We start from the raw sequence: 144,179 nt of genomic DNA on the forward strand, positions 1-144,179 counted from the left end.
TGGCAGGTCAGAGATTAGCCTGATGATAACTACTCGTAAAGAGGGAAATTGAATTCAGAGATTAATTTCATCATGTTTTATCCGATGGACAAGTTGTCATGAGATTGAATTGTGACAACTCATTTGGTTTATTTTACTTTCAGATGCTCACTTTTAATGGCCAGAGAGTGGCAGAAAAATGCACATAACCATTACATTCTCGAGTCACACACTTCAAAGCCAAAAGTAATTCCCCATATAATCATTTATAGTGTCCTAGACGTGTTTCTTCGCGCTATATGAACCTAAAGATAAACTAAGACTGCCGTAATTCTACATACATCAGAATATAGGTCATATAATATAATTCTTTGGACTGTTTTTATTCATATTTTGATCCTCAAAACTGCTTGTAACTCCCAGCCAACAGAAAAATGCACATAACCATTACATTATGGAGAGTCACATACTTCAAAGCCATAAACACTTCCCCCATGTAATCATTTACAGTGTCCTGGACATGTTTCTTCACGCTATATGAACCTAAAGTCAAATTCTAAGACTACCATAATTCTACATACATCAGAATACAGGTCATATACATAGCCATAATTCTTTGGACTGTTTTTATACATATTTTGATCCTCAAAACTGCTTGTAACTCCCAGCTATAGGACACTTTGGAAATACAAGTCCTCAAAACTGCTTGTAACCCCCAGAATGATAGCATCAGTTTCCATAATTCCTGTCAAGCCAAAGCCAAATTAGACTGTCGTTCCAAGTGATATAAATATTTTCGACAAATTGAATATTTGCAAAACTTTTCATTATTTTAAGTTCAATCCTCCTCCAATCAATAGCATACATATATGGCTACATGGAACTTGGAAAGACCATTACCTAGACCAACTAATCTCGAATATAATTTTATTGATATGTTAAATAAAATAACATATTACGGATGGGGGATTTGAGCTAGATGGTCTTAGCGTGGATGGTTGTTCTTTTCTGTTTTCCATGCTGAGAGGGAGATAAATTCAGCTTGTCAATAGCGATATTGTATAACTCAAAAAGGCATTAAAATCTATGAACTAGTACAATGGATGGATTGCACCAAAATAAATGTTTAATATGTTAGTTTCTCAAAGACATTTTCATTAATGCGTGCATGGAGAACAAGATCAGGACATGAGTTGATTATATTTTAACTAGTTTTTCAATTGAAGTAATTGATTATATTTTAACTAGTTTCTCGTATTTTAACTAGTTTTTCAATTGAAGTAATTGATCTAAGTAGTTTTATCTATTAGAACAGTTCGTAGTTGTATTGAAAACAAAAAGAAATACTGAAAACTGTTGGAAATTGTTGAACCCAAGGTTTCAAGTTTCATGTGATTATAAATCTACACATGGATTTTGATGATAACAAATGAATTCAAAGAATAAGGGAGTTTCAAGCTCAAGTTGTTCACACAATGGAATCAAGCACATCAAAGAATCAAGCATGAGCAAGAAGGAAACAAATTCACATTAAAGTCATAGAGTAATATTGTAAATCTCTTAAAATTCGAAATTAGGATTAATGCTCAAAATTAATATTTTATCATAAAGCATTAAAATACATTTTCTACATGTGCATGAATATTTTTGAAAATTAAATTTGAAAATTTTGAAAGATGATTGATTGTCATCTTTTGCATATGCATGCCTTGATTAAAGGATTGAACTTTGAAAATATTAAAGATGATTGATTGTTATCTTTCACATGTGCATGTTTTATTTGAATATTTTCAAAAGTGATTGATGCTTTTTTAGACTTATACAAAAGGTAGATGATTTTGTTTGAAAAATTTGAAAAGTAAAAGTATGCTCATTTTGTCATATACAAAAAGTAAAAGATTAGATTTGAATTTTTTAAAAATGAAAGTGTGCTCATTTTGTCATATGCCAAAAGTAAAAGATTAGGTTTGATTTTTTTGAAAAAGTGTATGATATTATCTTTGACAATTAAAAAAGAAGAACCTTTTATTTGAATTTTTTGAAAAAGTGAATGATATTGTCTTTGACATGTGAATCTTTTTAAATTTGAATATGAAGTCTCGTATGCCTATAAATAGATCATTTAAGAGCTTCACATTCACAACACCAAGAGCATACAACATTCATTCAAAACTTTCATTCTCTCTTCTTTAAGCATTGAGCATTAATCCTTATTCATTTTGAGAGATATAGTTTGCGCTGTATTGTTCTTATTTCACTCATTGATGAGTGTTTTCTGATAACCTACCCACTATCAGCTTTTGTATCAGAAAATGGGTGTGTATAACCATTGTGCGTGTAGAAAGTATTCTACATGAGGAATAGTTGAATCACCACGTGTAAGGTGATTGCAAGTGTAGAGGGTGTTCTACACGGATCCTTTGTAGCGGTGTTGTTCAAAGGTGTAATAGGTTTCTATCTCTACCTGAAAGAGGTTAAATAGTGAATTTGAGAATCTTCAAGGGGTAGCTTGAGGCGAGGACGTAGGCAGTAGGGCCGAACCTCGTTAACATACCGAGTTTGCTTCTCTCTTACCCTTACTCTTTATATTTATTGTTATTTTATATTTTGTTTATATTTTATATTATATATTTGATTTATAATTGTTATTTTTTTAATACAACTCAATTCACCCCCCTCTTGTGTTAGTCATCTGGGCAACAATTGGTATCAAAGCTAAGAGCTCTATTATAAGATTAACTATCTTTTGAGTTAAGATCTTATGGCTAACATTGCAGCTTCATTTGGTGAAGGTCAATCTAGCAGTCGGCCTCCACTCTTTTGTGGAGATAATTACTCATTCTGGAAAGTTAGAATGAGAATATTTCTTCAAGCTCAAGGTAGAGAAATCTGGAAATGTATTGTAAATGGACCTTATATTCCAACAAAAGTGGTTGATGGAGTAAAGGTCAAAAAGGAAGAAGAAGAGTTTAATCGTGAAGACGATAGACTTTATACTTTAAATTTAACTGCTATGAATTTATTATATAATGCTCTTAATGGAAATGAGTTTAATAGAATAATGAATTGCGCTACGGCAAAGGAAATTTGGGATAACTTGAAAGTAACTTATGAAGGAATTTCGCAAGTCAAGGAATCAAAAATTTATATTCTTACTCATGAATATGAAATATTTAAGATAAATGATGATGAATCTATTTCTAGTATACACACTCGTTTTACTAGCATCATAAACAGCTTGACAGCTCTTGGCAAAGTTTATTCCAAGGTGAAGATAGTAAGAAAAATTCTCAACTCTTTACCAAAACGTTGGGAATCAAAAGTTACAGCGATTCTTGAAGCTAGAGACCTCAAGAAGCTCGAAGTCAATGAACTCATCGGGTCACTTATCACCCATGAGTACACATTGAAAAGAGGAGAAGAAGAAGGAAAGCCAAAGAAGAGCTTAGCACTTAAAACTGTTCCTCATAAAAGTGAAAGTGATGAAGATGAGGAAAATGACGATAAAGATGAAAAAGTTGTGACGATAACAAGAAGAATTCAAAGGTTCTTGAAGAAAAATAGAACTCCTCCGAGGAAATCTTTCAAAAAGTTTTCCAAGAAAGATTCAAGTAAAAATGACACTTTAATTTGTTATAAATGCAATAAACCTGGTCATATCAAGCCAGATTGTCCTCTGCTAAAGAAAGATCGAAACAAGGGCAAGAAAGCAATGAAAGCTACATGGGATGATGATTCAAGTAACTCAGATAGTGAAGCAAGCAATGAAGAATCAGCAAATCTTTATCTTATGGCTAAAGATGACATTGAGGTAACAAATCTTGATAATATTGAAAATCCTTCATATGAATAATTGCAAAATGTTTTAGAAGAGATTTATGAGGAATTTGAAAAATTGGGTATCAAGTATACTGCTTTGAAAAAGAAAAATTCTTCTTTAACAAACGAAATTGAAATTTTAAGAAAAGAAAGTATCATTTTAAAAGATGAAAATCTTGAATTGAATAAGAAGAAAACCGATTTAGAAAATATTGTTGAAAACTTTACGAATGGAAAAAGAAATTTTGAAAAACTTCTTTGGTAGTCAAAGATGTGTTTTTGACAAGGCATGTTTGGGATATATGCCAAAACAAAAATACAAACCTTATAAAAATTTCTTTGATAATCATTCTACATCAAAAACTAATATTCAAAATTCTTTTCATAAAAAAAATTTTGTCAAAAAATGATATTATTATAATCATTCAAGTTTTTCATATATGTCACATGCTATTTGTAATTTTTGTAATAGAAATGGTCATAATTATCATACTTGTCCTATTAGAAGAAATCATACAATGACTATTAGGGCCATATGGGTACCTAAAAATCTTGTTTCTTCTAATACTAATAAATAAAGGACCCAAAGAACTTGGGTACCAAGAAAAATCATTTTAATTGTTTTTATAGGTATGCATGAAGTCATCCACAAGCAAAAATAAGTGGTTTTTAGATAGTGGATGTTCAAGACACATGACTGGAGACAAGACTAAGTTCTTTGATCTTAGATCTAAAGAAGAAGGACACGTGACATTTGGAGACAACTCGAAAGGGAAGATCGTGGGAATAGGTAAAATTGGTAATGAATTTTCTCTCATAATTGAAGATGTTCTACTTGTTGAAGGTTTAAAACATAATCTTTTGAGCATAAGTCAATTATGTGATAAAGGATTTACAGTTACTTTCAAAATGGATAAATGCATTATTTTGAATGATTATGATTGTAATATTTGTTTTATTGCTTTTAGAAACAATAATGTTTATATAATCGATTTTGAAGAAATTACCTTACAAGATACTATTTGCTTTTCAGCTCAAAATGAAAATAGTTGGCTATGGCATAGAAGATTAGGTCATGCCAATATGAAACTTATTTCCAAACTTTCAAAAAATAATCTTGTGAGAGGTTTACCAAAAATAAATTTTCTTAAAGACAAAATTTGTGATGCATGTCAATTTGGTAAACAAACAAAAACTTCTTTTAAATCTAAGAAACATATTTCCACTATTAGACCATTGCAACTGATACACATGGATCTTTTTGGACCAAATAGAGTTGCAAGTTTAGGAGGAAAATATTATGCATTTGTTATTGTTGATGATTTCTCTAGATATACTTGGGTCATCTTTCTTACTCATAAAGATGAGGCACATAATGCCTTTACCAAGTTATGCAAGAGAATTCAAAATGAAAAGGGTTATACTATTTCAAGTATCCGAAGTGATAGGGGAAAAGAGTTTGTTAATAAAAATATTGAAACATTTTGTGATGAAAATGATTTTGTGCATAATTTTTCTGCTCCTCGAACTCCTCAACAAAATAGGGTAGTAGAGAGGAAAAATAGATCTTTTCAAGAGATGACAAGAACAATGCTCAATGAGAACAACTTGCCTAGTTATTTTTGGGCTGAAGCGGTAAGTACTGCATGTTATGTTATAAATAGAGTTATGCTAAAGTCTAAATTAGATAAAGCCCCCTATGAAATTTGGAATGAGAAAAAGCCCAACATTGATTACTTTCATGTATTTGGATGCAAATGTTTTATTTTGAATGACAGGAATAATTTAGGCAAGTTTGATGCAAAATCTGATGAAGGTATCTTTCTCGGGTATTCTACTAATAGTAAAGCTTATAAAGTATTCAATAAAAAGACTTTGACTGTACAAGAATCTATGCATGTAGTATTTGATGAATCTAATTCTCCACTCTCCAAGAAATCTATTGATGAAGAAACAGGAGGTATAAATAACACAGAACATCTCAATCTCAACAAAGAGAAAACAATAGAGGAAGTTCAACATGGAGCCATCAGGAAAGATCATCAAAATTTAATACAAGATGCAACCAAATAGTGGAAATTTGTGAAAGATCATCTAGTGGAACAAATTTTGGGAGAACCTTCACAAGGTGTAAGTACTCGATCATCTCTTAGAAATATTTGCAATCATACTGCTTTTTTATCTCAAATTGAACCCAAAAATATTGATGACACACTTCTTGATGAATCTTGGATTCTATCTATGCAAGAAGAGTTGAATCAATTTGAAAGAAATGATGTTTGGATACTTGTTCCTAGACCCAAAAATCATACTATTATTGGAACAAAATGGGTTTTTAGAAATAAGAAAGATGAGTCCGGAATCATTACTAGAAATAAGGCTCGACTTGTAGCCCAAGGTTTTAATCAAAAAGAAGGAATCGATTATGATGAGACATATGCACCTGTTGCAAGATTAGAAGCTATTCGAATGCTACTTGCATATGCTTGTTATAAAGATTTCAAACTTTTTCAAATGGATATTAAAAGTGCTTTCTTAAATGGTTTTATAAATGAAGAGGTATATGTTGAGCAACCTCCAGGTTTTGAAAATCATATTTCTCCAAGTCATGTTTTCAAACTCACAAAAGCACTATATGGACTTAAACAAGCTCCTAGAGCTTGGTATGAGAGACTCAGTGGTTTCTTGATTGAAAAAGGTTTTTCAAGAGGAAAAATCGACACAACTCTTTTCATTAAATATGAAAATGATGATATTCTTTTGATTCAGATTTATATTGATGATATAATATTCGGTGCTACTAATGAAAATATGTGTCAAGTTTTTGCTAAGACTATGCAAGAAGAATTTGAGATGAGCATGATGGGAGAACTTACATTCTTTCTCGGATTGCAAATTAAGCAAGCAAAAAGTGGGACATTCATCAATCAATCAAAATATATTAAGGAATTACTGAAGAAGTTTGAGATGGAAAATGCTAAGGAAATTGGAACACCAATGAGCCCATTAACTAAACTTGATAAAGATGAATTCGGTAAGCCAGTTGACTCGAAGATATATCGAGGTATGATTGGTAGCTTATTATATTTAACAGCCAGTAGACCAGATATTATGTTTAGTGTGTGCTTATGTGCACGCTTTCAATCATCTCCAAAAGAATCACATTTAATTGCAGTTAAGCACATTTTTAGATATCTTAGTGGTACAATTAACCTAGGGTTATGGTACCCTAAGCACACATCTTTCGATCTAATCAGCTACACAGATGCAAATTATGCTGGCTGTAAAATAGATCGAAAAAACACTAGTGGAGCATGTCATTTCTTAGGTCATGCACTAGTTTCCTGGTTTAGTAAAAAACAAAATTCTGTTGCACTATCTACTGCTGAGGCAAAATATGTTGCTGCGGGTAGTTGTTGTGCTCAAGTTCTCTACATAAAGTAACAACTTGAATATTTTAAACTCATGTATAATCACATTCCAATCAAATGTGATAATAAGTGCTATAAATCTTTCAAAGAACCCAATACAACATTCCAGAACTAAGCATATTGAAATAAGGTATCATTTTCTTCGAGATCATGTGCAGAAAGGCGATATAATATTAGAGTTCACAAACACACACGATCAGTTAGCAGATATTTTTACAAAACCTTTACCAGAAGATAGATTATGTATGATCAGAAGAGAAATAGGTATGATGCATGCTATGAATATATCTTAAAAGATAAACCAGAGTCAATAAAAATAGAGATAGATTTTTTAAATACTTTTACATAAACTTGAGATTCTTAGCCTCATGTTTGAGACGCTCATTCTCTTCATACAATATCATGTCATTCTTATCCATGGGAACCGGCAAGCGGAATGAAGAATCTAATAAAGATTTCAACTGTTTATTCTTCTGTCGAATGATTCCTTCCCTTGTGTGAGACTCTTGAACAATTCGTTGAAGTACAACAATTTGTTCTTTGAGCTTTTCAACTTCGTGATTTTTGACTTGTAGCCGCTGAGAAAAAGCAACAATAGAGGAAGAGTAGCGAGTCCCAAGACTCACCAAGTCATAAATAGCATCAGAATCTGACTTATTAGTCAGATTATTATTTTCTTGCTGCAACATAGCACCCATGGCAGCTGCAGAAAGGACAGGAGGTTGAGATGCAGAATGTCTCATCGATGGATCTAGAGAAATGTTAAAAGAACGAGCCATTGAGAAAAGAATAGAAGGCTTAAAACGAGAATGTTGAAGGAATGCAGATGAGTTATAGAGATGAGATGAAAACTTGATGCGGATTGAATGAACTTCAAGACTGATTTTATAGAGATAGCATAAAGAATAAGACAAGCTATCATCCAAGTCAAAGAGCAATGTATTTTTTCCCGATCGGTGAAAATGACATTTTTTAGAAACTCGGAGCCTTCAATCTCGTTTGTCAACAACATCAGACGATTTTTTTCAAATCTCCAGCCGCACTTGTCGGGTCACGGACGGATGAAATTTTTTTTTTTTTTAACTTAACTATCTATAGTGTCTACTAACGCACCGTTTTCTTCAGGTTTATTTACTTGTTGCGGATCCATTTTAATGATGCCAAAAGGGGGAGAAGTTCTATACTAGAACATTAACATTGTTTAAATTGCTAAACTTGTTATATATGCTTGGAATTATATTTATACTTTTACTTGAAAAACTAACGCATATTTTCAGGGGGAGCTTAAGTATTAATACAGGTTTCAAGTTCTATCAAGTATTTGTCATCATCAAAAAGGGGGAGATTGTTGAACCCAAGGTTTCAAGTTTCATGTGATTATAAATTTACACATGGATTTTGATGATAACAAATGAATTCAAAGAATAAGAGAGTTTCAAGCTCAAGTTGTTTACACAATGGAATCAAGCACATCAAAGAACCAAGCATGAGCAAGAAGGAAACAAGTTCACATTAAAGTCATAGAGTAATGTTGTAAATCTCTTAAAATTCGAAATTAGGATTAATGCTCAAAATTAATATTTTATCATAAAGCATTAAAATACATTTTCTACATGTGTATGAATATTTTTGAAAATTAAATTTGAAAATTTTGAAAGATGATTGATTGTCATCTTTTGCATGTGCATGCCTTGATTAAAGGATTGAACTTTGAAAATATTAAAGATGATTGATTGTCATCTTTCACATGTGCATGTTTTATTTGAATATTTTCAAAAGTGATTGATGCTTTTTTAGACTTATACAAAAGGTAGATGATTTTGTTTGAAAAATTTGAAAAGTAAAGTATGCTCATTTTGTCATATACAAAAAGTAAAAGATTAGGTTTGAATTTTTTGAAAAAAAAAGTGTGCTCATTTTGTCATATGCCAAAAGTAAAAGATTAGGTTTGATTTTTTTGAAAAAGTGAATAATGTTGTCTTTGACAATTAAAAAAGAAGAACCTTTTATTTGAATTTTCTGAAAAAGTGAATGATGTTGTCTTTGACATGTGAATCTTTTTAAATTTGAATATGAAGTCTCATATGCCTATAAATAGATCATTTGAGAGCTTCACATTCACAACACCAAGAGCATACAACATTCATTCAAAGCTTTCATTCTCTCTTCTTTAAGCATTGAGCATTAATCCTTGTTCATTTTGAGAGATATAGTTTGCGCTGTATTGCTCTTATTTCACTCATTGAGGAGTGTTTTCTGATAACCTACCCACTATCAGCTTTTGTATCAGAAAAATGGTATGTATAACCATTGTGCGTGTAGAAAGTATTCTACATGAGGAATAGTTGAATCACCACGTGTAAGGTGATTGCAAGTGTAGAGAGTGTTCTACACGAATCCTTTGTAGAGGTGTTGTTCAAAGGTGTAATAGGTTTCTATCTCTACCTGAAGGAGGTTAAATAGTGAATTTGGAAATCTTCAAGGGGTAGCTTGAGGCGAAGACGTAGGCAGTGGGGCCGAACCTCGTTAACATACTGAGTTTGCTTCTCTCTTACCCTTATTCTTTATATTTATTGTTATTTTATATTTTGTTTATATTTTATATTATATATTTAATTTATAATTGTTATTTTTTTAATATAACTCAATTCACCCTCCCTCTTGTGTTAGTCATCTGGGCAACAGAAATAAAGAAGCACGCATCTTAGTAAGCACATTCAAGAGAAAAGAACAAAAAAGAAAATAAAAGAAAAGATTATTGTAAAAAAGCCAGTATCTAGACTATCAAGTGTTAATCATGATAGGTACTAATTTATTAAAACCCTAGAATCAACATGATCAATGCCTTTAAAAGAACAGAACATAATCTCCTCATTAAATGGGAAGAAAAGAAGATAAAAGATCCATTAAATTGGAGCAACTTCACCAGTATGGACTGGAAAGTTGTAGAAGAACACCTAACCCAAGGTGAACTTCCTCCAGTAAGATATGTAGACATCTTTACCAAAGTTGCTACAACAAAGACCCCAACACACAACATGACTCATTACTCTAAGGTTTACTCCTTAACCAAAGGACAAGAAATCATCCAAGTCATAGACCCTAAATGGCTACAAAAGAGATCTAAAGACTTTACCTTTATGACCTTCGGACTATTCCAAGCCCGAATACAAGGACTACATAGGCCACAAGAACAAGTAAAAATATCTTGTTACTTGCTAGACACTAGATGGAATGAAATGGAAAAAATGTTGCTTGGAGCAGCACAACTAGACTTCAATGACAACGTTGCATACTTCAATGTAATACCAGGACTTACCTTTAGAAGCTTTAGAGCATATTAAACTTGTTATTGTCACAAAAGGATATGATGACTTTGACAAAAGATATGGAACTATAGCATTAGAGTTTCAATCTTACTGCATGTTTCATCAGCATGTCACTGACATCATGAAGAAAGACTTTCCGTTAGGAAAAATCAATGAACAAATTATTGTTAGGACTAACAATAACAATAATCACACATATTCTGTAAAGAATACAAAAGACTTCGACCATGATGTTTCTATACTTTGGGAGATCCCAGATCTCAAACCCAAACAAAAAGAAACAAAAGAATTGCATTTCTACCATACGACAAAAGGTGGCACAGCCTTTGTGCAATTCTCTAGACCAAAATGGGTAAACAGAGATGTTAACCAAGAACAAACCTTTAGAACCACACCACGGCTAGTTACAAGAGATTTTGTATCTCTTCAAGTTTTTACCTGTTGTGCCACCGGCCTGTCCAAAAATCACACAAAATAATTTTAAAGTGATTCAGCAAATTGCTTACGTCCACTGGAGCCTCTTTTATAGAATTTGTACGAGATTTACAAAACACTTTACAAAATTATATTTCTCTCTCTCATGTCCTTCTTCCTCTATTCACCCACTGCACTACATTTCATCTGAGTTCTCTCATATTTATAGAAGAGAGCAGCCCACCTGTTGCAGCTTCTTCTGACTTGGGAGAGGGTGGGTGGCCTAACAATGGTAGGTGGTGGTGAGTGGTGGTGGGTGAGCATGAGTTGGTGGCTGCAAATCCAAACTCATTTCACACTCACACTTGGGTTGATTTCAACAATCACCCCCTCCACCCAAGTGTGCCATACCAGGATGCTTACAAACTGATTCATTTTTCAAATGAATGCACCTCTTTCTTTGACATGAGAGACTTCTGCTATCGAATACGCTCTAATGCACCCGAGGGTGCTCAGCAGTATTCAATACTGATCAAGTCCAAACAGTGTTGGAACTTGATCCCTGTGACGATATTCGTCAACATATCTGCTGGATTATCTTCAGTGCCAATCTTCTGAAGTTTTATGTCATCTTCTTCTAATATTTCACGTACAAAGTGAAATCGGACATCTATATGTTTTGTTTGAGAGTGATATACTTGATTCTTGGCCAAATGAATTGCACTCTGACTATCACAGTAAACGGTAACCTCTTGCTGCTCAAAGCCCAAATCTGTTACCAATCCCTGTAACCAAATAGCTTCTTTCACGACTTCTGTTACAACCATATATTCAGCCTCAGTTGATGATAGTGCAATTGTTGATTGCAAAGTTGATCGCCAACTAACTGGTCCTCCAGCCATAGTGAACACATAACCAGTTGTCGATCGACGTTTGTCAAGATCACCTGTATAGTCTGAGTCAACATATCCAGTTACTAGACTATCTTCACTCTTCTCAAACCTCAAACCAACATCTACGGTCTCAACAATATACCGTAGAATCCACTTAGCCGCATGCCAATGATCATTTCCAAGATTATGCATATAGCGACTAACTAAGCTAACGGCCTAGGAGATATCAAGTCGTGTACACACCATGGCATACATTAAACTTCCAACAACACTTGCATATGGGACATTCCTCATGTAGTCCCGCTCTTCATCGATTTTAGGAGACTGTAATGCACTAAGTTTGAAATATGGAGCCATAGGAGTACTCACCGGCTTCGTCTTCGAGTCGATGTTGAATCGTTGCAGTATTCTATTCAGATACTGTTTCTGAGTAAGGTGAACTATACCTTTCACCCTATCTCTGCTGATCTCCATCCCCAGTATTCTTCGTGCTTCTCCTAGATCTTTCATTTCAAACTCATTACTTAACTGAGTTTTTAAGCGATCTATCTCCCCCTTGCTTTTACATGCAATTAACATATCATCTACATATAAAAGCAAATAAATGAAAGATCCATTTGCAAGTTTTCTGAAATATACACAATGATCGTATTGGCAACGAGTGTATTTCAGATCCAACATAAAGCGGTCGAAACGCTTGTACCATTGCCGAGGTGACTGCTTCAAGCCATAGAGAGACTTCTTCAGACTGCATACCCAATTTTCTTTTCCAGCTTCTTTGAATCCTTCTGGTTGAGACAGATAAATCTCCTCTTCCAGATCACCATGTAAGAAAGCTGTCTTTACATCAAGTTGTGCTAACTCAAGATCATATTGTGCAACCAAAGCTAGCATTATCCGAATGGATGAATGCTTCACAACAGGAGAGAATACTTCACTGTAGTCAATTCCCTCTGTCTGAGCGTAGCCCTTGGCTACCAACCTAACTTTGTATCACACTCCATTTTTAGCAGCTTGATCAACTTTCTGATTGAAGATCCACTTATAGCCAATTGTCTTCTTTCCTTTTGGAAGCGGCACAAGCTCCCAAGTTTGGTTCTGGTGAAGAGACTGCATCTCTTCATTCATCGCCTTTGTCCATTCAACTTGTTCACTGGACTGTACGGCTTCTCTGTAAGTGGTTGGGATCTCACCCCCTTCAGCTAGTAATGCATATGTCACATAGTCTGCATAACGTGTCGGTACACGTTTCTCTCGTCTCAGTCTGTTGGTTGCTATTGACTCGGGTTGACTTGGAGGTACTGTGACTGGATTATCAACCTCATCTTGTCCATGCTTTCCCAACTTCTTTGAAATAAACTTCACACTCTGTGAATCATCTGATGTTTCACCATCACTGCTGCCTTCACTGGAATCTTTATACTTATATGACTTAAGCATCTCAGATTCCTTGAATGTAACATCTCTACTGATGATTACCTTTTTGGATTCTATACACCAGAGTCTATACCCTTTTACACCAGTACTAAAGTCCAAGAATTTTGCTTTCTTGGCTCTAGGATCAAGCTTACTTTCTTTAGCATGATAGTAAGCAGGACATCCGAAAATGTGTAAAAAGTCATAATCAGTAGCATGTTTACCTCTCCACATTTCAATGGGTGTCTTCCCATTATTGGCAGCTGCTGGTAGTCGGTTGATGAGATGGCAGGCATAGGTCACAGCTTCAGCCCAAAATTGTTTACTGAATCCAGCATTCAGCAACATACATCGCACTTTCTCTAATAAAGTACGATTCATTCGTTCTGCCACACCTTTCTGCTGCAGTGTACCTCGTACTGTAAAGTGTCTAACAATTCCCTCTCTCCGGCATACTTCCATGAAGGGGTCTGAAGTGTACTCACCTCCATTATCAGATCTGAGCCGCTTGATCTTCTTGCCGGTCTGAGTCTTAACCATTTTCTTCCAATCAAGGAGATTTTCAGCACTTCATCTTTATTCTTCATCATATACACCCACACACGACGAGAATAATCATCAACAAAAGTTACAAACCAATGTTTACCTCCCAAAGATGCATTTTGGGTAGGTCCCCAAACATCGGAATGCACATAGTCAAGAATTCCCTGTGTATTGTGTACTGCGGTTCCAAACTTGATCCGCCTCTGCTTCCCCAATACACAGTGCTCACAGAAAGACAGTTTACCTGTCTTGGCACCTTTGAGTAAGCCTTGCTTTACCAGTGTTTGCAAAACTTTTTCTCCTGCGTGTCCCATACGCATATGCCAAAGACTAGTGGTGTCGTCATCAGTCTTATCTAGCTTCTCACAGCCTGTGGAAGCTCTTCCATCAACGATACTTCCCTGCAAGAAGTACAAGTTTCCTCGCCTTAAGCCCTTCATTGCCACCTGAACTCCCATTAATACTTTGAGAGTTTCGTCTTCAATGGCGATTCTGAATCCCTCTGAATCCAGAGATCCCAGTGAGATGAGATTCTTCCGCAAGTCCGGAACATACCGAACTTATGTCAGAGTCTTGACGCTGCCATCGTGCAGCTTTAACCGAATGCTACCTATTCCTTGAGTCTTACAGGCACTATCATTACCTATAAGTATTGCTCCACCATCAATTTTTGTGAAGTCAGTAAACCAGTCCCGATTGAGACACATATGATAAGTACATCCAGAATCCATAATCCATTCATCGGAATGACAAATGGATGATGAACTTGCCAAGGCAAAATCTGACTCATCATCTCTGTCCACGACATTGGCTGTGTTGGGTTGATTCTGCTGTTGTCCCTTCCGGTTGGGACAATCCTTCCTCCAATGTCCTTTGTTGTAACAAAAGGGACACTCGTCTCTGGCGAGTTTTCTGCCGACTAATGAACCACGTGATGTGGCTCGGGTTTTCGAATGAAAACCTTTCCTCCTTCCGGGATACCTTGACTGTGGTGTCTCCCTCTTGCTGTTAGCGCTTTACTTGATGTATCTTGGTGTACCTGTTTATCTTTTCTCCGGTACTCATTGCTAATTAAAGAGCTAGATACATCTTCAAAACTAATCTTTTACTTCCCATACAATAGAGTAGTAATTAAATGCTCATATGTATCAGGCAAGGAATTCAACAGTAGTAAAGCCTTATCTTCATCTTCGATTTTAACATTCAAATTTAACAAATCAGCAAGAATTTGGTTATAATTATTCAGATGTTCAGACATTGAAATACCTTCACGAAATTGGAATCTGAAGAGCTTCTTCTTCAAGTGCAAACGGCTCTCAATGCTCTTCTTCATGAACTTATCCTCCAATTTCTGCCAAAGTACCCTAGCATCTGTCTCTCTCATGACAAAATACTTTTGTTCTTTGGTAAGGCATAATCGGATTGTACTACAAGCTTGAGTATTAAGCTTCTTCCAATCCTGATCAGTCATATCATCTGGCTTTCCTCCTAACGCAATATCCAACTCTTGTTGGATCAACACATCCATGACTTCACACTGCCACACGCCGAAGTTGCTTGTTCCATCGAACTTTTCAACTTCAAACTTGGCATTTGACACAGTGGACCGACGTCCTGAGCTACTGGCATGTTTAGAGCTCCTGTCACTTACAGATCCTTCCATTTGAATTTTAAAAATTTAGACTCAAAATTTCAAAATTCTAACCGTACGGATGAGTCCGAAATGATCCAAATAGTAGGAAAGCACTATTTGATTGCTGAAATCGAACTCCAAATGGCTTAGATCAAGCAAAAATGGATCTGAAAAATGAACGGTTGTGATCTGTCTGGCGCGTGGGATGCACACGCTGCACAGTGCGAGTGGGGAAGAGTGTTGGCGCGTGTATTACACGTGCTTTAGCACTGTGTGCGCATGGGGAAGAGTGAGGCGCGTGTATTACACGCGCTGAACCTCTGTAGGGCGCGTGGGGGCGCATGAGGCGCATGTCCGTCACGCGTCTTCAACCTCTGGAGTGTGTGAGGGCGCGTGGGCACGTGTGACTCAGTCGTCTTCAACCTTCGATGCGCGTGGGGGCGCTTGGATGACAGCAGTGCACGGGCAGACCTTCTAGGGGCGCTTGTGGGCTACTCCGACCTCCGTTTTCGATTCCGTTTGCGGCAACGGATTCGTCTCGACGCGAGGAACACCCTGGAGTTGTCAAAAATTGATTTTGAGCAACTTGAATTTTTGGACAGCTGAACCAAAGCTCTAATACCAATTGTTGTGCCTCTGGCCTGTCCAAAAATCACACAAAACAATTTTAAAGTAGTTCAGCAAATTGCTTACGTCCACTGGAGCCTCTTTTATAAAATTTATACGAGATTTACAAAACACTCTACAAAATTCTATTTCTCTCTCTCACGTCCTTCTTCCTCTCTTCACCCACTGCACTACATTTCATCTGAGCTCTCTCCTATTTATAGAAGAGAGCAGCCCACCTGTTGCAGCTTTTTCTGACTTGGGAGAGGGTGGGTGGCCTAACAATGGTAGGTGGTGGTGAGTGGTGGTGGGTGAGCATGAGTTGGTGGCTGCAAACCCAAACTCATTTCACACTCACACTTGGGTTGATTTCAACATTACCAAATTTTAGTTATTGAAGTGGGAAAATAGTGCAGATTTCAAGCTCTGATATTTACCAACAAGAACAACAGAAAATCAAGTCCAACTGAAATCAAGTCCAAAAGAAGAGAAAAAATTACTCAAACCGTGGAGGTGGAAGTGAGTGAACCTTGGAGATCTGGAAATCTGCTTTCAACCCACGTCGACGATAGCGGCTCAGATATGGAATGCGTGATGAATGGCGACCAAGACAATCAGGCTACGACCACAAATGGGAGAGAACCAAGCTCAGCAAAAATGGGTTTGTTGAGTAACTCTGCAACGCCCGAGGACATGCTTTTCATTTCCCTCCACTTTTACATCGTATTTCAATTATTTTGGTTTTTTTTAAATAATTATTAAATATTAGTTGGCGGCACTCGGTTTCACACCGGTTTTAAAATGGCAGTTGTGTATAGAAGAATTGCTCCTATATACAGTGGTAAAAACAAGAAGACCAGTGCTGCGGCCATGCCCACGTACCCCATTCGTGAACTTTCCACCGCCACACTCAGTTGAAGCCTCACTCCATATGCCTCAAGGCCACCACATCCGTAGAACACCCCATATATGTCGGAAACCACCATACGGAACTTCACATAACCCCCTATTTCCCCAACCGAAACTAAGGCCGACTGCCACACTATTTTGCACAAATAAAACAAAGCACGATGTATGGTGCATATGGGACATTCAAACCACTTCTCTTCTCACACTGCCGTGCCCCAATGTGGCCAACCATCCTGCTCAATAACTCATGATTACACCCCCCGAATCAAAACAAAAACCACCGAAACCGTGATGACCCACCACTTGCAACTAGTCCCTTACCATGCACAACTTCACCAATGCACAACCCAACCGTAAGTCACTCACGTTGAAAACCACCGTAAGCTCTTCTGGTCCAAGCTTCACGCTAGGTTCCACATTCCACACGGATGCAACCCAGACCTCCCCTCTCGATTGCCCCAGTTGATATGACCCTCTCTCTCTCTCTCTCTCTCTCTCTCTCTCTCTCTCTCTCTCTCTCTCTCTCTCTCTCTCCAACATAGCTAAATTACAAAAATGACCCTTTCCAATTAGAATTGACTGTATGGTTTATTATTGGGGATGATTTATGCAATAAAATTACGAGTAAACAAATGTTTGGATAAGGAATCCAGGATATTTTAGGTTTAAAGAATTCTAGGTTATTTTAGTAATTTAGGTTATAACATCGAGTATGTGCTTTATTAGAGACTTATGTTAATTACGTGCCTATTTTAAAGGTGACGATTAATATTATCAAGGATATAAGGAAATGTAGAGACTGTTGAAATGTTCATGTAGGCAGTACTCTTATGCTAGATTTTGTTTAAAACTAATTAAGGTTGATTTTGTAAAAACTTACATATTATGTTATGAAAATAACATTGGTCATTTTCTACACTATTCTTTGTATCTGGATAGGAAAATGAGGTATTTTATCATATATGGTATAGACATGAGTAATTTTTGTACTCTGCTTTTCTATTGCATAAAAGGTAAACATGAATGCACTCTACTTGGTGACAAGGTGATTTGTATTCTACTTGGCTATCTGCAAAATGAACAACCTTAGCACGGGGATAAATATTACTTCTATTTTAAGCGCATCGTTTCGGTGATAAGATAGTTATTTATATTCTGTTTGGCTAAATGTAGATATATGTAACCCTGGGGCAAAGATGGCCATTGGTCTAGTTTTGACATCGTTCAATACACTTGTGCCTAAGGTCTTTTGTATAAATTATTATACGAAATATTCTAAAAATATCACTATTATTTTTTTACAACTCATTGTTTCTACATTCTGTAACTGGCTTATGTTTATACACTAGTTTAAGTTCACTGCTTATTAAGTTGATGGACTCGCCCCTCTATCCACTACTTTTTTAGATACATAATGATTATGATAATTAGAATAGATGGTATGTGACAGGATTACAAAATAAACATGAGATAATGTCAGGTGGCATATATAAGTGGATAAGTTTGATTTAAGAGATTAATCTTTTACAGTGTTTAGTTTATTCTGTTTGGAAGAATTTTTCAAACATTTGATTTTGTTTTTTGTATCTAGATTTTTTACTTTATGGATTTCAAGTTATAAGATTCACCCCAAATACACGGTGTGATAGATGTTCTGTCACTTTTTTCTCTCATTAATTTTAATGCCCGACATACAGGCATACAGAGAAGGTAGTTGACTTCTCAATGGTTTTCTTGCCGACTAATGCTAGAGTTATAAAAGTGCCTAACATCTCTTTTAAAAAAAGTGTAGCTCATTATTAAAATGTTAATTTTTTTATATGAATCTTATATTTACTCAATTTTTTTTAAAGAGAATGTAGTCTTATATACTCTACCACTATTGCAAATATCACCTCTTAATATAAGAGTCGAAGGACATGATACTGCCACTTGCATATTCATCTATTTGTCAAATGAATAATGATACACTTACCACTCTTTTATTACTATTTTATCACTTTTTTTTATTTTTTAATTTTTAAAAAATTTTTCTTTTACTTAATGATTAAACAAATGACTATCACTAAAATTATATATTTTTTAAATTTTTTCTTAATGGTTAAGGATGTTAAAAAAATATTTAAAAAAAATGATAAAAAATAAATACATTACAAATGATAAAATAGTGATAAAAGAGTGGTAAATGCATCATTACCCTTGTCAAATTCCCTCGCATAATTTAATGGGTCTTTCGAGATTAGGAAAATCTTGAATGACAAAGTTTTCGGCACTGAGTCTTCGCTTAGGTTCATATATACGTGTTTTTCCTTTTGCTAATAGCAGTTTTGACAAAATTTTATTTATTAGAGAAGGTATTCCTATGTAACTAAAAGCGATGCAATATATTACCAAAGTTTGAGTATAACCTCTTAAATATATATATATATATATACACATACCTGAAGGATATTAAATACGTTTGAGAAATTATATGAGATGAAAATTTTGTAAATGAGGTTTGTGAATAGCTACGAAATAATTTGAATTAAATATTTCTTAGATTTTGAAAAAAGAGAGAAAAAAAGTTGAATAAAAAATAATATAAAGTTAAATTATCGTTATAATATAGTTTTTTAATATTATTTTTCTTTGAAAATTTAAAAAAGTTGTTTTATATTTTATTTTTTATTTGAAAGTTTGAAAAAATTGTAATAATTAATTTAAAAGTATTTATATTTGAGTAATCTTTAGAAAAGAAATGAGATGAGATAAAAAAGAATTTTGAGATAAAATAGTTTTTTAAACAAACGGGCTAACTATTTAAGACATTTAAATTGTATGATCGGACTACTTTGAATATTATATATATTATAGTTTACGTGTCGTGGAAAACGCATGGAAAATGCAGCCAAAGATCAAGTGTCAAACAAGAAATTATTTTTTACTTTGTAATATACTTTTTAATTATACAAAATAAAATGTACTTGTATATATAGAGGGATGAGATGTTACATAATAAAATATTACTTTTTACGTAAATTACCAAAGCCCAAGCAATTTCAAAGGAATCTTGTATAACTCTTCCTCGCTATTTAACAGGAACGCCACTCACAAATTAAACACTCCCCACATCACCAAAGCCCCCAGCAACATCAGCGCCTGAGTCTTCTTCTGATCCAGTGCTCCGTCCCGATATCCTCCTCATCATCATCATCATGGCTCAGCAAATTCCAGCTCCAGTTCCAACTGCCGCACAGTTTGCCAACCCTCTTCCCGTCATCTCCACTAAATACTGTACACCTTACTCCATTATTCTTGCGGTTGTCAAAAAAGTGATGACCATATCCGGTGGTGGCTTTGTTGTCACAGACACCAACAACACCGTCATTTTCAAAGTGGAAGGAAAGTTAATGACCTTTCATGATCAGCGTGTTCTGCTTGATGCTGATGGAATGCCTATTGTCACTCTTCGACAGAAGGTTAATTAATTTGGCTGATAATATATATTTCATCATAAACACACGTAACATCTTTTTCCCCAAGTATTGGTTTTGTTATACATTTTCTTATATTCGATTATATAATTATATAATCTCTGGAAATTGCGATTGACGATGATGTTTGTTTGCGTAGAGAATGACTGCACATCACAGATGGAATGTGTACAGGGGCAAAAGCAAAGAGCCCGGTGATCTAATTTTTTCTGTTCAGCGATCTTCAATGATTCAATTGAAGGCCAAGTTACATGTGTTTTTGGCAAATAACACAGAGAAAAAGGTATGCGACTTCATGGTTGAAGGGACTTGGGCTGAAAAAACATGTGTCGTTTATACCGGAGATCGTACCAATATACTCGCCAAGGTAATTTAGCTGGCTTTCGCTTATAGCTTGTTTTCAACGAATAGAACATGTGATGATGTTTATATTAGAGAGAAGAAGTCCAATTACTTGGTTCTTAACTTCATAAAATTAATTAGATCTTGAAAGTTTAAGAACCTATATATAATAGAAACTAATTGAATTGATTATCGTGGGAATTAAAATGCATGCAGATGGAAAAGGAGACCACCATTGGAAATGCTCTGATCGGAAAAGACAAGTACTCGGTGACTGTTTGTCGTAACGTTGATTATGCATTCATAGTTGCACTTATTGTGATTCTAGACGACATGAACCACATAAGCGACAGGGATGAACTAGCCATCAATATAGGCAAGACCATGGTTGGACTACCACCGACATTGGCTGGACTACCACCGACATTGGCAGATTTTGGGGCAGATTTTGGGCTTCAGGTGAGACACAAATTTTCATCTGATTTTATTTCATCTCATCTATCTTATTTACAAACATAATTTAAATACAAAATTTTTAAACTAATCATTACAACTTTTTCAAACTTTCAAATAAAAAATAATTACAATTTTTTCAAATTTTTAAACAAAAATAATATTATAAAACTATATTCTTATAATATTTTAACTTTATGTTATTTTTTAGAATAATGATAGCCTTACCAAATCATTTTTTCCACTCTTTTACCACTTTTTTTAATTTTTAATTTTTTTAAAAAAAAAAATTTTTACTTAATGATTAAGCAAGTGACTATCACTAAAATTATATATTTTTAAAATTTTTTCTTAATGGTTAAGGATGTTAAAAAAATACTTAAAAGAAAATGATAAAAAAATAAATACACTACAAGTGGTAAAATAGTAGTAAGAGGGTGGTAAGTGTATCATTACCCTATTTTTTATTCAAATTTTTCTCTCTTTTTTTAAAACTCAAAAAATATTCAACTCAAACTATATCAATATTATTTACAAACTATCTTATTATTTTTCACAAAATTTTCATCTCATCTCACTCTCCAAATCAACCCAATGTAAGAAATTAAATATTAAAGCAAGTGTATTTAAATATACATTAGCTGAGTAATGATGGATGGACAGGTAGGTTTTCTACATAAATAAATGAGTTAGTTTGTACTAAGTTGAATGCGCATCCAGCTTGTACTAGTTAGTTGAATGTGAATAAATAAATGTGCATCAGATTAGAGTTATTGGGCTCATAACGACTTGGACGTCTACGTGGTTTAGTCAGCATTCGATATCAACTTCTAGGCAAGAAGATTGTATATCCAAGATGGAGTTTGATAATATGCGTAATGAATTAATCGAGTTGTAGAACTTAGTGAACACCTTCATGCATGCATATGTTAATACTCATGTATGTTTGGTTGATATTAATCGAAATTGTTTTAAATTTTTTGGACCCTCATTAGAATTTCTGTGCAGACTTTAGTCCAACAACAAATAGATGATGAAGAGCAAGAGAAAGATGAAGATGTGCAAAAAACTAATGATGAAGTGCAAGAGAAAGAGATCGAAGAGAACGAGAATGAGAATTGAGTTATATTTTAAATCAAATGAAAGTACGGATCTTGATCTATATATGCCAAGAAACATGGGACCAACTTTCAGTAGTCATTTCCCCTTTATTTGTTTTATCTTTTCTGCTAGCTTTGTGCTAACCTAGTGTTTGGGATATTGTTTGTTGGGGTCTCCCCCATAGTTTATATTATATTCACTACAAGAAATAAAGCTTTTATTGACGAAATATTTAGCGACGATATTAAAATCGTAGCTAAAGGTTTATTTTTAGTGAAGAAAATTTTAAATTCGTCGCTAATATTATTTTTAACGACCAAAATTGTATCGTCATTTATATTGGTCACAAATATATAAGCGGGAAAATTTTCCACCAAATGAAAAAGTAATTGTGACGATAGTTATAGAACTAGCAACAACTATAATTGTCGCTAATAATTTTGCTATAGTAGAGTATTGCCAACTAGTTTGGTTTTGTCGTAAATAATAAGTTTTAATGAAACCGTAATTTTTTTTCAATTTTAATCTTATAGTCAACCTTTTGCGACCCAATTTATTTTTGTAAAAAGTAATGTTTTAATGACGATACAAAACTCATAGCTAAAAGTTTATCTTTTGTGAGAGAAACTTTAAATTCGTCGTTGATATCACTTTTAACGACCAAAATTATATTGCCATTTATATTGGCTACAAATACGTAAGCGGAAATTTTAAATTCATCGCTAATATTACTTGTAACGACCAAAATTGTACCGTCATTTAGATTGGTCGCAAATACATTAGCGAGAAAATTTCCTACCAAATGAGAAAGTAATTCTGACGATAATTATGGAACTAGCAACGACTATAATCTTCGCTAATAATTTTGATGTTGTAGAGTATTGCCAACTAGTTGGGTTTTGTCGTAAATAATAAGTTTTAATGAAACTATAATTTTTTTGTCAATTTTAGTCTTATAATAGATTTTTTGCGACCCAATTTATCTTTGCAAAATGTAATGCCCTAGCGATGATACAAAACTCGTAGCTAAAGGTTTATCTTCAATGAAAAAAACTTTAAATTTGTTATTTATATCACTTTTAATGACCAAAATTATACCGTCATTTATATTGGTCACAAATATATTAACAGGAAAATTTCCAACTAAATGAAAAAGTAATTGCGATGACATTTATAGAATTAGCAACGACTATAATTATCACTAATAATCTTGCTGCAGTAGAGTATTGCCAGTAAGTTACATTTTATCATAAATAATAAATTTTAGTGAAGCTATAGTTTTTTGTCAATTATAATCTAATAATTGACTTTTTACTACCTAATTTATCTTCGCAAAAGCTAATGTTTTAGCGACGATATAAAACTCATAAATAAAGGTTTATCCTCAATGAAAAAAACTTTAAACTTATCACTATTATCACTTTTAACAATTAAAGTTATACCTTCATTTATATCGATCACAAATACATGAGTGAAAAAATTTCTTGTTAAATGAGAAAGTAATTAAATTTTATATTTATTTCCAATAACTGATATCACATTTCAATCCAAATCAAGCCTTAAAAGCCATTTTTTTTCCTTTAAGGACTATCACATTGGTTTTTTACGATGAGTTCCTCTTTGGAACGGAACTTCCGATGGAATGAGTTTAATGGAAGCGAGTAATAAGTTGCCACATCACCACCTTAAGTACATAATAAACTTCTGCACTGCATCACACCATAGCAAATTCTACCCGGGCATCTTCTCCAAATCCGTCCTCCTACTTCTCTCTCTCTCTCTCTCTCTCATGAAAGGCAGTGAATTCAGCAAGCCGGCGGGGCTCATCCTCGGCGGAACCGTAAAAGTTTGTAACGTTAGTAATTCTACACTGATATAATGAGACGCATCACACCCGATAAAAAAAGCCAAAACCATGAAAGGCACTTCCATCTCCATCCCAAAAGCAATTCCATCTCCGAGAAGAAAGAAACTTCTCTCTTAGTACTTCCACTCCTATTTTTCTCTCTTTATTTCTGTTAAATGGGCTGCTTCGCTATCTTTGGGTTTTGGTTTGTGTTTGTAGAAACTCTGTTTCTGATGATGAGAATCCTGCGCCAGAGCTATACTCTTGAGGAGATTGAGGTTGAGTTGAATAGCACAAAGCTATGAATACTCTGATTCTCCATCCAATCTTCGATCATGACCGACCGACGAAGCTTCTTTACCTCCCTATCCTCTTCTTATACCCAACTGCCACGCTTAGACCTCCAGATGCTCTGTTTCTTGAACACGGTTGTTTAATTCTCTCTCTAGCACAGTATTAATAATCCTCACAGTCCAACCGTTCCCCAGCTTCTCATTAAAGACAACTGGAAATACCTCAACCTCAAGCACACGGTTGAAGTCAATCCAATAATGGAGATGGAAGTGCTGGTGCCACTCCCTCCCGCGGACTTCAACTTCGACAGTGGTTGCTCCTCTCCAGCTGAGATTGAAGACAGAGAGAGAGAGAGAGAGAGAGAGAGAGAGAGAGGGAGTTTGCCGAGAAGAGAGAGAAAGAGCTTGCAAGGAGAGATAGAGAGAGTTTGCTGAGTGAGGAGAGAGTTTCCTGAGAGGGAGGAGAGAAAGAGAGCGACAGAGGAGAGAGAGTTTGCTGAGAGGGAGGAGAGGAAGAGAGAGAAAAAAAAGTTCAGTATCGGGCGGCTTTTCCTTCAAGGATTTTTTACTCTATGCTACAGACGTATTGTTAGTCTTATGAGCGGGCAATTTGGAAGGAAGATATTGGAGGCTGTTTTCAGTCTTCAAATAGCATGATCGGCAGGAAGATATACTCAAACTAAAAAGATACAAACGGCTATTAATGAGTTTTTTTCTTATCCGTTAAAAACAATATAGAAGATTTTTATCAGATTTGTTCGGTACATGATGATTTTATTTAAAACTTCCTCAACCAAAAAATCTTATTAACAAATACAAATATATAAATAGATCAATTGTAGCCAAATAGGAGGACTCACTCTGCACGCCGAACGAATTTCATAAAACAAAAAAATAAGGCTGCGCCGCAGGAGTATTACTGATTTGAGAACAGAAAATTTGGGTTCTGCAATTACGTTTACACGGTAAGTAATTTTTATTTTTCTTATTTTCTGTTAAATATTATTTTGATTTTTTTTACATTTAAATTTTAGAATTTAATTTTATCAATATGTCTAGCTAAGTTTGAGGATGAAACCTCATCGATGATTATATAGTAGTAGTATTATTTATAAGAATGATTTTTTTCTTCAGTTATTTATGTGTTCAACGATCTATTATTTTTTCTTCATATCAATTGAGAGATAGAGTTCTTGATATCGGTTCAATCATATTTTTCTCATGATACAGAATAATCTTAATCAATTGATAGCCTGATTTATAGTACACAGATTCTTGCACCTGCAAGTACAATTAAAATTTCAAAACAGTCTTGCTGCTATATTTAAGTCCTAGAAGCACTGTAAGTGTTATTTTTATTTCAATTAATTATTTTAATGTTTATTTATGTTCAAATTTTTTAATTTATTTTCGTGAACATGCCTATCTGAGTTCTTAACTAAGGTTGTAGATGAAACCTTATTATTATGAGATGTGATTTCTTCCCAATTATTTGTGTTCAATAATTAATTGTTTTTGCTTCATGTCAATTAGTAGAGATAGAGTTATGGATATGGGCTCAATCATGATTTTCTTATGATCTTGAATCATCTTAATCAATTGAGAGTGATAATATCGAAATATATTGTGCATAATTTTACTACTTTAAATAAAGATTTATCACAATTACGTAGTGTTAATCATTGTATTTTTATTAGTTTTGAAATAATTATTTTTTTCTCATCTAACTTTAAATTTTATTTTAATGAAGTAATTGAAATAATTATTTTTTTCTCATTTAATTTTAAATTTTATTTTAACAAATATAAATAATGATTTGACTTTATTATTTTATAAGAAAAAGAACGTACCTTAGAATTTTTCTTTAAAAAATGGTTTTAACGGTATTAAATTCCATAATAATTATAACTGATTTCTAGATTATAATGTAATTGTTAAGAGATGGTAAATTTATAATTTTTCACACATACTTTTCAATGATGCATTTAATCTTAGTTAAACTCGATTTGTTTGTTAAATTTTTTATAGGTACAACAAAATGGATAAAGGTTGGATGCATCTTACTAATAGATTTTCTACAACATACGTAGAAGGGGTAAACCAATTTATTAGTATTGCACGAGATCATGCGGACAAATTGGGTAGGATCAGGTGTCCATGTGTTAAGTGTAAGAATGGGTATTATAGGATTATAAATGTGGTGGAAGATCATCTATTTATTAAAGGAATTGATAAGAATTATACGCAGTGGATATTTCATGGAGAAGATGAAATATGGAATGAAAGTCAGGTTAATGAGAATGACGGGCTAGAAAATGTTGACGATATTGAAGAAATGTTAGATGATATTTACATGGGAACATTTATGGATACTAATATAGGAGAGTCTTCCACTAGCCAAGATCTTGCGTTGCCAGAATTAGGAAATAAAAATTTTGAACATTTGTGGGAAGATTCTCAACGTCAACTTTATCCAGGTTGTGTGAAGTTTTCAAAATTGGCTTTCATTGTGAGGTTGCTCCATTTGAAGACAATTAATAATTGGAGTAATAAGTCCTTTGACATGTTGATAGACTTGTTGAGACAGGCGCTTCCCGATGGAGAGACATTGCCAAAGTCATACTATGAGGCAAAACAATTGAGACGAGGTTTGGGCTTTAAATATGATAAGATAGATGCATGCAAAAATGATTGTGTACTTTTTTGGAAAGAACATGCTAGTAGTCAAGAGTGTCCTATATGCAAAGAGCCAAGATGGATTGACAATGAAAAAAAAGACAAGAAAATTCCTCATAAAGTGTTGCGGCATTTTCCATTAAAGCCAAGATTGCAAAGGTTATTTATGTCAAAAAAGACAGCTGAAGATATGAGATGGCATAGAGAAAAACGAGTTCAGGATTTGAATAATTTGAGACATCCAGCCGACTCTGTGGTTTGGAAAGAATTTGATAAATCGCATCAATGGTTTGCTCAAGAATCTCGCAATGTTCGACTTGGATTGGCAACATATGGTTTTAATCCATTTGGTAACATGAGTACATCTCATAGCGTGTGGCCGGTAATACTTATGCCGTATAACCTACCTCCTTGGAAGTGTATGAAAGATCCATATTTCATGATGACCTTACTTATTCCTGGACCTAGGGCACCCCGAAATGAAATTGATGTGTATTTGAGACCATTGATTGATGAGTTGAAGCAGTTGTGGGAAGAAGGCGTAGATACATTTGATGCATTAGTATCACAAACGTTTCGATTACATGTAGCATTATTATGGACAATAAATGATTTTCCTGCATATGCAAACCTCTCCGGATGAAGCACTAAAGGAAAATTAGCATGTCCAGTGTGTAATGACGAGACAGAGTCTATGTGGTTGAGATATGGACAGAAGCATTGTTATATGGCTCATCGTCGTTTTTTGCCACCAGGGCATATTTGGCGAAAAAAGAAGGCTATTTTTAATGGTAAAGAAGAGCACAGATTGGCACCTCATGAATTGTCGGGCAATGATGTAAAGAGTCTTAAAGAGACATTCAATTTCGCATTTCTATTTTAATTTGCAAAGAACAAATTTTATTTGAGCATATTTATGAACAATGGTACTAGATTTAAATGATGACTTTAATTTTATTCATTTTGCTATATCACTAGAATTTGTTATTAGTTTTCCTTAATATTGAATCATTGATGATTATTTGGTGTTTTGTTTATAAATAATGAAGAATTGTGCAATCATACGTGATAAAATATATTTGTCACTAATTCTAAATGCATGTCACTATTTATGATGATAAATATTTGTCGTTAATTCTAAATCCTGGTGTGTAGTGACAAGAGTTAATCGTCACCAATAGTAAAAAATACCAACGAATTTAACTCATCATCTTTGCTATACTCTAGCTTCGATCTTATTGTATTATTTGTGACAAATAAATTTTGACGATAAAAATTAGTTTGACGACAACAATACTTCCTCACAAATAGTTTTCGATTAGTGACAGTTATTTTGGTCACTATAATGTTTATATATGCGACGACATTGATCGTCTAATATTAATGATGACCAAACCTTTCGTCACAATTGTGTTAGTTTTTGCGACGATTTTGGTTGAATGAGATTTTTTGGGATCAAGTATGAGACCCTTCTTATGACGAAATTGTTTGTCGTTAAATGTGGTATTTTTCGCAACGGTTTGCTTTGGTTGTCGTTAATAACTTTCAACGACGAGATATTTTCGATGAATGTGCGACGATTTTTTTCCTCCGCAAAAAACAATTTTTGACGAAAATTCAATATTTAGTGACAAACTTTTTTCTCAATAAAAGCTTTATTTCTTGTAGTGATTGTTTATATTAATGTTATTATTAATCTCAGCCATAATATATATATACATACATATACATATACATATATATTAGTGGAGGCCAAACGTGCAGAAAACGTGCTCTACATGTTTGCTTAGTTGTATTTTTTGATTGTCTTATATAAAAATTTATTCAGAGTAAATTTGAACAAAAAAATAGAAATACAAACAAAATTTTTTTTTTTTTCATGATCATTTTAGTTCTTGGTCATATTGCACAGGACCAATAAAGAGAACATTGAAATTTTTGTGTTGTTGCTGATTAAATATTTTTAGATCTGTAGCAAGTTGAATCATCCACTGTTTTTCTGAAACTTGTACTGCAACAGTCTCTATAAACCTGCTCCTATATGTTAAATATTTAATGGTATTAGAGAATGAATAAATGTGTAAATAATTAATTTACAAAAAAAGTAAAATAAAAAAATAATTAGTATGCTCCTATATGTTATAATTTAATGGGATTAGAGAATGAATAAATGTGCAAATAATTAATTTATAAAAAAAGAAAAATAAAAAAATAATTAATATTTTATTATAATTTAAAATTGAAATGTTTCATGTATAGTATAGAAACTGTAGGAATGAAAAAATTTATTTTATGAATTTTAAGTTGTAAAATTTATTTTGATGTGTTTTCTTGGTATTAATTATCATTTTACATTTAAATTGATCTTTATTTTAAATTAATGTAATGTTGGACTTTAATTATTTTATTTTATTAATATTGAGTTATAGTATTTTTATTTGACTTTTATTTATTTATTTTATTGTGCATTTTTCTTTTGTTAAACTCTTCTATTTTCGGACTGGGCTTATTTGAGTGTATTTTATTTTTCTTTTGGGCCCAGTCCAACCGTGAGCCTTCAACCCAACCCACTAAACTCCTCCCAAACGGCGTGGTTCCTCCACCTCATTTCCGTTGTTTTCATCCCCTTCATCAATCCGTGCACTGCTGCTTCTCTTCTTCTCTTTCTTCATTTTATTTTGTTTCTTTCCTTTGTTTTTTCACGTCGGCAGCTCTGCGCTTCGATCCTAGGTGTTGAACCGGGTCTTTGTTCAGCAACCTGAATATGAGGTTCCTCGCATGGAGCTCGAGCATGCCGAAGGGCATGGAGGTTGGGAAGCTGAGAGGCTCTTTTATGATGCTGCACAGGGTGGCCTCGTTTGATGGAGCCGCGAAGGGCGTGCGGCCGTATATCATCTCGTAGATGAAGATCCCGAATGCCCACCAATCAACGGCGTTTCCGTGCGATCCACGATCTCGAGTTCCACATATTCGTGGGTTCCAACGAAGGAGCACGACCGGGCGTCTACCGCCTCAACCACAACGCGGTTGTATGACGGTGTTCACGGGGTCAATGGAGCCAGAGACCACCCTCGTCGTTGTGTTTTGTACGGAATGTAAGCGAAGGGTCTTCTATGTACATGGAAACAAAAACGGAATTAAAATTCACTGTTTATTCCTGTAGCAATGTGATAGATATTTATTATTATAGATAGATATATTTATATATAAAAGAGAGAAAGTAAAGAAGACCTCAACCAAAGGCAAAGTATCCACCATATATACATTATATAAGCTCCATGCATGACCCAAAGAAAGTTTGAGAAACATATAAAAGTACCATTCAACATTAATGAATCCAAAAGAATGTGAACCTAAGAGCATCTCATCCGGTTCTCCAAAGTACCATATTTTTCATAATTTGGGATTTATTTTGGAGTTTTGATCAAAATGTCCCCCACATCCGGATCCCTATTTTAGGAAAAAAGGTTTAGGGACTAAACAGTAAGTCCCCATATTTGGGGACTTACTATTCATTCCCTAAATTATTTTTATCAATATTTTATTCTAATATATCAAATAAATAATTTTTTAATCATCTACACTTTCTCTCATACTCATATTTATTATAGTTTTAAATAATAGTTTTAAAAATAATTTAATTAATTACGAAAATATAAAAAAATTAATTTTAAAAATATTCTCGTATTCACAAAAAAATAATTTAAATTTTTATTTAAAATATTCACTAGAGTAATAGTTCAAAAAAAAAATATTGAGTAGTTAAATTTGTAAATAGAAGTGAAAGAAAAAAGTAATAAAAAAGAATAAAAAATATTATTTAATAGAATAGAGATAGGGATAGGGAATGAAATATAGAAGGTTTTTAAAAGATGAATAAAATTTAAGAAAAAATTTAAAGAAATGTGATTTTGAATTAAATTATAGGGATGGGGATAAGGAATGGAATGTGGATGCTCTAAGGAAGGTACAAGCCAATTAACTCTTTAAAAGACCTTAGCCATATATATCAATGGTACTTACGCATAATAGAAATTGGTTTTATTATTAGTCTGACTGATCTTCTCCCAACAAAAGCACCTTGATATTGAAAGAGATCAATTTAAGCATCATAGAAGCCAATACAGAAGCAATAATCTTTGAAAAGAATATTGTATAAATTATGAACTTGACAATTAACAATTAATAATCCCCAAATGAGAGAAATCAGTTAATGGGGAATCTACCAGCTGCTTGGGAATTAAAGTAACGAAAGAGTGATCATAAACCCATCCCAAAAAATTTAAAAAAAAAAAAAAAAAAGCCAAGAAATACAGTTACACTAATAATAAATTTAAAGAGACAGAGTAGCCACATCCTTTATTACTCTTTGAGAAATATTTTAGTTATAAAAAAATTATATAAAAGTAAATCTATAAATTGACATAATTTAACGTGGTACATCATATTATAAAATTATTTTTATTATAAAATAGATCTAATAAAACTCATAAAACTCAATTAATTTCTAAATTTATTTTTATAAAATCTATTTATATTCATAAATATTCTTTTATTCTTTATATATGATAAAGAGGAGACAAAACTAGCCCACATATAGTCTCATAACAAATCAGCACTCTTTTCGGCCTACTATTTTTTTCCGCTATCATTTACCACCCTAATTTTTACACATTAGTTAATATTTTTTAAAATAAGATATATAAGTTGATTTTTAGTTAAATTGTAAAATAAAATAAAATTAATATATCATACTTAAAAATATTAATTTATAAAATATAAAATTATTTTTTATTAGAAAATAAATTCAATCACGCTAATATATACAATTATTTCCATGACATCACTTTCTAATTTTAATCGAATTCTTTAAGGGTAAGTTTAGCAAGTAGGATGAAATATAAAATTCTCATTTCATATTATAATTTTTTTAAATTCTTATATAAAATGTTATAAATAATTTAATTTTTTTAAATTTTAAAATAAAAATAATATTTTAAATTTTAATCTAGAATAAAAAATTTTTATCTTACTATCCAAACTTTAAAAAAATAATAATAATAGTTAAAATTATCATTTTAACTTTTTATAATTCTATTTATAATGAAAAATTAAAAATAGTATAATATATTAAATTATTGAAAAGCCGAAAGAGAAGAAGCGAAAAAAGTTTCCCCACTCTCATGCTTAACCAAAGCAAGAACACTCGCTTGTCAGATGAACTATGTTACTATGCTGCAAAGGTATCCACATAGCAACCCCACGTGGTGCGGTGTCGGCTAAATTCTGGGAAAGCGAGTGGGAGGGAGACTTACAGAGAGACATGCTAAAACTGGGAAGGTTGTGATAGAACGAGGAAGGGAAAGAGAGACTGGAAAAGAAAAGGTAAAAAAAAAAAAAAACGTAAATTCAGGAAGAAAAAAAGACAGAATGAACAAATTTTGATCAATTTTTAGCGGTGAGAGCGAGAAAATAAAGCAAACAAAATTAACCAATTGTTTTTCTTTGGGTTTCTTGATCTCTTGACCATGAGGGTGTGCTTACAAGGTAGATAGGCGTCGTCGCTGGAGTTTTTCCGTCTGAATTTTCTCGGTAAACAAACAGCAGGGGGCTTCTGTTGTTTGTTATAGCAAAAGCTTTCTGCATAGAGGGACGGAGAGAGAGAGAGATAGAAATGGCTTTGTCTTTGTCTTTATCTTCGTCTTCGGCGACGGTGGCAGTGGACAAGGCGACGAGCGATCTTCTGATGGGTCCTGATTGGACTATGAACATCGACATATGCGACTCCGTCAATTCCCACCATTGGTAATATCAGAAACAAATCTCTTTTTTTTTTTTCTTCGAAGTTCTTTGTTTCTTTTTTTTTTTTTTTTGGTTCCCTGGGGTTGACTTTGACGTTGTTTCAGTCTAGGGTTTCTGTTTGATAGAAAGTTGAGTTGTTTTGGATGTATCTTTGCGTTTTTACCCGCAAATTTTCGTATATTCTTATTTTTATGTATCTTATTTCGACTTCCATTTTGTTAACATGTTGGATGATAGTTTCAAAAAAAAATAGATATGTTGGGTGATAATTGTTTCTTGTTTTTTTCGTTGTTGTTTGGATTACTATTTCCTAATTAAAAACGTAAAATAAGAAATTTTCCTTTTAATTATTTTTAAGAAATTTTCCTTTTTAAGTATTTTCGTATATTAAGTATTTTCGTAGAAATTTGCCAACGCCTTATGCACCCCAATTAGTCGGGATACTGTTGCTGGACACACGGTATCAATAAAAAATAAAAATAAAAAAGATGTATTTTCATAGAAATTGTATGCCTGCGAAAACTATTATTTGTGCTAACTTTTTGTATTTTGGGTTTCCCTTACTTCAAATTATCAGAGCTAGAGCTAGTGAACGCGGAAGGGGGGAAATGATTTCTGGGGCAACTTTCTGGTAGTTAGAAGTGTCGTTTTTGGTATAAGCAAATTATTTATTTATTTATTTATACTTTTACCAGCTGTTAGTTGAAGGGACAGGATAATGTTCCCCCAGAGCTTCACCCCAAAATTTGGAACGAGATAAATCGGACTAGAAAGGAAAATACTTTTTTCTTTGTTGGAAAAATATATTCATTATAATTTTCCTTTGAAGCAAGCTTAGTCATATAGACTATGTGGAGGTTTTGTTGAATTTTGGTATAAGTTCCTATTACGTTAAAAAGGAAAAAACTTCTGGGAACATTTATTATGTTTTCGTATGGAAAGGTGAAAAGAAAATTTTGCAGGTTTAGTGATGAGTATATGTTCAATTTGCTCAGGCAAGCGAAAGATGTCATGAAAGCTGTGAAGAAAAGGTTGCAACATAAGAACCCAAAAGTTCAACTACTGTCTTTGACGGTACCTCTGTTGGAATTTTTTTCTTTTACTGCAATTGATCCAGACATACTTTTTGGGAGTCATAGTCATAACCTGAAATTTCTACTAATCTACTTTTTGTTTGATATGTTGATTTGCTTAGTTTGAGACTTTTGACTTCTTCTATGCAGCAAGTTTATTGATGGATTAATTGTGGGTGAAATCTGATTTTGTAGCTCTTGGAAACAATGGTGAAGAACTGTGGTGACAATGTCCATTTTCAAGTTGCTGAGAAGAAAATATTGGAGGAGATGATCAAAATTGTCAAGAAGAAGGTATGTCTTGTACGTATTTGAAATGTGTAGTTTATCTGATTTGCATGGTTGAAAGGTACTTTTAGTTTATATTTCCTGGCTTTCTCATCCATCCACAGTATATAGGCAGAGTTCATTCAACTTCATTGAGACCAAGTCATGTTTTCCCCAGTTTTATGCTGTGGTTCAGCCCCGTTGTCCTATAAACTTTGTCGCATGCGTGTTAACAGTTCTTATAGCCTTTATGGTTCAAGCAATCAATGACTTGCAGCAACTGGTTTGGAGGAAGACAATTGGAAGAAACAGAGATATCCTGTTATGGATACTCTATAAGTGGTAACATGTTGATAAGGTGCTTGTTTCCACTCATTGAAGAGTAATAATAGTGGAAACTGATAGGATCAGATTATTAATATGGGTTGGATGACTTGTTCAGCAAGTCATGATGAGCAAGTTTCATGTTTAAGGGTTTAACTCAAGACTCTATTGGATAGGAATCTTTTTATTGAGATATTTTTTCCTTACTCCTTTTGAGAAAATGTAACCTGAGGATTATCCTGAGTGAAAACATATGTAGTTTGGAAGCCCTGCTTCTTTATCTTAGTTTTAATTTGGTGCTTCAATTCAATAGGTGCTCTTGCTATGTAGAAACACATGGCCTAATTATAATATACCAATTAGAATGTAAAAGTAGGGTTGAACAGTGGTTCTCTCCATGTTCTTATTATAACTTGAGCTAAACTTAATTCAACTGAACTCAAATGTGAATTTTGGGTTGATAAGATGTATTAATCGTGGTCCAATGTAATATGTTCATGTGTTTAGTCTCTCCTTTTTATTGTGTTTGCATGGGGGATATATTGAGCTCCAGTTATGATTTAGTCTCTCCTTTTTCATTTTTGGCAATTGAAATTTGTTTTTTGTTCTTGTCCTTATTTCTTTCTTATCCTCCCGTTGATAGTTGTTTCTGTTAATTGATTCTGCCAAACCATTGAAGATGCAGATGGATTTTCTTTCTTTTCTTTGGTGATAAATACATACAGAGTTTTGCTACGTACAAGCAAAGTCGCGTACTAATCTGCGTACTAATACTGATTCCTTCATATTCAAAATTTAAATTAGTACCGTTTTCAATAAAATCTACTTTTTGACCAATCAGTTAGATTGGTGCACATATTAGTGCGCAGTTGTGCTTACAACTAGATTTTTCCATACATATATTGGTGGGTTTTGTAGGCAGATATGCAAGTTAGAGAAAAAATCTTGGTATTGATAGATTCTTGGCAAGAGGCTTTTGGGGGGTCTGGAGGAAAGCATCCTCAGTACTACATGGCATATGAGGAACTAAGGGTAAGCACATAACTACCCCTAGTCAACTGGTTATGCTTGATAGTTCTTTCCAGCCTGGTTTAATATTTCCACTCTCTGTCTTTCCTTTTTTTTATAGATAAAATGTGATTTTATTTGATCATGTAAATAAGCAATGCCCAAGTACACACAGGAAGAATATATGAACACATCTACCACCTATCGATTTGACACATTTCATGGCATTACATCAATGATATTAGGCTTATACAGCTTACCGTAATACTGCTTTTATGGGTAACTAACAAGGAGTTCTTGTTTGGCCTTAATGGTGAGCACATTAGGCTGCCAAAACCTTTGCCTATTTATAATCCATTACCTGTTTGGCATTTTGGGTTGCGTTATTTTATAAGCAGTATAATCAGTAATATATGTATTTTACTAACCAAGGAAACACGGTAAAGATTGACTCTACCATGTTGCACTTGTTGTTTTAGGAGAAGTGTACGTCTACACAAATCTTTCACAAGAAAATTTACAAGCTGATATGGCTTACTGCAAATTGTCAGATTTACTTTACAATAAAAAAATGGATTTTACAATATGATAGATCACATTAAACCATGCCAAAGTTTCACCCCCTGCCATTAAATTTCTTTGCTCCTTGATGAGCCTTGACTTCTCTATTGTGTTTATCCCGTTCACATCAAAAACCTGTTTGCATGCTTTTAATTCACAATTTTGAGTTGTATGAATGGCAGCATTCTGGAGTAGAATTTCCCCAGCGCTCTTTAGATGCAGCTCCAATATTTACACTACCTGTAAATCATCCAACCCTGAGACTCAGTCAAGCAAGATATGGAAGAATGCCTAGCAATTCTTCAAGGAGGCTTGATGAAACCATGGCAACGGAAATAGAAAGCTTAAGGTGAGGGTTTGTCTTTGGTCTGCACACCCTGTTGGTCCTTTGTTGCCACTGCTTCCCACTTCTATTAGTTCTCATTCTAGGCTTTGTTTTACAATTTTTTCTGATTCTTTTTCATTATTATCTTAGTTTGTCAGACATGGATTCTATGCGGAATGTTATGGAGCTTTTAAGTGACATGCTTCAAGCTGTGAACCCCAATGACCGTGCAGTATGTTAAATGGCTGGGTTAAGATGGATTATTACATGATATTTCTGTTTGTGTTTATAGGCTTTAGGAGATGAAGTTATTGTTGATCGGCTGGGTTATTTATGTTGAAAATCCAAGTAGTATTATTACATGACGTTTCTGTTTGTGTTTATAGGCTTTAAGAGATGAAGTTATCATTGATCTTGTAAATCGCTGCCGTTCCAACCAGAAAAAGCTGATGCAGATGCTAACTACAACTGGGTTAGTTCCCTCCAGACCTATTATTTTGAGAGGGAAAAAAAAAAAGGCATAACTTGTTTTCTGCATACCTCTTCGTTATTTGATTGAAGGCACAAGTCACTTTGATCTGATGGGCATGAATCCCCCAGCTTGCTTGGAATTCTCACGTTGTCGTTTTGGTTGTGTAGGGACGAGGAACTCCTTGGTCAAGGTCTTGAATTAAATGACAGTCTACAAAGTTCACTTGCAAAACATGATGCTATAGCTTCTGGTTCCCCCCTGCCAGCTTTAGCTGCAAATTCCAGCCCTAAATCCACTGAAGTATGTGCCTCCAACACTAAACCGAGTGTAGCATTAAGCTCTAGCCCAAGACCTAATGCTGTACAACCAGTTCTCACAATTACAAGGGCCCCAATTGATGAGGAGGAGGAAGAGGAAGATGAATTTGCACAGCTTGCTCGAAGGTGGTTGCTCTATTTCTCCCCATATACTCCACTGTTTTTTCCTTTGTTACATGGGAATGGCACTCTTAATGCTGATGCTTATAGATTTCATGAACGTTGGATTTGGATACATATGATTAGCAGGAATAATGTTTCCACTCAGATAATGTAAATGATTATGTAGGAACTTTGTTCCACTCCGATGATCATGACCTTTAACTGGTATAGGAAGGCACTTGGATGGAAGTCACTATTACATACACTGGTCGCCTCACACTGGCAGTGTATATTATTAACTTTTGAAGGCTATAATCGGTCATCTTGTTCTATCAATGCAGGCATTCTAAAACTCAGCCCAAGACTTTTCAAAGTACTGGAACCAACGAGGCTCTATCGTCAATGAATACCAGCACTTCAATAACATCTCTCCTTGCAGCCTCAACATCTGGACCACATACTGCATTAGCACTACATGATCTACCTGCACCAGTTAGGAGTACGAAAGAACAGGACATGATTGACCTTTTGAGTATCACCTTATCGACAATGTCAGCCTCCCCTCACACTCCACCAGCCTTTAACCAAAACATGAACGAGGTTCCTATTTTCCCCAGTGCACAACGTTACCTCAGTGCTCCCCAAACGTATGCTGGAAACCAAGGGCAGGTATCCAATAATAGTTATGTTGTTCCATGGGCCCAACCACAACTGCAACCTCAATTACAACCTCAAGGCTTTCAACAAGTTCGACATCAACCTCAAAGCTTTCAACAGGTTCTGCCTCAACCTCAGAGCTCTCAACACGTACAACCTCAAAGCTTTCAACAAGTTCAACCCCAGCCACAACTAAAATCCCAGTCCCGACCACAAATGCAAACTCACTACCAATATCCCCCTTACTATCCTCCACCACCCTGGGCTCCAACCCTGGTTTGTTCTAACAACCAGAACCATGAGTCTACAACTCCACAAGCCAATAAAACTGCATCTTACACGCCCATGCGTGAGACTCGACCCTTGCAGCATTATAATTCTTTCCCTTCAGCAGGTGTCAATGGTTATGATATGTATGGAGATCCACGGGGGAGTGCTGGACCTAGGAACCCTGCTGCAACCCCTGCCCCTGCAGCAGGACCAAAGTCCTTTGTTCCCTCGTACAGATTGTTTGAAGATCTTGATGTTTTTGGCAATGTAGCTAGTGGCAGCACACCATCTAGCTTGTCAGGAAGTTCTGGACACAGTATGGTTGGCTGGAGAGAGTGAAAGGCTAATGGTACAGCTTGCGGAAGAGGATAGACCCATGTGAATATGTTGGGTATCAGGGTATCAGGTTCAGTGTCTTCTTCGACTTCACAATGTAATGTATTTTCTTTTGATACACACATTGGTTTGTTATGATTGCCATTGATGGTCGACATCAGTGTGTTGCTTGTGATTGTGAGTGCAAGCAAAATACGTAAAATTCCTTCCAGCAAATGCAATGCATTTGGTTTCCTGTGTCTTCGGCCCGCTCCCACATGATTAAATTCCCGAAGCTCTAGGACAAACAGTCTCAAACTCAACTAATCTAGATAATCGTTAATGAAAGAACCAAGTGACCATCACCACCATCATCATAAAGTTGAAGCCCCCGTGTTTCAGGAGCTCAACAACCCACCGCACTATGGTGAACTATCAGAATTCATGACAAAGAAAGTGTGCTGCATTTACAGATTTTAACGAGGCAGAAGAAACAATGGACACACTAAAATGGAGAAATACATGTATCTATATATAAAGAGGATAAACTATTTACACTCATTTACTCATGTAACAGATTATTGTCGAAGCCCCCAATAAATATGTAGTTCCTCTCAAAGCCGTGACCCGGGGGGGCTAACGAATGTATAGCACACCATTGGTAGAAAGCACCCAATCACGATTCCACGATACATTGACAGTGAAGAAGAATTAGGGCAGCGAGAATGTGTGGCACGTGATGATCCAACTGCACCGGTGAAAGCTGCAGCAGTGACTCCAATGGAAGTCCCATGCACTTATGTCCCTCTAATCCCCTCCGATTAGAAGCCTATATCAAACAGACATCATGAAATAACTTGCCTTCATCTTGCTTGAGAGTTGTCATCGGCATAGACAGTGACACAACCATCTACAGCACCAGCAGCAAGCAACACTTGGTAGGGATGGAAGGCAAGGCAGCTTACGGAACTTATCTTCTGGCCCATGAATGTTTTCAGGTACCGAATAATGCCTAGTTGTTCACCCTCAAGGCTAAAGACTTTGATAAGCTGTTTGGCTGAACCACTGGCAATAACCGGGGCATGTCTATGAACAGCTAAAGCTGTAAGGGAGCCTCTGTGAGCATCAATTGTGAGGTAGGCAACCCTATGATTTCTGATATCAAGGAATTGAATGTCACCAGCTTGAGATGCGCTAACAATCTGCAAGAGGATTTGATGATTAGGGGCACTTCACCTTCCCACAAGGATATTTCAATTCCATCAAGAGGAACAAGGGTGTATAAATTGAATGCAATTGAAGACAGGAAGAACCCTAAGCCAAGTCTATTGCCTAAACAAAGCATGAAACATTAATGGAGCTACGTTTACCTTCGCAGGATCAAGCCCAGGTTGGAAGCCAATTCCCACAACTCTTTCACCCTTTTGGGAGTGCGGCCGTGTTTCACAGACAAGCCTAAGAATTAGATGACATGACATGTCAAGGTACCGAAGGCATTGCACATGCAGATGTCAAACATGAAAACAATTAGGAACAGATTACATGCAAAACCAATAATTTCTTTTGGAAAAAAGAAAGCACGACTCATAGTCAACTTTAACTCAAGCAACGTCACAGTGACATTCAAGTGACTCCTTGACCCGAGTTCATACGGTCAATATTTTAATTACACAGCATCATGATCATTCAGATGCGCCCAATAAATGACATTTCCATCAACACAAGTAATCTAACAGTGAACAAATTTATTGACCTAACATCATAAATATGCATTTAGGAAAAAATTAAATAGATCAGAGTTTTTAAATGCAAGCCACATGTTCATGGCCATCACACATAAGAACACTAAAAAGAAAGTCTGGGCAACAATTAACGCAACCATTCTTGTAAACTTTTTAGGGAAAAAAAAAATATCTAGGACGAGATTTTTTATTAACTAAATATATTGAGCCATTTCATTTTACAATGGTTAAACCGCCAATGAAAAGTCTTAACATGTCAGTGTGCCTAGGTATTACATTGGAATACAAAATGGTCAAACAAATACTCTTGCAACTATCAAGTATGAAAATAATCCATGTGGGCCCCTAATGGTCCTACACAACGACACCTGCAATGCTAAAAAACCTTGAGATAATTGGAAACGCAGGACATACTTCACTGCTATGACAGCAGCGTAAAAAAAAAAAAAAAAAAAAAAAAAAAAATTAAACCTCGTCTTGCTATTAATGAACATTTTCAAGTAGCACGTATTTTATCAGAGTGAAGTGAACCTAATAAACATCACAAAATGCCTAAAAAACAGACACTATTGAGAGGCGCATTTTCCGGATTTATGCCAGAAAAGGCTATCTTGTATATGCTTGGATCATTTTCCCATCATGTTGTATTGCAGAGCTGTTTAAGAGGGCAGAAAATACTTTAAATTTGAGAACATGCAGGTAAATGGGTATGATTAGACAACGGTGGACTTCATATCAGTTTCAGGGTACTCCGAGTTTTATATTGGCAGAAAAATTGAAAGCTTTGAAGAAATATTTGAAGACTTGGAACGAACAGGTCTTCTTAACGTAGAATGTCAGAAGCGGGCTCTGCTGCAGGATCTACAAGGCTTGGAGGGTTTAGAGGAGGATGGAGCACTCTCTGAGGTGAAGTGTCTTCGGAAAAACCAGGTTGTATCATCTCAAGAGGGTGACTTTAATGGAGGAATTTTTTTTTTGAGGCAGAAGTCAAGGGCGTTATGGTTAAAGGAAGGGAATAAGTGAACAAAGTTCTTTCACCAAGTTGCCAATTTACATAGGAGAAACAAGGTCATAAAGATGCTTAATATTGATGGACTTGTTTCTTCTGATTATTCCATGATCAAGGATCATATTATCCAGTGTTATGAATATTTGCTATCTGAACAGTTTGCTTGGAGGCCCAAACTTGATGGTCTATCCTTTGGGGCAATTGATCAATCAAGTGCTTGCTTGGTTGGAGAGACCATTTGAAGAGGAAGAGGTTCGCCGAGTAATTAGAAAGATGTCAAGAGACAAAGCAGGGGGCCCAAATGGTTTTACTATGGCATTCTTTCAATCCTGCTGGGAGGTGGTTAAGGAAGATGTTATGATGGTTCTCCATGAATTTATCTTTTGGGAACTTCGAGAAAAGTATCAATGCTACATTCATTGCACTCATCCCCAAAAATAGTTGGTGCTTTAAATGTAAAGGATTATAGCCCTATTAGCATTGTGAATGGGGTGTATAAGATTATTGCTAAAGTTCTTGCAGCCAGGATGAGCATAATCATGGAAAAAACAATTTCTAGGTCACCAAATGCATTTGTTAGAGGGAGAGAAATACTAAATTCAGTACTAAGTGCTAATGAATGTCCATATAGCAAAATTAAGTCGGGACTACCTGGTATTCTATGCAAACTTGAAATGTAGAAGGCACACAGCCATGTCAAGGGATTTCTTTATTACTTGCTTGGGAGATGTGGTTTTGGGGAGTGATAGAGGTCATGGATCATGCATTGTGTGTCAACTGTTTGTTTCTCAATATTGGTGAACGATGATCTGGTGGTGGGATTCTTTAGTAATACCCGGAGGTTAAGACAAGGCAACTCATTGTCCCCTTTACTTTTTGTCACTGTCATGGAGGCACTTAGGCCTCGTTTGGTTGCACAGATAAGATGAAATGAGATGAAAGTTGAAAGTTGAATAAAATATTATTAAAATATTATTTTCAATATTATTTTTGTTTTGGGATTTGAAAAAACATTATTTATTGTATTTTGTGTGGAGGTTTGGAAAAAGTTGTAATGATAAGATAAGATAAGATGAGATTAGATGGTTTGTGTAACCAAACGAAGCCAGGGGGCAGTTTGGGGATTCATAACTTGAGGGTGTTCAAAATGGCCCAATTAGGGAAATGTTTGTGGTGCGATAATTATGAGGGGGAAGCTTTGTAGAAGATTGTGATAGATGAAAAGTATGGGAGTGCTAGGGGGGATGGGGTTCTAATGAGCGTCGAGGGGTTCATGGTGTGGGATTATGGAAAAATATCCAAAGAGGGTGGGGGATGGTTCAAGTACCAGTATTTGGCATGATATATGGTGTAGAGATAGGGCTCTGAAGGATGCTTACCCCACAATTTTTAGGATTGCACGTGAGCAGAAGGCCTTGGTGGCTGAATCAAGGGAAATCTCTTTTGCCTTTCAGCAGGGGAATGTCAATTTTATTAGGGAAGCTTGGAAGGTCGATGTTTTCATAGAATTCTTCAATTTGTTGTACTCTTTCAGAGATGGTCATGTAAGGGTGGACAAGATTGTTTGTACTCCTAGCAAAGAAAAATTCTCCATACACTCATTCTCTAACGTCCTTGTGACTCATGAAGAGAATCTCTTCCCTTGGAAGAGTATTTGGAGGAGCAAGGCACCCCCAAAAGCTGGCATTCTTTGTATGGATTTCTTACTTAGGAAAGACCCTAACCATGGATAACCTAAGGAAACACAGTATTATTGTAGTTGATTGGTGCTGTATGTGCAAAAACAGCAGTGAAACAGAGGATTTCTTAGTCCTACATTGCAAGATTGCCAGGGCCTTACGGACTTTTTCAGTAGAGTTAAACTAGCATGGGTTATGCCTAGAAAGGTGGTTGATCTCCTAGCTAGTTGGAGAGCTGTTAACGGTATTCCTCCTGTGTGGAAGATGGCACCTATTTGTCTATTGTGGTGTATTTGGAGGGAGAGGAATCACCGAAACTTTGAGGATCTAAGCACTCCATGAAAGAACTAAAAAAGTTTCATCTTTTTTTTTTTTACCTCCCCCTTTCTTTCATCCACAGGAGGTAAAATTCAGGTTGCTGTTCAAGTTAGTGAAGTCTATACGATTAATTTGTGTGCTATTGCTATAGCTTTCAATGGTCTCCGTTTTCATGAATTAGGTGCATTACCTCTAGTTCCTAATTAGGCGCATTCTCTTGTATTCTACTACCTATGTGCTTCGGCTGTGCCTTTTTTCATATTAATAAAATCTTTCTTAATGGAAGATGGATTTACACAAAAATTGGCATGCTTGGATCCCTATGTGCCTCCCTTTCTTCACATATCTCACACCACACACACAAACACATAAAATACTAACTGAAGAACGTTTCCTCAACATAAAGTAAAGAAGTTTTCCTCAAAAAGCTGCTAGGAAAAATCACCATGTTGCAAATGAGTTTTACGCTTGACTATAGAATGATTTCCCTATGGTACAATGTCAAAACTCACAACCATGTAAAGATTTACATTATGCCAGAGGAATATCGCATGTGAAATCTTACATTTCTGGTTTCCGAATATCATAGAGTCTGACAGAACCATCCACAAAACCAGCTGCAAATTGACCCCCGTGAACTTGAGAAGCAGCCTAGGCATGGCATACATTACAAATAAAACAAAACCCAGTAAAAAAGTTCAAGCATTCCCAATTGCTAAAACAACTATGGAAACGTAAATAAAAATGGAATATTATACCAAACAGCCCCACCCCATTGCAATGATACCTCTAAAATACCACTTTGGCACTTATCACAGCAATTTGTAACTTTCATTTCAATTTGCACCCTCTATCAAATTGTAGTGTTAAAACAGACAGAAAGTAGGTTGTGCCACTTGCACATGCCATTTTCCAACTTAAACTGGCCAAAGTGTAGCTTTCCAAACATTAAATTATTATGAAAGATCTTTTTTTTTTTTTTTATAAATAAAAAATTTTATTGATCAAAGAATGGCAAAACCTGAAATACAACTCTATTGCCCCACCTAGGTAGGCACATTAGATACAAGAAAATCTTGAAGGGCCATGCCATTAAAATCAACAGCAATGGCCTATCTACAAAGAGTTCTAAAAAATAAAAGTTTAAGCTCCTCTAACGATCTTTCCTGATCTTCAAACGTCCGATCATTTCGCTCCCACCACAAACACCACATAATGCAAATAGGGATCATCTTCCACATAACTTTAATCTGTTGTCTGCCTCTTATGCTAGGCCAACTAGCCAACGTTGCTTCCACAGTTTTTGGCATCACCCAGGGCATCGCCAAACAAGCGAAAACCTCACACCATAGAAACCTTGCTAAGTCACACACCATAGAAACCTTGCTAAGTCACAATGCAATAGAAAATGATCTACCGACTCTCCCCCACCTTTCCACATGCAGCACCAGTCTGCGATAACGATCCTTTTTTTACTTAGATTGTCAGTGATGAGGATCTTACCCAAGGAGGCGGTCCAGACAAAGAACGAGGCTTTGGGCGGTGCCTTGTGACTCCAAATCTTTCTCCAAGGGAACTGATTATTGGACTATGGATTGAGGGCCTTATAGAAAGAACGGACTGAAAAAATATCTTTTCTTGCTGGAGTCCACCACATGACATCTTCTTGCCGACTATTTAGTCTTATGGAGTATATAAAGCTGTAAAAATCTGCAATGCTACTTAACTCCCAGTCCTGTACTGCCCTACTGAAATTAATGTTCTAAGTAATCCGTTCCCTCGATATTTCCATAACATCCGCCACAGAGGCTTCCTTTGTGCTCGCCAACTGGAAGAGAGAAGGATCAACATCTTTTAAAGTCTTGTTTCCACACCACATGTCGCTCCAGAATTTTATCCTGGATCCTGCACCCACCTGAAGCTTAACAAAACGGTTAAACACCCCCCCAACCTCTTCTAATGTGTTTCCATAACCCTACTCCATGGGCGCCTCTAATTTCTCTAGTGCACCATTCCCCCCATAATCCACCATATTTCTTCACAATGACCAACTTCCATAGAGAGTTCGGTTCCCTGGAAAATCTCCATAACCATTTGCCTAATAATGCTCGATTGAATACCCTTAAATTTCTAACTCCCAAACCTCCCCCCCGAAATAGGACGGCACACCTACTTCCACTTAACCAAGTGGAATTTGAACTCATCCCCCAGACCCCTCCTACAAAAAATCTCGTTGAAGCTTCTCAATAAGGCTGCCACACTTGCTGGAATTGAGAACAAAGATAAAAAATAAGTACGTAGGTTAGATAGTGTACTCTTTATCAAGGTAATCATTCCACCTTTTGACAAGTACATTCTCTTCCACCCTACCAATCGTTGCTCTATTTTCTCAATCACTGTATCCCATAGCAAGGGAGCCCTCAATGCACTCCCCAGTGGGAGTCCCAAGTACGTCATAGGGAAAGAGGTTGTCTTGCAGCCCAAAGTTCTTGCCAACTAACGAATATTAGAAACTATCCCAATTGGCACCAATTCTGATTTTTCCAGATTTACCTTCAAACCAAAAACAGCCTGAAAGCAAAAGAGTACGGCCTTTAGAACTTGCACCTGACTTTGGTTCGCTTCGCATATGATCAAAGTATCATCTGCAAACAATAAATGGGAAATATTAATAATACCCCTATCTGGGGTTCTGATCGGGAAACCTTCTATAAAACCATTCACAACCAGTGCCGAGAGCATCCTGCTGAGAGCCTCCATGACTATGACGAACAACAAAGGTGACAACGGGTCCCTTTGTCTCAATCCCCGTGAGCTCTGGAAGAAGCCCATTGAAGCACCATTTATCAACACGGAGAATTTTGCCGAAGATATGCACTAACGGATCCATGCCCTCCATCGCTCCCCAAAACCACACCTCCTAAGTAAATGGAGGAGGAAATCCCAGTTGACATGGTCATATGCCTTTTTCATGTCGAGTTTGCACATGATCCCTGTTTTCCCAGCCTTCAGTTGACTATCAAGGCATTCATTTGCAATTAACACCACGTCCAATATTTGTCTTCCTTAACAAAAGCATTTTGAGGTTGCGTAACAATCTTCCCCATCACTTCGCTCAATTTGTTTGCAAGTACCTTGGAGATTATCTTGTACACCCCATTCACTAGACTAATAGGCCGAAAATCCTTGATCTCTGTTGCCCCGACCTTCTTAGGAATCAAAGCAAGGAACGTGGTATTAAGACTTTTTTCAAACTTTCCAGCCCTGAAAAACTCCTGGAAGACCATCATTAGATCATCCTTAATAACTTCCTAACAGTCTTAAAAGAATCCCATTGAGAAGCCATCCGGTCCTGGTGCCTTGTCCCTAGCCATTTTCCTCACAACTTCATGAACCTCTCTCTCCTCAAAATTCCTTTCCAAGCGTGACACGTCGCTCAAACCGATGGTATCAAAATCCAACCCATTCAGTGGAGGCCGCCATCCCACCTGTTCCTTTAGTAAGTTCTCATAGAAATCCAAAACACGATTGTGAATTACCTGCTCGTCTCTACACTCCACACCATCCACTTTCAGCATCTCAATATTATTATTTCTCCTGTGCGAGTTTGCAATTCTGTGAAAGAAACTCGTGCTCCAATCCCCTTCCCTCAACCACAAAGCCCTGGATTTTTTACGCCAGGACATCTCTTCTAGTAGGATCAACCTCTCAACTTTTGCAACCAGCTCAACCTTCCTCTCTTGCTCTACCTGAGTGAGTTGTTGTACCTCTTGTAGTCTCTCGATCTCTTGGATTTCTAACAACTTTATTTTCTTGTTTTCCCCTACATTGTCGAACGACTTCAAATTCCATAATTTGAGATCTCTTTTGAGAGCTTTCAATTTTGCCGCAAAAATAAAGCTAGGAGTACCTTGGAACTGATAAGACGACCACCACTATTTAATCCTATCCACAAACCCTTCTGATTTCAATCACATATTCTCAAATTTAAACGGTCAATGACCCTTATGAACTCCTCCGCAATCGAGCAAAATAGGCCAATGATCCGAACCAATGCGGGGCATGCGCTTTTGCCAGACCTCCGGGAAATGGCTTTCCCACTCCGGTGAAATTAGGAACCGGTCTAGTCGAGACCATGTTTGATTATTAGACCAAGTAGCCGAACCCCCTGCTAGCGGCAAATCCACCAAGTTCACGTCAAAAATACACTCCGAGAACTCCTCCATTGCTGGCCGTACTCTTCTATTTCCCGAGGTTTCACTAGAAAATCTCACAACATTAAAATCTCCCCGTGTACAACAAGTGAGTTCCCAATAGTTATGAATCCCAGCAAGCTCATCCCATGACAACCTTCTATCCGTGTCTAGGTTGGGACCATAAACACCTGCAATAGCCCACAAAAAGTTATCGGCTACGCTCTTAAATGAGTATGCCACCGTGTAATTACCTATAAAATCCTCGACCCTTTCCACCACACGTCTATCCCACATCACCACAATCCCTCCCGACGCCCCATTAGAGGCCAAGAAAGCCCAATCTACGTGTACCCCACTCCATAGACTTCGCACAATTCCCCTATCAATAAATCTCAACTTGGTTTCTTGCAAACATACAATGTCCGCCTTACATTCCCAAATCATGTTTCTAAGCCGCAGACACTTGTCAACAACGTTAATCCCACGGACGTTCCACGACACAATCTTTGGTCTCATTGAGAAAAGGCCTACCCCTTCCCTTTCACTCTTCCCCTGCTAGCACTACCCTCCATATTCATCGACCAAGTTAGTCATTTGAGTTCCCGGTGCTTCTTTGATTCTCCCTTATTTTTTTGTTTGTGCCCCGCTTCAATTGATGTGAACAGGGCTAAGAACTTCTCCTCGTATCCATCGCATTCAATCCCCACAAATTTTTGAATTTCTTTTACCTTATGAAAAACCCAATCAGAAACATTAGGTTGAGATGGAAAGCAAAAATTCAACGGAGTGGGTTCCTCCATTCTGCTCAATTGATTTTCATGGCATTTGTTTTCCAATGAGATGTCAGTCAAACACACCTATCCACCTATGTCAGATGAGACCGGTTCCATCTCTTCCAAATGCATAAGGTCAACCGAGCACTCCCCCTCCTCTTCCTCCACCTCAGGATCACAAAAAGGTTTGACAGAGAGATCCAAACCACCCTCCTCCTTGTCTCCTGTCAAAATCGGCGTCATCTAACCTCCATACTGCACGAAAAAGCCATCCAAAGATACTGGCGTTAACACATTCGGCACTGGGAACTGTGCACCCATGGCTGCCAGCACGTTGCCGGAGTTACCCACTACCTCCATCGGCGTCGTCTGTGGGTTCGCCGATACCCAGTCTGTCGCCGGGGAGCATGGCACCATCTCGGGAGTTACCGAAACTCCACTGCTGTGTATCGGGTCAGTGTTTAGAGTCTCCGGGTGCGTGGGCGGGCCGAGCATATGGCTTACAGGTGGACTGGGCTAAGACGGCCCAAGCCCAGCTCCCAGGCATCCACCTGAAGAGCCTAAAATGGCTGACTTGGGCCGGACCTTGTCCAACTCTCTATCTGGACTGACGGGTTGGGGCTAGGGCCCAAACACCATAGCCCTTTGCGGCCCAACCAAATCCAACAGTCGCCTCCTACTCACCCACGTCTCTTGCCCGACCATAGGCCTGCCATGACCTGACCCCCGTACAAGTTGAGGGGCTTGAAGCACCACCCCGTCAGCGTCGTTTACGCATGGCCTAATCACGCCATGGCTTGGTCTCGCCGCCGTGAGAGCCTTATGAACGGTTGGAAGGATTTCCTACCCTTGCCCTTCTGTTCGTCTGAGCCCCTAAGTCTTTTCCCACCTGCTGCCTGGTCTGGGTCATCTCCACCGTGATCTCCTTAAGGTGTCTCCATCCCCAGCCACCTACACCTTCAGGAAAACATAGTACACGTTTTCTTCCTCCCTGTCCATACTCTGCCATCGACAGATATCCCCCTCGATTATTCGCACATCGTTGGGCTACAAAGCTTCTATATCCTTCCCTTACCACCAAATACACCTCCTTTCTCCCCCCTCTCAAACTTTCCTCCAGAACTCTCACAAACCACAGCGCTATGTTGCAACAAACCACCACCTCATACTTGTCCTTCCATCCCTGTTCAGTGATGCATATATTGACTCCCTCTTTCACAAGCACGATCCTTTTAGACTCTACTACTACTTCTCTAGACAATGCCATTCATTCCACCATAGAAACTAAGACACCGTCAACGTTAGACTGTTAACAATCGCCAGAGTTCTGCATGTGTACGGAGGGCTTTTTGCATATCGAGATAAACTTTTATGAAAGATCTTGATGCAATGAAAATTATAGTGTATGATTTACTATAACATTCATTCTGAAATTCTATATGTTTCCCACATTTGTAACATTCAACAATTTGTTACCTTACTCAGCAAATCGAGCACAAGTTACATATAATCAGAGATATTATTGGAACATATGGCTCTTGTTCCCAGCTACATCATAGTAAAACTTAACAAAAAAGTGGAACAGCTAAAAAAAAACTCACCAATGCTGAGATGGTGCAATCTGATGTCGAAGGAGTGGAACTGACAAGCTGCTCTTTATCCAGATCCCAAAGCATGATGGATGACATCTCACCAGAAGCATACTAGTGATAAAACATTGGGAAATTTTAACCACGCTTGGCCTCAGAATAAGGTCCTAAAGTACAGGATTTACATCTAAAACAAAGCAGTTACCAAATATCCAGACTGCTGTTGCCAATCGACAACAGCACTTGAACTGCGCACAACAGATTTATGACTTTGAATTGAAGAAAATGCAGTTACAAGCTTTTGTTTATTCTTCAGATCATAATCTTTCCAAATTCGAATATTTCCATCACCTGGAGCATATGCACACACCGGGAAGTTAGACTGTCTCATAATTTCTGATATTCCAACAAACAACTCCATAACCCTCATGATACTAACTAAAACAGTAATAAATAACATTACATGAAGCAGCAAGAAGCAAGCTGTCATCAAGTTCATTTATAAGGCAGAGCTTAGCAATTCCTTTGTCAGGAAAATCGTGATTATCAAAAGAGTTGAGCAGGGTCTCTTCCTCATAATTCCATATCCTGCAATGAAAAAACACACATGGCTAATTTCAGGCAATGTCCAAATTTATATACAGCAAGACGACAAACAAATAAAAGTACAATAAATGAAAAGATGCATACCTGATCCGTTCATTCTCATCTGCAGCAATAACAACAGGAGTGAAAGGCTGCAGCAATATTGCTCTGGTGCCCGTTTCAAACTTTGTATCCCAGATATCAATTTGATTGTTATTATTAAGCCTGCTAACAGCTGACCAAGAAATAAACAACCACATTGGTTCCACAACCAAAAACCAAAACACATTTTCTAAGCCTATCACAGAAGCATATTATAAGGAACAGAAGACTAATCAACAAAAAAAACTCACATGAGTGCTGGCATTTAACTATATGCTCCAATGCAAATTTCTCCCTCTCTTCTCTTCTAGCTAGTATTACTTCAATATCATCTGAAGCAGTAAGAAGTGGCTTGGAGAAGTAGCCACAACTCCAATTATAGATTGTTGACTGTGGAAGTAAACTGCGTTCTGAAACCCCAGATGATCCTCCAGAACCAAGAAGAGGGTCAGCTAATCCTGAGTCAGGATAATTTATCAGATGAGGCCTGAACTCTAAAGAGCAAACTCTTCGCATTCCAGTTAAATAACTGGGTCGAGGAGGGCTGACCGGAGGAGTTCGGAAGGTTAAAGGTAAATGACCTGCCAACGACAACACAAGTACATTATGATTAAAAGCAAAAATTAAAGGCATAATCATGATTGCAATCAAAGTAATACATTGGATTACTCCAATCAAAATAACTAACATTTCAAATATCAGTAAACAACATCATACTGTTCACACCCAAAAATTACCTCCACTCATGTCAAACCACGAAGAGGAACGAGCTAGTCCAGAAAGATTAGGACTTGGAGATGCTTTTGCTAGTTCACCAGGCCGAGCATTGCCGCTGGTGGTCCTCAAAGGTTTTGCCACCACTCGTTCAATCCCAATAATGGACAGTACCCGCCGACCAAGACTTGCTATGCGTGGAGATGGATCCTTGGCTAATGTACACATAGCCAATACACATTGTGAATACATTGCATTGTCCAGAGGTTTTGACCTGGAATGGTTAACAACCCCATTGCTGACACCATCATTCAATATTCCAGAATCAGAATGTTGAGATGAATCATCAGACAAAGGAGAACCGTGCATAATTCCAGAGTTAGCTAGAGGGCTGCTGGTGGAGACCCTTCCATCTCGAACCACTGATGGATTGTCACTGCCAACTCTTAAAACGGAACCAACTTGGGATGAAACAATGTTTCCATGCGATATGTACTGGTTTGGGTTACTATATCCACTGCCTGTACTTTTTATATGAGCCAAAGAAGGTATGGAATTCAGCAGAGAATTAGACTGGGGTTTCCAATATGCAGCAGCAATTGACTTGAGATGCTTGTTGTGGCCAAAGGCAAAGCGCCCAAGCGCTGCCAAGGAACGAGGAAGACCAGACTTGATTACTTTCAAAGTTGCTATTAATTGGTTATAATCCACAGCTATAACAATTACAATGAATAAGCAGCAGCATAAAACAAGCAACTAGGAATTCCCCAAACTGAAATAAATAATGGGTAAAAGAATAGGTGTGTGGTGTACAAGCATTGCCAAATCTATGTTTGTGCTAGTTAAAGAAGAGAGGAAAGGTAAAGTTCCAAGATATTACTTGTCAAACGTGGCTTTTGATGGTTTACAAAATTATCAATCAAGAGTTTTGAGCACGATGAATTTTCGACTAACTTGAACATCACAGTATAACAGTATTAAAATTTTATGCCGCCAAAAAAGAGACAATAGCTCCGCTTATCAATTTTTCACTGAATCCAGCCTAGCATAATTGATTGTGCAAAAAGGATTCCCTTTATAATCATTATAAGGTGTGTAAACTCTAAAACTTTCATCCAAAAAAAAAAAAAAAACAAATTTATAGGTAATCAAAGATATTATATTCATAGAAACAAGCAAAGCCCAGGTACACAGGAAGTATACATGAAGAATGCCTAGCTAGTGTTACTCCAAAAATATCAAGTATATACTAGATGAAAACAAACATGCAGAAAACAATGAAACCAGGTTAATATGGGAAATTGATGACCATTCACATACCCACGGCAACCTCAGCCCTGACCAGTGGACTTCCATCAGCAACAACACTTAAAAGGCTTCTAGTGATACTAATCTCAGCCCTGATCTTTTCATCATCATCACATTCTTCATCTCCTCCAACACCATCTCTAGAGTGGGCCCCCATGTCAAGCAGGGTACCAAGGGCAAAAACAGCACAAGCCCTGACCTGGGAAAAAAAGGATTATACACTGAATCATTACAATTTCTAAGACGAATTTATTAAAAAAGAGAAAGGAGGGGTGGGGGGGGGGGGGGGGGGGGGGGGGTAGAAAGAATAAAATCAAAGAAAAAACAAGTGACAAAGCATGATGGCAAACCTCTGGTTGGGGCTCAGAGAGTAGGGTAGCAAATATTGCAGGGGCATCAGCCCGCAAGCCCATTATTTGGGCCTCTGTGAAATCCTCCCACAGCTTTCCCATACAGAGGCAAAGCCACTGAAGAAATAAGGGGTCAGTTTGTGAATCATTTGGGGTTGAACCCTGAAGGTGCTTCAAGCAGACATGAATTAAACCGGCATCAACACAGGCTTCCTGGCCCCTTCTGTGCCCGTCCACAATTACAGCCAAAACAAATGCAGCCATTGCACGCTGCTCTGGATATGCTTCCATGCTATCAAGAAATCTAATGAAATATGTATGACCCCCATCCTTTACTAGATCAACCTGACATGACTATCATCCCACAAGACATAAAAGACTAATCAATATTTAATTTATAAAGGATGCATGTTAAAAACCTTATGCCCCCCATCCTTTACTAGATCAACCTGACATGACTATCATCCCACAAGACATAAAAGACTAATCAATATTTAATATATAAAGGATGCATGTTAAAAACCAGTTTCAGCACTAGTGGCAGGAAAAAAAAAATAGAAAGAAAGAAATAAAGGGGGCAGGAATAAAGAATCAGTGGCACATGAAATTTCTTTCTGACTTGTGTGCCAAAACTTATAGGATATCATTTTTTTTTTTTTTAATAAGTAAACGATTGTATTAAAAAGAATAGGCATACCCAAGTATACAAGATGGTATACAAGAGGTGACACCTATCTAGGAAGGAGAAATAGAAACAAGAAAATCAAGGCCACTGAAATCAACAGCTTTGACCCATAAAAATAAGGTTCTAACAAAAAGTAATCTAAGCTCTTCCAATGAGCGCTCCTTGTCTTCAAACGTCTGATCATTACGCTCCTACCATACGCACCACAGAATACAGATAGGAACAATCTTCCACACAGCTGTGATTTGTGGAATACCGCCTAGATTTGTCCAACTGGCTAGAAGCTCAAAGACAGTGGCAGGCATAGCTCTAATCATCTGAATACATCTTCCCATAATGTTCAAGCACCTCACAATATAGTATAAGGTGATCCACAACCTCCCTACTTTTTTTACACACCAGTCCACTATAATCACCTTGCGTTTCCGTAAATTATCCATTGCCAAAATCTTAGCCACAGAACCTTTTTTTTTTTTTTAATAAGTAAAAATTTTATTCAATGAATGTAATAGGCAAAGCCCAAGTACATAGGAAGTATACAAAAGAAACACCTAATAATATTCAAGTACCAAAACAGTGAAAACAAAAACTCATGGACTGCCCCACCATTAAGAACAATGGCTGAAAGCCAAGAAAACAGGGAAAAAATAAAAATAAAAATAAAAAATTCCATAGATCATCTACAGAATGTTCCCTATTATTAAAACACCTCTCGTTCATTTCCAACCATATGCACAAAATACACAAAGGAATCATCTTCCACGCCGCTGCAACTTGAGAGCAAGAATGAATGCTAGGCCAGCATGCAAGTAGTTCTGTCACTGATTTTGGCATAACCCAGGTCAGTCCAATTCTTCTAATCACCCCTTCCCATAACCCTTTTGCTGCATCACAGTGAAAAAGTAGATGATCCACTGATTCTCCAGCTTTCTTACACATAAAACACCACTCCACAACCATCATACCATGCTTTCTCAAATTGTCAATAGTCTGAATGTTTCCAATTGGCGCTGTCCAAACAAATAAAGCAACTTTTGACAGAACATGAGCCTTCCAACTTTTGACAGAACATGAGCCTTCCAAATATTCTTCCAAGGAAAAGAAATATTTTGCTGACCAATCATCAACTTATAAAAAGATCTAACAGAAAACTTATTGGTCTCTGTACCTTTCCAGAAAATTTGATCCCTTTCATGTCTTCTAATAACCACTAAATACAGCAACTTAAAAAAATCTGTAACCTCCTCCATTTCCCAGTCCTGAACAGATCTGAAGAAACAGACATTCCCATGAACCTCTTCATTAGAAAAAGTCATCATCTCTGAAATAGATGCCTGCTGATTAACAGCCAATTTGAAGACATCCGGGAAAGCTCTGGGGAGTGCCTTGTTTCTCTAGATCTTTCTCCATGGAAGTGATTGTTATGCGATTGTGTAAGTGACTAATAGAAAGAGCAAACCGAGAATATACCTTTTCTTGCAGGTACCCACCACAGGGTACCAGATCCTTGGGGGCTTGGTTTCATGGAGTAGAGTCTAAAGAGATCCTCAAAGCTGTCAATTTCCCAATCTTGGGCTGCTCTAGTAAAGCTCACATTCCATTAGACTAGATCACCAACTATGCCCATGAGATTGGCCATTGAAGCTTCCTTCTCACATGCAATCCTGAAAGTTGAAGGGAAAGAATCCTTGAGTGCATTATATCCACACCATAAGTCTTACCAGAATTAAATGCTAGAGCCATCTCCTAGCACAAGTCTATTGTGACAAGCAAAAACTTCCCACCCTCTTCTAATATGTTTCCAAACTCCCACTACACACTTCCCTTGTACCTCCCTAGTGCCCCTACCTCCTCAGAACACCGTTTTGATTGCTAAGGATGCTAGGACCACTTGCTTCAACGTACCATATCGAGGACTCCACCTTCTCCTGCAGTTGTGCTTGCACATCCAGCAATGAACTGTGCACGCCATCCTCTGCAAGCCTGACGGCGAGCCAGCCCCCGCCACCCTCCCACTGACCACTTGATGTACCAATGATATGGCAGGCCTTGCCAAGGACACCTCTCTGAGCTGCCTTAATGCCATTTTCTCCACCCCTGTTCCACTCAAGGGACTGAACTGGCATCGTTGTCTATATAGGAGCCTCCCTATATGAGTAGTGTTGTGGTTGGCTCACCTCTACCAACGGCCTCAGTGATGCCTCTCCCCTGTTACGACTCGAGTTTCTACTTTCAATTTCAAACTCCCCCAAGGACTCTGCCATCCCCCTCCATCCTCTACTCTCTGGTATGAACATAAAGCTACATCCCGTATTCTACTAGAGCCATAAAGCAACCGCAGGAATTTGAACATCTTTGTGCAATGAAACTCTTATTGTCGTCCCTTGTTGTGGTGTAAAAATCCTTCTTTTCGCCCTTCAGGCAATCCTCCATAATTTTGGCAAACCATTGCACCATGGACAGCCCCAACCTCATCTCTTTCACCACTTTCCAGCTCCTTTCAGTTAAGCATGAATCTTCCATCCTTTAACAATGTAAAGACTTGATTCTATCACTACTTGTTTTGGGAACCCCATAATCATCCAAATCTCACCAAATGGATATTCTGGTTATGATAACGTATGGTATTTAATAACTGAATTGGCACAGGAGCCACGAAATTGGGAATACTCTCTCTCCTAGAGTAACCATGAGCCCTATTCCAAAACGAATCAACATGAATTTTTCCCTAGAAAAGCATGCGTCCCAGGAAATGCCAGCCATGAAAGCGTATCAAAGTATCTCTCAGAGTCTACCAGTCCCTCAAATTTCAAGGGTTTGGTTTTTATTGCACTCTATGGTGTATAGATTTCGGTTTGGTTAGGTCGTGTTCGTGGGGGGTTGTGGGACTATGCGACCTCTGCGAGTAGTGGGCTGGTCATGAAGAAGAGGAAGAAGATGACGATGAAGAAGAAGAGGGCTTTATTATAGGATATCATACAGACAGTTGCTAGGCTCCTGTAAAAAAAACTACTTAGAGAAAATTCGTCAAAGAGACAACATTGAATAAACCAATATTTTCACCTTGCTAAATTGTGGTGGAGGCAACCAAAGTGTCAAAATTCCACCATAACTAATTCCATTTGAATAAATAGCAACTTGAATTTCTTACAAAAAAAAAAACATGAAATTTGCGGAAACACTATCGTGCAGATTTGGTATACCTTATCAAGTGCAAGAATCTTTGTCCATATGAATACAAGAATTTGCCGAACCTCTGGTGTTATTGTTTGCAATAGCTTCAAGACATATGGGAAGATTCCGACGAAAAGAGCCTACAAATATAGAGAAGAAACTCATTGAGCCAATCGCTACATTAAAAGAGGAAAGAGAGAAGCAAAACTAAAGCTACCAATAACTACCAGATCTACTGCCCAGGGTCCCATATCAAGGAATCTTCCAAGAAGAACCAGTGCCCGAAATCGATGACTTTGGCTACGTAAAACCTGAAACCAAGATGGTTTATGGACTTGTTATTATAAGCAAAGACGATTGGGAACATCGAGACTGATCCATTGAAGAACAAAAAATCCATTCCACCAGCAGGCAGAACCTTAAAAGTTGTCAGTCAAAGCAATTTATATCAATCATAACATTATGGCTATACCAGAAGGCTTTACTGTGTTATCATCTCCATTCAAGAAATTGAAACCGAGACTAACCAAACTCAAGTCATTTCCTTGTGAATTCTTGAATTAGCACTTGGAAACCAATTTTCTAAAACAATTCTTAATACAATCGTACTGTATAACTGATAGGACTAACAACTCAAGAAATAGGACTCAGCAGGCAATTTGAGTTAAAAAAAAAAAAAAATTGCACGCATCCCTGCATCCCAGAAAATTTATACACCATTATACAGGAAGGATGGCCAAATGATGGCCCCCAAATACTGAAGAGCAAGTGATATGCTGCACCTGAAGAACAATGGGCAACTGCTCTGGCTGTTTCTTATGTTCAGATCCATGGTCAAGCCATACCTCAAAAGCCGTCAACTGCTCAGTGAAAAATGGACTAGCCTGAAACAATATAAACATGTGCTACTCAGAGGACAAAACGAAAAAGAGCATAATAAGAGTAAACAAAAGCATCATTCTTCATAATTCCCTTGATAAGCTAAATTCTAAAATCATGCAAGCCCAGAGCAAGAAATAACAACAAGTACAATAAAACCCAAAAGAACATACTACGAACTCTGCATTAGGGTCCTCAATCAGTGATGGAAGCTGAGCAAGGCAAATCTCAGCAGCCATGTCCCATGCATCCCTGCATTGTGGAAAAGAGACAGTAATAATTAAATTTTATAAACACCTAAGAGAAAAAATATACATGCATCTCCTGCATACCACATATGATGCTGATGGGTTGGTGGCAACATTGGGTGAGAGATGGGGGAACAATTAGCAGAACGCATAATTCGCTCCGCAAGTAAAAAATTTCGAAATAAACTGGCAACTAACAAATCTTGTCTGAACAGTCTCTGAAAAAGATCTGCAGCGCAAAACTAAGTAATGGGTAATTGTACCACTAACGAGAAGCATAAATGAACAGCTCAAGGCCATGCTATGAAGCATTAAATCAGTGAAGTTAAAAATTTACCATGAGGAAGGACATTCCATGCAATTGTGTCGGTCACAGCGGTAAAAATCCAGTTCAATTCACCCAGAAGTGTTTTCCGATCATTCTGGCGGCCGGGAATTTTATCTATGAGGGAATCATCAAGGGACTCGTGAAGCAAGGAACGTTTGCAGAACCTATGACAAAGTATGCCCATTGATAAGTCCAATTAACACATGGATAATTTTTTTATCAGTCCAATTAACACATGGATAAATAACCACTCAATAACTTAAGTTCAATTTTCTTCAATTCTCATATTGCAACAACAAAAAGTAAAATAAAAAATCAGCAATGGCCCAAAGAATACATGGAAAACTTGTAGGATTAAATAAAAAATCAGAACACATACCTCCACTAGAGATAATGAAGGTCAGCAAGCATGCATTGATGCATATATCACTTACAAACGGTTTTAAAAATGCAGCACAAACAGCTCCACAATTAATCCAATTAAATAACTACTAAATGGCAGAACAAACACTTATAAAAAAAAAATGGCAGAACAAACAACGAAAAAATAGGTCATTAGTTGATGTTCACAAACCAAGCCAGTAACTGAATCTGAACCAATAAGGCCTACTCCATAATAGCGCAAGTGGATTATGCTCGTGTGCACAAACTTAGAATTCAAATGTTCAAACATCTGACAAGAAGCAACCCAGTGCCACTGGTAAACTAGGGGTGCATCTGTTTATAGGCACCAGGATAGAGTTACTTACCTATTACATAATTGGACAAGTCCTATTAAAGGGATGTAAAAAGGGTGCCTTGATCTCTTTTTTTCTTTTTCTGTTTTTTTTTTACTTTTTTTGATAAGTAAAAAGAGGTGCCTTGATCATTCATCCCAACAAAAAGGGAAAAAGACTGTTCTTTACGCATCTACTACTTGCATCACTAGTTTATCATTATTTTTTTGTATAGGTATTAGTAATTTATATTGTTAAAACCCATTTTTTTTATAAGTGTATTGTTAAACAACATAACCACCTATTGTAACCACTAGCTAGGCATTCATCATGTATACTTCCTGTACACCCTTTGCCTATTTCTATGAATATAATATCTTTGATTACCTATCCAAAAAAAAAAAACCACCTTAAAGTGAAAAGGAAGCACAAAAAATGGGCATCAAGCCTCGTAATTATCAAAGGGAAAGGAACCCTATACCCATGATGACACAAAAGTAGATGAAAACAGCAGAAGGAGCTGCAAGCCAACTCTTGATCAAATACAAAGATTTCTTTTTCAATACTCTAATCTTTCAGACAGCTTCTATAGACTTTAATGGGCTTAATTTCAATGACTTTCTGGTATCTTTTTCTCTCTCTGAATAAGTGTCTCTTGCATAAATTCTCTGTACTGGGATTGTGCGTTCTGCGCTTTTTAATGAAGTTTCAACCACTTATTAAAAAACCTTTAAATGACTACAAAGACCACAACCAGGCTCCATTAATCAGGTAACTGGAGGAGATAAAATGGAGAGCTGTTAAAAAGAGTACAGCATATAATCAATTAATTATACCCAGGATCAAATAAGTTCTTTTTTTTCTTTTTTTTAAAAAAAATAAATAAATAAAAATTCTTGATAAGAGGGTCAGCATAATCTATTGGTCCACAAGCCTCTCCCTTAGTCACAACTCCAATTAGATCGAAATTATGAACTTTCAATTGTTCTGAATGTAAATTATATAACATGGATAAATAAAATTAATATTGTCCACTATACTCATCTAAATTTAATGCTCAACGACACACAGAAATTTCAATAAATTTTGAATCAGAAAGAAAATATAAGCTCACAATTTAACTTTCTTGCGGATGAGAAAGAAATCATAGACTAATAAACACTACTTCGATACTTAATCCATAAATATTAGTCCATTTCTTATGGGGTGTTCCACAATTATTGTTCATACTAAAAGGTAACAAGATAACTTATGCTTTTTCTCTCATGATACCTCCACGGAAGTACTAATTACATGTTAGAAATAAATCATTTTTCAAATGAGAACTACAATGATGGAAAAAAGTGAAAAAGTAAAAAATGTGCGAGAGCATTTAAAGCACTCTCCTTTAATATTGTTCCTCATCAAAGGATATATAAATTGGGTATAGGGAGTAGATCCTACTGGAGTTAACCAATTAACAAATAATGACAAACTATTGCTCATTTTATGCAAACTCTTCTAAAATATTGCAAACCAACAGAAAATTCACAATGACATCGGTCCTAACCAACTTCAATCCACCAACCCTTTTCTTTTAACTTATTACAAATAGAACGCCCAAAAACAGAATTTTGATTTAGCAGGAAAATAATATTTCAAAATTCAGGATTCAGAAGACAATATTATCTATAATGAAACATCCTGAAAAGAGATCAAAGTTTCAGCTAGTAGTCAAACTGAACAACAAACAGGGAGATATTTCACCATCGTAATGCCATCTTTATAGGAGTAGTAAGGCAAGCAGTAAACACATCAGCAGGAAATTCAGCACTCTGTGGAAGAGTCTCGTGTGCTTCACAGGCCGCAAGTAGAATGCAATCCCTTGAGGATCCAGAAGCACCCCAGTCATTAAGCTATCAAGAAACAATCCAATATTTACCTTAACAGTCAGGATAACATTAATACATGTCCCTAAATTAAAGCTACCCAATTACCATGTCAAATGACTTGTAGCAAAGACACTGTTTGGTACCTCAGTGAAGGAATTGACAATCATCCCAGCAGCAGAGCAGTCAAAAACATATATCGATGGAGTCTTCAACCAGGAATCAAGGTCACTGATTGGCAAGGGGATATACTGTGTATAACTCTGCAACAAAATAAGTTAGAACATGCTGACAAGCTATTTGATAGTGACAATAAAACAGCACAAAAAAGAAGGTTGGAGAGCAGTAACGGACCCTATTAAAGAGCCAAATTTCACCATTAGCCGTTGGTTTCGGCACACCATGTCCATTATAATGGAACAGAACTCTCTCTGACTTAGCATATTTACGACATGTATTACAAAGTTTCTTCACTTCCTCCACAGTAGGATCAAGTTGATACTTATAGCGAGCCTGCCAATGTTTAATATATTAAAAATGAACTTGATAACATAACATGTCACACAAATACATGATAAAAATGTTCTGACCTTTGGTTGCCACCTTTCATACTGGCTACTCAAGGTTTTTCCAATTGTCTCAAGTGCTTTTTGAGGTATCATAGAAAAAGGATCTGCACGGATGCAAGAATATTAGAAAACAAGAAAGACCTTTTTTTAAGCCCCTATTCCATTTCGCTTTAAATTTCAGTGAGTTTCTGCCATTCTGGTCTATTTGATCATTCAGGCCAAAATTTGCAGTCTTGTCCGGAATGTGTTCAATGGAAATTTTATGATTTTCCTGAATTGTGATGACAATTCTGTAATTTTGCTTCAGTGGCATCTTCAGGCTTATTGATTGCTGCTCACAGTTTTGTAATTTCAATTCAAGCACTTTTCATGTCATTTTACTTTTCCAATTATTTCTTTTTCTCAACTCTCAATTATACTAATTTAGCACTATAGTTTCTTCCTTTAAAGTGCAAGACGAAATTTTTTTCTTAATTTTTACTATCTTTCTTTTTTTTCTTAATTTTTATTATCTTTCTTGTTATTCTGACGTTAACTAGCGCGTTCCAAATCATTGCCTTTTTCTTCATTTTCGTGAAAAAGAAACAATACAAAATGCTAGAACACGTAAAAGAAATGGGAAAAGAAACATAAATCATAAGAACAGCATAGCTAAGCAAAGCATATGATTCGTCAAAAAATCCAAAAATAAGTCCAGAATTTAACTCAAATCAGCATAAATAAAATTACCATTGAAAGATACTAAAACTGAATCCCTTTAAAACATTTTCACTAATTTCAACCACCTCTGTAGAACATCCCACCGAGAAGAAGTAATGAAATAAAATCATTTGCCAGATAATATAAGAAGTACTCAATAATAATATAGCAAGGAAAGAGAAGTATTGGAGACCTATAATATGGCAGCTCAGACTCGAAAGAATCCTTAAAATCCCAAAACAAGAAAAATAGAAGCAAAATGACAATAGATTAACAACGAACAAGCAACGCATAAAACCAGAGGAATAGAAGAAAATCGAAAGCTTTAAATGCACCTATCCAGCACTCCATTCTGGCACAAGGAGATATCTTGATTACATCAGGTGGATCAACACTAATGTTTAAGCATAAAACCAGAGCAACACATCCCGTCTTCATCTGCATTTAACAAAAAGGAGTTGATCAAAAGCAGAATTTGTGTAAGATAGAACTGTCCCAAGACCCATTTACCAGAATATACTAAAACAAGGAAGCAGTGAGTGGGGGAGAGAGAGACAGAAAGACACACACACACACACACAGAGTCCACAGCTACCATACAAAAATAAGGCTAGAAATTTTCAAAAACTCTTCTAAACATAAGTAAAATATGCACTCTCAAAGTTGGTTATAGTTATGGAGGCCTTGGGTAGGATGATCTTAGCATTGGTGTCGGAGGGCTGCTTTCAGGCTTATCAATGGTGACTAATAATGAAGGAGCACTTGTCCCATATCTATCATTCACAGATGAAAAGCTAATTTTTTGTGATGCAAACCCTGAGCATTTGCATTATTTGCACTGCCTGATCCTTTGGTTAGAAAGCAGTTTCAAGTTGAAAGTCAATTCAGCCGAGTCCAAGATACTACCAATTGGTAATGTGGGTAATTTTGATGGCTTGGCTTGCAGCTTAGGGTGTTGGGTGTCTTCACTGCAATGAGACTCTGGGAGGGCATTGTAGAGAAGCTTGAACATTTTTTGGCAAGCTAGAAAAGGCTGTATTTTTCTAGAGAAGGCAGGTACCTTGATTAAGAACACACTCTCAAGCCTGTCCACCAGCTTTTTGTCTTTGTTTACTCTCCTTTTTGGCATGGAAAACCCTATTGAGAAGTTACAGAGGAATTTTGTAATGCCTTACACAAAGCCCCAAGCTACATCTAGGCCATACTCCAAAAGGACTAGTCAATGGTACAATTGGGGTCCTGTTGGAACCATCATAAAGAGCAAGAACTTCTCCCTCCAAAGCAACACGGGATCACATACACCACCTACAATCACTGCTCAGTATGGAGTATCACAATCTTCCCCCTTAAAACTCTCAATATCCTCGTCAAGTCATTCCATCGTAGGTAGCATGACTCAAGTCCCATAAATCTGGTTGGGATGGGCCCTAATAGCACTTGGTAACGCCCTAAGCGAAGGCCCAAACCACATCTAAGCCATACTTCAAAAGAACTAGTCAATGGTACAATTGAAGTCCCATTGGAACCACTATAAAGAGCAAGAACTTTTCCCTCCCAACCAATTTGTGACCCCATACACCACCTACACTCACTACTCAGTATGGGGTATCACAGATTTCTTATGGAATGGTTTGGGGGAGTAGAAATTTCATTTGGTGAACTAGGCCAAGGTATGTTCTGCAATTTGGGAAGGTGGCCTGGTATCAAAAGGCTACTTAATTCAATAGAGCTATTGAGGAAGTGATAGTGGCGCTATTCTAACAAAAGGGTGAAATTATGGAGAATGGTGGTAAACTTGAAGCATGTTGTGAATGGGGTCAAGGGTCAAAAGTCACATTACGTGAATAGTCAAAAGTCATATGAAGTTAATATAAGCTATGGGATTGAATATAAGGTGGGGGATGGAACAAAGATAAAATTATAATATAATGTAGGGTGCGGTGATCGACTGCTTGCGGATTTGTTCAATGTTGCTAGGGTATGATGCCTCGGTGGTGGATAGATTATAATTTTTTAATGACTCTCCACAATGGCATTGAAGTTTGTTGGACCTCTTTACCTCTCTTTTTATAGGCAATCAAGAAGTTTTATTTTTACTAATAGGCATTGTACTACATGACGTATGAATGAGTAAACCTAACAAGGATTTAAAACAAAATAAGAAACTCGTGGAGATTAAGCCCATTAGAATCTATTGCCCCTGCCCAAAAGGTTTCAAAAAAGAAAGCTTCATTCTCCTCTCATGGTCTACAAAGCTTCTAACTTTACCTCTTTTTATAATTGACTATATACTTTTAGATTGAGACAAGGCCAAGAAGATAAGATGTATTTGAGCTTATACAAAATAGGGGTGTATGAGCTCTAGTCCCTTTATAGCACATTAGTCCCCCACAACAACACTAGTTTTTCATGGTTCTATTTGGAGAAGGAAAGCTAACTTGAGAGTATCTTTCTTTGTTTAAACGGCTACACTTGAAAAGATCCTTAGTCTAGAGAACTTGAGACATACACCATATTATCTCAAATGTATCGTATCTGTAACGCCCCAATTGAAGGCTCAAACCACATGATCTATACTCCAAAAGGATTAGTCAATGATACAATTGGAGCCTCATTGGAACCTTATAAAGAGCACAAACTTTTCCTTCCCAAGCAATGTGGGATCCCATACACCACCTACCCATATCCTTATCATATGGGGTATTACAATATACCCCCTTTAAATTCCCGATGTCCTCGTCGGGCCTATCCGTTGTAAGTGGCACGGCTCAAGTCTCACATTTCTGGTTGGGATAAGCTCTGATACCATTTCTCGATTTGTGCATGTCATCCTTGCGCAGGGGCCATGCTTATCTTCTCTGTATCGTTCCAATTTTATCCTTCCAATGCTAAGGAGGGGAGATTGTAACATACGAACCTAGAATTTAGGTTAATTCAGTTAGAAATTATTTAGTTATGTTATGATTATATTTATTCTTTTTATTAATTACTTATTTATTAAATTATCTCTATGGTAAGATTTTAAGTAATTAGATTGCTACGACACGTTTTCTAGAAAGATTAGTAACGTCTAGTGCCTCGTATAGGTCACGAGCTACGACGTGAGATTTCGGAAGCAGTGCTAAGAGGTAAATAGTATGATCATATAAATGTACGCGTAATGTAAATATTATAATTGGGTATGATAATATGATATGGTTTTGATGGTTATCTACGTTGCGCTAAGAGCCAAGTCAAGGTTAGATCGCTTTCACGAACTTCTATGAATTACGATGATTTACATGAAAGTAAGCCTATATATATGTTATGCTTTTATGGATTGTTGATTGATGGATTGAATGTTACTAAAATCAAATGGAAGTCATGATATGATCATATAATAATTTAAGATAGGTATTTTATGAATTAAAATAGCCAGATCATGCATGCTTCATTCATGTAGTACTTAGACCATATATGCCATGTATTGTTCATGCAATAACTTAAGTCAAGCATGCCATGTAATAAATAGCCAGATCATGTATGACATGTTCATTAGTTCTCAGATCATGCATGCCATGAAATGTCATAAAATGATTAAATCATGTTAGGCCATGTCATGCTATACTATACCATGTACAAGAATATATCATGTTATACCATGCCATGTACAAGAATATGCCATGCTAGAAAAGTCTAAGAAGTCCAAGAAAATTATCATGCATCAAGAAAGATAAACATTTTAAGGTAACACGGACCCAAGCGTGTTTACCACAGTTATGCTAAGGCGGTACCATAGACTCAAGCGTGGTTACCACAAGTTAAGTGAAACACGGACTCAAGCGTGTTTCACTCCATGTCATGCAAGTTAAGTGAACATGGACCCAAGCATGTTTCACTTCATGTCAAGCAAGATAAGTGAAACACGAACCCAAGCGTGTTTCCCTCCATGTCAAGCAAGATAAGTGAAACACGGACCCAAGCGTGTTTCACTCCACGTCAAGCAGGATAAGTGAAATACGGACTCAAGCGTATTTCACTTCAAGTTATGCAAGTTAAGTGAAACACGGATTCAAGCGTGTTTCACTACATGACAAGTTATGTGGTGCCATGGACTCAAGCGTGGTTCACCATGAAATAAGTACAATTCAAGATAAACAAGTTACTCATGCATTCACGCTTCATGTTTGCCATGATTATGAATGTTTCCGCTCATGTTAATCCATGAATGTTATATGAAAGTTATGATAAGGCTTTAAAAACCAAATTTATGCTAAGCTAGATAGTATTTTTCGGTATGATGTATTATTTACTAAGTATTCGACTCACTTTTTGTTGTGTCTTTTTGTTTTCTTCTATGTTGATTGCCACAGATGGTGATTATGATGATGCAGAGCTGGATGGCCAGGAGTAGATTTAGTATAAGGACTTAGAGATGAATAAGTGTCATTTACACAAGAATTAAGTTTTTTTTTTTTTCCAAAGACATGAGGTATTTCAGAGTAATGAGTCTCTTTACCAGGCATTTTATCATGTTTGTTAGTAACGTCTCTATCCTACAGGAACGGGGTGTTACAGTATCATTCACTCATCAAAAAACTTATCGTACCGTTTTATGAAAAAAAAAAAAAAAAAAAAGGTTAAGAGACAGGTTAGAACTATAAAGATAATTGAAGGTCATTTGTTTGTGGAGGCCTCCTCCTTACTTCCCAATATACCTCTTTCGGTTTGAGCAACAAATAGAAAAGCTTTATTCCCTCATGAAAAATCAATTGCAAGATATACTCCGAGCTTCTTAATGATTCCCATTCAAAAACAATAACAGCCTCATACTAGACATTCAGAAATTTCAACCAGACTAGATGGTGCCATCAGACCTAGAATCTACCTTAGCAAGTTGGGCAAGCAATGGAAGTATAGGCACTCAATATGACTAAGCTCTGTATTTAATGCTTTATGCAAATATTAAGTTCTCTAAAGTGCAACTCATTGATCAACAATGGACCATGTTCCTCGATTTGATTCTATCCACAATGTTGTGCTCCATTCAGTCTATGAACTAAATTTATTTGTTTTTATCAGTAAATATTGATTTATTGATGAGAACTAGGCATAGCCGAGGAATACAAGACATATACAAGAGCAACATCTAGGCATGATTGACCAGGGATACAAGGAATTAAAGGATATTCAGGCCATTGAAGTCTAAACAATCAACCAATGGAATAAAGTGTGAAAAAGAAAACTCTTAAGCCCATCCACTGCCTGCTCGCGATCTTCAAAACTTCTATCATTCCTCTCCCTCCAAAGACACCACCATAAGCAAAACCATCTTCCATATTGCTATGATTTGCGAGTTATCACACAAACCTCTCCAATTTGCTAGGAAGTCAACTACCTTTCTTGACATCACCCAAGCTATCACCACCCTAGTAAAAAATTCGTTCCATAAGGTCATGCCACCTCATAGTGAAGAAGTAAATAGTCCACAGTATCCCAGCTCTTTTTGCATATGCAACACCAATCCACTACAATGATCTGATGTCTCCATAGGTTGTCTAAGGTGAGGATCTTTCCCAAGCAAGCTGTTGATACAAAAAAGTAAAAATAAAAAAACTACTTTCAAAGGTGCCTTCATCTTCCAAATACTCTTCCCCGAGAATGAGAGAGATTTGTTCATGATAAGAGACTGATTGAATTACCGAACAAAAAAAATTTCCTTTCTTCGACTCTAGATGAACCTATCTACCTCTCCCATCCTCACTCTAGGAGAATATAGACAAGGTTGTAGAAATTAGTGAATGCCTTGACTTCCAATCTTGAGCAGCTCTGAGGAAAGTGGCATTCCATTGAGGAAGACCACTGGGCAGCTCTAATAGATCAGCAATTAAGGCTTCCTACGACCTTGCAAGTCCATATATTCCAAGAAAAGCTTCCTTAAGAGCCTTGTCACCACACTATAGGTCATGCCGAAACTCGATTCAAGATCCATCGGCCACCTCAAACCGAGTATATCTAGAGAAAGCTTCCCATTCTCTTCTGATGGGTTTCAAAAGCCCCACCCAATATGGTTCGCTCACCTCATTTGTGCACCAACCACCCCAAAGCCCCATCCTACTATGAACTAAATTTTAAAGTTGGATAATATTTTGAACTTGGTTATGAACACAGAAGTTTTTGGTGCAATTATAGGACTCAGCCAAGAAAACACAAAATTACGATCCTCACAAGCCTATGAAATCCTAGAAGCTCATGCTATATATTTCCTATCAATTATAGACCACACAACAAACTGAATAAAACTATACATTTCACATATCAGATTGCATAATCATTAACAACTTTATTTTCTGCAAAAATGAAACACATAAAATGCCTAGCATGGTTTAAATTAAAATTATTACATGCACACAGGACAAAAACTTTGATGCCTTGGAAATCATCAAGGGTTTTCCTGAATTTCACACTCGAGATGGTCACACAAAATCCATAATCAGGACTTAATTTAACCACATACATCTAAGGAAAATATTGGTCCAGCCATGCATACTCATTTTTAATGGTGCTTAGCTTAGGTCAACTAACAGGACCTGTGAAAGTTTCATTACTGGGAAGGACGACATACCAGCACAACAACAAAATTGAAATGCATCAGCATAACCGCTAAACTAATATAATAGGGGTAAGGGGGCACTAACAAGCAAGAAAGAAGGTCCATTTTCCCACGTCTTGGTCAAATCTGTTACAATTGGACAGATCATACTGAAACAGGTAGAATACCTTCGATGGGTTCTCATTGGCCTTTTTTCAAGAGTGCTGGGATGTTGTTAGAGATGATGTCATGAAGGTGTTTGCCGAGTTTCACTCGTATATGAGGTTTGAGAAGAGTTTGAATGCAACTTTCATTGCTCTAATTCCCAAAAAGGCAGGGGCTGTGGAGATAAGAGATTTTAGGCCTATCAATTCGGTGAATGGTGTTTATAAAATTGTTTCTAAGGTGCCGGCAAATCGGTTGAGTAGGGTGATGGAGTGGATAATTTTACAATCTCAAAATGATTGAAGTTGGAGAGTAGATTTAAGTTGGAGAAAGCTGGTATTCTTGTTAAATTGGATACGAAAAAACCTTATGATCATGTAAGCTGGGATTTTCTTGAAGATTTGTTGAAGTGATATGGCTTTGGAGTTAAATGGTGTTCGTAGATAGAGTATTGTGTATCGACTTCAAAATTTTCTGTTTTGGTGAATGGTGAACCGGCTGGTTTCTTTTGTAGTTCTCGTGGTTTGAAGCAAGGCGATCCCATCTCCCCCTTTCTTTTTGTTATGATTATGGACGCTTTGAGTAGAATGATTGAGAAGGCAGTGAAGGGTAATTTTCTGTCTAGTTTTGTGGTGGGTAATGAGACAAGGAATAGATAAAAGATTTCTCATTTATTATTTGCTGACAATACCCTGATTTTTAGTGAGCCTGACTCTGATAATTTATGTGCTTTAAGAGCACTATTGCTGTGTTTTGAAGCTGCTTCGGGGTTAAGAGTTAATTTATCAAAGTCTGAAATTGTTCCTGTGGGTGATGTTCAGAATTTATCAGATTTGGCTAACTTACTGGCGTGCAGAATCTCTTCACTGCCTTTAAGGTATCTTGGGCTTCCTTTGGGAGCCTCTTTTAAAGCTGTAGACATATGGGATGGGGTGATTGAAAAAATTGAAAGGAGGTTAGCAGGTTGGAAGAGGATCTATTTGTCTAAGGGGGAAGATTAACTCTTATTAAAAGTTCTTTGTCTAACCTGCCCACCTATTTCCTTTTTCTTTTTCCTCTTCCAGCAAGGGTTGAAAAGAGAATTGGGAGTTTATTTCAGAACTTCTTATGGGGTGGTATAGGAGAGGAAAAAAAGTTTCACTTGGTTAGTTGGAAGAAAATTTGTCAACCATTGGATGGTGGTGGTTTGGGGATTAAAGATTTAAAGGTTTTTAATAGAGTTTTACTTGGGAAATGGCTTTGGAGATATCATTTGGAAAGTGAAGCTCTATGGAAAAATGTGATAGATGTGAAGTATGGAAGTTTGTGGGGAGGTTGGTGTTCTAAAGCTTCTAGTGATGTGTATGGGGTGAGTTTGTGGAAATTTATTAGAAAAGGATGGGATTTCTTCTCTAATAATTTTGATTGAAGGTGGGAGATGGAAAGTGAATACTCTTTTGGCATGATTTGTGGTGTGGGGATACTGCTCTCAAGCTGGAATTTCCTGCCCTTTTCAGAATTGCAAGGGATCAAAATGCAGCTGTTTGTGATTCTTACTGCAGCAGTAATAATAAGGTTGAATGGAATGTTATTTTCAGAAGGGATGTTAATGATTGGGAAGTGGACGAAGTTCAGGCATTGCTGGTTAAACTTTACAACTTAAAGTTGGTGCTTGAAGGGAGGATAGCATGGTATGGACTTCTGCTCGAAATGCCAAGTTTTCAGTTTCATCCTATTATAGAGTTTTGTCAAGTCATAGTAGTTGTGCTTTCCCATGGAAAAGTATATGGAAAGTAAAAATTCCTCCCAAGGTTGATTTTTTCTGTTGGGTGGATTCTTTGGGCAAAGTCTTGACAACTGATAATCTTAGAAGGAGAGGATTGTTTATTACAAACTCGTGTGTCTTGTGCAAAAGGGATGGAGAATCAGTAAATCATATTTTCCTTCACTGCGAAGCAACAAGATTCTTGTGGGATGAGGTTTTGAGCTGGACAAGTTTACATTGAGTAATGCCCAAAGATGTGGTGGATTTATTGGCAGGGTGGAAGGGTTTGAAGGGCTGTAAGAAGGCGGCACATGTTTGGAAGATGATTCCCCCTTGTCTGATGTGGTGCATATGGATAGAAAGAAATGGGAAATGTTTCAAAGATAAAGAACGCTCTTTGGAAGATCTTAGGGATTTTTTCTTGAGTACTTTGGGTTTTTGGGCTAAAGCTTATGTAATGGTGGATAATTTTCTGAACCTGTTTTAGTTTTCTAGGTTTGTTTTCTTTTTGTTTCTGGAAGTTGTAGGTATATCTTTTGTATACCTCCTATGTACTTGGGCTTATGCCTATTTCTTCAATAAATTTATTACTTATCAAAAAATAAAAACACTTCGATTTCGACACAACAGCACCAATCACCTAAATGCTAAAAAACCTATTTATCAATATTTTTAAATCAGTTTAAGAAATGTCACCTTTTCAAGAATTAACAGTATTAAAGACTAAATTAGCCCACGATTTAAAAGCACCGGGTTCCCCAAATAAAGGTTTTCATTTAGATCATATATTTGCAGTTGAATCAATAATAAGATCAATTTCTGCCATATGACCCAACAAACTTAAACATAAAAGCAATTCAATATCCAGTATAACAAAAAGAGGTGCAGCAACAGAGACTGGGGGGCATACTCGGTCCTTAGGCCGCCATTTCGAAACCAAAACGTTATCGGATGGACCGGTAGGCACACAAGCCTCGAAGGCCTCGTGCCGAAGCTCACAAAACACTTTGTTCTGGGGCAAGTATGCCATGCTCGTAGTGGTGGAAGCCGACACATTCCCATGACTACTGCTGGCAGTCTCCGAATCCCTTCTCTGTGAACCCAAATCCCCGTCTTCGTGGCTCGAAGCGCACTCGTCGAAGTGATTCGAGACCACCGCCGTCACAACCGAAGACTGCGAATACCGAGACGCCATCAAATCCCCCAATGCCATTCAAATCTCCCGAACACCCTCAAAGTGCAAACCCAATCGGCAAACCAACAACTTGCCCTGAACGGAAAACCATAGCGTCTCAAAATGAACCAATCAAACCCAAGGCTTTTGAGTGGAGCTAATTAGTATGGCAAAGATTGAGAGAGTCAGATATGAATTGAAAGAGGAAGAGAGAGAGGCGACGCCTATCTAATCAACGAAGCCACTAAACCAGCGGCCCATGGAGATACGTCTGAGAAAAGCGAGAGAATCCAGCTCGGAAAGCCCTAGATAAGCAACTAAAGGTCTCCAAAAACCCTACAAACCCTAGGCCCCGAAGAGAACGATGGAGGCGCATATGGTGGTGGCGGCACAACCAAAACAGAAATCTCTCTGAATAGTTTTAAAAAGAGGATTTTGTGTGTTGGTGAGTTCTGTCTTTCCGCCTTTTCTAACAAGTTTTTTCATTCTTCCTATTTTTCCCGATCACTGCGAGGCATATAGCCGACGATCCACCGAATAAGGTAAAAATAAATAAATAAACAAATTATTTTTTATTTATTTTTAAATATTTTTTAAAAAATAAAAAAATATAATACCATTAAAAAAATATTTCTTTAATCATTAAGTATAATAAAATACATTTAAAAAATAAATAAAATTTGATTCCCAAAGAATTTCTCATTTTTCCCTCTTCCTTATATCTTATTATTTTTAATATTTTATTACCAGCAAAAGAAAATTATGATTTGCCATATATTTATTAATTTTTTGATAAGACCCATATATTTATTATGAGTTATTTTATTCTTAAATTGCATTAAAATGATAAAATCTTATTTATAAAATTTAAATTTTAAAATTTTTAATATTTTTCTTATAAATCATGTTATACCATATAAACACTTTATTAAATATATTAGTTACAATGATTTATAAATATGAAAAAATCTATTCATTATTTTTTTTATCATCTTCTCATAATCTCATGATGTGATATTAGATAATAAAATTATAAGTGAAAAATACTAAATACTTTACAATTATCTAATGTCACTTCAATAATAATGATATAATAAAAAATAGACAATGAATAACATTACTCATTTAGAAAAATTCAACATATCACACTATTATCTCTCTTATTTTATTATAATGAGGTGGCATTATCTATTTATCTTTAAGACTTTTTCTTTTAAAAATAATAAGAGATAATTCCAAATTGATACATTTATAAAGGGAGATAATAGTATACCACGTGTATTTCTAATTTATTTAATCACTAAATTTCTACATATATTACCATATTGTTCTAGCTTCTCTCTAACTCCAACGATGCTATAATGGTAAGAATAGTGTTATATATAGTCAATAATTGTTTAAACATCGTGTACTCTTTTTAAAAAATAGTGAGATATATTATTAAAAAATTAATTTCTACATGAATCTTATATGTACTTACTCTTTTTAAAAGCATACACTCTATAATTTCTACATGAATCTATAATTGTAAATATTATTTATTTTCTATTTCATGATCACCAAAGCCTTACACATTGCACTCTCAAACGACCCTCTTTGATGGCAATTTAATTGATGATCATTTGCATTCAACTAGGTTTTGCAAGCTCCTTGTAAAAGTGCTACAGTTAATATCTACATGTGAAACAAAAATAATATTTATAGTTGTGGGTGAATATATAAATATTACATAATTATTTTAAATAAATAAATAAATATGAAATTTATATGAAAATAAAATAAATTTTTAATAATAATTTTTTTTTCAAAACAATTATATGACATTTATAAAGAGACTATTCGTTGTATTACTTGAAGTAGAAAATGGGGCAACAAATGTAAAAGTCCAACAGTCAAGGAAAAAAGGTGTGGGAAAGGAAATGAATGGACAGAAGTTGTAGATCTAACTACCAAAAGCCAAAAGCCAAGAAGAAAATGGGAGAGAAGGTCGATCGGGTGAAAGCCGAGAGAATGAGAATGGAAATATAGGCTGGAGGACGAAGAACGTTGCATGTGCAATGCATTGTTTGGTCTTTATTTATTTTTTATTTTTGTGTTCTATTCTCATCATTTCAAAATGGACGTAAAAAGTCAAAGTTTGCTTACCCATTGCTGTAAGCACATTCATCGAGTCCGTGAAATTTTGTCATGAGCTTTGGAAATCGAGCAAATGACAAAACTTGAGGGAGAGACAAGACACGTGGATGTTTTATGGGCAAATCTTCAGAAATCTTAAGCAAGATGGAGTCTTCTGCTGCAAAGCCAGTTGTTGGAAATTTTTTCTTGTTCTTTCCGATTTCTAACACTCGTCGATTTTATGTTTCGTAATTCGGAAAAGATAAATAATATTTATAATTATAATTGTATAAGTGAAATGTAATTAAAAAAATTAATACAAAATTTATATAAAAATTTAATTTAATTTTAATAATTATATAATATTTATATATTTTATAATTATATGTAATACTACTCTTTATAAAAACAGTATTACACCCTTTTGTGAAAGTCGGGCACAGTAGTTAAAGGAAAAAGTTGAATTTTTTATTAAAAAAATGATATTTTTATATAAATTTTAAATTTTAATCATTTTTAAAAAAAAAAGTACATAGAATTGAAATAAAATAAAAGGGTATAGGTGCATTTTGGATTAAAATAAAATAAAAATAACACAGGTACAGCCTACAGGTAGAACTCACTGACACACATCAATGTCGTTTTGGTAATAAACAGCTCAGCAATGGTACGTTGTACGATGAGTACAGTCGAGCTGTCAAAAAAGTTGCTTAAATTCGAAGGTGGAATGACGTTGGGGCCAGCTTATGAATGTCTGGTCTCTTGCCCGGCCTCTCTTCTTTTTTTTAACCACCACACATTAAATTAATTTATCAATTCATGCAACTGTTTGGAGTGATTAAAGATTGGAAAATTCTTCTTATCATCCTCACACTTCACACACTACACTTATTTTAATTTTTTTTTATTTTTTCTATAATAAATATGTAGTGTGTAGATGATAAATAGAATAATTTAATTAGTTTAATAAGAATAAAATGAAATAAAAAATAAAAAAAATAAAAAATATTATTTTAATATATAAAGTGTGTGGTGTGAGATGATGTGTAGCATTTCCCTTAAAGATTAACTATAAAATTAATATTAAACTTTACAAAATTTGGAAACATCTCTGATTATTTCCTTATGAAACACGTTTTTCTACGTAAAACAATAAAAATTTTACAAAATTTAGAAAGATTCCCAGCAAAACTGTCCACTTCAAACACACGTTAGAGCAATGGGGTTGGTTAGTCAGATGTTAGTGTCTAGTTAAATTTTGACTAATTTAAATAAAAATAAACAGTATTGAATTAATTAAAATTCCACAACTTCACTTTTGAGCTATAGTTTTTTAACTCCTCAATGATTAACTCCTCGATCTCGAAAACTAATCTCCAAAACAAACATCGGTGGGCACGCATGGAGAAATTTCAAAGATATCCCCCAATTTTCCTCGTAGGAAGATAAATCTCCACGCTAATGGTATATTTGATATATTAAAATATAAACTTGTAAATATTTTTATTTAATAAATTATCTGTAACACCTCGATGACCTTTTTGCTGCTCATAGATTATAACCAATAGTAATACTATATATATAGTTATGGAATGCATATGTATTGTATAATTACTTTAAAAAAAGTAAGATTCATTATTAAAAAATTAAATTTTTTTATGTAGGTTTCGTATTTATTCATTTTTTTTAAATGATTACGTAGCACTTGCATACTCACAACTGCAACTATCATTTCTCTATAATAAAACTTATGCATGGAAGATGAGCATTATCTTTGAATCTAAAGCTAGTCTATATACAGTTACCATTTGAAGATTGTTAATGCAAACTCATGCAATTATGTTTAAAAAAATTTTAAAATTATAATAATATCTTTTTAAAATGATATATTTTCTTATTTTACCCTCATTTATTAATAGAATTGTGCAGTCCCACTCAAGACTATAAATAAAAATTCTTTAAACTAATTCATCTTGTTTAAAGAAATTATCTGTAAATTATCTCACGGTGCATGGAGCAATCCCATCCATGTGGTATCTCTTTGATTTAAAAATATCTCAATTATATTAATTTTTCCACAAATCTTTAAACTAATACATACAATCCGGTTGAGATTAAAAAAATCGACCCCATCAAATATTAATAACAAAATAATAAATAACGGGTCAACTCGATTACCCTTAATTCAAGTAATAAAATTATATTTTTGCAATTATTCAATTGTATAATGTTATTTTTTCGATTAGAATTTGTTTTTTTTTTTTTTTCCATTGTTATGAACCTATTTAGTTTATTGTAATTTTATTTTAATTGGACATGCACTGAGAACTTGAGTTGTGTTTATTAATATGATGAATCTGATTATAAAACTGTTTTTATCATGAAATAGTTGTGAATGTGAATCATTCATATAATTTCGATTATAAGATATGAAATTGTGTTTAACAAGTTAGATAAAATATTTAAAAATTTTATATACAGTCATTTTTACATATTTCTTGCGCATTCTATTAATATGATTTGTTGTATTATTTTTTAATATAAAATAATTATTTTAATCAATTATATTTATAAAGTGCGCAAATAAATATATAAAAATAATTGTATAAAACAAAATTCTTAAATACGTGGATCTATCTCTTGGATAAGTTAAAATGGGCCGTGTTTAGTCATTCTAATGCAAATTATTTATTAAACGGGATAATTGAATCATGTATATATTGTGTGTGTGTGTGTTTTTTTTAATGGTGTAAAAGTTGAGATATTGGACTCATAAGTCAAGAAAGCGATGCCCTCAAGACACATGACCCTTTCAGCCTTATATGATGGGTTAGGTTGGGATTGACTCAGTGAGTCATATACCCATGATTCAACACGAAACAAACGATATTCATGAACCAAATTGCCTACTTGCAATATTTTTAATTTTAAACTATTCTTCACGCATGACAAGAAAGCGATGCTCTCATATTTTAATAACATAAAAACCAAGAGATAAAAAGATTAAAAAAAGGAAAGAAAGTTTAATGGGTGTGATGCATATCTGATCTGAATCCCATAAAATTTATTTTTAATCTTAAAGGTGCATGTAAGGTGTTGTTTGATTCCCTAGCCACAAATACCATGCTTGTACAACCCACAAATCTTCCCAAATATTATAATCTCGATGCATATTGCATTAAAAAAATCACAATCCCTTGTGTGATGTGCCTCTTAGGAGTCAGTGACTCGAGCCATCCGTCTTCATGTATTTGATTTCATATAATTTCATGTATTAATGATATCATAATCTACTTTCTTCCCTCCTCAATCACACGTGTAGAAAACGAGACCATCTTAAATTACCTTGTTATTATTTACAAATGGTTTAATACTATTTTTAGCATCCAAACGTATCCACGTCAATTTGTTGAAAAAGTATCCCTAGACCCAAGTAGGCATTTGAAGTTTGAATAAGGCTTGTGGCTACTACTATCCAAGATGTTAATGGTAGACAGAGGTGTGTAGAGAATCAATGAGTGTGTTCCCTCCCACATTCATTCCAAGATGCTAATTTCGATCAAAGTTTGGAATCCTGTAGAAGACAATCATCTTGATTTTAATAAGTTGGAAGGTACGAGAGGTTGACCTAGAAGTTGCAATACTTATATTGAAGAAAACATTAATAATTTCACAACCTTTTTCATGTACAGCTAGCTTTTCCCCATTGCTTTTTGTGCACACCATAAACAACAAACAAAGGCCGAAAAGAGTATTTATCACCAGGTCCAACAACTTTCACATGTCCCTCCTATGAAAGGTTTCAATGCTCAATGTAGCCAATCAAGTAAGGTTCAATTTCAACTGGGCGAAGTTAACATGAGACTTAATTCTTATATTTACTTTTTGAGAATTGATAGTTACAGTCGTGAGTGTGTAAGTATCGTATAATCCATTTAAAAAAAGTGAATAAATATAAATTTACACAAAAAGAAATTAATTTTTTCATAATAGACTATATTCTTTTTCAAAGCGACTGCATGACGCTTGTGCACTCCACAATTGTATGTAGCATTACTCTTACTTTTTTTCTAGTTAAGTGCGCACATATTTATTCCTAATTATCTTATAAATTAATAATCTCAAATGAAAAAAAAAAACTCAATCCAAGTCTACAAATTAATAATATTAATTTGAAAAGTAAGAGTTTGATCAAAATCTATTAAATCTACAAACAATCATACTAAGCGAAATAAGTTTACATGCATACTTTTACGGGCATTCAGAATATGATAACAGCCCCTTGGTGCTCCCCCTACCTAGGTGCAAGAACTTTTGCTCTCATGGGGTGAGTACTTTACTTTTTCACTATGCTTGTCGAAGTCGTTAGCTTCCTACTCCTTCATCTTGTTGGCCTAGGATCAAGCACTTTTGTTCTTACGGTGCTCACACTAATGCTTGCATAGGGGCGATCACTTTTTCTCTTCTTGGTACTCACCTAAGCAACGAGCACTTTTGCTCTGCTGGTGCTCATCTAGGGGTGACCGTTTTAAGGCTCCATAGTCCTTACCTGGTAGGCAAGCGCTTTTTCTCTCCCTGGTACGCAGATGGTGGAGAGCTTCATACTTCTTCACATTGCTCGATTGGGCGGCAAGCACTTTACTTTTCACATGAAACTCCTTGAAGTTGGGAGCTTCATTCTCCTTCATGTTGCTAGCCTTGGGGCAAGCATTGGGAGAGCATAAGTACTTGCATGCCCAATCGAGTAACATGAAAGAGCATGAAGCTTGCCACCTTGGTGACTAGAGTGCAAAAGTGATGCTTGCCAAGGGTGAGCTTACACTTTGCTCACCAAGGTGGCGAGTAAAAGTGTTTAAGTTTGTACATCATTGTCGATTTTTCCTTATATATACTAAGTGCAAGCGCCAAGGACAACAAATGTGCAATTACAAGGAGATGCCGTATCACTTAGATGAGCAAAAGTGTTGTACAAATTTATGTTTGCACTTTTGTTGATAGCACAACATATGCTCGCCGATTTTTTTATCAAATAGCATTTCTAAGTCTCTACATCTCACTTGAGAGCAAAAATGCTAATAACATTTCTATTTTTCCCTCTTTTTCATTTAGCACTTTTGTTCTTTTTTATACTCTAGTACTTGGATGAGCAAAAGTGCTTAAATTTTTTTTATCTCACGGTGCTTGCCTTGGGACAAGCACTTTTGCTTTCCTTGATACTATTAGTGAGTCCCATAATCTGCAAGGCCTATGATCAAAGGAAAATCAGCCCAGCCAATCTTGCCCCAAGACTTGCTTGCAATTACCTACTAGGAAGAAAGTATTCACTTGTTCAAGATTACCAAACAAGGCTTATCTGTGACAGCCCGTTAGAAATTTAATGGTGAAATATTTATGGACTTTAGGAATCTTGTGAAAACTCCATAAGTTTTTACGAATCAAGTAATCGCATAAGTTTTAGTCTGTCAACATAGTTAGTGTAATCACTTACTATGGTGTCAGAAATGTAATTTTAATTGTTTGAGATAGTTAGAAGTGTCAAAATATGTTATGGTCTACGCCACTAGACTCAATTGATTATTTAGGATTTTATGGTGCAATAACTCATTTTCTTAATTTTCGGACGAAACGTCTGTTTGAAACTGTGAATTTATTTTTAGGGGCACTTCAGGGTTGAATTTTGGTAAACGATTTTCATAGTAGGTTAATATGAATATTTAGGATTTTTCAGTACTAAGATTATTATACATTTCTTTAGAGTGAATAGTAACCTCAATAAGCGTACTAAGTGCAATATTTTCAAAATCACAGTGTAGAATGTCCAAATTAGGTTAGAGAAATTTTATTTGGACACTTGGCAAAATCTTAGCCACACATAGTGAAAGTATTAGACACTTGACACAAATAGGAACCATTAGATAGATTTGTGAAGGAAATCAAGGTGTGAGATCATGCTACCTAAGAAAAACTTTTTTTCATCTGATCAACTAGATTGAGCCAGATCAAATAGGGTTTCAACCCTAGTGAAACCCTAAATGGTTGGAATCCAATTGAAATTCCAAAAACTTGGTTGAAATTGAAACCCTAAAGTTGGCCTTCAAACCCTCTTTGATCCAATTTCTAGCATTGTATTTAATCACTTAATCAAATCACTTCCACATGCTATTAATTTCTCAAATTCTTGTTATGACATCATTATCCAACCTTTTAAACCTTGAAAATTTGTTTGGACAAAAAAAAATTAGATTTGAGCTTGATAGCATCTCAAACCCTAACCAAACCCTCTTTAAACCCCAAATTGAAGCCCACTTAGTTGAGGTCCACCAAGACCCACGAATTTGGTCACCTTGGCAAGGCTTCTTTAAGAAGTTTTCTCCCCCACATGACAGAACATTCACTGCCCTTGGCTGCACCCAATAGTGCCTTGATGAGATAGAGAAACCCACCCCATCAACCCCTATACCTCATAGCTTTTGTAGGCTGTGCTTTACCCCTCACTATTCTCCATTTTATGTCACATAACCACCTCCAATCAAGGTCATTCAAGTCCATATCTTCCCCCTACAAAAGCCTTGAATCGTGCAAGACACACTTCCTTCCATTTCATCACTTCTTCACCCCGTTCTTAGAGAGAAATCCAAAAGAGCTCTCTCAGGTAGATTTCTTGGTCTTTTTGCATTACGCGTTTTGACCATTTGTAAGTATTTTTACATAATGAATCCTTCACAATAATTGTTCTTCTTTGACTCTAGTTTTCATATATATATTATTTGTATCATTCCATGGTAATTTGGTTGGTCAAAAGTATTTTTAACTATGGAAAGGTCATTCTAGGCGTGAAACTAGAAAGTATGTTATGTATTGGAATATTTGACCAAGCTAATGGACATATCTTAGTCCGAAACTTTTATGGAGTGTTTTTAGCATGTGTTTAATAGTGTTCATTGAATTTTTGTTGCATGAATACAACTTTTGATGATAGATTTTCTGAGATCTAGAAACTTGAAAACTGGAAGTGGAAAAACAGGTTTTATTTGAAGAAAGTTTGAATATTTCGTGGTTTAATCTTACTCTAATGGCTTTGATATTTTTATATGATGATCCTAAATCTCTTATTTTCATGTTAGGATGTTATTTTGAAGATATTTAGCATTAGTTTCACATATATGATTTTTCTATGCAAGAGAATTTCAGTTAGGCCTAAGATTTGATGTTTTTGATTTAGATCCATGTTTTATTGACTTTTAGCCATGTGATTTTAAGTTTGATGATTGGATATTATTTAGGACACATTTTAAAACCATGTGATTCTTTATTTCAAATATCTCACATTCTTAAGTCATTGATCAAGAGATTTATCAAAGCTAGTTGAGAAAAATATTTCTGTTTTTGGACTAAGTGTAAAACCAAAAACCCCAAGTGTTATTTTGTGACTTTGGTGACTTTATTTTGATGATTTAAAGCATGGTTAATCTTAGGATGATGTTATGAATATGTTAAAAGTAAGATTTGATTTTTTTTGAAATTTTTGGAGATGTTTTAATTTAGGGTCAAAACTTGTGAATCCAGTGTTTGAATATTTTTACAAAAAGTTTGGTATTGATTATTAGTTTTTTCTAAATGGATGTTTTACATATGGTTTTAAACTTAGGATATGAAGATCCTTGTTGCAAAATTTTGGGTTAAGCATGAGTTTTGAAGTTGGAAGAAATTGCAACAAAAATCAAGAGAAATGACCTATGAATGTTTTGGCCATAATGTGTTTTTCATAGTTGTGATTTGTTTTAAATTTTTCTGACTTGATATTTTAGTTTAGGACAAAATTTATATGAAGAATGTAAATTTTACAAATTTTTTGGAATTAGAATGTGAAATCCTTAAATTAGAGATCAAATGGTCATTTTTTCACATGTAGATGGTAAAATAGTAATTTTACTCTAAGTTGTCTCTTTTACACATTTCTAATTGTTAGTAATTAAATTTCTAATTTTTAGAATATCCTCTTACAATTCCTCGTGTTTCGTGCTTTATTTTCTTTGAACGCAACAAACGAGGTAAGTTAACTCTTAACTTACTACCAGTTTTTTTTTTTTGTATGTGTAATGGGTAAGGAAAACTATAGTTTATGTTTTTATGTTGTTATATATGTCATGCCATGTCATCACATGTTTATCTACTACATGAATTATTCTATCATGAAATATTTATTTGTTACACAATATATTCTGTTACATGTTATGCTACGTTATGAACTATTGTCTGTTACATGCTATACTATGTTATGAAATGTTGTTTGTTATGTTAATGTCTCAAAGTACGTCATGTCTGTCGTCTTACGCTCATGTCACATTACGCTACATCAGGACTTCTGTCATTTCTTATTCATGTGGCGTCTGGCCTCGAATACAGTTTGTGTATCTTGAGAATAGTCATGTTAAGTTATTCATTTCAATCACGACCCTAAGTACTAAGATGGGGTAATATCCTAGTGGAACTCTTTTGTTCACGCTGGAGTGTCTAAATATGTGTGAAATTCCCTGGGTTGGGGATGAGGCCTAACTAGCTGGTTACTGGAGCGTGCCAGACACTAACGCTGGTGAATCCATATTTTATTTTACATGTGTTCACAGTAAGTGTGGCACAAACAATTCATGGGGCCACAACAATTGTGGAGCATACATTACGTGAGACACAACAATTGTGACACATAGAATACGTGGGCCACAAAAACTGTGGAGTACATATTAATGCACTCACAGCTGGTGTAGATACCTATGTTGTGATGCGGTAATCAGTAGAGACACACGACTCAAGATTATCTATGTAGCATCCATATGGTCACTTTATTAATTAAGTCTATTGAATAAGATTCCAAATTCATGTATTTCACATTCTAGTCATGTTAATGGTACGTTATGTTCAAGTTCACGTTCATGTTAAGCTTCAAGTTCACGTCTATGTTATGATTTAAGTTCATGTTACGTCAAACTAAGTTTCTGTTTTAGTTCAATTATGTTAGCTCATGCCATGTTATGTCAAGTTATATTATGGTTATTATTTTATACTATGTTATGTCAAGTTATGTTATATTTACTTTTGACTTTGATGGTGCATTCATACATTTATTTCTATGCATGCATCATTAACTTGTATAAAAGTTTCCTGTTAACTTGCTGAGGTTTGTAATCAAATCTCACTATGGTAGTCCCAACTACCATTCCCCTCGAATGGTAGGCGATGTATTAGGTTCAGAACAGGGAGTAGACACCAATAGGCTGGAGGAGGTTGATTAGACGCTGCAGATGCGATGAGGAGCTTTCAGCTTCTATAGTTAGTTTTTTTTTTGGACTGTATTCTAGCCTTGTTAGTTGAGTTATGCGAGTTACTCGACGAACTGGTTCAGTAGTGTATTTTGGTACTGTAAATATGGAGTCTAGTCTCCCATGTTTTGAAATTACAATCTGAGACTCGTACTGTAATCATGGATATTTATTTTGTTAAGTATGCATGGATTATGCTTTAATTATTTGGGATGTTATAAATTTGGTGCATAGTATTAAAAAAAAAATTATCCGCTGTAAATATTGTATAATGCTATACGCATATTAGGAATATTGCATCCTATATGTCATGAATGAGGGCATATAATCTTGTGTTGCATGTCTCAACGCTTTAAATATCCGTCCGATCTCAAATGGAAATCTAGGGGCGTCACACTATCTCCACGAGAACCCACTCCCGATCATCGAGCAGGAAGAAAGTATGCACTTTCTCTAGATTATTGAGCAAGGTCTATCTCCACAAGATCTTACTCGAAATTGTCAAGTAGGAAGCAAGTTGGCTCTTTCTCAGGATCAACAAGAAAAAATCATAAACTAACTCTTTATCTGTGGAGAATAGATACCTTCTATTAATATTTATTATATTTTTCTCCCATAACGTGGAAGATTGCAATCAAGACCCGACATCAAAGTAAAATTTCTCACTGACCACTTGATGCAATAACCTAGTTTTGATATAGTGATACCACTTATAATAACCCAAAAAATTAAAAAGTTGAACCTGAAGTACACCTAAAACAAATAAAGATGTCTATAATTTCCTTAGCCCCATGTACGCTTTATTGTTAAAAGTTATATTATGTATGTCAATTGACTAATAAAGTAAGTGAGTAGTAGTCATAGAAAGAATGTTGGATTTAGCACTCTGAGTAGTAGTCATAGAAAGAATGTTGGATTTAGCACTCTCTTTTAATATCCCTTTTATCTCGTTACAGACCCTCCAAACCAAATCCAAATCATCATTTCATTTTCTTATAGGAGCAAGAGTGCTACCTGCACCCTATGGGGTGGGGTTTTTCCCTTCCTGCACCGCACCCCTGCATGGGCGGGATGGGGTTTTTACCCCCGAAATTTGTCACTGCATTCAAGGGTGGGGCTCCCCGTCTATGTGCTAGGGTGCAGGATGGACCATGGGTCCCTCCACCGTCCACGCACATCTATCCCAACCAAAAAAACACAAAAATAAATTTAAACACATGGTGGAAACCACAAAATACCACAATACAACAATGAATAAAGTTACAAAATACAAATCAAATCCATAACAATACAACATTGAATCGGAACAACAAAAATAACAAGAAAAAAAAACCTAAATACAATCTGCTGGCTTCGAATGCAAACATCATTGGATTCTCGCCACACCACTAGAGGGGAAAAGAGAAGAAAAGGACGTGGGCCGCACCGCAGCAACCACTGCAAGAGAGAAGAAGAGGGCAACGACGCAAACAGCCAGGGAGGATAGATAGAGAAAGGGGGAAGAGAGAAGTGACTATCGGGGGAATCCTAAATTTAAACCCCCCAAACGATGTTGTTTCGGTGTTTTTTTATTTTATGTTTCTTTTAAATATTTTTTACCAAAATGATGTTATTTTGGTAATGAATATATATATATACATATTAGGGAACGGCCACAGATGCGTTAGTCCCGGGATACACCTGACATAATAATTTAAATAAAAAAATAAAAAAGTTAGTAGCTTATTTGTATGAGAAAATAAAATGCAAGGTTAAAGAAAGGTAAAAAAAAATAAAGATAAAAAAAAATCTAAACTCAGTAAAGTATGAGCATTGATCTGCATTCATTTTGGATTATCTATTTACTTTATATATAATAATAAAATATAATTAATTTAATAAATTTTTTAATTTTTAATTTTATCACATTTTATAGTTCTACTAATTAAAATATTAATAATTATTATATTCTAATTAAATTAATAATTAATATTATATATTGAGTGTTTTAAGTATTTTATTAGTTAATTTTACTTAAAGTTAAATTTTACAACGAGGATGTTATAAAGCGTTTTTGTTTTAAAGAATAAAGTCATTTTAATTTTTTCTTTAAAAAAATTGAACAAAAAAAAGGAAAATGAGTACACTATCAAAATAAAAAGGACATGAAAAAGAGACTTCAATTCATGTGCGCCACGGGGCTATTAAGGGCCTTTTGGTAAAATACGATTATTCATTAGATTCTATAAGGGAATTACACGTTAAATAGTCAAGGGTCTTAAAGGCCTTTTGATAAAATATGACTTAACGAAAAAATAATAAAAATTACTATTCACAGTTAGATTGCTACTTATTATAATAGAATAGATATGCATATAATGTATGTATATATTTATATATAAATTTATAAATATATATTTTGGGCTGGGGTGGTGTGAGGTACAGAGGGGAGTGAGCTTGTGCCCAGCTTGTCCTCACATGGGGTTGATCGCACCGCCTAGGTATGGGTGGGGTGTTGGACACAAGGTGGTGAGGGGCGATGCCCCAACGGCTACTCTTACACCAGAGAGGAGCTGAGGGAGAGAGCATTAGGGTAAGGGAGGTCTTACACTCATAAATGATTTTCATCTAATGTTGTAAGTTTTTTTTTTCTTCAAACATTTTTTTAAACCCTTTAAATATTTAAAAGAAATTCACAAAGTCATTAAAAAACTTCCTTAACCATTAATTTAAAAAAAAAAAAAAGCTAGTCGGAAGATTTTTCGGTAGCCACTCTCGGTGAGAGTAGCATTTACCTTAGAGTTATTTGACTCTGACTCGTTATCACTCGAGGTGACATTTATTATTTACCTCTTACACTTATTATAAATATATATTACATAGTTACAAGAAACAGGAGTCTAAGGGGTGGGAGACTTGAACGATCATCCTAAACCAACTAATATAGCACAAGAAAAGTAAAAAAGAAAAACGAGATATAAAGCCAATGTCCCCTATCTATTTCCCACAAGGGGACGCTGCTAAAAGCCTTTTTTTGTAGTCCTAAAAATGGACTGCAATGTTATGACTAAAAGCCACAATAGATTGTGTTGTGTTACACTTTCTTGGTCCAGTTTGATTAAAAGAAAAGCCTACCTCCTTTTTCTCATAATCTTTGATTAGAAGAATTGTTAACATAAGAAAATAGCATTTAGTGGATGGTTCTTGGAGTTGACCGACTGAAAATTCAATTTCTAACAAATGTAATGAGTTTTACAATACTTTGTTTTTATAAAACCAACCTCCAATATATTGCTATATAAAGTTCAAACATTCTATCTTTTGTCCTTCATTATATCACTAAAAATAAAATTAAGGCTTGGTTTGAATAGAGAAATATTTCCATCTCATCCTATCTTATCTTAATATCCGAATATTACAAATATAAATACTTTTTAATTTTAAATATTTAATTTTTTCATCTAATCATTACTTGATTATTACAATTTTTTCAAACTTTCAAATAAAATACAAAAAACAATTCAACATTTTCAAATCTCAAAACAAAAATAATATTAAAAAATTATATTCCAATAATATTTTAATTTTATAATATTTATATTTAACTCTTTTTTTTTCGCATTTCCTAAAACCTCATAATTTTAACTCAAATCATTTCTAACTCATCTCATCCCAATTCAAATATCTCATTACTATTCACGATCCATTTCAACTCATCTTATCTCAACTCACTATCCAAACTAGGCCCCCTCATCAATCTAGACATTTTCACCCTCTAAAGCCACCACATACTTAGCCAATAAACTTGCCACAATCTTCCATTCTCTAGGGACATATTGCACCTTCCACTGCTTTCTTCCTTATAAAAGGCTTTTGATATCTTTAATAATGTGACCCACTTAGGAGGAGTTAGGGGTGGCAATATGTGGAACGATCTGTGAATCCAATACAAACACGATATGAAATTAATGGGTTTGAGTTTGATAATGAGTTTGGGTCAAAACGAGTTGACCCATTAAGATACGATTTATAAACAAATCAATAACGAGTCAACTCGCTTAACACAAAACCAACTCGCTATGACTCGTTTAAATTTTTACTTACCATCACAATTTTATTATTGTTAGATTGTAATATTTGTATTTCTAAATATATTTATATTTTTATTGTTAAAATTATAATTTTGAACCTATATTCATATTTGTTAATATAGGAATTGTAATATTGATTTTATTATAAGTTAAAATATGAGAAAATATTGATATTTTTTTGTTAGTGGGTACTCTAATTGTCTTTAAAAAAAAAAGATATTGTGGTTATTAATAAATATATCTTTAATTTTATGTAAATTTATGTTACCCATATCAAATGGCTTATATTGATGAATTCAACTCATTTACATAAAACAGGTTAAAATGAGTCATGTCATGTTGGCTAATTTCTAATTAATTATTAAACGAGTCAAAATAAGTGACACGATATGACCTGTTATTTAAATAAATCGTGTTAGAGTTTAAAGATCTGACACGATTAGCTTAAAGGGTCTAGGTAAAATTATATAGCTGAATATTTATGAATTGACACAATACATATATGACCCGCGAACATGAATTTCCACCCCTTGGAGGAGTCTTCCACTATTCTATTCATAACTTTGATAATTGCCAATGCATCCCCTTCGAATATCACATTCCTAAATGCTAGATCATTACATACTTCAATGGCCCTCCAAAGGGAATAACACTTTGCTAATGTAGGCTGAGTAACATGCCTTTACTGATTCCTTATGTTAGCACACACTGAAACCAATATTTTCCCCATAGCATCCCTTATGATGATCCCCAACCCCATTATCTTGCCTTTTGGATCTAAAGCAGCATCCCAATTAGCCTTTACAACATTCACATTTGGTTTTTCCCAACATTTAGTTGATCTTCCTATATCAGTTGTTGAGTGTCTCTCATTCAGCGATTCTTGGGCAGACTAAAAATTTTCTATTCCCCCACTATTCATCTGAATCACCTTCCTTGGGTTGTAAAACTGATTCTTGAAAATAAACTTATTTCTTTTTAGGCATATCTGATGCATGGTAGTAGCAATCCACTCCATCTCTGCCCTTTTAAACTTCCACATCAGTTTCTCTCACAACTCAAGAAAGTTCACTTCAACTGAAACCCATTTCTGAATTGGACTTGAGCTTTCTGGCAACACATCACTTGTAGATGGGCAGCTTCATAGAGCATGCATTACCAACTCTTCGTGTCTTTCATAGATTGGGCATAAGGGGCTATCTACAATTCTCTTCCTATAAAGATTATTTCTATTAGGCAAAATGTTATTTCATGCTTTCTAAAGAAACATCTTCACTAAACCAAGGATATTTAACTCCCACATGTTCTTCGACCCGCTTGCCTCTCACCTTTAAGGATTCCCCTTTTACATTTTCTTTTTCTATTCATATCCACATGGTATGCACTCCTAATAGTTAGGAGTGCATACCATCTTTAGTATATCCTTAGACTAGCTTATCCTTAGTTCCCAACTTACTTTAGACCTTGTTTGGATGTTGAGATAAGATGAAATAAAAAATTTATATAGTAGTTAAATTATTTGAATTAAGATATTTTATGGGGTTATAGAAAATGAGAGAGAAAAAGTTGAACAAAAATATTACAAAGTTAAAATATTATTAAAATATTATTTTGTATTGTTATTTTTGTTTTATGACTTGAAAAAGTTGAATTACTTTTTGTATTTTGTTTAGAAGTTTGAAAAAGTTGTAATGATTAGGTAATGATTAGATAAAAAAATTAAAAAGTATTCGATTGTTTGGATGTTGAGATGAAATAAGATACTCAACATCCAAATTAGCCCTAAAGGTATTTGCATATATGCTCAGCTTTTTCTTCCTCAAATATCTATTTGACAAGTGCCTCATCCCACTCTTTGGCTTGTTCATTAATTTACAAGTTAACATTGGCCTCCCCACTAGGAATCTTTACAGGAGATTGCACATGAAGAGAGACGAAGGAGATGATAACCATTTGTTGCCTCATATTCTGATTTTTTCTCCATTGTCAGTCCTCCACTTTAAACCCTCTTTTAGTAAGCCAGACAATAAGAACTGACGAGGAAAAAACGGATTTTGTTTTATATATTTTCTAAGATAGGTTAGCATTATTAAACTAATTCTTCAAAATCCTGAGATGGAGGAAAATATCAGGGAAGAATCTAGATTCTTATACCCTATCTAAAGAAAGAAAGTGAAGAATAAGGAAATATATATTAAGATGATTTTTACAAAAAATGAAATGATTTAATCATTTTTTCTTTTTTATATAACTATAAAAAATGATTCTATCATTTCGTGTTTTTAAAGCTTCTCCCATTTAGTATAGTATATTCTTGGAGATTATGATGAGTTTAACAAAAGAACGCGTCAGACATATGAGAAACCTTTCCTGAACAATCATGTAGTACTATATTTTCATCCCAATTATGTATGGAACATTAATCTAAAGATCTTTTTTCAAGTACAAATTAAAATCAAGATATAGAGTACCCATACAGGAACAATCTTATAAATTCGATTGATAAAGGTTTGGTTTATGTTAAATGGGTTGGCAAGGATTATAAACAAATATTCGGATGCAAGCTTGAAAGAGACAGAAAGTAAAGAACCAAGATCACCAAACTGAAGACCAATAGATTTACCGAGAGACAACGAGGAGTTGACTCATTGTTTTTTAAGGATCATAGCAATTCATTCAAGCAGATGTAGATACCTGGTATTTTTATATGGTAATAGTTTTCACTTACTGAATAGACGAAATCATACACCACTATTTAGTACAATTTGTAAACGATCGAATTTAGACATCTTCATCCACATATAGATGGGAGGGCTTCACATCTTAGACATGATATAATCCATAGAATCCACAAGGAAATCTGCACCCCAAAAGGAAAGCATCTTTAGCAAAGGAACTTGTGGCAATGATACCAATGTCATCAAAGGTAACTTGAGATTTCGAGTCACTAATTTGCTCGGTTGTTGACACGTTAAGGAAGTAAAGAGGGACCTACCTGCATCTTCCTTGGTGAAGCAGAGGGGAGGCGTGATTCTAAACACATTTCCATAGAATCCACCTTTCCCAATCAACACTCCCAATTCTGCAATATCCACAGATTTCCATTAGCTGCTAGAATGAGACTTAAGTTGTAGCTAATGAGTTTTAAGGTATGGCAGATGAGAGAAATGCGGACCTTTCATCTGGCCCAATACATGAAGAATTTCAGCCTTCGCAGGAGTTTTCAGCTGGCGATCGGTGACAAGTTCAACTCCAAGCATAAGTCCCCTTCCCCTCACGTCTCCAATAACTGCATATATCAGTATGGTAGAACAGAGAAAAATGAGAGACTGTAAAGTTATAAAAAGGTTTAATTGCCTAGACGCAAAGCCTTGTGGAGAACAGTTTACTTTCATATTTATCCTTGAGGACAAGTAGTCTGTCTTTCAGGTATGACCCCACAGCAAGTGCATTCTCCTGTAGATTTTCTTTCTCGATCACTTTCAAAACTGCCAGTCCTGCAGCGGTACATACTGGATTCCCACCAAAAGTGTTGAAGTAGTTGCGGCGAGTCAAAACCTCTGCAATCTGAGGAGTTGTTACCACCGCTCCCAGGGGAATGCCATTTCCAATGCTCTGCAGATACCAAGATAACAAAAACAGTCAAGATAAACCAGCAAAATTATGAAGCTTTGTGTAACAGCTTGAAATGAAGCGAATGGATGACTTCTGACATCCTAAATTTTAAGCTTTCTAATCATTTTAAGCACTACTGAAGATTTGAATCACTACAAGTACTCATTCATGCAATCCTCCCAAACAGAGTGCTAACAAATTTGGTGGCAGGTTTTCATCAGTGATGCATTTGGTGTTAATGATCAGGTTTGTAAAACATGTTTTTCTTTTGAGATTTGTTATATACAGTCACTTTTTGCGTACTATTTTTACACTTCACTGATGTGATTGGCTAAATCAGTTATTTTATATTAAAAATAGTGACTCAGTCAATCATATTAATAAAATTTTTGTTTTCTTTAACAATGGGGAGGGCATTTTTTGTTTTTTGTTTTAAATAAAATGAGCTTCGGTACCAGATAAAAGGTATTAAAGTTTAAACTCCAAAATCTTTTCAAAGATGGCAAGTTGACTTCTATAATGTTACTGTACCACCAAGTTCTCATCAACATCTCCAGAACCCCAATAAATAATGAGCAAAAGAAAGGAGAGAAAATGAACCTTTGCCATTGTGACTATGTCAGGCACGACACCTTGGGTTTCAAAACCCCAAAAGTGACTCCCTGTGCGGGCAAACCCAGACTGAACTTCATCAGCAATACAAAGTCCTCCTGCCTTCTTAATACTACCATAGACAGCAGGCAAGTAACCCGGGGCCAATTCTACAATCCCCCCCACACCCTGTTACACATAAAAATGAGGTTAAGGACTATGAATAGTGTCTGTATATAGGAGGGAATGAACAATTTCGGGGGTAGATGATTTACCTGAATTGCTTCAGATATAAAAGCAGCAACATTTCCAGAAGTTCCAAAATCAATAAGATCTTGGACATCTTTTGCATACATCTCACCCTGTGAGCCAAAAACACCTCTGTATGGGTCTGGATTCATGGCATGATGAACTCCGCTCTATTGACCAAAGCTATAAACATTAGTATAGTAGCAGCATATATCTGTTGGTCAACCTCTATATCTATATTGGTTAAAATCAAATTACATCTTCTTAGTATCATTGTCTAAGGTTACTAGGTTCCACAGACAAGAAATAAAAGCTTATATAAATTGCATGTTTTGTTCAACAAAGCATAAAAGTCATTGATCAAGTATTGAGGCTAGCTCCTGATTTGAAACAACCCAAATCATAAAACAAGTAGTTCTTAATTACTTGTGTTCTGTGTTATAAATTGAGGAGGTCAGACTCGTGGCCTACTTTTTCGTTTTCTACAAACAGAAATCATGATACCCATTCCCCCTACATCCGCACCGAAAAAAATCTTGATTACAATGGCAATTTGGCAGAATCGAATTGACATCAAGTTTGTTCGAATATTACCACAATGGTCATGGTGACAGTTTCAACATCGTTTATAATGCTTAGTTCAATAGCTGTGATTGTCCAGTTGGTCTGAGTTTTAGCACTGTTGATAATGCAAGGTGGGGTTACCTTGTCCCAAAAGCTAACTATAATATGCTTCCTCATCCTCCATGATGTGACCTCTTTACAAGCCACCTAACAATCGAACCATATAGCCCAAGACCAAAAACCCTCTGTCCTTTTCAGTCGAATCATGGTCACGAATCAGTAATAAAGTGGACAATGAGTCATATGAAAATGAACGCCGATTGGTTTTTGTTGGACATCCACGAAAGGAAATATAATACTGTCCTTTTTTGCTACAGATTAGAAGAAAACAGGAACTTGCACCGATTTATTTTACACCATGTTTTCATTTAAATTGAAGCAAAATTAGTACGTGTAACTCTTAAAATATAAAATAAATAATAAAATCTACTTTTTTTTCTATTTGTTTAAACTTTTAAAACAATAACAATTTCCGAATAACTATACACATCCAATGAAAACTATCATCAACTGCAGTTCTAATCAATCTTATGGCTGAACTACAAAACTATTAAGCTATTTGTTTAGCTTACTTTTTAGCACTTAAAAGGGTTATAGAATTGAAGTTTAAAAAGCTAATACGCTAGTGCTTCATTATGGTGTGAATGTGACATGCTTTTGATACTGACAGGCCGGAAGAAGACGTTTGATTTGGATATTTAAAATGAAAATTATATTTATAAGACTATATGAAGTATACAACTTTCACACTAATGACGTGACAAATTTTTAATTTGCAAGACGTTTAAAATTATATTATCTAATTTGTTACGTGCAAATTTTTATATTTGATGTACGGGGTCTACCATACATGTCATATCGTATATTTTTATTATATTTCACTTGTAAATCTATCATTTAATATTATATTATAAAATAATAAAAAAATAAATAATGAATAGATTTATTCTTTATAAAATATAATTTAAAAGAATTAAATTAAATTTGCTTAAATTTAAAACTAATTTTTCATAATAAACCTCATTCTTTTAAATAAAAAATATACGAAGTACCTTACCTAGCATTACCACTTAACTCATCACGCAACTTTGCCATCTTAGTCCCTAACTTGGGTTCAGAGTCGTGGGCACTTTGTCAAGGGAAATTAAGATCAATACAAGAGCCGTGACAACAATGTGAAGTACCTGTACGACATTAAATTTCCATATGCTCTGTCCGGTGGCCCCCATCGTCCCCGCTGCGTTTCCATGATATCCATTCCTCAGTGATATTATGTCGTGGCACCCTGTGTACAACTTGGCCATCATTATCGCCAACTCGTTCGCTTCTGTCCCAGAATTCGTAAAAAACACCACCTACGGTGATCCCAATTTCTTTAATAAAGTCGATCCAAAATATATATAGATTCAGCTTTTTCCGATCAGTTGTGAATCGGTGAATTAGAAATAACGAGATGTTATCATAAAATTTGGTAAATATTTTAACTAGGAACCTTAAGGTCGCCGGGCAACTTGGAGGCGAGGGCCTCTGCGAAATCGGCGATGGCGGAGTTGAGGTACAGGACGGTGGAGTGTTGCAAGCGCTTGGTTTGATTGACGATGGCGTCCACCACATCGGGATGGCAGTGCCCGCAGCAAACCGTAGCGATCCCGCCGAAAGCGTCCACGTATCTCCTCCCTTCCTCATCGAACAAGTACTGCCTCTTCCCCGCTACAACGTGCAGCTATCAAAGCCACCCCCCAGCCCCACCATTAAAAAAAAAAAACTGGAACATCAATTACAATCTCACACGTATATATAGACACACACACACACAGAGAAATTAACCCAAGAAAAAACTCGATCTTTGATTATCATGCTCAAAGGTTAAAACAGTAAATGCTTTATATTTACAGATGCAAGATGAGGTTTGGTGCGGACTCACGGGCTTCTTGTAGAAGTGAAACAAGGAAGGGCTGAGAAACTCCTTCCGCTTCGCCATGATTTCGTCGGCGGAAGGGCCGTCGTAGGGGGGAGGAGAGTAATCGAAGGGGGGCATTTTTGGGATGAAAACATCATTATCAGTTAGAGAGGCCTCCTTCGATGCCACCTGAGAGAGGCAACGCTGCGCAATCGCAGAGTTTCTTCCGAACAACACCCTCCGCACTACAAGTCCCTGCATTTTTTTCCCCTGTTTTGTTTCCTATCAGTCTACAAAGAAAAAAAAAAAAAAATCAACGCTTCCTCTCGCTTCTTCTGGTGTTTGTTCTGTTGGTTTTGGAGATGCGAGGAAGAAGATTCCGAGAATGAAGGGACTGCGGTGATGCTAAATATATATAAAAGCTGGAAATTTATATATAGGGAGGGAGGGAAGTAGTAGTAGGAGAAAGATATTACTGCCTGCCGAGTGCTTACGCGTTTGCGGTTGACTCGTTGAAATTCATAAACGCCTCAACATTATATGCTATCAAAAATAGATTAAATAATAATATTCATATAATTATTAGCTTCTAATCTATTTTACAGTACCACCCCCATTAAAAATAGAATATCTTTTTATTTAAATTTTAGATTTAATATGATCTTTAAGGAATTAATTATTTTTGTATTATTATTCAGTTTATTAAAGACTAAATTATTTTGAACTATAAATAATTTAGTAAAGCCACAAATAATTATTATTAGTTAAATTATTTCTATTTTGCAATCCAAAAGGTGTTGATATTTTGTCATTCTTTCCTTCTAGTTAAATATATATATATGTATTTAAGCATTAAGATAGAATGATAATAATGATAAATAAAAATTTTATGTACAGTCATTCTCTCGTATTAATTGCGTATTCCATTAATGTAATTAGCTGCATCATTTTTTTTTTAAAAAAATAATTAATTTGATCAATCACATTAATAAAATACGTAAAGAGTATATAAAAATAAATATATGTAACAGAACTCGATATGGTACTTGATATTATGATTCCAACAATACTACCTAATGGGATCATGCCAACTTCATACAATACCTTATAACTTCAAGAGTTTTTATTATTAAACTAGAAAACTGATCTATATATGATAATAAGATTCTTAGTTAATTGCTATGATTTATTTTTTATAATTAAATCCCCATCATCGGTTCTTTTCATCATCGACAACCTATATATGTAGTCGATCGGGAGACAAAGGGTTTGCATAAAACTCCAACCTGGTCTCTTAGTGAGTGTCGCTTAGTGAGTGTCGCTTCGCTGGAAAAATTTGATAGAGATAACCTAAACTATATATTTTGTTTGGGAATTAGGGCTTAAAACACTCTTGTATTCCTTTCTTTCACAAGCAACAATCGGAATAGTTAAAAGCTTGTAACGTTATCGATGAGAGAAGAATCTGAGAGACCCATTGCAATCATCATAGCACTACTCAATTAAAAATATATTATATTTATCAAAATGGTGAAACGATAATGGTTAAAAGAATATTATTATATATTAGATATAATAAAAGTATTATTTATCATTCTTTTTAATAATAATTATTTCATTATGAAGTATATTTAATTGGTTCTTTATTAAAATATAATTACATCTCTCTAACCATAAATGAGCCATTTACATATTTCGTTTATTTTTTACTTTTAAAACTTTCTTTTGATCAGTTTATGGAGTTCATTAATTAAGAAGAAATGGTACTTATGTTTCTTTGAGGCCCGATTTGATTATACAGATGAGATGAGATGTGATGTTTTAAATAATAATGAATAAAATATTATTATAATATAATTTTATAATATTAATTTTGTATTGAGATTTGAAAAACTAAAGTTATTTATTATATTTTGTATAGAGAATTGAAAAAATTGTAATGATGAGTTGAGATGAGATAAGATGATATGAGTTTTTTAGTTTTGTATAACCAATCCGAACCTCACTTTTAGTGCCACTAAAAATCTTTGGATTTAAAAAAATCATTAAAACCATAAAAATCAATGAATAGTATTTCCTATTAATGTCACATTTATGCCTACTAATGCTTGCTTGGTCACGAATTTTCTTTGCTTCTGATCTAGTGACATAAACTAAAAGGAAAGGAGAAAAAAAGCATGCAATCAAAAACTTTATATACACTTTAGCATACATTGTAAGTGTGCGTTAGAAATTAATTAACTAAGAAAGTTAGAAATCATTCAAACTTTTTTATAATTATATATATATATATATATACTTAAAATACAAATATGTAAATACTGCATGCAGCGTGCTGACTTATAATAGATGTTGAGCCACGTTTAATTATTTATGCAGTTTTGATTCAATGAGATGAGATGTTTTATTAAAAGTTAAATATAATATTATTATAATATAATTTTTTTAATACTAGTTTTATTTTAAAATTTAAAAAAGTTGAATTGTTTATTATATTCTATATGAAAATTTAGAAAAATTATAATAATTATATAAAATAAGACGAGGTAGTTTGATTTTGTATAATCTGACTAATTAAAATGCTAAAACATGTTTTAAATGTGATTTAAAAGATGCTTATTAACAGGACCTTCATCATCATGTGTATTGGCCATCCCAAGCACGATAAATTAAAAGAAGAATTTAAGGAAAAAAAGACATCGCACCCTGAAATCCAGCCAAATGACACCAGCAATGCAGTACTGTAGTACTTAATGAACATGGTCGATTTTTGAGCTGAATTAATGCAACATATATAAGCTTGGATATTGCATGGATGACAACCAAATTAAGAAAAGCAACTAAATTCTATTCAGATAACACAAAACGTATTGTGGCCCTGCAATTCCAATGATATTGGTCATGATCATGGCCTTTTGGCTAAATTGGGAGACATGGGTCTCCACAAAGGAGATTTACAACCAATAATTGGAGCCTGCTGCCTAGCTAATATTAGTATAAGTTTAGAACTAAGCCAAAATGTACCTGGTTGATAATATGGGGAAGGTGAAAACTTGGTAAATGGGATCTAATCACATACCTAACCAGTTTTTGTGGGGTTTCAACTAGAACTAAAGATAAGCTTGCACGTAAATCAATAGTACGCCGTGTGGATTATTATTGTCATGATTTTAAGGATTAAAATTTAATTAAATTAGTATTTAATAATTCTCTGTCCATGGTTACTACAAGAAAAACGGACTTTTGCGATCAATTTATAGCAACGAAAAGACTATTTGGTTGCTAATAATCTTTTCGTTGCTATAAATTGGTCGTAAAAGCCTGTTTTTTTTTGTAGTGGGCATTTAATAATGCAACGAAACTATAATCATGAATATAATGACCGAGTATCGACGGAAGTGTTACACAAGAAACAAGCAACAAAACAATATGGCTTTCAACATCCTTGGTCAGTGAGAGAGACACCTTTGTAGTGTTTCCCATGTAGAGTTCCACTTTTCTTTCTCGCCTTGATTTTGATTTTGATAATTATGAAACTAGAATAAGTAAAATGACAAATAATTTGAAGAGAGGGGAGAGGTTTAAATCTTGTTCTCTTATAATTACATAAGGAATGTAATTGATATATAAGTTATGTTATGAATAGTTATTTTTACGTATTTTTTGTATACTTTATTAATTATTTTATATTAAAAAAAGATACAACTAATCATATTAAAAAATTGTGTGAATATATATCTATGATAATAAGAGCCTGTGAGCAATTTATTTATCTGAATATTAAAGTGTTAAATCCTAATTTTCTAATCGAATTGTAGATGAATGTATAATACTCATGCATTAAATAAAGCAAATAAGATAATAAAGACATGCAAAGCTGACACAGAAGAATCAATCAAATATTGTCAGCAAATTGCGCGCATGCATGAAGTGTTGATCTACATGACCGTGATATGATAACCCAAAAAGATATCCCTACGGCCACTGTTCGGTTTCACTTTGGATGTTTTTGACAGCATATCTTGTTCTGACATATATAAAAGATTAATAATGTAAAGATATTGTTGAGATAATGTGGTACACGAATTAAAAAGATCGACTACTGGATCCAAGAACATGATCATGTCCAAGTGAATGAATGGCTCAGAAGTATCGATCACAGAACTCATCATTAACAAAACCGCATTTTAATATTAAATTGGGACATATACACATAGATCATCTCACAACAAACCAATCCAACACTTGCATGTGGCATGCACCATCCGATCGAAGCACCTAGAGATTAACGCCAACGTGGAGTGTCAGTATGGTTAAGAAACTAGAAAAATAGAACACGGCCCACCTAAAATGACAATTGAAGTTTTAATACAATAGAGTAATATATATAATATATATATATATATATATATATATATGTATATGTGTGTGTAAATGCTGGGATCAAATTGAGTACGGATCATCGAAATAAACAAATTACGTATGTGCTATATCACTCCAACATAAGTGCTCTTTAGCGATGAAATTTTTCATCTCAAATTATAGCAATTTTATCTCAAAAAATATTTTTAAAAGAAAAAAAATTGCCCTGAGGTCATTTCAACAACATTGTTTTAAAAGATATTTTGGAATGAAAATTACAATCTCGTCCCAAAATATATCTTTTAGGACAAATTTGAAGGAAACCGTTTGAACACATTCGACATAGATATCTTTTTTTTGGATCGCGATTGAAGTTCATCTCAGAATATCATTCGAACGGTTATTATTGTCCGTTCGAACTCTTAATTTGTTTGAACGATTTCAAATTTCGTTTGAATGATTTTAAAATACGTTTGAATAAAAATACATTTGAGAATGTTTAAACGGAAAAATATAGTTTAACATTCGAACGGTACAAGTACAGATCGATTGGTCTAAGCATTTGAATGGTACAAAAATATGTTCAAACAATATGAAAATAAATTTTATTATATTATTTTTTGGATGATCTAATAATTGGCGTTTGAACAGTGTGTGGTCGTTCGAACGATAAATATTTTATTTAAACTTAATAATAAAAAACCAAATAGACATTCATAATATTTGAAAAAATACATTAGAAACTGTTTAATACTCACAAAAGTTTTATAATAAGTGCAAATTAAATATATAAAATAGTACTAGTATTGTTTTTACAGAAATATATCATTCCAAAATCTATACGTATAATGTAAATTAGTTGTTTGGAAGCCTGTATTGTTGCATAAACTGCTGCATTTGGAGTTGCATCTCTATCCTGAATTCTTCTTATTGTTCTTCATGTTGTTTGATGGACATCTCCATGTCTCATTGTTTCATCAATTGAGCCTCTAACTTATAATGTCTTTCAGTCAATTCTTCAATCTTGCTATTCGTATTCTCTTGCTCTATAGAGGTCGTAGAGGCAAACCTGGAAGAGGAAGAGGGAGAAAACTTTATATAGCGATCCAAACCCCTCAAATATCCTGAACATTGACCTAAAACTTATGTAAAAAAGTCAATATTATGTGTTGAGAAATTTTGATCTGACGCAGATTCAGTATGTAAGGAAACCATTTTATCCTACACATAAGATAAATAATTAATATTATCGTAAATATTCTAATATATTTATTTTAAACAGATTATAATATTTACATAATTTTCACGGGCATCAGGATGAGTTCACTCTCCATTATGATTAGTACATGATATAGCATATAATTTTATCAGATCATAATTGGTATCTGAATGTTGCTACAATAAATATTTGTTAAGATATAAAGTCATTAGGATTCATCTAAATAATTAACTATATATAGTAAAAAAAAAAAATAGCAATACCAATTTTTTGTATAAGCAATGAAAAGATCTTGAACCTGTATAATAATTAATCTATAATTTCGATCTATTTATTTTGTTTATAGAACTTCGCTCTTGCATAGAAATTGAAAATATTAAAAAGCAAAATGACAAATAAGACAACTAAAATAATTAATATAATTATACCTTATATGATAGATTCTCAAATATGTCACAAAATTTTTCCCGTTCAAAAGATCGGACATCTTGAAAAGGATGTTGGTGTGCATCTTCCTTGTTCTCGAACTTATTATAATGCTCATGACATATCGCCTTATATTTGCAGAATACATTACTCATAAGCACTTCCACAGTTTTACGCTCCTCTCTCCGACCAAAATTTAATTCAAAATCATCATTAAAAAAAATATACACAAACATATTATCATTTATAATATTCTAAATTTAAGAAAAATATAAAAATTTATTTTATTAAATTAATGTTTTAAACATTACCAAACAACACTTATTGATAAACTCTTTAACATCTTGGAAAATTTTCTTCTATGAACTCATTGCCAAAAATGCATAAATTCGTGTAAGAGCACTCACATGTGATGCAAGCCAAGCTGTTGGTTGTCATTCACCTACGGTATGTTTTTCCAGAATGTTAACCTTGATCTTATTTACCTTATGATATTTTTCCAACGTCACGCCTCTAGTAATGTCTCGATCTTGACGAGATTGTATTGTGAATACAATAAAATATAACATTGTAATCAATCTCTATTATATGATCTTAATTAACAAATGACTATTATATTTTTACCTTGTTTTGTAGAGTCAAGTTCTAACGGTGAGTCTGAATGAGAGCTAGGAACAGTTGGAGATGAGATGCGAACTTCCTTCCTCTTCAGTGACATAATTTTAAAATCGATACATTCATTAATTAAAATAGTTGTCATCAAATGTAATGTGAATACATAATTGGTCAATAATAATCTGTATTAGTATCATTTGACAATTTACTCTCATCATCTATCTGTAAATACTTCAGATGATTAAACATTTTACTTAATTGTCATATCAACAATTTCAGCCTCAATATCTTTTCTATTTAATGGAACTATCTCATATTAGCTCAAATCCACAAACAAATTAAAGATGGGCTAACTCTTAAGGTATGCTTCTTGAGTAGAGAGATCATCTTTTTCTTCATCTTGTCCTTTCGCCTAAGGGATAACATCATATATATTTCTTGGAAAATATTTTTGTGCTACTCGTCATTGATTTCCTAACTCCGGGTCCTTTAAGTAGAATACTTGATATGCTTGAGAAGTCAAAATAAAAGGATCATCTTCATTCTATTTTTTGATGTATTAATACTAAAAAAATATTCATAATCACGGACTCTAGTTCGAGAATTGCTTAAATTCCACCAATCATACTTAAACAGATACATCGCAAGCTCCATCAAATATTTCATTCAAATTATATCGACAATAACCTTATAGAAATCAACGTTTTCTTCATCATGACTTCCTTTGACTAGGACATCATTATTTTGTATTTTCTTATAACAATCTGAATCCATTGTGTGATACATACTTTTCCAAGAAATACATGCAAAATATCGAGCAGCGCGTCTCGATGGGCCATACGCTAATGCATATAATTCATCCAATATATCATTTGGATTATTTGTATGCATTTGTACAACCTACATATTGAGTAAAGTTTCTATTATATCAATAATAAACAATCAATATTGTTTCATTGGTTATTGAGTAAAGCATATGTAATGTCATTACCTGTTGTTCAAACTATCTCGAGAACTCCCTTCATGTTTCTGGACACGGACACAGTCAGTATGTGACAAAATATCCTCGTTCCTTACTCTGACTGATGAGTACCATGTCATGTCTACAGCCGTTGCGCATGACATACATAGTCGTTGTAATCTAGGTATCAATGTAAAGTGGCGTACGACGTTTAGCTGCACATTTTGCTTGTCAGATGTCCATCTTGATTCGTTGCATATGGGACACTCGTTCAACTGCTTATTCTCTCGCCAAAATAATATGCAGTTATTCTTACATGCATGTATTACGTTGTAATCAAATCTTTGTCCTCGTTTCAACTCTTTTGCTTCATAAAGCTACGAGATAAAGTATTGTCTGATGGCAGTACCTTTTAAAACAACCCAAGTAACATATTGACAGCCTTAATAGATAATCGGCACATTGATTTTATGTGAAACAGTTTTACGATAAATGAGAACTTAGTGTGTCTTTTGCATCATGTATATAGCTCACATTATGAATCATTCCACAATCGTGCAAAAATGTTATGACCTCCATCATTTGAACTTGATGTGTCTGTATCACCTTCATCCATAAATATTTCCGCACTGATGTCACCTAACATTTGCTCCATATCCTTATTATATTCATCTTCAACAACCTCTGGTTGGGGACTTATCTTAGATAAGCGGCAGGAAGCATGAGAGATTGTCTCCTATATTGACATTGTTACTGAGCTCTATAGAGAGCTCGGTGGTGCCAGCCTAGATGACAGAGGAGCATAAAAGATTTATATTTGAGGAGTTCCAGTTATATTTTCACCGAACTGACTTGCTGAACATCTCAGTATTCCAAGGTTGGCATATGCATATCTGAACGTGGTACTTAGAGAGTCTGATCCTTCAGTTGAGGTGGAGACAGTTGAGGACGAGACATTAATTTATACAGATGAGCTCGATGCCCTCACTGACCATGAGGTGAGGGATTTGGTTGTTGGTCCAGATGCTCTCCTGTATAACGGGATGAAGAGCATCAAGCAGGCAGATCTATCTTCTTTCTTCAAGATCTTGAATTTGATAATCGCCAACAATATTGACCCTTGGTAGCACAAGAAAGAGGTTGGCATTGATAAGATGAAATTTATGATACAGGTCGCTTGTGACATTCCTATTGACCTGGTTGGGTATATATTCGATAAGATTCGATCAGAGTCCCGATACATTTCGACAAATATACTGCCATTCAGGATCTTGATCATCTGATTTCTGCTATATGCCGATATCGTGCCTGATGTTGCTGAGCGTAAACGGATTTTGATGGGACTGATCAACAGCACCACAGGCTATTGAGACACTCGAGACTGCGTCTTTGTGGACATGTTCCAGACCTGGTTGATCCTTAGAGAGATGCATAGTCGGGAGATTATGGAGTATCGGCTGGTGAGACATCCACACAGGCTGAGGCATCAGTACATAGAGCTACTTGTGAGGACATTGCCGAGATCGTGCATAAAGCGATTAGCAGACAGACATCAGCGGTGGTCAATGTAGTGCGTCTACTGTGTCTGAGTTTTGTACTGAGATTACTGCTAGCATCTCAGAGTTATGTACAAAATTTGATACCTTGTCTGCAACTTACATCACCATCAATATTCGACTGACACAGATAAAGGAACGCTTAGTTGCAGTCGAGGAAATGTGCAAAGAGTTTGAGTCTTAGTACTTTCTATATTTTATTTATTTATTTTTTATTTTTGGAATGAATAGTATTTCATGTTTTGTCAATTAAGTATTTAATTATGAATTAGTATTATTTTATATTTTTTGAACAAATTATTGATTTATATTATTCCTATTATTTAATTGATAAATTTCTTATAATTATTAGTTAATATAAATATAATTATGTAAAAAAAACATATGATCAACGTTCGAACCCTAAGAATTATGTCCAAACAGTAATTACGTAACATTCGAACTGTGAAATTGTTATGTTAGAATAGTAGAGCAATTTTTCCTATAAATAATTTTACTTAATGCGTCAAAATGTACGTTCGAACAGTTAACTTAACTGTTCGAATGTTAGAGCATTACATTTGAATGGTTTCATTATTAGGGACAAAATATTTCGTCCCTAAATATACCGTTCGAACGGTATACATATTCTATTATTTTTTTGGCATGAAATATAAAATTCATCCTTAAATCTTACTTTTTGGGACAATTTTCATTTCGTTCCAAAATAAAATCGTCCCAAAAGCTCATTTTTGTTGTAGTTTATATAACGCATGATGAGGACTAATATTTAGTTATAAAATGAGAAAAATTGTCAAAACAATGAAATCATGCAGTACATTTTAGTAGTACGTACATGGTCTAGCAAACTCGTCAATTTGATCGAAGATAAAAGGGATGAGTAGAAATCAATTTATTACCGTGTAAATATCCTTTTTCGTGAAAAGATATTTGCAATCGAGAATTGTGTAACTGCCGTATAATTACTTTAGAAAAAGTGAATAAAATATGAGATCCATATGAAAAAAATTAATTTTTTAATAATAGATTCAACTCTTTTTCAAAATGATTACGCGCCATTTACGTACTTCACAATTGTACGTAGAATTACTCGTCTTGGTGAAATTCAAAAACTAACATGCATCATATGACAAGAGTGAGACAATATTGATATATATAATAATAAAATTCTCATAAGAAGGTAATCGGTAATTTAATATTACGTATGGGAGGCCGATAATTTACCAATAGACCTGAGTGAGCACAAGATCGGAAACTCAAGCCAAACAAAGTCTACAAAAAAGACTTGCTCGGATGGGTGATGATCCATTCAATTTACACCTTTTAGGCCATGTTTATGTTCAAGTTGTCCATTTTCCAAAGGCCCAGCATCTTCGTATGTAATTCAATATTAGTACCATTACACAATTTTTTTGTTTTGATCAGCTTGAACTTGAGAGAGGAAATTAATATTGCTAGTTGTTCATTCTTAAGCACATAGTAGGCTAATGCTCAATATATCGGGAGTGTTAAAGAATATATTATCTATAATATTTAGACCTTATTTGGATACAAGAAGTGTTTCATCTTATTTTATTTTATCATTATAATTTTTTTAAATTTTTACATAAAATATAATAAACAATTCAACATTTTCAAATCTCAAAATAATAATAATATTAAAATATAATATTCTAATAATATATTATTTAACTTTCATATCATTTTATCTTATCTCAATTTACTACCAAAACGACACATTAGTTTATTATGTAAATCAATTATTATATTTGATTTATTATAATTTCCTTTAGTCTCCAGCTTCCTTTATCTATAAATAGGGTATTTTTCTATTGTACAATTTAATACACATAAATTCAAGTTGTTTTCAATCAATTTTATTTCAACTTGTCATTCTTCATGACATCAAAGCCACCAATTTTCAAGTGTCTCTTGCAACTTCTTAGTCATATTTGTGATAAATTATCATATTCAGCATGTTATTTGGTGTTCTTTTCAATTCACTACACATCCTCTAGAGGCTTTATACACACTTCCGGGTTGCCCTACTTTTCATCATCATTCCCAGACATCGATTTTCTTTCGAGTCCTATGCAACTTCTATTATCATTTTATTTTCTCTAATCATTACCATATAGCTTTCATGTGATCTAATATGTGATACGACTCGTGAATCCATCACGACATGAAATAATGGGTTTTAGTTTTATATAAATAGATTCGGGTCAAAATGGATTTACCTGTTTAGATATGATTAATAAATAGGTCAACCTGCAATAACCCATTTAAATTTTATTCCAAGACTACAATTTTATTATTGTTGGATTGCAATATTAATACTTTTCAATATGCATAAGTTTTAATTGTTCGGATTGTAATTCTAGACCTATACTCATACTTTTTATTGTAGGATTTGTAATATTGGTCTTGTTACATGTTAAAATTTAGAAAACATTGATATTTTTTGTTATAGGTAGTCTTATTATTATTTATAGATATTATGGGTATTAATAAATATAGATTTTAACTTGTATGTAAAATTATGTTAATTAGAAAAAATGAGTTATGCATGTTATTTCAACCCATTTACATGAAACGGGTTGAAATGAGTCATATCGTGTTGCCTTAATTTAAATTAATTATTAAATAGATTAAAACGATGGCACAACATGACTTGTTATTTAAATGGGTCGGGTTAGGGTTTGAAAGTTTAACCAGTTGTAGGGTTCAAGTTAACCCATACAATTTAATGAACATGACTTAGCACGACACGAACACAAATTACCACCCCTACCCAATGTGCCGCCTGAAGTTCCTACTTGCTACTCATTTGCACCATGTGCCCCCTGACTCACTCAAAAATGAGTAGCACTAAAGCTATTCCAAGTGCAGGAGGATGTCGTATAATAATTAGGAATAAATTCTTAGATCGTCTCCTCAAGGAAAGTAACTTAAAAATCAAACTCATTGAAAAAGGTGAAACAAAGAGAAAATAAAATGATGGTATGTGCAATGGATGGAAAAGGGTACTAGTCATGGACTAGATTCATGTTTTTGGATTTTGATTGTCGGATTGTAATAAAAAGGACTAATAGATTAAACTCAGAAATTAATAAAACTAGATTAAGAATCAAACTAAAGTAGGAAGTAATTGATAAAACATGCACTGAAAATTGAAAAGCCCCAAATTCAATGTTCTAGGGTTCATCATTATATTCAAATCACAAATTCTCAAATTAAACCACCGTAATTGTAATCAATACTAAAATGAAAGCTTAACGAAACGATAAGAATAAATAACATGAATTAAATGAATAACAAATAAATTACTCAAACGTCTAAATCAAAATTCTCTAAAATAATTCAGAAACTCAAAACTGAAATGAAATAGTAAGTAGGGAATTGAAAAGATCAAGCCATTTGAATGGAGATGAAGATTCGAAGTGGTGGAGGAGGCTGAGCTGCAGTGGCAATTGGACCCCTCAAGGAGTTCTTCAATCTGCTGCAGTGTGAGTGAATGATCCAGTGGAAATTGTGTAGCTGCGTGAATGATCAATTGAATGAATCTCCCTCTTCGAATCTGAATGAAAATCAAAGGAAAAATGAATTCTAAGTGTTTCTCTACTCAAAAACTGAGTTTTCCAGCCCAAGGGTCGTCCTAAGATGTAAAAAAAACATATATATACTCTGACGGCGGAATAAACCCTGATTTGTAAAAATGCAATATTCGCTCGAGCGGAGTGTCGAGCGAACATCGAGTGTTCGACTCTGCCTAAGTTCGCTCGAGCGGCCTGTCGAGCGAACATCGAGTGTTTGAATCTGCCTGACTTCGCTCGAGCCCACTGTCGAGCGGAAGTCGAGTGTTTGAATCTGCCTGACTTCGCTCAAGCTGCGGCTTCTGGCCGCTCGAGCGAAATGTACCATAATCCATATTAATTGGCAGTTGATAAAATTAGAGCAGAAATTCATGCTTTTAATCAATTAAAATCACAACTTTGATTTATTCATTTTTCCATATAAAACCAATGATAAAGTAATGAAAGAATTAATATATATTGGTTCCAAAAGTATTAAAAATGCAATAATTCAACTCAATCACACCCCCCAACTAGTATTTTGCTAATCCTTGAGCAAAATAGTGAAAATTAATTGAGATGAATATTGCATAAAGATCGAAATTCAAACAAAAATAATCAAACACAATTCTGAATTCTCACAAAAGTGACACGTTACTACTCAACCCCCAAGGGTTATACCCACCAAGACTATCTTAACAATCTTTCACATAGAATTAAGGCAAATGTCTCAGAACTCAAATGTGTGTGTGGAGCTAGATCGGTTGTGTGTTCCTTATTACTAACCATGATTTGCCATAGGATTTTTCAACCTTAAGATTAATCATTGCTGATTCTAACTACCTCAAAGCCCAAGGGTCTAGCAGTTTTCACGCCAGCTCTGTTTTTAAAGGTTGGATACTCAACCCCCAAAGTCTTGGGTAACTGTTTCTATCCCTTTTTACTTAGGAAAATTCACTAAGTTGCCTTTATTCCTTTTCTCTCTGTTTTTTTTTCTTTTTTTTTTCTTTTCATTCTAATCTTTTCAAATCCTTTTCTCTTTTTTTTTCTTTGTTTTTTTTTCTTTTTTTTTTTTCTTTTTGGCATGGCTCGGTAGTCTTGCAGTTTACTTCTCCAGTATTAAATCAATGAATGGTAAATAAGGAACACTACAAGCGTAAGCATGTACAAAATGTCTTTTAAAATTTGCCTTTCGTTCTACAAAAATTTTATCAAGTTTCATCTCAATAAGCATAACATCCCGGTGTTTCAAGCCACATATCAACAAAATATGATGCATAAAAAATCATGCTCTATGTTTAAGCTTGAATATAAATCTTCACAAATGATCCCGCTCAACTACTCCACCAAGATGCTCAAATTTCACAAATCTTATTTATTTATTTATTTTTTTGAAACTGTGCACACATGCTACCCCACAACTAGTGAGAGACATAGTCCTCAATGAGTCGAGCGAAAGAAAAGAAAGTGCACAGACTAAGCAAGCAAAACAAACAATCAATCATGAAATATAAAATCAAAGCAAAAGAACAAATAAAAACAAAGCAAGTAAAGAAAACTGTAAAGAAAGAGAAACAAATCAAAACACTTCCCTGGGGTCTTGCACAAGCAAGATCTCTTCATGTGGATCAAAGACTTTCAGAAATGACTTTAGACGTTGTCCGTTGACAGTGAAGCTATTACCATTCTTCGGATTAACAATGTCTACCGCACCATGAGGATGAACGGTCTTTACAATGTACGGCCCACTCCATTGGGATTTCAACTTTCCAGGAAAAATGTGCAAGCGAGAGTTGTAAAGAAGAACTTCCTGACCAAGTGTGAAATGTTTTGGATGAATTTTATGATCATGCAGAATTTTCATGCGTTCCTTTGCAATCTGAGCGTTGTCATAAGCATTCCGACGAGCTTCATCCAATTCATTGATCTGCAATTTTCTCAACCCTGAAGCTTCATCAAGTGACATGTTAACATGTTTTATGGCCCAAAGAGCTCGATGCTGAATATCAACAGGTAAATGACAAGTTTTACCATAAACTAATCGATAAGGAGACATCCCTAGATTTGTTTTAAAAGCTGTCCTATAAGCCCACAAAGCATCAAGAAGTTTAACCGACCAATCTTTCCTATTAGGCTTGATGGTTTTCTCTAAAATAATTTTTATCTCTCTATTTGCCAATTCAGCTTGTCCATTTGTTTGAGGGTGATAAGGGGTAAAAACTCTGTGTGTAATACCATATTTCTTCACAAGTGTAGAAAATGGTTTGTTGCAAAAATGAGAACCCCCATCACTTATAATAACTTTTGGCATGCCAAAACGAGCAAACAAAAATTGCAAAAATTTCAGGACAACATGATGGTCATTTGTTTTGCAAGCAATGGCTTCCACCCATTTTGAAACATAATCCACAGCTAAAAGAATATATGTGTTTCCAAAAGAAACCGGAAAAGGTCCCATGAAGTCTATTCCCCAACAATCAAAAATTTCTAAAGTCAGAATAGGGGAAAGAGGCATCATGTCTCTTTTGCTAATGGATCCCAATTTTTGACAAGGCTCACAAGCCTTGCAAAAATTATAAGCATCTTTAAACATGGAAGGCCAGTAAAAACCGCTTTGCAAAATTTTTGAAACTGTTTTCTTTGCTGAAAAATGACCACCACATGCACCCATATGACAAAATCTCAAAATAGAAGAAAACTCATCATCAGGAATGCATCTTCGAATCAATTGGTTCGAACAATATTTAAAAAGATATGGATCATCAAAATAAAAGTGTCGTACCTCAGAGAGAAACCAACGCTTATCTTGGGTGGACCATTCAGAAGGCATTCTCTCAGTCACCAGATAATTGACTATGTCAGCATACCAGGGAGCTCTATCAACCACAAACAGCTGCTCATCCGGGAAACTATCATCAAGAGGAAGACTGACATTTGAAGAAGGAGATGATGACAATCTAGAGAGGTGGTTAGTTACCACGTTTTCAACTCCTTTCTTGTCCTTAATGTTGATGTTGAACTCTTGAAGTAATAGAATCCAGCGAATCAAGCGTGGCTTTGCATCTTTCTTAGCCAACAAATACTTAAGAGCAGAGTGGTCAGTAAAAATAGTAACAGGAGAACCAAGAATATAAGTCCGAAATTTATCAAGTGCAAAAACCACTGCAAGCAATTCTTTTTCAGTAGTGTTATAATTTTTCTGGGCATCATTCAAGGTCCTACTAGCATAATAAATCACAAATGGCCTATTATCCACCCGCTGCCCCAAAATAGCTCCTAAGGCATAGTCACTAGCATCTGTCGTAATCTCAAAGGGAAGGTCCCACTGCGGAGGTTGCACAATAGGTGCAGTGGTAAGCGATTTCTTAAGGGTATCAAAAGATTTTTGGCACTCATCAGTCCAAACAAATTCAATATCATTTTGTAAAAGAGTGCACAAAGGTTTTGTAATAGAACTAAACCCTTGAATAAACCGCCTATAAAAGCCAGCATGACCAAGAAAAGAACGAATATCCCTAACTGTCCTAGAAATATGAAGTTTAGATATTAATTCAATCTTTGCCTTGTCAACCTTTATACCCTCAGAAGAAACAATATGCCCCAATACAATGCCTTGAGTGACCATAAATTGGCATTTCTCCCAATTAAGTAAAAGATTTTTTTCCTCACATCTCTGGAGAATACGTGCCAAATTATGCAAACAACTCTCAAAGGATTTTTCAAAAACAGAGAAATCATCCATGAATATTTCACAAATGTCATCAATCATATCAGAAAAAATACTCATCATGCATCTCTGAAAAGTAGCTGGAGCATTACACAAACTAAAAGGCATTCTAGTAAAAGCAAAAGTGCCAAAAGGACAGGTGAAAGTGGTTTTCTCCTAATCCTCAGGTGCTACAGCAATTTGATAATAACCAGAATAGCCATCCAAGAAACAATAATATGCATTACCAGCTACTCTTTCCAAAATTTGATCCAAGAATGGTAAAGGAAAATGATCATTCCTACTGGCTGAGTTAAGTTTTCTATAGTCAATGTACATTCTCCAGCCAGTAACCATTCTAGTTTGAATCAACTCATTTTTATCATTTTTTATGACAGTCAAACCAGATTTCTTTGGTACCACTTGAGTTGGACTTACCCACTTACTGTCTGAGATGGGATAAATGATACCCACTGCGAGTAGCTTAAACACCTCCTCTTTCAAAACTTCCTTCATGGTAGGATTGAGCCTACGTTGAGCATCACAAACCGGTCTAGCATCGTCTTCAAGATGGATTCTGTGGGTACATACAGCGGCATCAATGCCTTTGATGTCAGCTATTGTCCAACCAATTGCGCCTCGATGCTTCCTTAATACTTCAATCAACTGGGCTTCATCCTTCTGATTTAGCTTTGAGGAAATCACCACCGGAAAAGTGACTTCTTCAGGACCAAGGAACACATACTTTAAATCTTGAGGAAGTGGTTTCAGTTCCAACTGGGGAACTTCTTCCTCTGAAGATTTAAGCATGTCTGGTGGTAGTAGAGCTTCAAACTGGGGTTTCCATCTTGCTCCCGCAAACTGTACTTCAAATGGTAATGAAGAATCTGCAAAACAATCAAAAAAATCAAAGTCATCTTCATTGATATGATCAATTTTCTCATCAAGTAAAAATTCAGGTGTCTGAAAAATATAATCGTCATCAGAGAATGGAGAAGTTGAGCAAATAAAATCTGTTGGTGTCAAACTCTCCACAGCATTCAGATCGCTTGTGTCATCAAAATGTGCTGGCATCTTGCAAGCGTTGAAAACGTTCAACTCAAGTGCCATGTTCCCAAAGGTAAGCTTCAAAACTCCACTTCTGCAATTGATCAATGCATTTGATGTAGCTAGAAATGGTCTTCCTAGGATGACAGGAGCTTGATAAATAGTGGAGACCGGCTGCTGCATGTCAAGAACCACAAAATCCACTGGGTAGTAGAATTTGTCCACCTGGACCAACACGTCCTCTACAATACCCCTCAGTACCTTAACGGATCTGTCAGCCAACTGTAGCATGATGGAGGTCTTTTTCAGCTCACCCAATCCCAACTGCTCATATATTGAGAACGGTAGCAAGTTCACACTACTCCCCAAATCAAGTAAAGCTCTCTCAATGCGTGATTCACCAATCATAATGGAAATGTTGGGAGAGCCAGGATCTCCAAACTTCTGAGGAGTCTCGCTCAATATCAATGCACTAACTTGTTCCGTTAGGAAAGCTTTCTTCTTCACATTCAGCTTCCTCTTCACTGTGCACAAGTCCTTCAAAAATTTTGCATATGAAGGCACTTGTTGTATGGCATCCAAGAGTGGAATATTGATCTTCACTTGCTTGAAAATCTCTTGAATCTCCGTGTGATACTTGTTCTTTTGGCCAGCTGCCAATCTCTGAGGATAGGGAACCACAGGTTGGTATCCCTTACTAGTCTCAACATCTGCACTCACAGGTTTCTTCAGCTCTGGTCTTACTACCTCTGGTTCTTTCTCAATTTCATCAGTCTCTGTTACATCTTCAGGTGTAGGACCAACTACCTGTGTGTCTATAGGCATCTCTGGTTGGGGAACTTCCTTCCCACTTCTCAAAGTAAGAACTGCCTTCCCTGTCTCAATAACATCCCCTGAGACATTATGCACTTGCTGTTGTTGCTGCCTGTACACTTGAGGATTAGGCTGAGGTTGTGCTGGAAATTTTCCTTTCTCTAGGGTGCTCAAGGTTGTGCTCATCTTATTAATAGTGCCTCGCAACTCATTTATGACCTGAGTGTTCTGATTATTTGTGGTGACCTGAATCTGCATGAATTGCTGAAGTGTACTGGCCATCTGAGCCATACTGTCGTCTAGAGTCTTCTTTGCAGATGATGAAGGCTGAGAACTCTGTGCAGCTACATGAGGCTGAAATCCAGGAGGAGCTACATAAGGATAGCTCTGAGGATTCTGATATAGTGGATACTGGTGCTGAGGAGCACCCTGATTAAATGGCTGCTGCTGAGGTGGTGGGGATCGACCAGGCTGATCATTTCTCCATGATAAATTTGGATGATTCCTCCACCCCGGATTATATGTGTTGGAGAAAGGCTGATTCTGTGCTCTATTAACCCAGTTAGCTGATTGCATCTGCTCAGACCCACCTTCTTGAAATACTGACATAATCGGGCAGTCTTGGGTCTTATGGGTTGAATCAGCACATATAGAACATGCCTCTACTACTTTCACAGCCTTCACTTTTTCCATTTCCATTACCTCTAGTCTTCTAGTCAATGCAGCTATTCGGGCCTGAACATCGGTGTCTTCTTTAAGCTCATATCTACCCCCTCCAGAAATAGCCCTCAGTGGCTGTGCTGCTAATGGAACTCGATCAGTACGAGTGTTCCACTGTTGTGTGCTCTCAGCAAGGTAGTCAAAAAATGATAGTGCTTCATTAGGTTCCTTGCTGAAGAACTCCCCATTGCACATTGTCTGAATAAACTGCTTGCATTCTGGAGTAAGACCAGTGTAAAAATAGCTCACCAACCTCCAAAATTCAAAACCATGATGTGGACAAATGTTCACCAAATCTTTAAATTTTTCCCAATTGGCCTGAAAGGTCTCATCAGGTCTCTGATTGAACTGGCTGATTTGCTCTTGCAAAAACTGAGTTCTCTGAAAAGGAAAATTTTTTTGTAAGAATTCACGCTGCATATCAGACCAACTAGAAATAGAATTAGGCTTCAAAGAATTAAACCAAATCTTCGCTTTATCCTTTAAAGAAAAAGGAAATAAACGAAGTCTAATGAATTCATCAGTAACAGCCATAGTGATAAAAGTAGTGCAAGCCAACTCAAAATCTGTCAAGTGCTGGTAAGGACTCTCAGAATCCATCCTGTGGAACTGGGGTATCACTGACATCATGCCATACTTAATAGAGAAATTAGATGCATTTTCAGGTAAAACAATGCATGAAGGTGTAGTGGTGCGAGTGGGTTGCAAATAATCCTTAAGAGTGCGTGGTGCAGGTGCAGCCATATTTTCTGGTTCAATTTCAATTTCCTCACCTGACTCACTAATAGAAAAGACAGAAGAGTTATCTATCTCCAAACTGTGTATACTACTCTCAACACTCGATGTGACTCTATGCAACCTATTTGAACTGTCCCTCACCCATGACATGAAACATCAGTTTAAAGAGCATAATAAAAATAACGAGTTTAAATTTAAGTTAAAATACTTTCCCTGGCAACGGCGCCAAAAACTTGACTCACTAAAAAATGAGTAGCACTAAAGCTATCCCAAGTGCAGGAGGATGTCGTGTAATAATTAGGAATAAATTCCTAAATCGTCTCCTCAGGAAAAGTTACTTAAAAATCAAACTCGTTGAAAAAGGTGAAACAAAGAGAAAATAAAATGATGGTATGTGCAATGGATGGAAAAGGGTACTAGTCATGGACTAGATTCATGTTTTTGGATTTTGATTGTCGGATTGGAATAAAAAGGATTAATAGATTAAATTCAGAAATTAATAAAACTAGATTAAGAATCAAACTAAAGTAGGAAGTAATTGATAAAACATGCACTGAAAATTGAAAAGCCCCAAATTCAATGTTCTAGGGTTTATCATTATATTCAAGTCACAAATTCTCAAATTAAACCACCGTAATTGTAATCAATACCAAAATGAAAGCTTAACGAAACGATAAGAATAAATAACATAAATTAAATGAATAACAAATAAATTACTCAAACGTCTAAATCAAAATTCTCTAAAATAATTCAGAAACTCAAAACTAAAATGAAATAGCAAGTAGGGAATTGAAAAGATCAAGCCAGTTGAATGGAGATGAAGATTCGAAGTGGTGGAGGAGGCTGAGCTGCAGTGGCAATTGGACCCTTCAAGGAGTTCTTCAATCTGCTGTAGTGTGAGTGAATGATCCAGTGGAAATTGTGTAGCTGCGTGAATGATCAATTGAATGAATCCTCCTCTTCGAATCTGAACGAAAATCAAAGGAAAAATGAATTCTAAGTTTTTCTCTACTCAAAAACTGAGTTTTCCAGCCCAAGGGTCGTCCTAAGATGTAAAAAAAACATATATATATATATACTCTGACAGCGGAATAAACCCTGATCTGTAAAAATGTGATATTCGCTTGAGCGGAGTGTCGAGCGAACATCGAGCGTTCGACTCTGCCTAAGTTCGCTCGAGCGGCCTGTCGAGCGAACATCGAGCGTTCGACTCTGCTTGAATTCGCTCGAGCGGCCAAATGCCTCCGCTCGAGCGATCTCTTTTCCCGCATCTCGCTCGAGCCCACTGTCGAGCGGAAGTCGAGCGTTTGAATCTGCCTGACTTCGCTCGAGCGGCGGCTTCTAGCCGCTCGAGCGAAATGTACCATAATCCATATTAATTGGCAGTTGATAAAATTAGAGCAGAAATTCATACTTTTAATCAATTAAAATCACAACTTTGATTTATTCATTTTTCCATATAAAACCAATGATAAAGTAATGAAAGAATTAATATATATTGGTTCCAAAAGCGTTAAAAATGCAATAATTCAACTCAATCACCCCCATGCACCAAAGGCTCTCATTACATAAATCAACGGTTGCTGTACTCGGACCAAGTCCTCTCTCTCTCTCTCTCTCTCTCTCTCTCTAAAGTCCAAGCCCAACCTACTTCAACCCATTGCCACGCCAGTTGCCACTTGTCTGCCACGTTAGCTGTTGACTGCACAAAAAAAAAAAAAAATGTCTCACTCTCTCCACAATGATGTTAGTGGTCCTATTTAAATTATTTTAGATGGTTCCAATTATAGCACGTAAGCTTCTACTATGCGTGTGTTTTTGAAATGGTGTAAATTATGGTTCAATATTTATGGGGAAGTTCCTAAACCAGAAAAAACATTCAATGAAACTCGTGATGGATTTACAATCCGTTTGAAAGATTGGAAAAATGTTCACTGTAAGATTTTCTCATGATTCATTTACATATCTATCCCATCTATTCATTTTTTTTTAATGTCATAAGCTTGGGAATGCAAAACTTGCGTGGGATCTTTTGGCCAATCGCTACAATTGTACCCATGATGTATCATTGCAGTTTCAAATTGAGACCAAACTTTATCAAATGTCCCAAGAACTAGGTCTATCAGTTTTTAAATTTAATTCTCAAGTTACTCATATTTGAGATTAGTTGACTATTGCAGAACTACAATTCACATGCTCCATTGATGTCTAACATTTTGCACGATACCGCAATCATCGACATTTCATTCAGTTCCTAAGGGCCCTTCGTGATTATCTTGAATCTACTCAAGTGTTTTTCCTATGTCAAACTGCCTTATCATCTTTGGCCACTGTTGTGGCTAAACTTATCTCTGAAAAGAATTGTAGTTCTACCATGAAATTGCAATCTCACGAGATGGTGGCTGCTACTCCTTCACCTGGTTCAGGATGACCATCATCATCCCCATTTTTGCAAATATTATCGGCGTCATGGTCATCGAGTTAGTGATTGTTGCAAATTACAAAACAAGAATAAAGTCTCATGATCCAATCCACCAAAAAGCTGGTGTCGCTTCCTCTACATCCTTTGCTCCTGAGTCTTCTCTAGCATTTAAGAGTACATCTTAGCCTACTCATCTTACTACAGTTAATGTTGAGGCCTTAATCCACCAGGTTTTGTCCCACTCTTCTAATGCTTTAACTGTCACCCCAAGTATGTCTCATTGATTTTTAGATTATGCTTGTTACAACCATATGACATTTGATTTAAAATTACTCTCTAATAAACTTGTACTTACTTCAAACCTGTCATTTACACTACTAATGGCTCTCACATGCTATGACTCATATTGGGTCTATTTCATCTTCCATTATGTCTGTTGCAAACATATACTTAGTACCTAAGTCTACTTTTAACATTCTCTATGATAGTTAGTGCTATGTAGTAGGTCTTGAGGTTAAATTTACCAACCAGGGTTGTGATGTGCAAGATCGATAGATGGGTAAGCTTCTTGGGATCCGCTGTAAGATTAGACGTCTATTTGAGTTTTCTTACTTGCACCTTCCTCTCATTGTCTCTACCTCATATATTACTCTATGCACTGCCTCAACCCTATGGCATTCTCGTCTTAGTCATACTTTTTTACCTTATCTCTATTTGTTAGCTTCTAGTTGTCATTCAAATACAACCAATTTTCATAAATTTGGTTGTACTACTTATTAGTTAAGGAAACAAACTCATTTATCTTTTAATATATGTGAGTTATTTTCTTCAGCGCCTTTTGATCTTGTTCATTCTAATATATGGGGTCTCTCTCCCATTAACATTGAGGGATTTATTTATGATTATTCTCTTTTTACATGGATATATTTATTACAACATCAATCTAAACTTTCTAAAGTTTATCAAAACTTTCACAACATGGTACAAACTCAATTTTCTTGTACCTTCAAAACTTTTTGTTTGGATAATGTCACGAAATACAATATGAAATCCTTCCTTGATTATTTACAATAGAATAATATTGTCTCTCATTGATGAATGCCCTTAAACTTTTTAACAAAATGGTTGTGCACAACATAAAGGCTATTGATGTGGCACCTCCAACATATGTTTGTGATTTGGTGGGAGCAGTGATGCAAGAATGTTGGCCACTCGGGTCATACACCTCTTGCACATTGTGATAAGTGTCTGCTCACATTTTAAAATAATGTGTATAGTTATATCGTAGTAGAAAATAAAAGGTAGTTATAAAAATCTAACTAACAGTACTGGAGAAATTAAAATTACATCACCATCCTAGTGCTATAAGTCACAAGTGTTTCAACTATAGACAAAAGAATATTATAGTCTTTCAAGAATAACAAAGAGCTAAAAATTAACAGTTAAATACATAGGAAGAAATAATTCCGATTTTCACTTCTTAGTTGGAGTCAGACTTCCATACTCATAACCATCGTCTACATAAAATCTACGGTTTCACATAGCAGAATCGCATATGGGAAAACTATAGTGAGATTTTGCAAAATCTCAGTTAGTAGAATTGAGTCTAACACTAAAAATACATACAAGTGGAAAAGAAAAATTATGCAAAGAAGAAAATATAGAAGAATATAATATTTGACATTTTATAACTAACCAAATATTTGTATGCAGCAAATACTTTACACACTCCACATAAAATCAAAACAATCATTTTATTAATATGCATGCCATTGTCTTCTATTTGGACAATCCACACACTTTGACTCCATTCCTCACACTATTGATAATGGTTGTGCATGTGATTTTAAAACAAGAGATGCTTAGTTCCATACTTAGCACATTCGTCGCCAAACATCCTCTATCTTCCACTAGTAGGGAGGCAACAATGTCAACCTGAGAGCATTACTATCTGGTTCAAGCCTGTTGTCGTAGTAATAACCCAGAGGATATCACTCAGTACTGTCGAGTGATTATAGAAACTCCATCGAGATAATGTCACATCTATAGTTTGGGTTATGAGACGCACACATACACACCAAAGTTAATACAAGAAACAACAACTTCACAAATTCCAATAAGGATGCACTCCAAATGTAATGGTTAATTATAAGAGGAATGACATGAAACAATAATATTCAATATACAAAATATGACATTTCAAACAATAAAAAAGACATATTACACAATACATCACAAACTACACATGTATCTCATCACTTAACAGGGGCCTTTGGCCACCACATAAATCACAACAACAGAGTTACAAGTTAATCCCAACACTTCAAGGGCCCTCAACCACCACATATATTACAACAATAGAGCTATAGTCCATCTTAACACTTCGCAGGACTTTTAGCCACCACAAAGATCACAACAACAATCCTACAAGTTACAATTTCACGAGTCCAACAACAAATATTTCAAGATTAGTTTGAGAGCTACTTATAGTGAGGAGGTGTATTTTCAAGATGGCTAAAACATCCCAAACTTGATGGCTGGTTGCATTGGTGATGGTGAGCTAGATAGAGGGATAAAGAGCACGTGTAATTCATAAAAGTCAATATGTTGCTTTGAAAAGCAACAATTATGATTCTAAACCTATGCTAATGCCGCTAAGGTAGAAGTCATGAGGGAGGGATGGCAGAGGATGGGTGGATGGCAACCTAAACTCTCAAATAGAGAGTGCTAAAAGTCAGAGAGAGAAAATGAAAATACAACGTGTGACCAAGAAAAAGAGATATAGAGAGGAAGCGAAAAGTAGCAGAGGGGTGGGGATTGGCTAGCCTAAGGTGATGGTGGTGGTTGGTGTGGGTAGGGTCATGATAGTGATTCACAAAGGGGGAGAGAGTGGTAAGGAGAGGGTGTTTGATGCATGGAAAAAAGAAATGGTTAAGGAGGTGGTTCATCAACATACGAAGTTGAGGCATGGAGGTCCACAACGGTGGCTCTAATGATAGGGACAAAATAGAGGGGAAAGGTAGAGGAAGAGAGTGTGAGAGAGGGAGGAGAGATTTGGGTGGACGGTGAGCTCAAGGGGGAGGGGAGCCCACTGTTGAAGGTAGAGCATAACGGTTTATGGTGGCGGCTAGGGCTTTTCAAATCCAAAGGGCCAAGCTTTCTGAGATAGGAAAATAGAGTGAGTGAGGGTGCTCGGGTGTGAGTTGGGGGTGTAGATATACAATGGTATGTGTCGAAGTGTGTAGATTATGGTGACGAAACCCTAACTGAGAAGTATTGGAGGAGGAGTATGGTGGTAGTGATGGTGGCTGAGGAGTATGACTGAGGCATGGTGACGAGAGACTACAAGGTGCTTGGCATAATGGTGCCACTACAGTCACGTTGTAGGTACATGACGCTGACGGACTGGAGTGGCTTGCGAGAGATGTAGCAAAGAAAGAGAAATAGAGAGAGTGAGAGGTATATAGGAGAGAAGCGAACAGTGAGAAAGAAAGATAGAGAGAATGGAGAGGAAGACAGAGAGTGAAAGGGAGCTTTTGGGAGGGGGGATCTGCTGAACAAAGGGGAAATTGTGTGAGAGAGAGAGAGAGAGAGAGAGAGAGAGAGAGAGAGAGAATGGGTAGAGGAGGAGAAAAAAGAAAGAATACCAAACCCTAAAGCTTAACGGTTTGGGCTGGCTTTGGGCTAGTTATCACAATCGGTGTTATGAACCCATCACCAAACGTCTTCGACCCTCTCTTCATGTGGTTTTTTGGGAACACAATTTTTTCATCAGCCTCTCACTATTTTGCTCTACCTCTCCCAGTCATTTTTCTATCTTCACTAACCCTTCTATTAATTTGGATCACGAGTCTTTTGATAGTGTTGCAGGTGGTACAAGCTCTACAGACACTTCATCTCTGGTTAATTCTGAGATTGTCGATACATCTTTTGGTTCTTTTGTTTCATCACTAGTCCCTCAGTCCCTTCTAGTTGTTGGATTTGTGGAGCTTGCTTCATTCTTTTGGTGACTTGATTTGATGATCCGACCCGACAAAGATTCATCATGATTTTTTTTTTCCTGTTGAATTTTCAATGAGACTTAGGCCATGGAGCATAGGCTTGGGCCAAACAATTTCTTGACCCAATTTTTGACTCGAGAAGTACTAGATAGAAAGTCTACTTGGCGTTTGAGCAATAGGTCGCTTAAGCCGTTTGAGCAATAGGTCTAGCGAACATCAGGCAGGGAATTCGCTTGACTCATGCTCGACATGACACTCCAGCGAACATCAAACAAAAAGTTCACTTAAGGCTTGCTTGATAGACACCTAGCTTGAGTGAATAACCCAATAATTGAAAAATTAAGGCTTCCGTCGTGTAACCCTGTATATATATATATATAGTTATTATGAAAAGTATGGCCATTGTCAGTATTGTAATTTCGTCTCATATTTTGACATTTCTCAAGAGAATAAAATTCTTTGCGACATTGTAGACGTAGGCATGTTTAAATTTTTATGTCGTGTGATTGATTTATTGTTTTGTTTTTACTTTTCTATCATCGTTTTTCACAGCAATTTCTTATATTTGTCATTTTAGCAGGGTAAGAGCCCCTTATTCTCATTTCCGAAATTATCATTTTTTTAGCCCGTGCTACTCTTCATGAACCTTACACTTATTGTGAGACTCAAACTGATCCTCTCTGGAAAAAAGCCATGCCTGAAGAATTAGATACATTTACATAAACCTATACTTGGGATCAGGTGGATTTGCCTCTTCATAAACCTGATGTTGGATGCAAGTAGATATTCAAAATCGAGACTTGGGCAGATGGATCAATAGAATGATATAAAGCTCGTCTCATTGTGAAACGCTTCACCCAAGAATACAATATATATTATGAAGAGACTTTTGCTCCCGTTGCTATACTTACCTCAATTTGATCTTTGCTTGCAGTGACTGCAATTCCTTAATGGTCATTATTTAAAATGGATGCCAAAAATATATTTCTTGATTGTGATCTTACATAAGAAGTATATATGCAACCTCCTCCAAGTTATGAGCACCCTCCACATAAAGTCTATTTGTTTCGTTGTATCTTATACGGTCTCAAACATACTTCTAGTCCTTAGTTCTCAAATTTAGCTATATGATCTTCCAATTAAGATTTTCTATTGAGTGCACATTATTTTGCCTTGTTTGTCTACATGACTACTACTGATATTATTCTTGTTCTACTATATGGGGATGACATGATCATCACTGATGATGATATCCCCAAGCATACACACTCTTTAGCATTTTCTTAGACAAAACTTTGAAATGAAGAACTTGGAGAAAGTCAACTATTTTATTGGCCATGAAGTTACTCCTAGTTTAGATGGCTCAAGCTAGGTATGCATCTAATCTTCTTTCTAAGGTTAGTTTGACTAATAATAAGATCACTACTACTCATTTTGAAATAAATGTCATACTTCTTGCTACTAATGGTGGAACTTTCTTTGATCCCACACTCTATAGATAGTTGATTGGCAGTCTTATATATGTACTGTATCATGACCAGATATATCCTATATTGTTCACTTGGTTAGATAGTTCATTAGCGCCCCTCGCTCTGTTCACTATATTGTTGTTCTTCGTATCTTGCGCTATGTCAAGGGAACCTTATTTCACTGTCTTCAATTCTTCTCTCAATCATAATTTTCATTGCTTGTATACTCTGATGCATATTAGGCTGGTGATCTCTTTGACTGGCGCTCAACCATTGGCTACTATTTCTTACTCGGGACTTCCTTGGTTTCGTGGTGTAGTAAGAAACAATCTGTTATCATTTGCTTTAGCACATAAGTGGAATACTATACACTTGTTGACACAACTTTTGAGCTATTGTGGTTACATTGGGTTTTGATAGACATAGGTCACCCTCAACCTACATGTACCCTGATTTATTGTGACAATTGTAATAACATTCAGATTGCTCACAATCAAGTTTTCTTACCAAACATATCGAAACTGATTGTCACTTCATCTGGTATGATCTTTAGCACGGCACCTTATCTTTAAATTTCGTCTTATTAGAAGATCAACTAGCTGTCATCTTCACTAAGTACCATCCACTTGGCCAACAATGTGATCTAATTTTCAAACTCAAGATGGTATCATCATTAGCCTCTTGAGGTTGATGGGGATGTTAGAATACATTATTTACCATATTTAGTTTATTGTATAAGTCAATTAGAATCAATTATTATATTTGATTGATTGTAATTTTCTCCTTTCTTGAGCTTTATTCATCTATAAATAGGGCTTTCCATTATACAGTTTAATACACATAACTACAAGTTCATGTTCTCTCTCAATTTTATTTCAACTTATCATTCTTTAGGGAGAAGTAATAATGGGACTCAAACAATATCTATACATGCATGTATAGTAGACATTTAGTTAGATGGATTGAAATATGATTAAATAAAACTAAGAAAACAAATGAATCATAGTTTTAGATACAATTCCTTGTCACTATCTAGCCCATAGTACTTGGGCCCTAATCCATCCATATGGTCATATTCATGTCTCTTTGGGGACTAAGAATTTGGCCTCTGTCTTGGCAATGAACACAAATCACATTGCATTTGATATAGTTAATAGGCTTTGACAACAAGCATGGATTCTATCTATTTTAATGAAGAGGTAGGTTGGCTATCCCTTACTCTTTATTTTTGGATCTGAGAGATTGGATACTAGACTGTATGCCCGATCCCATTTCACCTCTCAGGTAAAAGGTTTTGATTCCATCCCTATGTTTCATTGTGAACAATGGTTGTACTATATGTTGTTAATATATTATAGATGTCTAAACAATTAAAACTAACTTTTTTTTGACAAGTATAAGTACTGTTTAGTGACCCTGAATTGACCCATGCATGATGCTTCAGCACAAACCCATGTAAAGTTAGGGATGTTTATTTAAAAAAGGTAATGGATACCATTATGTGGATAGACTTTCAGACACGAAATGACAAAAATGATATTTTATTATAAATCCATACAAAGAGATAAGATATTTTAACATAAATTACATACTTATGCATGGCTTACTACAAACGGGAAAAAAAAAAAATTAAGCAACCAAAATAAATTTTCTAGTATCATGTATACATAATAATAAACATAAAAAATACCTCAAATGAATGCCATCATTTTTTAAAAAAAGATATAGTAATTTCATTATTAAGATGACTATGGTTGCCATTAAACATACGAGTCAATGTCAATCATGTTGCTTTGAATACATGTAGCTTTATAGTGCTGAGCATATATTACTGATAAGATAACTTCTATTATAACAAATATTGTTGTTTGAATTACTCACATTTGTTAGCTTGCAAGACTAGTTCATATGTGATACATCATGGTCTGGTTGTGTTTAAAAGCCTAGTTATTGTCTCTGCAGGATCCATGGAGGCAATGTTAGAAAAGCTCTTACTTTAACTATCTCATTTAACTCATAGCATGTGTAATAGAGCAAGTAAAAAGTTAAGAAATTACCTCCATGACTTGAAGAACTCATCTTTATGCAATCTAAGATAGCTAATCTTGAGAGAGGAAAAACTCCTCTTTAACCCTAACACACAAGAGATAATAGAATACAATGGGCTAACTCTATTATATTTTGGGTGAGAGAAGGGGCTTCCTCATGTGTTAATATTTTTAGTCCATCCCATTATGAGCCCAAAGACCAATATAAGACATATGCTAGTTTATAATAAATACAAAAACCTCCCACTTAGAAAACATAAATTATTCAATCACAATGTGAAAGGCAACCAAGCTTCTTCAAAACATAGTAAGTCTAAAGTGTGTTTAAAAGTATTTAGTTATGTCAACAATGCATCGACAGGATGTATGAGGCTTAACAAGTACTCACAATCATATGATTTAGATGATTGAGATGCAATTATGATGGAAGAATAATATAAAATAGTGGTTAACACTCTTATTTGCACAAGAAGTCGAACAAAATTAAATCTGAATGTCTTGTGTTACAACTATATTAATGCCATAAAACAAAATGTGCATAGGACAACATAATCAAAATTCACAGTTCACACATATATAATGAACTCCCACTAACTAAATATAATAGAAAATTCAAATAAACACATATTGGCCACATGATTTTAAAATATTTTTGGAGCCAAATCTTTTGTTAATGGATCAGCCAACATGTGTTCTATGGAAATGTATTCAACACAAATATGAGACTCAACTACTCTCTTTAACAAATAAATATTTAATATTGATATACTTAGAGTGTGAAGAGCTCATAGCATTTTGAGAAAATGAAACTGCTGCAGAATTATCACAAGATATCTTCAGTGGTTTCATAATAGTAATCACAACACCCAACTTTGAAATAAAATTTCGCAACCATATAGTTTGACATGTAGTCTTATAATAAGCAACATACTCTGCCTCCATAGTTAAGGGAGCTGTAAGTGTCTATTTGATACTTTCCCAAGAAATAGCCCCTCCTGCCAACATGAACACATAACTAGAAGTTGATCTCTTGTCATCTAGACAACTTGCATAATTGGAATCAGAATATCTCGCCACATCTAGAATGTCAGATCGTCGATATGTTAGCACAAAATGTTTAGTATCTTGTAAGTACATTAGTACCTTTTTATCAGTTTTCCAATGACTTAATCCAGAATTGCTCAAGTATCTCTCAAGTGCAACAATATAAACGATATCAGGACGTGTACATACTTGTGCATGTATCGAACTGCCAACAACTGAGGCATATGAAATAGTTTGCATCTGATTTCTCTCACTATCATTTTGAAGGCATTGAGATTTAGAGAGTCCATCACATTTCATAATAGGTGATTTTCCTGGAGAACAATAATGCATATTAAACTTGTTCAAAAGACGATCAATGTATGACTTCTGAGATAATCCAAGAGTGCCACTAGATCTCTCACAAATAATTTGTATACCTAATATATAAGAGGTTTTACCAAGATCCTTTATGTCAAAATGAGAATATAGCATATACTTTGTTTTTAACAAGAGCTTAGTGTCATTTGCTATGAGTAAAATATCATCAACATACAACACCAGAAAAATATATTTACTCCTACCAAACTTCAATTATATACATTGATTAACAATATTGCATTCTATTTAAAACCATAAGAGGTGATAATCTTATCAAACTTCAAGTACGATTGTCTTAATACTTGTTTAAGCCTATAAAGGGACTTATTAAATTTACACACCATGTGCTCATTTCTATTTACTTAAAAATTATATAGTTATTTCATGTATACAATATCGAATATATATCCATCAAGGAAAGTTGTCTTAACATCCATATGATGTAACTCCAAGTCATAATGAATTACCAGTGCCATGACAACATGAAATGAATCCTTGGTAGAAATAGAAAAAATGTGTCTTTATAATCAATACATTCTCTTTGGCTGAAGCCCTTTACCACGAGTCTTACCTTATACCTCTCCACTTAACCTTTGGAATCATGCTTGGTTTTAAAAACCCATTTGCAACCTATTGCCATGCAATTATTTGGTAATTCAACTAAATTCTACACATTATTCTGACACATAGATTCCATCGATCTTATCATTTATAACATCTAGTCAATATAAAGATTGAGAACTACTAACAGTCTCCTAAAAAGATGTTGGATCATGAGATACTCTGACACTAAACTCATATTCTTGCAAGTAGACAATATAGTTGTTTGAAATTGCCGGTCTACGAGTTTTTTGTGATCTCCTTAAATGAGAACTATAAGTTGCTTCCTCACTAACCCTAGGCCCAATCTCAATGTGTTCTTGACTAGTGGAGATAGAAGAATAATCGAGGAGGTGTAATAAATTATGGTGAAACCATTGGCATTGGTATGACATCACATTCTTCCCTAAATGTGATTTCTCATAGCATAGAACTCCCACTATTGATTTCATTCTACAAAAGAAATGGCATGATCAGACTCAATGATTCTTGTAGTATGAAAAGGAAAATAGAACCTTGAATCTCTTGAGCCTATATAATAGCCAACAAAATATCTAGTAATGCTCTTGGTATCAAGTTTATTCAATTGTGAACTATAACGCCTTACTTCTGCTTTACAACCCAAAACACAAAAATGGTGCAAACTAGGCCTCTTTCTCGACCATAGGAAGTTTTAGGGACTGATTTACCTGGTATTTGGTTCAAAATGTATGGTGTAGTCTTCAGATCTTCTCCCCATAGAAATTTAGGTAGAGATGAGTGACTCAGCATACATAGAGTTATGTCCATAAGAGTGCGGTTTTGTCTTTCTACAACACTATTTTGTTGAGGAGTTCCTAGCATTGTATATTGAGCTTCAATGTTAGATACTTGGAGGTATCTTTTGAATGATCTTGGATTCTACCCAGTCTTGTCATACCTATCATAATACTACCACCCTTATCTGATCTCACTGTGTTAATTTTCTCATTTTTTTGAAGTTCCTTAGCTGCTTCAAAAAATTTGAAGGCTTCCAACCAATCTGACTTTTCATGAATGAGCTCAATATATTTATGACGAGAATAATTATCAATAAAAAGGTAATGAAATATTTGTAGTTTTCCAAAGAAGCAAGTGTAATAGGACAACATATGTCAATATGTATTAAGTTTAAAACACATTCACTTCTACCAACCTTCTCTTTTCTAGTTTTGAAAATAAGCTACTCTTTAATACAGTCAACACAAGTTTCAAGATCAGAAAATTCCAGTTCAACAAGAATATCATCTTTAATCAACTTCTCAATTCTATGTCTAGAAATGTGACCCAATCGTAGGGGTGGCAATATGCCACACGACCCGTTAACCCAACACGAACACGACACGATAATAGCGGGTTAGCGTTTAGCCTTAATGGGTTTGGGTCAAAACGGGTTGACCTGTTAAGACACGATTGCTTAACGGGTTGATAGCGGGTTAACCCGTTTTGACCCGTTATAACCCGTTATGACATGTTAAGAAATTTAAAATTACAATTATACCCTTATATCTAAAAATAAAATTGTTAGAATTTCAATTCCAATATTTTTATTATTTGGATTGTAGTTTTGGACTTATAATTAGTTTTATAATTTTTATAAATATTGTAATTTTAACATTTATATAAAATTATGCTAAATTTAATTAGGTTAAAAAGGTTAATTTCAGACCTATTCAACCTATTTATATAAATAGTTTAAAATGAATTGTATTGTGTCGTATTAACCTATTTCGTAATATTTTTTTAATTTATTTGTTTACTTATAAAAAAACATATTTCGTAATATTTATTAATGGGTCAAAACGGGTTGACACGACACGACCCGTTATGTTAATGGGTCGTGTTAGGGTTTGAGATTTTGACACGATAAGCTTAACGGGTCGGGTTAGGGTTGACCTATATGACCCGTTAACACGATTTGACACGACACGAACACGACCCGTTAACACGATTTGACACCCCTACCCAATTGTTTGTGCCATAACATCAAAGACTTTTCATTGATTCTACCACATTTAGAACCAATTACAACATTTACAACAAGAGAATTAGAAGTGCAATGAGTTAAAGAATGAGACAAGTGAATTTTATATTAGCCATCAAACAATATACCAGAACCAACCACAACCGAGTCATAATATATAGTAACCTTTCCATTTCTAAAAGAAAAGGTGAATCCACATTTGTCCAAAATAGATGTAGAGACAAGATTTCTTCTAATGGAAGGTATATAAGTAGTGTTCACCAATTTCAAAAGCGTAATTATACATACAACCATGAAGTGTATAAACGTCACGTAATCATTTTGAAAAAAGTGTGATTCACTATTAAAAAATTAATTTTTTTCTTATGAGTCCCATGCTTTATTCACTTGTTAAAAAAGGATTACGTGGCAGTTGCACAATTCACGATTGCAAATATTTTTTCTCATTTCAAAATATGATTAGATGTCAAAATAAATAGTACCACAATGTGTTCAACTTTAACCTTTACTTCATTTTTCATGTTCACCAATAATTCTCTCTCATTTGGCTGTCTATTGTTATTTAAGTCCTTCAAAGAATTTGTAATGTGAATGGTTGCACAAATATCTAACCACCAAGTATCAGAAGGCATATAAACTAAATTAGACCAAAGCACATTAATATCAAATATGTACCTTTCTTATCTAACTATGCCTTAACCTTTTGCAATCCGCCCTCTTGGACCTAAAAAAAGAACAAAAGTTGCACTTTTCTTTGAATGGTACTAGTTTGAGTCCAAGTGGAGCGTTCTTTTGAGTTATGCATGTAGCTTCATGTAGGTCCCCTTTTTTGCTTTATCAAACTTAGTGAATTTCTTCCCAATAGCTTCTAAAAAATCCTTTGCATTTTTAGTGTAGACTATACTTTGCCTAAAGACTTGTTAATGGTATATCTAATAATCATAAGGCAAGTTCTATTAGAATTTTCCCAACGCTCATATATAAATTACTTCTCTGTAGAGCTTTTCTCAGTGAGTTGAGCAAGAGCATCCACCCACAAAACTAAATCCAAATTCATGATAGCTAACTTTGATGGTAAGAGATTCGTACCAATCCTCATGATTGATTCTAGTTAGTGTCTTGATGAAGACAATTGTAGAGACATAGCAAGATTGCCAAAAGCTGAGGATAGTACAAAAATAATTATGCATATACAAGAAATATGCACCCATAAATATCCTCATAATGAAAACAGGATTTTCATCTCAAGCATATGCTAGAATCCAAAACACAAAATATATTATTATGCATAATCATTTCTAAATTTATGCTAAAGTCCGTGAAGCATGATGGACTCTTACGCATGATAAAGAAAAAAATTAAATACAATAACTTAAGATGACCCCTTTATCGATATGATATGAATGAGTCAACAATTGCAATGTACTTAACAATATTCTTTATTGTTCTAAGCATCTTCCCAAATAATTATTCACTAACATGATGAAAATATGTTGGTGAATAATTATTCACATGGATCTTAGAATTTACCAGGTTTTTTTTGTTTTTTTTCCCTCCTCGTAATATCCAATTGCAATCAATAACAAAATCCAATTATTCATCATGATTTGTTTCACGACATGTGAATACATGACCAATCAAAGTCGTTGATTTTGTCCATCAGTCTATGTTTACGCATACAAACAATGTACAAGTCTTAAAAATGCATTCGGCATGCACAGTATTGTAAGTAAGCCTATTTATTCTATATTTGTAAATATAGGACTATATGCATTTTATTTATTAGAAAATGAGGCTAACAAAAACAATTTTTTTAGCTTTTTTTAATAATAATAAAATACTATTATGATATTGGATCGAGTACGGATTGGATCTAAACCCAAACATATAAGCAACTCCCAATTGGGCATGTATGAGCCGAATCCATGCAAAGTCCTCTTATGGGTCTAATATAACCTTCAAGGTCATCTTGATGGGCTCATTTAAAAGGATAGTAAAATGAAAGTTAGCAAGGAAAAATGGAATGCATGTGGGCTGGGCTGGGCTTTTTGCCCAAATAAAATAAGTTAGACTTGATTTTGTGGGTAGTTACTATAGGGCTGGACAACTTGGACAGAAGTCCATTATGCAAGTCCATATTTTGAAGCCTTTGAAAAAACTTAAAAAAAAAAACAGCACAATTCTCCTCCCACAGGAAAGAAACTAAAAAAAAAAAAAAAAAAAAAAAAATTATAAACATAAGCTCCACACTACATACTACACTTTTATTTATTTATTTTTTCTTTTATCAAATATTTGGTATATGAATAATGAGTAAAAAAGTTTAATTAGTTTAAGAAGAATAAACCTAGAAAAAATTTCAAAAAATAAAAAAAATGTGGTGTGGGAGCTTATATGTAATAAAATTCTCTCTTACATGCATAAAGATGCAGCATGGCATCGTCAACACTTCTGTGATTTTCTACGATCGTCAACTTGAGAAGACCGGCATAACCTGATGAGGAGATGTTGGTGAGCCCATTTCCGGCCACCATCGGCCGGTGTACGCCTTTTTGTAGTTTTTTTAATGGTTTATGTTTCAGGTTCTGATCCATTAATGGTAGAAAAAGAAAAAGAAAATGTACATATACATCCACCTCCATCCCGTCGAGTGGTTGAAAATCACATTTGGTTTAATTTGTTTCTCTTCCTCATCTCAGGTTCATCAATATTGGTGTAAATGGGTAAAATATCTCTAGCATAAAGAAATTATATATGAAACCGTGAAACCGTAAAAGAACAACTATGAACAAAACGTGTAAGCTCCAATACCAATTGTTAGAAAAGTTCTTACTCACTCAAACTATCTGATTTCACTCATATCATGTGTAAATAAAACAAGTAAAGGGTTAAGAAATTGCCTCTATGACTCAAAGAACCCATTGCCAATGTGCACTCTAAGGTAGCTAATCTTGAGAGGAAAAACTTCTCTCTTACCGTAACAAGCAAGAGATAATAGAATTTAATGGGCTAAGTCTAATATATTTTGGATGAGAGAATGGGCTTCCTCATATGTTAATATTTCTTGCCCATCCCATTACGAGCATTTCACGCTGTTAAGATCATGATCAGCCGAACACACACACAGACACACACATATATCATGTTTAATTTGGTACGTAGCTCAAAAAATTAGCACTAGTAATTAGTTTAAAGATGTCAAAGAAGATAACAACTGTTGTCCAGAGGTGCTGTTCTGAAATTCTAATAACAAATCAATATGATCTAATGATCAAGAGATGTGTTGTTCTATTGATTCCCGAGAACAAGTGTGATTTGTGTAAGCTCTCGCTCGAAGCAGATAGAAGGTTGTACTCTCGCTACACATGCTTTATATGTATGTCCCCAAATGAGGGAGGCCGTGTGGCAGTGGCAATTAATTATTAGGTCGGTTTCTCGATCGAGCCAGATTTCCAGAAATATAAGCCTTCCATCTTTGAATTATTAGCTTATAAATTGGGACTTAAAAGGAAAAATCTCGTTAATTAGATGACTAATTAGATATTTTTTTATTTTTGTATTTTTTACTTTTACAATTAATAGTGTGGGCCGGAGTTTGTTGCGCTATATAATTAGGAATCTGTGAAATCATAATAGCCAAAATTTGTACTATTAATTAAAATTAATTAATTAATACTATGAACTTCTAGATGAATTGACATCAATGCGCGCATGGGATTAATATTGAATTGAGGTAATTCTTGTGGACAAGATCAGGGCATTAATAAATTAATTGTTCATTTACTCTCTTAACATGTCAAATATATATTGTTGATTTGGATCAAGTCATGTGGTGGAGGGCAATCCCAAATCGCAGTCGATGATGCTTTGATGTAACTAATCTAATGATCCTTTTTTATTTATTTATAATGAAGACAATGATCTTCCAACAAATTAAAGAGATAATAGATAGAACAAATCATTCCTCTTCTTTATTTATAGATGTGGCGTGCTACATGCCCAAATCAAAGATCTTTTAGAAGAACCTCGAATTACTTTTTGATACAGGCAGTCCGAGTGAAGAATATTAGGATATATATATATTTATATAGTGCATGCTTTAGTATAAGTCCAGCGAGAATCTCATGGTTTTTTTTCCAATATTTATAGTACTCGGCCTGGTGTGTTACGTTTCGTTAATGTAATCAGATGACTAGGAGACGTACATTACAATAAAAATATATTAGAGGTTAATGTAAGCTAGTTCGAGTGGATCCCACTAGAAGTCAGATTCCTTCGAGGAAAATGCATCCAATTATATATGGTTCTGGTCAATCTCTTCATCATTATTTGTTGAAAATCATTACCCTCTTTACAAAGTAAACTGAAAATCAATGCAATTGGAAAGGAAAGACCTCGACGAAGGATGAGGTTCCAATTTCTGCCGATTTTCTAGGAGTTTTGGCCTATCGTTTCACCTACTTTGTTTGATTGAATATTAGTTGTACATGTACCGTCAGGTTACATAATATTGGATCATCATGGCAGCTCGAAGACTAGTTGCTGTCACTTTAGCTTGCTAGCCTTTTAACTCAGAGAGAGAGAGAGAGAGAGAGAGAGAGAGAGAGAGATCACCCTGCAGAGGAGCTCCTATTTTGTTGGGAAATATATAATTAAACGTCTGAGTACTGATCTAAAGTTAAAAAGTCTTAGAGCTGTCTAGCGGTCCCACGTAGAAAAAAAATGGCACTGTTTGATAAAAGACCGGGTCACTTGGATTATATATATCCTAGCTTGTGGGTATCATGCAGTTTGGTTGTTTTCGTCTGATCTCCTTTGTTGCTGCCTATATATCCAACATGCATGTGAGGAAAACAGACAAAGAGTGTGCCATGCAATTGGTACGATCTGCTGATCTAATGAGTTTTTCCCCTCATAAATACATACATACATACATATATAGTTCTTTCTTTTACACAATTTTAGATGCAATTGTTATGTTTCGTAGTTTGAACCTTATAGCCCGTGAACCTTGAATGTCACTAGTCTCACGTCACAACAGAGGCTGTGGCGTGGCATGTCCGCCCCTGCCCCCTGGACCCGCAGGGCCCCATGCATGCATTGGATGCAATCACTTAAACATCAGTTGTCAGAGCGCTCCAGACACCCCTAGCCTGCTCGATTCCAATTAAATCCTATTCAATAACAGAAGATTGCCTACCTTATTAACCATGCATGTATTATAATTAATTACTCAGAAATTATTTGGCCACTCTTACAACGTACGTCAAAGCTGGATTCACTTTCTACGCGGGGTTGGGCTCATTAAACCATTAAACCATGAACCATGAACAGCTATTTTCTTGGGGCACAAAGCTAATCTTTATCTAGGTTTGGCCCTTCCTAATCATATTTATCGATATGAAAAATTTTAGGTGGTTTCAGATACCAATCTGCACTTAAATGAACAACCATTAAAAATGTGCTATATCAAAAAGTATATATGACTGAAAATGTAAAATCTAGTTAAGATAAAGAAAAACAGTACTCATCTTTCTTGATAGTTTGAGAAATAACATTCCAAAAACCTATAATATTATATCCATGTGAAGATCGTTCATATAAGAGTTGAAGCGTAGATCATGTGATCGTAGGTGGATCATGTGCTATATATTCGATTACGTACCTAGCTATAATTTATTTTTGAGAATCACGATCCCAACATTGGCCTAACCCTCCCACAAGTTTAATGTCAATTAGTTAACCCTGCCACAAGTTTAATGTCAATTAGTTCAATGGATATTACTTTTGAGCGTCGACAATATGTTTACATACGTGAAATATTGAACAAACGTTTGAGAAAAAGTGAATATATATACATATAGCTGTCAGAGATTATGATAGATGCTTGTTTTTCAAGCATGAATGGTCTGCGCGGCATGCATGCTAGCTGCACCTTGCCTCTTGTCTGCATACGACGAGTGCTTGTCTTGCAAAGCTTAGCCAGTTTATGGGAACTTTAGGGCACATAAAGATTGACAGTACTTTTTATTAACAGTTTTGTCGTCTATAATGCATGGCCTGCCATGTAATATAATACTCTCTGACCTCGATCTATCATGGCTAGCCTGCCTTGTAACTCTCGATCTGATTTCTAGCGCGTTCTCTTCAATTACCAGAGGGGAAAAAAATATACGTGGATGTGTATACCCTTCGATAGTACGTACGTACAGTTCTTTATGGTTATTAAAGTATGCATGATGGCAAATCTGCAAGTCATCAGTCACATGAACAACTTGAAACAAGAAAGTCAATATATGACGACGTACTTTTTTGTTTTCTTGAGCTTATAATATTATACAAAATATATATAGGTTATAAAGATTACATTTCAGACCTTCATAATTTCTTATCGACGTTGTGTATAGAATATATAGATCGAGCAGTACTCTACATTTAAAGCTCTCCGCCATATGATTTTTGATCTGGAATTTTTTGCCTTGATCTTATTTTGGGGTATTGGAATCTCGTATGCAGGAAAAGCATGTCCAAGAAAAAAGAGGGATTGTCACGGGACACGTTTCCAAATCTGGCACTATTTTATATTTATTAATTCCACACGTATTGGCTGATTGGACTTTTATTAATCATGCTGATCCCCAGCTACGATTAATATTCCTGTTTTTCTTCCCCTAAAATTAAGCCTCTCATGATCATCTTTAACATTAATTTCCACAATTAAACCACTGGACAATTAAAATCAATACTCGGGCTATCGAGCAATCAAACCTAATAAAAAAAACAAAGGAGAGCAATGAAGTCGTACAAAGATATGATCTCACGTGTTGTTCAAATCATGCAAGCACTTTGAAGTGGCCGTGGCTGATGAAGATGAAAACTTCAACATCATATCTTTAATTATATGAAAACATGCATGGAGGATTAATGGGAGATATATCACCCCTAAAAACTGGCTAGCAGGTGATCTCGTTACCACAACATCTTCATAAACTTACACTTGCTGATCTTTCTTATTAAGTTCTATATAATAACCTATGTTTTTATCATACGTAGTACGTATCTTCAGTCCTACTGAAATACTTCGATTAACTTATGCTTTATTTTTACCATTTATTGGATATTTGATCCTCTCATGAGGCATTAATAATTCATAATTTTTTTTTAAAGAAAATAAACAAAAATAATTTCATTTTAAGGTGCCATGCATATAATCTCGTTGCACCAATAAGTTTAATTCTTTGGTTGTTTGTGATCTGATTCTAATATAATCACCGATCGATCCTAGCTATATATAAATGATCATTCTGATAAGAACGAAGTCACTCTCATTAATTCTGACTGTAGTGCTCGAGTTTTTGCTAGGAGAACAAGATATTCGAATTTCTTTGCGCACAAGCAACAAACTAAATCAAGCATGCTATAACCGTGCCAAACACTTAATCAATTGACCAACTAGTCAATTAGCTAGGAAAAAAGGAAAGCACGTGCTGCGCGCGGATTATTCTTCAGATAATAGCTAGCTCCTTCTCATGTTTATTATTCAAACGCGCTCATTATTGTCACAGATGGGGCCCTCTCAGCAGTACTAGCTTGAAAAAGTGGGAAGAAGGCTTTGATTTTTTGTAGAAAATCTGAGCGCCCATGTTCAATTTATACATGTACGTTCAATCAAAGAATGATTAATTACCTGTTCCTAAATACTAGGAAGCTAGATGCAAATAAACTACTGTAATTAGTGAGTATATATATATATATATATTTATATAAGTTGTTCTCCCCTGGCAAATAATCGAATAATTAGTAGAAAATCCAATACGTACTGGAGTTTTAATATATTGATCATGCTGAAAAGATGCGGCAGATTACTTATATTATTTCGGGTAATTCAGAAAGTAAGTTGATGTATAAAAATTTTTAGTACATGCAAAAATTAACCCATAAAATTGAGGTATAAAACCCTAGCTAGCTAGCTTCAAAGCACTTTACATAAAGGGTCTCGATGATTTATATATATATATAGATAATGAACTAAATCCCAAGATGGCTCATTGGCTAACAACAACGAGCCCAGCTAGGGATCCTCAAGAATTAAGTAAAAAATGAGATCGTAGCTAGAGATTTGGTGGAAAGCATAAATACAGACTTTTAACTTGCTATTTATCCAGAATTAAATATCCTCCATAATATACATACATATATATATATATATATATATTATATGTGTATCCTTCATAAAAGCATAATAAAGGTGGTTAGACAGAATTTAAAAGTTCTTTCTTATGGATGGATGTTTTTGTATCTTAACCATATATAGCTTTGCAAAAGTGGCTTGGGATGTATGGCTCACGATCAGAATTATATATTAATGAGGTGGATAGCTGGATCGATCGAGATCTGTCGCAAAAGAAAAAAAAGGTGTGGCGGTATCTGTTGAGGAATGTGGAGTCTGGTCCACACCGCTCGAGCGGAGGCATTGGCCGCTCGAGCGAAGTCAGGCAGAGTCGAACGCTCGATGTTGGCTCGACAGTGAGCTCGAGCAGGAGGAGTTCGCTCGAGCGGAGGCATTGGCCGCTCGAGCGAAATCAGGCAGAGTCGAACGCTCGACGTCAGCTCGACAGTGGGCTCGAGCGGGATGCGGAAGGGAAGTTCGCTCGACGCGCGCTCGACACGCCGCTCGAGCGAACATACGATTTAGGGATTCCGCCGTTTGAACTATAAATATGATTTTTGCCTCTTAAGTCTGTAACAAAGCAGCTACGAAAACACTGTGGATGAACAGTGTTGTGACCCATCTTGTAGTGTGATTCCTCAATAATAAAAATCCTCTGCAGCTCCCGTGGATGTAGGCAATTTGCCGAACCACGTACATCTTGTGTCGTGTGTGATTGCGTGTGTGATCGTTTTCTCATTTGGTGTTATTTTTCAATTCATTGTCATCGTTTTTCACAACAATTGGTATCAAGAGCCAAGGTTCGGGTCTGAGGAGAAACGATGGCTGGAGATGAATTGAAGGTATCGGGGATCGAGAAGTTTGATGGCACGGATTTTGGATACTGGAGGATGCAGATAGAGGACTACCTCTATGGGAAGAAACTCCATCTTCCACTATTGGGGCAGCAACCGGAAAAGATGGATGATGCTAGTTGGAATCTGTTGGATCGACAGGTTCTGGGGGTTATTCGATTAACCCTGTCGAGATCCGTTGCACACAACGTCATCAAGGAGAAGACGACGGCGGATCTCATGGCGGCTTTGTCAGGTATGTATGAAAAGCCGTCAGCGAATAACAAGGTACATCTGATGAAAAAGTTATTCAATTTGAAAATGGCAGATAGTACGTCTGTTGCACAACATCTGAATGATTTTAATACTATCACAAATCAATTGTCGTCTGTTGAAATTGAATTTGATGATGAGATACGTGCACTGATACTATTGGCTTCATTGCCAAATAGTTGGGAAGCCATGAGAATGGCTGTTAGTAATTCTGCTGGTAAAAATAAACTGAAGTATGATGATATTCGTGATTTGATTTTGGCTGAGGAGGTGCGCAGGAAAGATTCAGGCGAGACCTCGGGTTTGAGTTCAGCCCTGAATGTTGAATCTCGAGGGAGATCACATAACAGGAATTCAAACAGAGGAAGATTAAAATCAAAGTATAGGGGCAAGAGCAAGTCGAGGCCTGGTCAGCAGGCAACTTGCTGGAATTGTGGCAAAGCTGGCCACATAAAGAAAAACTGCAAAAACCCCAAGAAGACGGAGAATGATAGTGCTAATGTGGTAACTGAAGAAGTACAGGATGCACTATTGCTTGCAGTTCATAGTCCAGTTGATGACTGGATACTGGATTCAGGGGCTTCCTTCCATACATCTTCCCACCGGGAACTAATGAGGAATTATGTTGCAGGTGATTTTGGGAAGGTATATTTGGCTGATGGTGAGGCTTTGAACGTAGTGGGGATGGGAGACATTGACATTGCACTCCCTGGCAAGAACAAATGGACCTTGCAAAAGGTCAGGCACATTCCTGAGTTGAAGAAGAACCTCATTTCTGTTGGGCAGCTTGATGAGTGTGGTCATTCAGTGGTGTTCTCAGATAGCACCTAGAAGGTCACAAAAGAGGCATTGGTACTAGCTCGGGGTAAGAAAACTGGTACACTTTATATGACTACTGGTTTAATTGACACTATTGCTACTACCGTTGCAGAGAGCACAGCAGATTTGTGGCATTGTAGGCTTGGCCATATGAGTCAGAAGGGCATGACGGAACTTCTGTCTAGAGGCAAGCTACCAGAACTGAAGACAGTTGATCTCGGTATGTGTGAGAGTTGTGTTATGGGGAAGCAAAAGAAGGTCAGCTTCTTGAAAAGTGGCAGGACGCCAAAGACAGGAAGACTTGATCTTGTGCACACAGATGTGTGGGGTCCTTCTCCAGTTGCATCTCTTGGAGGTTCTCGCTACTATGTTACGTTCATTGATGACCATAGTAGAAAGGTATGGATTTATTTTTTGAAACATAAATCTGAAGTATTTAATGTTTTCAAAATTTGGAAAGCCATGGTTGAGACAGAGACAGGCTTGAAACTGAAGTGTTTGAGGTCTGACAATGGTGGTGAGTATGTTGATGGCGGGTTCAAGGAGTACTGTGCAGCTCAGGGTATCAGAATGGAGAAGACCATTCCTGGGACACCACAGCAAAATGGAGTTGCTGAGCGTATGAACAGGACCATTAATGAGCGTGCTAGAAGCATGAGGTTGCACGCTGGACTACCACCCACTTTCTGGGCAGATGCAGTCAGCACTGCCGTTTATTTGATAAACAGAGGGCCATCAGTTCCACTGGATTGTGGATTGCCTGAGGAGGTTTGGAGCGGGAAAGAGGTTAAGTTTTCTCACCTTAAAACCTTTGGTTGTCTTTCTTATGTGCTTGTTGATTCTGATGCTCGCAGTAAGCTTGAGGCTAAGTCAAAGAAATGCTATTTCATTGGCTATGGAGACGAGGCATTTGGCTATCGTTTCTGGGATGATCAGGGTCGGAAAATCATAAGAAGCAGGAATGTAATTTTCAATGAGAAAATGATGTACAAGGATAAGTCGAGTACAGTTCCTGCAGTAGCTCCTCAGGAGTCAGAGTTTGTAGGATTGGATGACCTACCAGAGGTCACAGTGCAGTGTAGAAATGAGAGTGACGGGGAGAGTGGGTCCAGTACACCCATTCCTATTATTCCGCAGGCAGTTTCAGAACCGTCTACTCCTACAGTTGCAGTTCGCAGGTCAGTTAGGACTATACGTCCCCCACAGCGTTTCTCACCTACTTTGAATTACATTCTGTTGACAGATGGTGGAGAACCGCAGAGTTATGAAGAAACCTTGCAAGATGAGAATTCTAGCAAGTGGGAGCTGGCCATGAAAGACGAGATGGATTCCTTGCTAGGGAATCAGACATGGGAGTTGACAGAACTTCCATCAGGGAAGAAGGCATTACACAACAAGTGGGTGTACCGGGTGAAAACTGAGCATGATGGCAGTAAGAGGTACAAGGCTAGACTTGTTGTAAAAGGCTTTCAGCAGAAGCAGGGTATTGACTACTCTGAGATCTTTTCTCCTGTGGTAAAGATCACAACTATCAGGATGGTACTGGCTATGGTTGCCACTGAAGATCTATTTCTTGAGCAGTTAGATGTGAAGACAGCTTTTCTTCATGGAGACCTTGAAGAAGACATCTACATGCACCAGCCTGAGGGGTTTGTGGTACAGGGAAAGGAAGGTTCAGTTTGCAGACTGAAGAAGAGCTTGTATGGCCTGAAGCAAGCTCCTAGACAGTGGTACAAGAAATTTGACAACTTTATGCACAGTGCAGGGTATATTAGATGTCAGGCAGATCACTGTTGCTATGTCAGGCATTTTGACAATTCTTACATTATTTTGCTGTTGTATGTGGATGACATGCTTATTGCAGGGGCTAGTATTGATGAGATCAATAATCTGAAGAAGCAGATGTCAGAGCACTTTGCAATGAAGGATTTGGGAGCTGCAAAGCAAATCCTTGGCATGAGAATTGTCAGAGACAGAGTCAGAGGTACGTTGAGACTCTCACAGGCTGAGTATGTGAAAAAGGTACTCAGCAGGTTCAACATGGATAAGGCCAAACCAGTTGGCACACCCTTGGGAAGTCACTTCAGACTCAGCAAGAATCAGTCACCAGAGTCAAAGGAGGAACGAGATTACATGAGTAAGGTTCCTTATGTCTCAGCCATTGGTTCACTTATGTATGCTATGGTTTGTACAAGACCGGATATTGCCCATGCAGTGGGAGTTGTGAGTAGATACATGAGTAACCCAGGAAAGCAACATTGGGAAGCAGTGAAGTGGATTTTGAGGTACCTAAAGGGTTCCTCAGAAACCTGTTTATGTTTCTCTGGAGAGAGCTTGGAGGTGCAGGGCTATGTTGATGCTGATTTAGCTGGAGATATTGACAGCAGAAAGAGTACCACGGGCTTTGTTTATACGCTTGGTGGTACTGCAGTGTCATGGGGTTCTAATTTACAGAAAACAGTTTCTTTGTCTACAACAGAAGCTGAGTATATTGCAGTGTCAGAGGCTGCAAAGGAGATGGTATGGCTACAAGGCTTCTTGGAAGAATTGGGTAAGAAGAATCAGAAAGGCACTCTCCACAGTGATAGTCAGAGTGCCATATTCCTTGCCAAGAATCCAGCATTCCATTCTAGGACCAAACACATTCAGATCAGGTATCACTTCATACGGTCATTGTTAGATGACGGACAGTTGTTACTTGAAAAGATATGTGGAAGCAAGAACCCTGCTGATATGTTGACAAAGGGTGTTACGCTTGAGAAACTGAAGTTGTGCGCAACTTCAGTTGGTCTTCTAGAATGAAGACAGGAGCAGTGAGTTGCAGAGGTGAAGGATATCATGTTTGAGGAGGACGGTGATACAGCGAGTGTACCAGTCTCCAAGTGGGAGAATTGTTGAGGAATGTGGAGTCTGGTCCACACCGCTCGAGCGGAGGCATTGGCCGCTCGAGCGAAGTCAGGCAGAGTCGAACGCTCGATGTTGGCTCGACAGTGAGCTCGAGCAAGAGGAGTTCGCTCGAGCGGAGGCATTGGCCGCTCGAGCGAAATCAGGCAGAGTCGAACGCTCGACGTCAGCTCGACAGTGGGCTCGAGCGGGATGCGGAAGGGAAGTTTGCTCGACGCGTGCTCGACACGCCGCTCGAGCGAACATACGATTTAGGGATTCCGCCGTTTGAACTATAAATATGATTTTTGCCTCTTAAGTCTGTAACAGAGCAGCTACGAAAACACTGTGGATGAACAGTGTTGTGACCCATCTTGTAGTGTGATTCCTCAATAATAAAAATCCTCTGCAGCTCCCGTGGACGTAGGCAATTTGCCGAACCACGTACATCTTGTGTCGTGTGTGATTGCGTGTGTGATCGTTTTCTCATTCGGTGTTATTTTTCAATTCATTGTCATCGTTTTTCACAACAGTATCTTCAATTTAAACCATTTGGAGATTCGTAATTATATATATTTCAATAGGAAACATGTATTTGACATTGACAATATATTTAAACAATAATGGATCTCAACAGTAATATCACATTTATAATTATGTTTATATAACCTTCACAGGATCATAATGTTATAAGCGCGTTGATCACTTTAGAAATCATGCATGTACAACGAAAATTGGCCTGAGGCCTATTGATTTGTCTAATCTCAGCAGCCTGTTGTACCTTTCTTGGCCATTCGATCTGCAATTTGGTTTGTTTATCTGTACTAGTGAGGAATTTGTGACCTTCATGATGTGCAAAGGAGTAAATCTGGCCGGCCGTCACTGACCCTTTAGCACCCCTCCCCCACCGACTAATGGACCGTTCCAGCTTTCTTATGCCTTGCACGAAATCGCCACAAATTGGGAATGAATGTCAATATTTTTGTCTTATATATCATAATATATATAAACAATGAATAAAGGCATCGATCATGGGTAGCAAGAGCGAGCAGGAACTGATCTAATATACCCTAGCTAGCTAGCTAGGAAGAATATTAAAATTGAAACTAGGTATATATCTCGAGCTGGAGATCACAAGCTCGGAGCAGATTATGTTTGCGGTGAATTGTTTGTTGTGATGATTATTGAGCACGCATGTGAATAGGTGGGTACAACTGTGGTTTGTTTTTATACGATGAAGACAATATTTTTGTTGGAGAAATGCATTTGACATATATTGAATGCTCTTTTGGATGTGGGCATAATAATCTTCCCATGCATAATTTATCTCCTACATTAATCGCTTAATTTCTTAATTAGCATTCATTTCTGCTTCTTTCTCCTCTCAAATACCTCACGAACTGGGCAGTATCTCTCATCAGCCTCTCACTATATATATATAGTACTTATCGGCGATATCACCTCGAAGTACAGTACTTTAATTTATCCTTTCTTTCTTGAAAAATGCCAAATAAATGCTTCCTTCGAACCGAGCGGCAATCTTATATATATACATACATATATATATATATATATACACAGACACACACACAAGTGCGCACCAATTCCGTCCTATGTATACACACACATACAGACGGAACCACTACAGTAATATTTTGACAAGTCAAAATATTACTGTTGAGTTAGGGTTGTGGCATACCTACAATTCTTTGATGCGCATGATCTAGGTCTATAGGGGAGAGAGAGAGAGAGAGATCAGGGGCACGTGCAACGAGAGGGTACGTGGGGGGAATATTAATTAATTAATTGTGGGCTTAAACGCGTTTAGGGAAGGAATCTGCACGTGAGTAGAGACATTCGAGTTTCTGGGGTTCAGGGAAGCTAGGAAGGCATCGAAAGCAGCGAAGCAAGCGTTAAAGGTAGTTTAGCTGTCAATCCCTCCAAACATTTTTCACGGGGCTGATCCTGCACTACTCTCTCTCTATCTCTTCCCGTCACCCTTTTTGTCCCTAGCTCTCTCTCTCTCTCTCTCTCTCTCTCTCTCTCTCTCGTGCAAATCCAATAATATTATCTCGCCCACCGTGCCTTTTCACCGAAACGTCCTCAAAGCATGCGTATATTTATACGTAGCTATGTAGTCGAGACGGTAATTAATATTAATGTAATATATAGGCATATAAAGAAAAAGTACTACACATACATCACCGATGCGATCTTATGCATGGGGTCGACCAGCAAGTACAATTTTGTGCCAGATGAGAGAATGAAGCTAGCTAGAAATTATATAATGAATAGAACTTGATTATGTGTGGGTTGATTATATGCGTGAATGTAATAATTAAGGTTGTCTTTCTAGGCAGAGAATGTTATAAGATCACTATCAGAGGTAGTTTGATTTAACATCTACCTAAGCACAAAACTTAATGAAAGTAATGCGCATTATCATCAACGAGACAAATGTTGAATTTTCTCAGTAAGCTCCTTATCATCATGTCTAGGTTGCACATTCTCCATATATCTCGACGTTACATAACCCATATATACAGATACATACATATATATATATATTTATATAATGGTAATTAATATTTGAGACCCGCATGCATGTAGGGTTAATCACGGGACATGTGTATGTGTTACGTACGCCTCAACAATTTCAGTGCATTTTTTAATTTACTACGGTATTTTCTTTTCGAGTTCTTGTTGTACAAATTTCCATTCTTGAAAATTAAAGCTCTTCCTAAACTAAATTCTCGCTATTGGTGATCAAAGTGATCAATTATACATTTATGACTCAAAATTATTATAATTAAGTATTCGATCGTAAGCTTTTAATTATCACTCTATGATGCAGCATCATTCGATAACCACGTTAGAAGATGACGAAGAACTGATTGTTAACAGCTTTAGAAAAATCAATTTTCTTTAATTATTTGAATATGGACCAGATCTTGGATCAGTACGCCAACATTCCTGGGGCTCAAAGTTTTTTTTTTTTGAGGGTCAGAGAGAAAGAAAAAACAGAAATTTGCATATTGGCACCGATCCACTCAAGAAACATCATTGGAAAAAATATCTTGGCCGGAAGGTTTTATTTGTTTACCTAATCTTCTCGTGTTTATATTCATTCTCGTCATTAAACTTGTATAAAATTTGTGTCACAAATATTGTTTCTTCTCAATTGAAATTACTCGGCCAA

The 144,179-nt window shown here is 35.6% G+C and overlaps 5 protein-coding genes and 1 pseudogene across 10 annotated transcripts; 3 read left to right on the forward strand and 3 right to left on the reverse strand.

The window, feature by feature from the left end:
• The first annotated feature begins 20,146 nt into the window (after nt 1–20,146).
• LOC122278719 (protein LURP-one-related 10-like) lies at nt 20,147–22,365 on the forward strand. Its single transcript, XM_043088901.1, has 4 exons — nt 20,147–20,433; nt 20,588–20,815; nt 21,007–21,249; nt 22,252–22,365. Exons 1-4 carry the CDS (start codon nt 20,170–20,172, stop codon nt 22,363–22,365), a joined length of 849 nt encoding a protein of 282 aa, XP_042944835.1. The 5' UTR covers nt 20,147–20,169.
• A 4,156-nt stretch (nt 22,366–26,521) lies between these two features.
• Nucleotides 26,522–27,802, forward strand: LOC122278720. Its single transcript, XM_043088903.1, has one exon. It carries the CDS (start codon nt 26,522–26,524, stop codon nt 27,800–27,802), a length of 1,281 nt encoding a protein of 426 aa, XP_042944837.1.
• Nucleotides 27,803–32,496: 4,694 nt separating this feature from the next.
• Nucleotides 32,497–38,914, forward strand: LOC122279819 (TOM1-like protein 6). 4 transcript variants are annotated; one of them, XM_043090668.1, is made up of 9 exons: nt 32,497–32,964; nt 33,924–34,035; nt 34,230–34,328; nt 35,544–35,657; nt 36,377–36,543; nt 36,670–36,751; nt 36,906–36,991; nt 37,159–37,434; nt 37,752–38,914. In XM_043090668.1, exons 1-9 carry the CDS (start codon nt 32,834–32,836, stop codon nt 38,674–38,676), a joined length of 1,992 nt encoding a protein of 663 aa, XP_042946602.1. In that variant the 5' UTR covers nt 32,497–32,833; the 3' UTR covers nt 38,677–38,914. The 4 variants fall into 4 exon arrangements, with proteins under 4 accessions (XP_042946602.1, XP_042946603.1, XP_042946604.1 ...); XM_043090669.1 differs by having other exon boundaries at nt 32,498–32,964; nt 33,957–34,035; XM_043090670.1 differs by having other exon boundaries at nt 32,498–32,964; nt 33,957–33,992.
• An 81-nt stretch (nt 38,915–38,995) lies between these two features.
• LOC122279818 (regulatory-associated protein of TOR 1-like) lies at nt 38,996–72,347 on the reverse strand. 3 transcript variants are annotated; one of them, XM_043090666.1, is made up of 23 exons: nt 71,574–72,346; nt 62,519–62,621; nt 61,506–61,588; nt 61,270–61,428; nt 61,062–61,178; nt 60,794–60,942; nt 58,341–58,495; nt 58,088–58,232; nt 57,929–58,007; nt 57,659–57,760; nt 57,104–57,187; nt 56,906–57,016; nt 53,018–53,371; nt 52,680–52,866; nt 51,383–52,003; nt 50,897–51,226; nt 50,649–50,778; nt 50,422–50,546; nt 50,164–50,309; nt 49,971–50,072; nt 43,966–44,051; nt 40,023–40,107; nt 38,996–39,854 (listed from the first exon to the last, which is right to left on the reverse strand). In XM_043090666.1, exons 1-23 carry the CDS (start codon nt 71,874–71,876, stop codon nt 39,516–39,518), a joined length of 4,095 nt encoding a protein of 1,364 aa, XP_042946600.1. In that variant the 5' UTR covers nt 71,877–72,346; the 3' UTR covers nt 38,996–39,515. The 3 variants fall into 3 exon arrangements, 2 of the variants coding, with proteins under 2 accessions (XP_042946600.1, XP_042946601.1); XM_043090667.1 differs by having other exon boundaries at nt 39,700–39,854; nt 43,966–44,017; nt 71,574–72,347; XR_006229676.1 differs by lacking the exon at nt 43,966–44,051 and having other exon boundaries at nt 39,700–39,854; nt 71,574–72,347.
• LOC122280291 lies at nt 64,978–65,088 on the reverse strand (annotated as a pseudogene).
• A 17,587-nt stretch (nt 72,348–89,934) lies between the features above and the next one.
• On the reverse strand, nt 89,935–94,820 carry LOC122279871 (alanine--glyoxylate aminotransferase 2 homolog 2, mitochondrial-like). Its single transcript, XM_043090758.1, has 9 exons — nt 94,343–94,820; nt 93,911–94,141; nt 93,603–93,773; nt 91,821–91,964; nt 91,555–91,734; nt 90,729–90,954; nt 90,515–90,628; nt 90,335–90,421; nt 89,935–90,199 (listed from the first exon to the last, which is right to left on the reverse strand). The coding sequence occupies exons 1-9, from the start codon at nt 94,577–94,579 to the stop codon at nt 90,156–90,158; spliced, it is 1,434 nt and encodes a 477-aa protein (XP_042946692.1). The 5' UTR covers nt 94,580–94,820; the 3' UTR covers nt 89,935–90,155.
• Nucleotides 94,821–144,179: the final 49,359 nt, after the last annotated feature.

The sequence above is a fragment of the Carya illinoinensis genome, chromosome 10 (assembly GCF_018687715.1).
Source record: "Carya illinoinensis cultivar Pawnee chromosome 10, C.illinoinensisPawnee_v1, whole genome shotgun sequence".
In the NCBI taxonomy this organism is placed as follows: domain Eukaryota; kingdom Viridiplantae; phylum Streptophyta; class Magnoliopsida; order Fagales; family Juglandaceae; genus Carya; species Carya illinoinensis.

Bases quoted from the DNA above. Each gene is read 5' to 3' on its own strand.
- LOC122278719 (XM_043088901.1), top strand. From the start codon at position 20,170: ATGGCTCAGCAAATTCCAGCTCCAGTTCCAACTGCCGCACAGTTTGCC. The intron at 20,434-20,587 runs GTTAATTAATTT...TTGTTTGCGTAG, and splicing joins TTGTCACTCTTCGACAGAAG to AGAATGACTGCACATCACAG. The intron at 20,816-21,006 runs GTAATTTAGCTG...AAATGCATGCAG, and splicing joins GTACCAATATACTCGCCAAG to ATGGAAAAGGAGACCACCAT.
- LOC122279819 (XM_043090668.1), top strand. From the start codon at position 32,834: ATGGCTTTGTCTTTGTCTTTATCTTCGTCTTCGGCGACGGTGGCAGTG. The intron at 36,752-36,905 runs GTATGTTAAATG...TTGTGTTTATAG, and splicing joins TGAACCCCAATGACCGTGCA to GCTTTAAGAGATGAAGTTAT. The intron at 37,435-37,751 runs GTGGTTGCTCTA...CTATCAATGCAG, and splicing joins TTTGCACAGCTTGCTCGAAG to GCATTCTAAAACTCAGCCCA.
- LOC122279818 (XM_043090666.1), bottom strand. From the start codon at position 71,876: ATGGCATTGGGGGATTTGATGGCGTCTCGGTATTCGCAGTCTTCGGTT. The intron at 60,943-61,061 runs GTACCAAACAGT...GTTTCTTGATAG, and splicing joins TTGTCAATTCCTTCACTGAG to CTTAATGACTGGGGTGCTTC. The intron at 57,017-57,103 runs GTAGTTATTGGT...CTATATTTGTAG, and splicing joins GACCCTGGGCAGTAGATCTG to GCTCTTTTCGTCGGAATCTT.
- LOC122278720 (XM_043088903.1), top strand. From the start codon at position 26,522: ATGGATAAAGGTTGGATGCATCTTACTAATAGATTTTCTACAACATAC.
- LOC122279871 (XM_043090758.1), bottom strand. From the start codon at position 94,579: ATGCAGGGACTTGTAGTGCGGAGGGTGTTGTTCGGAAGAAACTCTGCG. The intron at 90,629-90,728 runs GTAAACTGTTCT...TGATATATGCAG, and splicing joins CCTCAAGGATAAATATGAAA to TTATTGGAGACGTGAGGGGA. The intron at 90,422-90,514 runs GTCCGCATTTCT...TGGATATTGCAG, and splicing joins TGTATTGGGCCAGATGAAAG to AATTGGGAGTGTTGATTGGG.